Source organism: Amphibalanus amphitrite, unplaced genomic scaffold, assembly GCF_019059575.1.
Source record: "Amphibalanus amphitrite isolate SeventyFive unplaced genomic scaffold, NRLGWU_Aamphi_draft 000159F_arrow, whole genome shotgun sequence".
NCBI classification, from domain to species: Eukaryota; Metazoa; Arthropoda; class Thecostraca; order Balanomorpha; family Balanidae; genus Amphibalanus; species Amphibalanus amphitrite.
The window spans coordinates 159287-303465 of NW_024881654.1; the positions used below are offsets into that span (position 1 = coordinate 159287).

General features: G+C 48.5%; 1 protein-coding gene across 1 annotated transcript; it reads right to left on the bottom strand.

The window, feature by feature from the left end:
* Window positions 1–23428: 23428 nt before the first annotated feature.
* On the bottom strand, window positions 23429–105465 carry LOC122383274 (probable G-protein coupled receptor No9). The gene is made up of 3 exons (XM_043369549.1): window positions 105101–105465; window positions 63139–63194; window positions 23429–25793 (listed from the first exon to the last, which is right to left on the bottom strand). Exon 3 carries the CDS (start codon window positions 25753–25755, stop codon window positions 24325–24327), a length of 1431 nt encoding a protein of 476 aa, XP_043225484.1. The 5' UTR covers window positions 25756–25793; window positions 63139–63194; window positions 105101–105465; the 3' UTR covers window positions 23429–24324.
* Window positions 105466–144179: the final 38714 nt, after the last annotated feature.

Consider the following 144179-nt stretch of genomic DNA (forward strand, 5'->3'; position numbering starts at 1 on the left):
GTTCATACTTGTGCAGAAGTAGGTGTGCAGAAGATACGAGTTGAGTTGATAAGAAATCGGTCGCACCGAAGAGCCGGCATTGCTGCTTTGCATGTAGATCATGCACTGTCCATGGTCTGTCCGCTCCATTCCAGCCGAAGTACTGACAGCGCGCGCTCAGGGTCAGAGCTGAGCAGTGTACGACCCTCCCGCAACCGCGGGCTGCCGCTCGTTATCTGGCACCGATGTTGCATCTGATTCTGATCGGCCATCACCTGTTGATAGCAAGATATGTGCACCGGAGCCAACAGCTGTGAACACAAGCATAGTCACCTTTTCCCCTCCCTGAGACCTGTTGCTGAAATGGGGTAGGATAGATACGGAAGTTGATCATACGTTTTCAACTGCCCTTTCTTTCAAGCTGTATATCCAAAAGCTACCCTGTGGTGTGCAGATAGTACAGCGATGAAACCACACCAGGTGTATCTTTACTTCCTAAGGTTATGTAAATGCGTGGGCACGCCATCACCTTGACGCGCTGAAACGCACAATGACCTCTCAGCGTCCGCGCTGGTCCGCGCCGCTCGCTTCTTGAGGCCATGGGTCATGGAACTCTGGAAATGCGTAATTATGGAGATGCCCCTGGGGAGAGGCACTGCTCTTCTGCTAGGAACACTGTCAGGCCGGGGAGGTGCCGAGCGAGAGAGAGGGAGAGAGAGAGAGAGAGGGTGAGATAGAGAGACGGAGAGAGAGAGAGAGAGAGAGAGAGAGAGAGAGAGAGAGAGAGAGAGAGAGAGAGAGAGAAAGAGAGAGAGAGAGAGAGAGAGAGAGAGAGAGAGAGAGAGAGAGAGAGAGAGAGAGAGAGAGAGAGAGAGAGAGAGAGAGAGAGAGAGAGAGAGAGAGGAGAGAGAAGGAGAGAGAAGGGAGAGAACAAGCGTTCGTCTGTCATTCTGTCACTGTCATTTGTTTCTCTGTTCCGTGAGGTGTGCTTTGCGTTATGCCCTTATTGTACTCGCGATTATCTGCAGCCAGGAACCAATTTTCTCACATTCCTCCGTTTTTTATAACAAAATGATGATTACCACCTATGGGTTCTGAACCAATTAGCCTCTATGTACTCGTATTACCGCCAATGTGTTTTTGAACTAGCTTTTAAGACGATTCAATTAAATGACAATCGTGTCAAAATCGGTTGCTTCCACATGTCCACAGTCCAGTGTCCGACATCACCAAGCCATGACGATTCCGTCGCCCACGTCTATTGCCACGCCGTTTGACTGTTTTGGTTACCAGTACATGGCCCTAAGTAAAACAACATTTTCCACGAAATAATAGTTTTTATAACTATTGAACACAGACCTTCGGTCATGCCTACATGATAACGTCTGTTTCCTATTCGTTAGCCCCCGACCTTCTTCGTCTCCCATTGCTGCACCAGAGCATGAATAATTTGATAACTGTAACGAAGCAATCCTTTCGACCACATAACCACACCATATCAAAGGTTAAATCTGACCTCTGAGGAAATTGAAGACTGGACGGTTGACACGTTATCTTGTGCTGCGTACCGCATGTCACTCACCCACTGTCCGTTGCAAATTGGGCTGGAAGTCTGTTACTTCCATGAGTTACCTTTACCCGTACTGCTGTCCCTGTCGTTTGATTCCTCACGGGAGGGTTCTGTTATACAAGGAAATGGTGAGCTGATCTGTTGTCAGAACTTCTGCAACTTAAATGTCTTCATCCCTACTTATTGAGTGTGCGGGGCGAGAATAGTGACAAAGGTCTCGGGGCGGCCATGGTTGCCCGGTAGTCGCACAGAATACCTCTTGAGATGCCGCCACGCCTGGGTCTCGCCTGTGATGTTTGACCCCTCGTAGGAGTTAAACATTGCCACCCTTGTATACGGTAAGCGACGTACCAGTACTCGTGAAGTGTTCCTCACGTGTATGGGGCCGACCGATCCTGGGGGCGGGGAACGAATGTTCCTTTGGAGACTCACAGCATCTCATGCTGTGTCATCCCACTTTGGCTGCGTCTTAGCCACCGATGAGCTGAGATCCCGCTCGTGACATTACTGGCCATCGTAAGGGTTCGACTGAGGACACCTGCAACCATTTGCCCCTGAACGCCAACTGACCACCGTATTCCGCCTTTGCACTCTCAGGGTAGTCAGAGGACATCGTGCTAGTCGAGACAAGAGCCACCCGACCATTTGGTTGTTGACATTCTCAGAGGATGTTTTTACGTTATCCCAACAGCGGGGTATAGTCACTCTGCTGTCTTAAAAGGAAACTCACGACTTTATGGGATAGCAGTCGCTGGTTGAGTTGATCTCGCCGACCTTTGTCCGACTTATCTCTGCAAACGCCCATGTCAACAGACCAGCGGTTATGACATTCAGTAGCGGTCACTGGGTAAATTGGGTTGCCAGTCCATCGAGAATTATCACGTGTTCATCCACAACAAGATATCAGACGTGTACTACGTAAATTCAAAACCTCATCTCAAGACCTTTACTGTCATTTGATATGAAAAACTTTTAACCAAAGTAACCTTACGGTAATTGACCGGTTTCCCTGTTTTGATGTTGAAACAAATGTCACCAATTTGTGGCATATTTTGTATGCTTAAATGGCTGATTCCGTCAAACCAAAAGACGAAATATTTCACCGTGCTAACGCCCCAAAACCGTCCGGTTGTTGTTAGCGACATTGGTCTGTCCTCACGACCATCCAAGGTCTGGATGATCGCAACGCACTTAATCTTTCCGACATTTTCTGTTTCGAATTCTGTCAAAAGGTTTAAAAAGTGCTTCACCTGGTTCACAGAACACCTAGCAAGTTACGCCAAACCAGATAAAAGATAATCCAGCTCAGTAGCCAGATCGTCGAAGTGAAGATGTACTCAAAAGATGCATCCTTGCGCTGCACAAAATGCATCGAATTGTGCACGTTCTTTCTCACTCTCTACTCGCCCTATATATCCCTATAGGACTTAAACGACCTGGTGGTCACCGGTCCCTGTGGACCTCCAGCGTGACCGCTGCATGAACCGACGCAAACGTAGAGGGGGATTCTTCCCAGACAAGCTGTCCGCGGACTCGCTGTCGTCTCTAGCTTTTTGCATCATCTTCCCCATCCTCTTACCCGCAGGAAGACCTCAGACTTCGAATCGTCTCCCTCAGACCAATTCGACCGCACGCCTCCACCCTCTCCCAAGGGTTTTCATGACATCTTGACACCACTGTCAAGCAGATGGCCACGAGCCTGTCCTCGACAAAAGAATCGTCTCTGAGTCGAAATTTGCCATTGGCATCGCCGCCGCGAGCGAAACCTTCCGAATGGTCGGCTTCGGGCACGAATTATAATATTTCTCGTCTCCTCCCGTCGCTGAAGGGGCCGTGGTTGGGCAGTCCACGCCGATTCCGTCATACCCCGCGGGCAGACGCCTTCACGCATTCGGGTTTCCATATCACTAGAACAAGGAAAACGGAAACGAGGGCAACTGATAACCTCTCTTCCAATGACTGTCGTGGGGTCACGCAGACGTCACCCATTATTCGATCTGTACCCCTCTGGCGCCTCGTCACTGGCAGTGTCCAAAACTGCTGGGCTGGCTGATCAGGCGCAGCCGAGCAGCGCGTATTGCCCAGGGGGAGTTGCCCCTATACGCTATTCCCGGCCCGTAGAGTTGGGCGACTTATCCTCCTATCTAAGACTCTACGTCCGGACACTCCAAGCACCCGATCGCCAGATGACATGCCAGCCGTAGTCTTTCAACGTGCTGGTGGCCCCACCTCGTGGCGGCCGAGTCGTCCCGTATCACCGTCACATTAACCCCGGTGCCTACGTTAGGTATCAGTGCCGAAATTATTATAATAACCGTATCCGCCTGCCAAGTAACAATTTCCGTCTGTGATTGTCCTGCACATACCCTGTGAGACATTACGTCAAAACCGTTGTTACGTCTGCTCCGTCATGGTAAGCTGAGCTTACTTTTGGGCCTCACACTTTACTTAAAGTCAATATCTAATATCCCTTAAATCTCCGTCGACCAAAGTTTTGTTTGATACGGGGATGATCGTCTAGTCATTGTGTCATTAGTCACGCTGTAAGCGCTAAGCATTCACATCAATTCTCATGCGTCACACACTCATGTCACAGATCAATTAACACGTAACACACGTAAGGTCATACTCAATTCCACAATCATGCACATCAAAGGAAAGCCAAGATTTAGCCAGAAAATTTAACCATTTAGGTACTGAATTGTGATAAAAAGTCTTTAGTTTGAAAATAGCATTTACTGTAATATGTACCTTAAATGTCTGTTATTGTAAAATAAAATGTTACTGTAATACGTTAAACATTTCATGAATTTCCAACTCCGGGTGTTGACACAGCCCAGGTGTTCACAAACTCTGTCCTGCTGTCCTCCGGTGAATCTGTCCGGTGTAATCGGTGTAACGTCCTGTGGTGACCTTGACCGTGAGGCGCGTAGTAAACACGTTACTACTAGCCTTGAGCGAGTGCGTGTGCGTACAGTGGCGTCCTACTTCCACCTGAAAGCTTTCACCGACCGAGCCGCACTTTCGCCAACAGAGACTTCGAAAAAAGTGGAGTTGCGAGAGCCGCCTGTGAAACGTTAACATCCGAAGCATAGCTGCTATTGAAATAATTGAGCGGCAATTATAATATTCTACCAATTTTTGTAAGAAATCAATGCTTTATCGCCATACTATAGACCCTTGGAACAAAACCAACCGAGATGAGATAATGTCACTTCCCATGCTGTAATTGGATGTTGTTGAAAAAAACGTATCCGAAGTGCAATAACAGGCTTTTAAAATGGAAACTGAGATACAAATAAACCAGCAAAAATGTTTTAAGTTTGACGAAATCCGATGCAATTCACGGACCACGGTACAGAACCAAAATATTAATCGACCATTATACCGTGAGAAAACGAACGGGCTGTCACCAGGCGATGCTAGCTGCTGTAAATGCAAGTCGGAATAAAGTCACATGAAATTATCAAATGGATCTTATGCCCGAAATTCCCTACGAAACCAATTAAACCGACGTTGGCCGCGCTTAATTCTCCAGATATCATGGAAGCTGTACAACTGCAAAATTAGCCGAAAAATTTCCCCAACATGAAGGCCACAATGTCATAAAATGTCATGAAAAATGACCATGCCGGTTACAATGGCATTTGAAGGCGGAGCAAAATCCAGCTGAGTAACGTCAAACCTAATGGAAATAGCGTTATAATGAATTATAACCCAGAAGCCAACCACACAACTTCCTAACATCATTCCGAATCCGGAACACCTCCAGATCTCTAGCTCAAGCAAATCGAGATGCAAATCTCAGCACGCACACAACTTTCTCACAACCTGTCGGCACCGAACCACGCCCGGGTCTCTTGATCGAGCAGATCAAGATGCAACCCCCGGCACCCACAACCTCCTAACCGCATGCTGACGCAGGAACACATCCAGGCTTCGTGATCGAGCCGATCAACATGCGAATTTGCACCATTACCGAAGAATACCTTCTGGTAATGAAGGCACCGAATAACTCATGGTTACAGGTGTTTGTAACCCTTGCCGTGCGAAGAGGTCAACGCCCTCCGCGCACCTTCCCAGTCCCGTTGTCTGTGTGTAATAATCGTGTCCATTCCGTATCCGTGACTTTCAATTTCAAACTTAACCTCAGGCTCGCGGTACTGTGAACACTAACCGACCCTCAGAATTTGTTTGTGCGTGTTTTGCACCTACCGTCCTCAATCACTTTCACTGATGGCCGAGCCCAGACTGAATGTGATTACAGTTCGGAGCCGGAAACAATGACCATAAACAAAATAATAAACAAGGTTATTAAACAAGCAAAAGCCAGTAGGGCCAAGGAGATGCCCCATCTCCAGGTCTCTTAATCGAACTGATTAAGATCACATCCCGGACGAGCCCCCAGTGTGAATTTATAAGTGGTGTTTGGGATGGGGATAAGGATAAGGATGACTGGGAGAAGGATGAGGATGTTGAGTGGGTAAAGGATGGGTGTGTGGAAGGATTCAGGCCCGCCTACTGGCTGTTGTGGTAGCTTTTGCTAATATTCCTCGTGTGTCTAGGGGTATTCAAATCTGTGTCATCTGCACAATCCTACTCATCGTTGTCTAGGGGTATCGTCTTAACACTCAACAATCCTTTAGCCGTTGTCTAGGGGTATTTACTGATCGACCAAAAACTATGTGCCCACAAACCCTTTCGTGTCCGAACCTTCATATTGCCAGCGTTCTCACCGTCATTTCCAGCCTCGAGAAAGAACGGAGTAAGATATACATATTAAATATGTATTGAAAATGAAAAGGCCGAAATAGATAAAAGCGAACAAATCAAACAGAAGTGCCAGAAAACGAGCAATGTCACGGTAACCGTGCACTGCTAAAGTAAATATTGTCAAAGTGCCAAAACATTCAATGAAAGCCGAAACAATGATCAAGCCGAAATCATGACACCAAAATAATATTGCCAAAGGGGTGGAACTGACTCATAGCAGCCAAACGTGCCGAAATGGACTGAGTCGAGTCCCGAAACACGGTGTCTCAAAAAGACATATAGACCAATCAATCGAACCTAAAAACTGCCCACAGTACCGCGGCCATCCTGAAATGTTGTTACCTACGCCAGTGTGACTAATGTGCGTGTCTGTGCCTGAGACATATCTCCGACCGCAGCAGAGACTCAACCGAAGTCAGGCTCCAGCCCTTTCACTCCACCGGTCGGAACCAGTGTCGTGGATAGGGCTTGGCAAGAGTCCGGTTAGAGACGTCCGACTGGGCAGGAGATAAGGCCCAAGAACTTACATGTTTGTAGACCAGACGCACAAGGCGACCACCACGGGCGGCGTCGGGACCACCACTGCCCGCGCGCGAACCAGAGAGCAAGAGCCCGAGAGAGAGAGAGAAGGTCTCGAACGCGCCTATTTATACCTTCGCACATTCACCGCACAGGGCCGCGCCCGTCTCTAGCCCGTGCCGTCTCGGGGCTGGCGCGGCCGGCGATCGGCGCCATGGTATTTCTATATAGCATTCACATATCTTACCAATTGTCATATCGCAATATTCTAATCTACCACCACCATGGTGCAATGTAGCATCATTATCCGCTCCCTATCGAGTATCGAACAATGCACAACAATCTGTACCGGTGTTCATACTACCCACAACGTTTAAACTACACATGCCGCCACCTGCAATTGCATATCTAAATACCGTCACCGCTATTGCCGCAAGCATGTCAAAATAACATGTCGCTGCGTAACATTCAGGTCAACGCACCATCACTCCAATCAGTGTGCCGTGCTTTGTGTGTCGCGTATCTGAACAGCCACGCCGTAATTATCGCTCGGACATAACCATGTACTTTCTAAATGTGTATTCCTCATCACCCTTCCTGATGTTGATAACACGAAACTCACTCGATGTCTTGTTGCTGCAACTCACTCGATGTCTTGTTGCTGCAAAAGTACCGATGCATTGCGCCAGCTGTCCCTATTTCCGACTGTCTATCCACTGCGCGACTGCCTATCTGGAATATTTTTGTTACACTGTTCCAATAACAGGATATCGCCATTTCACGGTTCGCATAATTAATCGTTAGACGGGGTACCTTCATCTCACATTCCCTCGATGACCGCGAAAGCAACACCTCGGTCGTTCGGTTTGTCTCTCAGTTCATACTTGTGCAGAAGTAGGTGTGCAGAAGATACGAGTTGAGTTGATAAGAAATCGGTCGCACCGAAGAGCCGGCATTGCTGCTTTGCATGTAGATCATGCACTGTCCATGGTCTGTCCGCTCCATTCCAGCCGAAGTACTGACAGCGCGCGCTCAGGGTCAGAGCTGAGCAGTGTACGACCCTCCCGCAACCGCGGGCTGCCGCTCGTTATCTGGCACCGATGTTGCATCTGATTCTGATCGGCCATCACCTGTTGATAGCAAGATATGTGCACCGGAGCCAACAGCTGTGAACACAAGCATAGTCACCTTTTCCCCTCCCTGAGACCTGTTGCTGAAATGGGGTAGGATAGATACGGAAGTTGATCATACGTTTTCAACTGCCCTTTCTTTCAAGCTGTATATCCAAAAGCTACCCTGTGGTGTGCAGATAGTACAGCGATGAAACCACACCAGGTGTATCTTTACTTCCTAAGGTTATGTAAATGCGTGGGCACGCCATCACCTTGACGCGCTGAAACGCACAATGACCTCTCAGCGTCCGCGCTGGTCCGCGCCGCTCGCTTCTTGAGGCCATGGGTCATGGAACTCTGGAAATGCGTAATTATGGAGATGCCCCTGGGGAGAGGCACTGCTCTTCTGCTAGGAACACTGTCAGGCCGGGGAGGTGCCGAGCGAGAGAGAGGGAGAGAGAGAGAGAGAGGGTGAGATAGAGAGACGGAGAGAGAGAGAGAGAGAGAGAGAGAGAGAGAGAGAGAGAGAGAGAGAGAGAGAGAGAGAGAGAGAGAGAGAGAGAGAGAGAGAGAGAGAGAGAGAGAGAGAGAGAGAGAGAGAGAGAGAGAGAGAGAGAGAGAGAGAGAGAGAGAGAGAGAGAGAGAGAGAGAGAGAGAGAGAGAGAGAGAGAGAGAGAGAGAGAGAAGGAGAGAGAAGGAGAGAACAAGCGTTCGTCTGTCATTCTGTCACTGTCATTTGTTTCTCTGTTCCGTGAGGTGTGCTTTGCGTTATGCCCTTATTGTACTCGCGATTATCTGCAGCCAGGAACCAATTTTCTCACAATAGCGCCGGCTTATAGCTTACCTATCCATCTCAGACATCAGACATGACACACGTCAGTGAACAATGGCTTAGTTCCCTGAATACTGACAGGAATTGTTATTTTCATTTTTTATCCTGCGATCTTAAAAAGGATATAGGTAGGTGATATTTTAGATATTGCGCCACAAGAAAAAATGGCCCACAGCTATTTGGTAGGTACAACCAAGGCTATAGAACTCCTTACAACTATACATATCTGTACCTACCTAAGCTTAGCTATATCTGTACAACATAAGTATGCACGACAACATACAACCTATAGGTAGGTATGTACCTAGTTTTTTTTTTGCCCACCAAGCACATATCCCAAACGCGCACTACTCAACCCTACCACCCACCGCCCAAAACCTGCACCGTGCCAGTAGGCGGTGGCCCAGTGACCGCCTCTCGTGTCCAAGGCTCTTCGTCAGCACAATCGGACGGCCCCGTAACAGTTGTTACTCTCGACCGCTTCCTTTTCTGATCAATGGAGTTCGTTAGCCAGAGGCAGTCGATACATCTGCGTCCGGATCCGCCATTCGAGATCCGCCGGTCGGTCGGAGATCCAGTGGGCGGTCTGGGATCGACTATCTGAGATCCGACGGGCAGGCTGGGATCTGCCGTTTATGTCTATGTACCTAGTACCGTTGTCTAGATTTCTAGTATGTAACTACCTACGCCACATGGAAGAAGTCGGTGCGAGCGACTTTAGCGAGTGTCATTTGAGCGAACGTCATTTGAGCGAACCATTTTCAGCGACTGGCAACTTAGCGAATATCAAATTGAGCGATTATCAACTATAGCGATTATCAATTTAAGCGAAAGCTATGTTTCAGCGACATCTTTTTCGTCGACTACAGTTTGAGCGACTGTCATTTCAGCGAAACACTTCATCGTCCCGTAACGGTGTAGGGGAAGCCGGGGGAAGCCCGGGCGCGGGGGAAGCCCGGCCACCCCGTTTCCGGCTAAATTATTCACAATAAAATGCTCAACTGTTTGTCCTTTCAGCGTGGCAGCTAAGCAGCTGCCCCCCTGCCCCCCCCCCGAATCCGCCGCCCCTGGGGGGGGGGGGCACAAAGGGCGCGTGCCGCCTCATTAGATGCATGATGCCCTATGGGCCCGAGAGGCCCTGCAGTACCAATTGGCCGCTCAGGGTCCAAGCGTGCCTAATTTCGACTGAGATAAAACCCGCATGACTCGTGAGAGCACCTCACGAAGTCACGGGCTCCTGAGTCGCCACACATCACACATCTCCATAAGGGCCCCACTCCGGCTTCTGAGGGCCCTGTGCTGGCCTCTGAGTGACCTTGCTGACCTATTAAGCGTCAGCTCTAATTAGGGTCCTGGCCCATACCCGCATGGAACGGCTCCACACCAGTGTCTCTGAGGGCCCACAACGGCGCCTGTGAGGGTCTCACACCGGCGCCTTTGAGGGCCCAACACCGCCAATCTGAGGGACTAACACCAATGTTTCTTAAAGGGACCCTCCCACCTTAACCCTCGCCCCGTTGGGGGGGCCATTTTGGCCCCCCCCCCCTGTGGTTTTTCCTGAATAGCAAGAAAACGGCGGCGCGCAGCGCCGCCAAATTTTCAGTACCTTCCCGGGCATCAATTTGACACCTTCACACCAAATTTCAAGTCTTAGATCACCTTAGGTCAGGAGTTATTGAGGTCAAACTGAGGTCATGTTCGAGCAAAAATGAGCAAAAAACATGCAATCTTGAAACGCTCACCAAATCTACAGTTAACAAGCAATTTCAAAGTTCTTTATATGGTCTAGTAGACAAAAAGCGGCGCTACAAAACTGCTATCTCGGATTTTCAAAATTTTTGGTTTTTGACCAAAAAAAAATCAAAAAATTGATTTTTTTAGAAAAACTTTGAAAAAAATCCAAAAATTTTCTGAATTTCGAAAAAACCGGAATGTATGTGATAGTCCCAGCGCTCTTCTATATACATAACAAATTTCAGATCGATATCTCGTTTTTTGGCCAAGTTATAGCGAAAAAACTGTTCAAAAATGATGACGTCAAATTTTTGAACTCAATTTTTAGCAATTCTAGACCACGTACGGCAAAACAAAGACCACCATTGAACTCCCCGTGACGAGCTGCATCGATTCGATACCCATTTTATGCAAAAATATTAACTTTGAAATTTGACCTAATTTGACCTGACCTTGACCTGACCTTGACTTGACCTTGACCAAAACGTGATCTAAGCTGGCCCCAAAGGCTGCCTGACCCATATAATCGCATTTGTCATGTAAAATGGACCATAAAGCATGTATCACACGACACTTTCATATTGTGACCCCCCCGTGACCTGACCTCTGTGACCTGACCTGGTATCAGTGACCTCAAATAGCAAAATATGTGTTTGAAGAACATTTCCCCATCGATGATTTTCAATGAAATGCATTTTACTCGATTTTACAACGCATTTCTTGAAGTGCCTGTAAACGGTGAAAATTGGACCTTTGACCTGACCTGTGACGTCATCGGTTTGACCTAGGTCAATAAAATTGGGTCACAAGGTAGTTCCCCGTTGGGGCTATCCAACGCCGTTTACCGCTTGTCGCTATGTTGCGTGGTTCTCGAGATCTTAGGGGGGGGGGGGCCAAAATGGCCCCCCCCCCAACCGGGCGCGTTGCTCGGCAGAGCCCAACGGGGCGCGGGTTAACATTAGTTTTGAGTTGAGATAGCCAAGTTTGCGGCCAGGCTCAGAAACCACCATTTATCCTGGTCGCAACCCCCGCAGCTTTATGGTGTTCAAGAAATTTCTTCCCTTTACTTGCAGGGTGGGACCAGCGTGGTCCCTATCTCTTAACCATTACTGGAATCTGATGACGTCATCAGGTTTTCGAACGTCCGTTAAATGTTTGACTAAAACGTTTTGTAGCACGCGGTGGTATATGCTGCTTTGCGCCCAACAAATGCCGCACTTTCAAATAAAGTCGCTAGGAACAGCGGAGATCCCAAAAAGTAAACAAAAGTAAAAGTCTAATATCTTGAAAACCGGTGAATATTTTTCGATGAAATTTGGTAGATATTCGTTTTTGCTCTTTCTGAACCGAGCGACATCACTTTCATGCCAATTCATTAACTTTTTTGAAGGTGGGAGGGTCCCTTTAACCCGCGCCGTGCTGGTGGCCTGAACTTTCCGCCGAGTGCTGGGGGGGGGGGGCGTTTTCACGCCCCCCGTCTAACTCGGCTCCTGGGCCACGTAGCGACACGCGGTAAGCGGCAATCGAAAGAGCGTCAAAAATAAGGACGAAAACACTTCGGTCATTTTTTGGGTCAGGTCAAAGGTCAGGTCACCAGAGGTCACCAAAGGTAAAATGTTGACTATTTCAACATTTTGGAAACTACCAACGGCTATCTCGGGAACCGATAGAGCTACAGCGCCGCGGAAAAGCGCATTCGATAGCCCTTTTACAGACCTTTCTGAGTAATGTTCTCAGATTTGACCTCAGGTCAACGGTTTAGCCTCTAGAGGGCAAAAACTCCAAAAATAGCCGTTTTTACGAAAAACGTTTTTTCGTCAATAACTTTTGACTCATAAGCACCATGACATTACTTTTGCCAGCATCGTGTTCCTCTCGTCGAGACGCGTCGAATGAACTATTTGTTGACCTTGAAAGGTCATTTTGAAAATTTGACCTCAGGTCAAGGTCATGACCTGACCGAAAAGGGTCATGTTGCATATCAGTCGATCCGTATCGTCGAGCTGAACACATCTGACGTGTTTTCACCGCTCTAGCACGTCTCTATCAAAAGTTATAGCCAAAAAACTGCTGGCGGCCGTTCATGACCTGAGATGACCTCAGGGGCACACAGAGGGGTCACAGGTGCATTTTTCCTATTCAGTGTGTCATGTTTACCTATGAACCGATGTTTGAGAGCATTTTGAACGATATTCGTCCAAAAGAGGCGCATTTCAATTTTCTCCCATTGACTTATAATGGAGAGGTCGCAAAATTGACCTGACCTTAGGTCACAGATATCAAAAATCCGAGATATACATTTTATACATACTGTTACTCATATCAATCGCTGAAAGTTTCAAAGTGATCGTTCAGTCGGTGTAGCTATAGCGAGCCTTTGAACTTTTTCTGAGGTAAGGTCACTTGACGTGACCTGGTGACCTGACCTTGAACGGCCTAGGTCTGAAATTTTCACAACATGTGCGGAAATGATGTAGGAACACGTGTACCAAAAACGGCGGCGCTGCGCGCCGCCGTTTTTGAGATATTCGCGAAAAACCTGAGGGGGGGGGGGCGTAAAAACGCCCCCCCCAGCACGGCGCGGGTTAATTACCGTAAAGTGGGGCCATTTGAGACAGTGGGGCTATTTGAGACAGTAAGGTAATGGTATAGTAAAATCGCTGTAAAATGAAAACCGTTTGATGTTTTTTCGTCATTTTTGCTTAGGCTGATGTGGAATTGAACAATGAATGCTCTGAATAATCTTTTTGAAAATTTCGAAAAGTTCTGAAAGAAATTTGCAATAAAATACGAAATACAGAAAAGCGCACAATTTAAGTTGCTCGAAAAGGACCCCTACCTGCAGCTTAAAAAAGTTGAAGTTTTAACAGCTTCGCCACTGTATCTATCGCTACTACCTTTTTGCTTATAGGTTAAGCACATTTTTCATGAAAATATTATATATTGTTAACGGTACTGCCGATTGCGTAACCCATTGTCTCAGAATCCCGATGATGCCCACCTGGTCAAACCTCAACGGATATATGCCAAATAGCTGATGATAACGGTGATGCGATGCACCCGAGAAGACTTACCGCCATCTACCTGAAGTGCATCGACCGTTCGACATGAGCAACACCGGTGAATCGGTCGTGGTCATAAACGTGCAGTGGGTTCATGGTAGGTACTTTTAGCAGCAAGCAATATTTACATGTTCGTAGTGTAACATAATAACACTTTAGCTGGTGACCATACTAGTTATTCTGATGAATATGTGCTTAAAATGTGCTTCATCAGTCACTGACTCATTCGACAATCAACATATGTCTACCTTGGTTGACCAAAAAACACCATCGAATGTTACTTAACCCTCGCACGACCAGGCCATTTCTCATAACATAGAAAATCACAATTCTAAAGAATAGTGATTGTTCTTAATTGAAAAGTCCCAACCTTCGGATACGAACGACCAGGGGGGGGGGTTGTTACGACCCCCCCTGGCGTTTCGAAACGGAAGGTCGTAGAGCTTAGCGGAAAAAACCAACGGATTGCTCTCAACGAGATCTCGCGATTGGTGGTATATTTTTTGGTCCTAGGTCAACATTTGACCTACTTATGACCGGTCAAAGGTCAAATTTTCCGAAAAAATCAAACTTTTTCAACTTTGCGCAACGATTGCGGCAAAACGGTGAGAGATATTAACTTCAAACCTTCAACAACGTATTCCCCACTCAATTCTGCATCATATATGGTGTTTTTTTTGTGTGTATTTACCCTATAAAAGTAAGAGGCCTATTGCTGATGAGTGATATGGTGTCACATCACCCTCCGGTGTTTGTCCCGATTCGTCGGCTGTTGACCACTGCTCCGCTATAAATACTGTAGGTAACGACTCAGAAAAGTGTATGTCCACATGTATGTCCACATCTGCTGATGTGGATAGCATCAGCAGAAAACCTCGGGACTCGGTACACACTTCGTGAAAATCCGGCCGGAGGCTGTACCTCTTATGACGTCATAACTCCGTGACCTGACCTGACCCGGTCAATTTGCTTGCACCACACGATAGCCAATGCTTGCCCCAACATGCATGGGAAGTTTCATCATGATCCATCAAACAATGTGGGTATCACCGGCAGAAAACCTAGGGATTCGGCGCACACGTTTGGTAACTGTCGGCCGGAGGCTGTACCTCTTATGACGTCATAACTCCGTGACCTGACATGACCCGATCAATTTTTTTCGGCAAAAGATGCGCAAAGGTTGCCCCAGAGGGTATTGAAAATTTCAGCCCGCTACGACAAGCCGCTTAGCGTGCACTTCGAAAAAACCTCAGGGGGGGGGGGGGTTGATACAACCCCCCCCCCCCCCTAGGCGTTCTAGGGTTAACACATGAACGTACTGTTAGGTGAGCCTATCCAAGTACTTGATGTGGTAGAGTAACCGGCCAATTGATACGGCATGCAGCGATCGAGGAAAATCGGCATAAAATCAAAACCGTTTAACATTTTTCTGTTATTTCTTCGCATGGAGATGTACAATGGAACAAACAATCATGCAGACCATTCACTCAAATGTTTTGGGAAACGTTTTGCCTTGTTTGATTCATTACAGTGCGCTTCATAAGGTAGCGAGACTGTCTCAAATAGCCCCACCGACTTTCGGTATATCTGTTTTCACGTCACCGGGGCAATATACAAAAACTTACTTTCAAAATTTTACTGTCGATGACTTTAAAATAGTCCTTGATGATCATCCTGTCAGTTTGAAAGCTATGGGTCACATCATATTATGATAGCCCTAGCATATAGTGATGCAATTCTATACCCTACCGAAATGAAATGTCCTACGTAAAAGGAAAAGATTGAATATAAAGGTCATATAACAGTCTTTGAAAAAAGCAATTTTTGCCAAAATGATCAAAATTCAATTTCCAAATGCATGGCGCTTAAAAAAATTATCTCTAGCGTGACCGATTTTCTTTAATTTCCTTGCAACTAAAACTGCCTCAAATAGCCCCACCCTATTTTGAGACAGGCTTTAACATAAAAAATAACCTCAGTCATTATTACTAGCTGAAACAAAATACACCTATATGAAAGAGCTCACAGAGAACTATACATTTTTGCAATTTATATGCTATAAGAAATATGAGCCGTCCTAAAGGGAGAGGCCAAAAACTGTAAAATCCGTTTCAAATAGCCCCACTTTACGGTACTTTTTCAAACTTAATCATAAAACCACTGTGCCCTTTTGCACTATGCACATTTGTTTTATCTGAGGGCTGTTCCCGGCACCTGCTGACGGGCTAACTACTGACCCCCCCCCCCCCCCCTGGTCCACGCTGATTGGTTGATGCATTTTGTCAGCTGGATTCAGCAGTAGTCACTAGTCAGTCCGTCAGTAGGTGCCGGGAACAGCCCTCTGATGTTATTGTTGCGTAATGCATCCTTCATTACTTTTCTTATTCTTGCTTGTAACTGTTTTCGTCCGAACATAAGCTGGCTAGATCCTCGCCGTCGCGTGACTTACGGACGGCCAGTGAGGGAATAAATAGGACTTAGCAGGGATCTGTACTCCCCGGTGAGTCAATCTGGCCATTCACATGTCCATCGCTAATGAGCGGACAAATGAGCTGCACAGCTGCACTGCAGCTGCGGAGCGCGCCGCGGTAGTTGTGTCCGTCCCTCTGCGGCCCGTGGGCTGCTCCCGCGGCCTCCCGGCACGGCTCCCATCGGCAGCGTTCGTCGGCAGACACACCGCCACTGGAGACAGGACCCCCGAGCTGCAGCTCCGAGGTCAGGACGGAATAGATGTGGTTGTTCTCAGACGTTCAGCCTGCACCGGTCTCTCCCAGTCCCACTTCTCCATCTGCTGCTGCTTCTTCCGATGAACGGACCGCATTGACAAAATTCATTGAACCATAAGCCCGTAACTGGGAAGAATGGAGAGACTGACACTTCTCAGCCACACTGCCGCGGCCGTGAACTGCATGGATAGATGAGTTCTGCAGAAGTCGGCGGCATTACAGCGTCGGGGAACTGCGTCCACGCTCTATGTTCGGCGCCGATAGTTGGTTTGCTCCAGCCGTGCTCGGGACGTGACTGCTCCTTAGGAGCGCGTTCAGGCAGCGTCCACTGCGGGCTACACGTGAGTGACCTCTGCATGAATCCATATTCCGTGGGTGTCAGGTGGCCGCCGGCAGCTCACATGGCAGGGGGGCCACGACTGAGTCCACACGACTTCTCTTGTGCGACTAATGATCTGAAAAAAGTTATTTCCCGCTGAATTTCAAGCATAGCTGTAATTCTACATAAAGTTGTCTCTGTTTCAGTACTCAGTAGTGACTTTAACGCATCGGAAAAAATAACTGTGGAAGATCATCATCATAACGTTAATCTCTGATAAATTGCAGGCATTGGCAGGAAAGAAACAAGAATAGTAGGTCCTACACAATCCAATCGCGCTGCTCCTAGAATGCATCGCATAATATATGAATTACGAGCATTTTACATTGAAATTGACACAATATGTTTAAAACTAAAATACTGACACATTATGCTAAGCATTGAAATATTATGTCATGCAAAACAAACATTAGGACTGTTTCCCAAGTCGATATGTGTGTCTGAGATAATAGCCGTTTTCACGACGGCCATCTGGTACACATTTGGTGCACATCTGGTACAGATTAGGTGCAGATTTAGTCAAATCAGGTTCAGTGTGTCTCAAAGCAGCTATCAGCTACACTGAAAACCAAAATGAATCTCCTGATGCCCAGATCATTGAAGTCTACACCCCAATTATTCCCTTTTGATCTCTTCATTATACCTATGGGGTAACTTCATGGAATCGCAATTGGCTTCATATTCCCATGATATTCCCTCGTCCTCCATGAATTATTGATTCTCTTAATAAGCTCTTGATATCACCCTGTGAGAACCATATTATGCCATTATGATGATTCTGCATGATTCCGTGCGTATAAGATGCTGTTGATACCCCAGTCACTGATAGTTACGCCTTTATGATTCTCTATCTATTCTTGCAATATACCCTTTCATTGCCCAGAGGGTATCTTGCCGGAATCACAGGGAGGCTCATATTCCCTTGAGATGCTTTCATATTCTTCTGTTATGCTTCCTTTGCCTGATTCTTTCAAAATACTCTTGATATCACCCGAGTAGAACCATATTATTCCTCAATGATTCTTCGTTTGAAGCATCAGGAACGCGCCAAAGGTCCGCCATTTTTCTCCGCCATTTCCGGTGATCAGTGAAGAGTGGTGTTGGGTGCTGTGTGGTTGCGAGTGGTGCCATTTTTAGGCTGGAATTGAGCCTTATTGAGGGTGGGAACGGTCGTCACGGAAGTGCCAGCGGCGACGATGACACGTCCCCTGATACACGAGCGGGAGACGAGTTTCGACATCGTGGTCGAAGAAACAGTGGTGGCCAGCGCCCAGTGCCTTGAAGAGGCACTCCTTCTCTTCGGGGTCGCCCACTACGTCTTCAACCTGCAGAAAGTGTCCCGTGCATCGCGCTCCACGATGTGGTTCATCGTCCACGACATCATGGGGCTGCCGGCAGAGTCAACAGCGACGGCGGACGCGCTGAAAAATCTGTCGGTGCTGACAGCATAGTGTGCCCGCGCAGTGAGGTAAGCCCAGGGGCGGAGTGGAGACGGAGTGATGGACGGAAATGATGGAGACGGACGTGATGGCCCGCCCCACAGGGAAAAGGGTCACAAGCGGCATGGGCGGGCCTGTTGACATCCTGTGGCAGCCCCTGGGCTACGTTGTCGGACTTTCTTGAGGTCAGGGAGGGGAAGTCATAGGAGCCACACGCTCAACTTTCGTTGTGTAGCAACGGTGGGAAAAACCACGCCATTTGAAGGGGCACCGGTTGTTTTGCGACTCCTTCGTAAGAGGGAACGGTCATCGTAGAAGAGCCAGCGGCGCTTCTCGTGTGTCATGTGTTTTTTACAGCCTGGATCTCAACATGTCATATGGCATTTGTTATATGAGGCGTGTGCGTGACGTATGATATGGATAGTACAAATTGAATGTCTCTTGGCAACTAGGAAGCTGTGATTTTGAAATGAATGCAGAGGCAGTTGTCTTTCCAATCAATACAGTACGTTTTTACGGAGCGAGCGAAGCGAGCGTAGTCTTTCCTTAGATTAACGGAAATTTCTGAGTATGAGCGGCCGGCCGGCCGGCCGGCCGGCCGTGGTCACGCTTTTGCGAGGCTGATATCTCAGCAACCACTTGACCGATTTACACGCGGTAATTTTTGTAGGGTAGCTTCATTCCTTCTACCAAGTATTGGACTATTCCCGATGCATGTGGGTGACCCCTTATGCACGTGCCACGTGCAAAACGAAGAGGTGTCACTTTTGTAATTGTTGCAATATCTCGGTAACTACTTGGCCGATTGCGCTGAAAGTTGGCATGTAGGTAGGCACCCACTAGGCAATGCATATCCATGTGCCAGAGTTGGGGTGCTGCTGCACGTGCGCACGTGCAGGGGTCGATTCCAGATCTCGAGAACGGCTGGACCGATGGCGCTCAAATTTGGCACATGGCTAGGGACCGGTTAGTAGGGTGCCGTGCAAAAGTCAGTTGGGACCCATTTTGCACGTGCGCACGTGCAGGGTGCCGCTTCCAGATCTCGAGAACGGCTGGGCCGATTGTGCCCAAATTTGGTACATCGCTAGAGACCGGTTAGTAGGGTGCCGTGCACAAGTCAGCTGGAGGTACCCCCTCGAAATTTCGCACGTGCAAGGCTCACCCTCTCGCTCGCTCCGTTAGTCGCCCCAAAAGGCGTTATACTGGTTCTTATACACACAAGCGCGGGTTGCTGTTGGTGTGGCTGAGCGTCGATGGCATGGGCGGATCCAGGAAATTCAGAGGAAGGGCGAAGGTGGTTACATAAATGGCGTCTCTTACCTTTGTGTGGGTAAAGAAATAAGTGCGCTAGGTATCTCAAGGGGATCTCACGAGGAATAGCAGGACCCCGCGAGCCCATCCCTTGATCCGCCACTGCGGAACGAAGCATCAATGGGGTATATAGAGAGCATCAAAGGAGCATCAATGTGGTGTATAGAGAGCATCAAATCAGCATCAATGGGGTATATAGAGAGCATCAATGGGGTATGTAGAGAGCATCAAAGGAGCATCAATGGGGTATATAGAGAGCATCAAAGGAGCATCAATGGGGTTTATAGCAAGCATCAAAGGAGCATCAATGGGGTATATAGATAGCATCAAAGGAGCATAGATTGGGTTTAGACGGAGCATCCGAACTATGCTAGGGGGCATCAAAGGGGCATAGAGGAGAATCAGGGGGAATACACTAGGCATTTCGTAAGAATAATGGAGGCATAACCAGATAATCATTTTGATTCCACTTAGCCATCCAACAGGCATATTAGGGTAATAATGTTGGGATATTGGGGGTATCTAAGGCCAAAAAGGTGCTACTTGAAGTATATTACGGGAATAATTGGGGTTTCGTTTTAGACCATTCTCCTAATATCACCCCCCGGAATCATTTTAGTTTTCAGTGTAGGGTTGCACTAATTGCTTATACATATGCCTGCTTTGTCATATTATCAGAGAGCATCGTTGATTAAAACACTGAAATATTTATGATATTTGCTGTAGAAGAAATTAGGTGCAGAGTTGGTTAAATCAGGTGCATTCGCCGGATAGCCCGTCGTGAAAACGGCTAGTATATAGGTAGTACCTACCTCTGTACCTGTACGTTATTGTACAACCCGCGAGTTGCTGGGGGGGGGGGGGCGTTTAACGTCCCTACTTTTTTCGCCGGGCCATAGCACAAAAACGGCGTGCTGCAAGCGCGCCAAATTTTGGGCACCTGTAGGGAATTGATTGAAGTTTATTGTGACAAAGTTTCAAAAAAATCGGTCGGAAATTTTTTGAGATATCGAGGTTTTAGTGACGTCATGATTTCTGAGTTTTCGACCAAAAAGGGCATATGTTCAAAAAATCATATAAAATCACAGAATAGACATCCAGACATGCTGTAAACGCCATTAGACTGCCAATACCATGAACAATCAAATGGCTATCTTCGATTATTGATTATCGTTCCGTATTTTCCAAAATCTTGAACTGAATCTTGGCAATTTCTCGTGACTACTTCACGACCATGACACATGCATTTCTTAAATTGAACCTTTTTTTAGCCAAACACGTACACATATGCTAAAATGAATGTCACCATCGTGTTCTACGCCCCAAAGTACCCATAAAACATGTGTCACAGGCTGCGAATACCTATCAGTTTTGATTTTCGGGGATATGTGCCTGCCCGGTTGACCTGACCTTGACCCTGACCTATGCTTTGCTGACCCCTACATGGAGCTGACACTCTTGTAGGCCTTATATGATGGATTGTGCACCGTTTTGACAGAGTTTATGACGAGAGGCGCCCATTGCGAAGTCCTGAAGTCCATGCTACTGAAAGCCCGATTTCAGGTGTTTGACCTGACCTTGACCCGACCCGTGACCTCAAAATTCAACTTTAAAGTACTCATCTGAAGCGTCTCGTTGCGTTCTTTCGTTTGCCGCCTCGTGCCGAGTGGCGTTATCACAAGTGTATTCGCGGCCATTGGGGCGACGTAAGAAAAGAAGAAAACAACTGGCTCCAAGAACTTTAAATTATCAGTTAGCATGCATCTTTTCCTTGATCGGTAGAGAATTTACCATTATTTGCTAGAGAAAATTGCATTTAAAATCTTCCATCTATGCTTTTTTCATCGTTTGCACAATATGTTCTTTTATTAAGCTAGAAATACTAATAAGAAATAGTTCCCGCATCATCAAGAACAATAGGGAAGGCTTGAAGTGAATACAATAATCTAAACGGTGTTGTAATCTATGCGAAGACACTTCTAAAATTGCCTGTAGAAATATTGAAGGCAAAAGTTCAACTTTTTCACAAGACGGATGTCTATAAACCTATTCAACGTGTGACAACTCAGCCGGTATTTCGTCGCCTACAGCCCAGCTTTCCCTATTGACCGATAGAGGCGCTGCTATCGATGTCCGCCCGTGCCGCCTAACGCGTTTCGCTGCGCCTATTGGTTCTCGAGTTATCGGCTGGGGGCGTTTAACGCCCCCCCCCCCCCCCCAGCAAACGGTGGGTGGCGAAATACCCCAGCAACTGCCGGGATATTGTCTACGGCCACCCTTGTAGGCCTAGGTCCGGTGCGAAAGCGGGAAACTCCAGCCGGCTCACATTTCTGGCTTGTATTACAACATTTAACAGCATTTGTTGGAATACACGTACACGACACACTGACACAGGCGGAGGGAACGAAAAGACAACCTGTTTGTTTTTGTGGCGGATGATGGATACTATAGCTGTTTCAAATTGAAAGGCTTTTCTTTTGTTATTATATTCCAACAAAAGTCTCAAATTATTTTTTATCATGTTTCATGATGGGTTCCTTAAGTTTCCGACTCTGACTGCTGACAGGATCTGTAGTGTTTTCGGCTTCTGCGGACCACGCATCGACGAAGTGCAGACGGCAAGAAAAGCTTGGTACGAAATAATGTAGAACGTCACCTATGTAGATGGCCAATGGCCATGCTGAGTCAATATTAAGCGAGCACATTCAATTAGCGTTTTGATGATATATTATTATTGACATCAACTTACAATTGTTGCCGGGGTCATTGAGTGGGTATTATTTGAACGGAAGTATGAAAGCCTAATGAAACGGAGATAAAAAGCCACTGATGTCGAGGCGCTGTGATATTGATTATTTTCGCACATTATTTCGCTTTCCTCTTCTAATTCGTATGCGATACGAGTACGTTTAAGGGTTGATATCAAAATTAACAGGAAGTACAGTCCACAGCAGAAGTAATGTGGGGTTTCAGTCATGGGTATGTTCTGCTTCTGAAGCTTAGGAACGATTAGCCAGACTACAATGAAACTTTGAATGTAGCTTATATGTATCGTCACCCTTGCAGCTGCAACTTTAGCTATTGACATCTTCTTTGCGATCACTCCGCATTAAACAATCGCCAGTCAAAGCCAACCGTTGAGATTGGTAAAACCCTACATTACTTTAGCGGTGGGCTGTACCTAGATTTTACAAAGATACCTAAGGAATAAGGTAACCAATAACAACTTGGTTCATTCAGCTACTTAGAGTGACATTTATACCCTCTGACCTCCAACATCCAGTCATCTGCAAGCCAGCATGGACCTGTTTGAAACAATGCCATCCATCCTTATCCGGCCGCCCACGCCTGCTGAATGCCTCCAAGCCTGTTTCGTTCCACCTGAGTACACAGTGACGTCGACAGGTCGTGGACAGGGACCGTCGGTCACTCTATGTGTGTGACGGACCGCAGGACCCGGAGCACGTCTACCCTCCCTTCCCCGCCCCTCCCCTCCCCCACACCTATCCGCCGCGGGCGACCCGGGTCGCTCACCCCCCCCCCCCCTCTCGCCACCTGACATTCAGCCGGGATTTCATAGGAATCCTCGCTGGGTCGGTGGCCCTCCGTTCAATTCCACTCGTGGCGGGCTCCATTACACAGGACAGCCGACCAGTCTCCCGTTCTCAGTACCCTCCGAGCCCACAGAAAGTGCCGCTCACTTGCGCGTGTTCGGTCCGAGCCAGAAATGCCTAAATTTTCAAAAACTGAGAGCCGTCGAAGCGGCCAGGCGGTGGCGTTTACCGGCCCCCATATAATCGGCTCGACCCTCCCTAACGGCAGTCCGAGGGTGGCGGCCAGTATAAAACGGCCAGGTCAAAGGGCGCTCGGGGTTTTGATTTTAAAACTAACAGATCACATATCTGTTCCTTAGGGATTAATATGTCACAGCGTACCACAAAAATAAAATTTAAACAACACCCTAAAAAGACATGCTACTCGCTGGCCCATGGCTTTGATTGCGCGATAAATGACACTGTTTGACTGTCCATTTTTAAAGTGACAGGGAAGTTGACAGTTTTCCACAAGACTCATAAATAGATCCGCCAACATTTGGTAGGTAGGTACAAACGGTTCAAAATCCTCCGAATTTCCTAAAGGACAAATTGGTCATGATACGTCTAGAGCTACATGATGCATTTGAAAACTTATCCATTCCTGAGCGATGGAGTATGTATCGGAGAGCAGATGCAAGACAGCCATACGCAGTACGCACCAGTCAAACAGTATAGAACCGGTGGAACACAGTACCCAATGCGCACCGCTGGCCTCTAGCCTGTCGGGCGCGGGCCTGTGTCATTGCTTCACAAGTATGGAGAGCGTTCGGCCACCGCCGCAAGACGGAGCTCGTGAGATGCCTCTCGTTTGGTCACCTGAGAGGCACACTCACACTGCCTCATCCCCCATGAACAGTCTTGATTCAGGAGCTAATACTTATCTTGTCAGTCAATTTGCTGCAAGTACAAAACATACGAGTCAAGTTCAGCGCAATCTAGCGGTGAATATGTCGCTCCGCCGGGATAATTGTAGTGCGCCTAACAATTAGCGTCATTTGCATGGAGTCCCTAATCATTCACTCTGCACAGGAGCACGCACACTGCCAGCGCGATCGGAGATCCACTGGGTGGAGTGCGCTGCGCGGCGGCGCGCTGCCGTTCGCCAGCGCGAGCGAAGAGTTCGCCGGCGACCTCGCTTAGTTTTGATTCTGGTCGGGCGGCGCGGCGCGGTCTGACTAGAGCCGGGTTTGTACGTGGTCGGAGGTGGGGTGGGACTGGCGGTCGGGGTCGGGGTCGCGGTCGTGGGGCGGCGGGGGCCGGCGGGCTCGGCGCCGCGCCCGCCGCCGGCCCGGTCAGTCGGCCACCTCACAGTCCTCCTCTGTCTGACTGCGGTTGCCCACCAGCAGCGTCCGCCGGAACCGGCGCTCCATGGCGCCGCGCCGGCACACACACTTGCACAGGATGCTGCTGAACGCGAACCGAAAGTCGCGGCTGCACAGCGCGTACACGCACGGGTTGACGGCCGAGTTGCAGTAGCCCAACCAGAAGAACACGCTGAACAGCAGCGGCGGCACGCAGTCGGCGCAGAAGCCCCGCACCAGGTAGCACACAAAGAATGGCAGCCAGCACAGGATGAACAGGCCCACGATGATGCCCACCGTCTTTGCCGCCTTGGTCTCCATGTGAAACCGCCGCGCCTGGTGTCTGACGTTCCGCCGGCTGACGCGTGATATGAACCGCGGCGGCCGCGAGTCGTCCTCGGAGCTCTGCGAGGCCGAGCTCAGCTTCTTGGCGGGCCGCTGCGGCTGCGGCACGCGCCGGCCCGGCCGCGAGTCACCCTCAACCACCGTGTAGATCTCGTACTGGTTCTTGGCGCGGCTGTCCTCGCGACAGTGCACCACAAACGAGGGCTTGTTCTGGCGGCGCGCGCCGGGCTCGCTGAGCGTCAGCCGCACCTGGCCGTGCGCGCGCGCGCCGCCGGCGGCCGCCTGCTCGGCGCGTTGCGTCACCGACCGACCGCGGTGGATGCGCAGCGTCAGCCGGCCCTCCTCGTCCTCCTTGGTGGTGCGGAAGCCCTGCGCGATGGCGCGCGTCGTGCTCACTGCCGTCCGGTAAATACGGCCGTAGAAGAACAGCATCACAGTGCTGGGCAGGAAGAAGGAGCCGAGTGCCGAGTAGATGACGTAGCCGCGCTCGTTGGTCAGCTCGCAGGTCAGCCGGCACGCCGAGGAGCCCCGCGAGCCGATCAGCGTGCCCGGCCGGTCGTTCCAACCGACCAGCGGCGGAAAGCAGATGACGAAACTGAGCACCCAGACGGCGGCGATCAGCTGCTTGGCGCGGCGCGTCGACATCAGGCTCGGGTAGCTGATGGGCTGGCTGACGGCCAGGTAGCGGTCCAGGCTGATGGCGCACAGGTTCAGGATGGACGAGGTGCACATCCAGACGTCGACGGCCAGCCAGACGCTGCACCAGACGTCGCCGTACAGCCAAACGTCGAGCACCTCCAGCGTCGCCGAGAAGGGCAGCACCAGCATGCCGACGAGCAGGTCGGCGCAGGCCAGCGACACGATGAACAGGTTGGTGACGGTGCGCAGCTTGCTGTGCACGAACACGGCCATCACGACCAGCAGGTTGCCGGCCACCACCATCAGGTTGAGGAAGGCGAGCGCCAGCAGCGAGATGAGCCGGTGGTCGGCCCAGTCGAACAGCGTCGCCGGCCGGCCGCAGCTCACGTTCAGCGTCACGTTATCGGCCGGCGCCGGCGACAGCGGCGGCCCTTCCATGGCGAGCCGCGCCGGCCGCTCTGCCGTCCCCACCGCGCCTGAAATCAGACAGATACGGCCGGTCACAGCTCCATCCGATACACCAGTGATCACGGGTAGCTAACAGACGCACGAGAACAGGTCACAGGTACAACCCTCGTACTGTGGTCATCACGTCACAGACAGACAACAAGGGCGGCATCACGGATCACTCGACTCCCCGAGCGTCGTACCCGCGACCTTCCCCCGGCCGACCTCGCGCTGTTGCTCCATGCCGCACTCGGGTCGGAAGGGCGGCGGGGCGGAGCGTGCGGGTGGGAGGTGACTCGTCGGCGGCACCCGCACCACCATGTGCTCGGCCTTCCGCCACTCGAATTATCCACTAGGCTAAATCAGCGGGCCGAAATCGCTCCAACATTAGATCTATTCCCAGCCGCGCCCCTGCCCGACGATGGGGTGGCCACGGAAATTAAACCAATTATACGCGCTTTGTCGAAATGCATGGCCCTAAAGCTTCGATTTTAGTCGAGTTGGACTGAAATTGATGCAAAGTTTAGCGTCGGTTATATCCCGTGTCAGACAGCGAACGGCCGCGTGCTGGAGATGGCGGCGCGCTCTTCAGCGCCGGCCGGCCGGAGGGGGCACGGCCACTTCGAGATAGTTACCCGCGTGATTATTGCACACTCACCAAGAATAAAGGAAATCAAATGAGGAATCATTCAACGAATGCTGACCGGGGCTGGCTTGGAGAAGCTTTCATTCTTTCCCCGAGCCTCCAGTCGAGTGTAATCATACGGTTCGTTATGGGCTTCCTTTGCGACCGACAGCTCGAATTCAGATTCTAAGAGAGATCTAACCGTAATCTTCATTAACGGTAATTGACGTTCCCAATCCAATCAGTGTCACCTCGGCGGGCGGGCTGAGCTCCCGCGGCCTACCAAGGCGCGGTCGGAGCACTCCTTCCAGCGGCGGTCGGTCCGCTGGTGCCCCTGGTATCCCCAGGGAGGCGCTGCCGGGCCCCGGAGCTCGCGGCAGGGCAGGTGTCTATCGGTGACTGGTCGGAATCGGTGCCACGATATCCGTGATTAATTACTGGCAGCCCGCATGTGGGAAAACAGTAATAATCGCAGCTCACGCTCACACCGCTACCATGCAGTGCAAAACTGACGGCTAGTAAATATAGAAGGGCATTCGGAGGTTGGATAATGCCCCTTGCAACCCTTAAACCTTACACCTAATTATGAACCATTATCACCCCATTGTCTGCTTAGCATACCCGTTGATATGTTTTAATAGAACAAAATGAAATTCATTAGCGTTATGTTCAGTGATGTAATCTGGCTGATGCGCCAGTTACCAACAGCATATTGTTATCGAATGCTGGCATCTTGACAGTCGAATAATTTGAACGCCAATTTATTGCAGCACGTATCTCACCCTCCGCGTAATTGAGCTCGTATACGGAAGCTATTGTTTTCGAGCGTCAAATACTGGTGAGCTTGTCGCCTAGCTTGGCCTTCGAGTTTCGAGAAGCGTTCACCATGACTCGTAGCACAAGATGATGAGACCTGAGGTCACCGTTCCACCACAGGGGGAGCCTTCCGCACTAAAACCCCCGCGGCGGTCCCCGGATGCTCCGCGGTGGTCCTCCGATGTTCCGCGGCGTCCCCGGGCGTTCCGCAGCGGTCGGAGCCGCGACCACGGGAGCCGGTGGGGCGGCTCTGATTTGGCCGAGCGGCTGTTGGCCAGCGTGACAACCAAACAGCCCAGCGGCGCCACTGACAGCCGTTTCAAACAGGCACCGTGTCTCAGAAATACGCCCGGGACGTGGGGCGCGGCGGGGCTCGAGATCGGCGGCGGCTGCCGACCACCGGGTGCAGCCGGGGGATGGCTAAACAGGCGCTCCGCGGATAAACAGGCCCTCAGTTCACGGCGGCGTGAGAGCAGCGGCCACCCACACAAACACGGCCGGAACAGGCGCATCGGCGCACAGACAACACAAAACCGGCGCGGCCGCACATCACAGGCGCGCTGAGAGGCTAATGGCGTTATGAATGTGACTGACGACAGTACCGCCAGACAGCCAGGTGTTCGAGCTGTGCCGGCGCGCACTTGAGGTGCAGACGGGGTGACGGAGAAGTATGGAGATGGTCAGATGGAGCACGGATAGAGTGGGGATGTGGTCCGGGTGCAGTCTAATCAAGCAACATTGATGACTATGAGTGCCTCTCCGATTTTACGTGAAAATAGTTAAAAACGGCAACTCGTGGGGTATACCTATGCTTTTAGCGGATTAGGCTGCTGTGACCAGCGCGGTCCGCGTTCACCGCCGCCGGCCGCTGGGACCGGCGTGCTCGCCGCCGCCGGCCGACGCCGTCACCTCTCGGCGCTGTTTAGGCCCGCGGCTCGCCATCTTTGTTTATGGCCCGCCCTAACGATGTCGATCGGAGGGTTGACCATTAGCGGTCAGCGGCACCGCCGGGCGTCCGACCGCGCCCAGCTGACCCCGTGCAGGGCCGCCGCCGACCCTGAGCGCCGGCCGGCCCTACATGGCGCACCAGACGCCAAACCGCTCCAACAGCTCACCTGGCATCATCAGGCAGGCATTGGGCCGCTAGCAAGAAAGGCGATATGATACAATATGGCTTATTGCCTCGAGTTCAGGGTCACAATGGAATGGTTCATCTATTCGGGCCGTTCTCACTTGCCAAACGCTCAAGCGCCAAGCTCAGTCGCCATCAGTGCTGGCCTGATTGTAGAAATATTGCAGGATTTCGCTTTGGTGAATTAGAGTAGGTATACCAGATACTTATTAGTCTATTGCTTACGCATGCACAACTATTCGTAACAATATACTATACGCTATACATTCTTTTTTTAATCACTCGGGTGGGAGGCAGCAAAAGCATTATGACCAAAAGCTGCTGTTGACCAGCGTTTCTCTTCTCAAAATTGCACCTTCTCGTATACGTCAATCACAGCTCAGGCTAATCCCGACAGCGTCCGTACGGACTGTCTTGCGTCATCGTTTCATTACCCGAGCGTGCACCAGTCGGATGTACAATGTACAGTACAGGGCCTGGGGGCGGGGGACGCCTGGTGTAAACACAGGACACCCCACCCCCGCACCGCTCCGGGCAGAGGGCGGGGGTCTGCACGGATTAATCACCTCCCGGCCCAGCCGGCGCCGGCGGCGTTACTGACAGGACAGTGACGCTGCAGGACGGCCGCGCTGACCGCGCCGGTCTCCGCGGGCCGCCCTTCCCTGAGAAAGGCGTGGTTTATGCAGGACGACCTGTGCGGGCTCAGGTGGGCAGCAACACTCGGGATTTACGGCTCAATGCACTGACACAGACACTGGCGGCAATCACGAGATAAGCCCCATGCAATAACAATTATCTTCCGGAGAAACGAATACACTTATAAAGGTAAGCTTATAAAGTGTGGTTTTAAAAAGTAACGTTGAGTCGTCAATGCAAGCTCTCATTTTTGTCAGGCTCCATAGCTATTTTTCATTTTTACCAGGTCAAATGGGCTCCAATTCTAGCCATTTTTATGTTCGTTGATATTTTTTGTTTCTTTCTTGCATGCTTGGCGTTCAAATACAGTGTTAGCAACGCATTCAGTGAATAACTTCCTACCTGCACTACCTTCCTTCCTACCCTCGCCTGCACTGGTGTTTTTCCAGTCGCGAACGTATAAGGGGGGGGGGCGTTGGACCCCCCTTACCGTTTCGCCCTGATCAAGCTAGAGCTTCGCAGAAGAAACAAAAAAAGAGCGTGTTGCCCATGACGAGACGAAGCCGATGATACCCAATTTTAAGATTCTAGGTCATCGGTTGACCTTCCAGGTCAGGTCAATGACCCAAAAGTCGGGAAAATCGGGACCTGTTAGAACGTGGTAAAGGGTGGCTACTACGGGGTTTTCGGGGTGCTGATAACGACTATCATATCATGTATGTAGGTAAGTTATGATCATAGATGATGTCTTCATGCATTTAGGCCAGGTCGGGTCAGGTCAGGTCAGGTCAACCAATAATGGTTTTGCCGGGTATCCGTAGTAGGTGTCAACCGCCTCTGACAGATTCGTAACATGTTACGAAGGCACCACAACTACTTCGTAAATGTTCATATGGTTGCTAAATTCGAATTCAGCTCTAAAAACTGGCCTAGATACATGTAAAACTCGAAAAAGTGAGCCGAGGTCATCAAAGGTCAATGACCTGATTTTACCTTCAGGTGACCTTGACACCCACCCTAATGCATGGGACCAACATCATATCACATGTTTGAACGCTTGAAAGCATGAAAAGACTGCGAACGCGCGGCTAATGCGAGCCGACATACGCCGAATCGGGATTCCGGCCAAACATGGTCTTGAAAAGTATGTCACAGGTAAAAGGTCATTTGGGTCAGGGTCATGAAATTTTCAGGGTAGGTGTAAAATTGATAAACGCGAGGGTACTGAACGTTTCGTCCCGATCAGCCGTTTTTTACGTGAGTTATTTGTGAAAAACCGAGGGGGTCCGTTCGACCCCCCCCCCCCCTATACGGGCGAGGTTTAACCCGGCACCGCCTGGGCTATTTCCGTACCCACAACAGCCTGGGAGGGGGGGGGTCGGATCCGACCCCCCCCTGTTATCTCGAGAACCAATGGTCGTATCGAGCCCCGCGAGGCGGCGTTCGAAAGGTCTCTACGAGACCTTCCCAAAGCACTCTAAGATTTTAAGATTGAGGTCAACTTTCGGGTCAAGGTCAGGTCAAAAGTCAAATTCTGGGGTTATGCATGATTAGGCTTACGGACAGCGGAATCGATAGCTGCTGCTCGAAACTCACCAAAAATGACCTCAAAGACCTAGTGAAGGTACCATGTGCGTATAGGGGTCATACTAAGTACGGGTCAAGGTCAGGTCAGGTCACGAAAGGTCACGGTTTTTACTTTCTGCTACATGGGCGTGCGACACATGTTTTATGGCTTATTTTTCACGCCGAATTCGATGGTAATGGTTATATGTAAACCCAAGTTACTGTGCTGGTGATAAGTGGGCATTGAAAGCATAAAAAATCGTTTATACCATGTATAACTAAACGAGGGCTAAGAAAAAAATCGATTTTTCAACTTTTTTATTTTTGACATAAAAATGCACTCTTCTAGACGATCTTTGTCCCAGGAATCTAGTGGTGCCATTTGTTTTCACATGCGATGTTCAGAAGTGCCTCTAATTCACGAAAATGCTTATGACGTAACCATATCCTATGCATGTTGGAGCTATTTTTTACAATTGGGGGGTCAAAAATCAAGATAGAAAGTTGAAATTTGGGACATCTAATGTTCTATTAGAGCTCTATAACATTTATTCCTGTTTTTTGGAAAGTCTCAAAGTTTTGGATTTTATTAACTGTTTTCCAAAAAATATAGTTTTTGAATTTTTAGGGGTTTAAAACGCATTTTATGGAAAATCCGAGATAGGCATTTTAAAGAACTCGTTGCGCTGCGTCTATTCTTGTCTGTAATTTGCAACTTGTATTAAACCTTGATTTTTGGCGATTTTTAAACCTTTACCACTTTTTGACTGAAAACGCCATGTAGTTACATCACTAAAATCAATATATCTCAAAAAGTTTTTTTTTTAATTCTTAAAAATTACATCTGAGACGTTAAATTGATGGGGGAGAAGGTATGCCAAGTTTCAAGCTGATAGCATAAGCAGTTCATGAGTTATTCAAGAAAAACGGAGGGGGGTCGGATCCGACCCCCCCCCAGGCGGTCGCGGGTTAAGTGCATCGTGCTGTATCATTGTCATGTGTTCGGTGCTTCACAATGTGTGCTATCCTACCTGTCTATCTGTCGGAGCCCCGGTGCTCCCATCAAAGGTGTTTTATTGGTTGTATCGACGGCGACCATCAAAAGGCACGATGGTATTTTATTGACGACTCCGCCAGCGGCGACAGGAATGGATCAGCTGGCGCAGAAAAGAGCTTGATCATAAACGGTTAGGCTTCATCGCTGATGTCAGCCGGATGTCTTTTCAGTCGCACAACGACGGAAATAGAGGCAACAATAGGCTCTATTTCGTCTATTCTTTTTGTAGGATAAAGCTACCATTAGAATTATATTATATATAGTGCCCCGTGAACCAATAAATACCGCATCCAGAATTAATTAACATTGCACTTAGTTTTCAAATGCACACAAAGAAGTAGGTACCTAAGGTACATACTACCTATTGCTGGATAATGTGTGACTGAGTGCCATTCACTTATTAAGCTGTTTCAGGCAAATGGTACACGGTAAATGTACAAATGCAAATAAGATGTCTAACTTGCTTGGCACTCTCCACATATTCCAGCAGCCTCAACATGAAAATGATTGTAGATTTCACTCTACATTTGGCGTGAAACTAAGCAACGATCCCGGACTTGTAGGCATTGATTAATTTTATTCCATTAATACATTCCCCATTGACAGGTCACCGGAGCCTGACCTGACATACGTAGGATTTCATTGAATAAAGTTACGGATTTTCAATGTTATCGTGCTTTCTTGTTTACTGATAGGTAAACACCATTCAGTATGAGTTTGATGGCCTGCCAGTGCACAGTTCACGGTTTCTGGGCTGTAGCTTGAAGAAGAGAGCCCACTCATTAAAACAAATTATAATGGCATGTTCTTTTATTGCTGTTTTAAATCGGCAGGTTGCAGTTCATTGGAGCTAATGCAGTGTTCATCATAAGTCACGCAAGCGCGGCCTATTAGCGAGCTCCTAAAAGGAGTGCGGCAACGATAAAATGATTTGAAATTCGCCAGGTAGCTTCTACGCGGCTCCGAATATTCTCGCAAAACTTGAGCACTGATACAAAGTGGATGGTCAGTGGCGTCTCTTACATAACAGCAGGAAGTTATAAAAGCAAAGTTCTGCATACTGATTCACTTTTAAAGCGGACTGAAACGCAGCCTATCTGAAAATAATTGGCTTGTGCATGCGTCCGGGCATTCGAGTCGTCTGACAAAGTTCAATTTCACGCCATTGGGTGCAACTTTAAGGGCTCTGTCAGTCACCACGCCACATCAACTGCATGTATCCATTCGACTGTGTCGATCATGGGTCAACTATGTAGACGGCTGCGTCGGTGAACACTGCATCGCAAATCTGGCCGTGTCAGTGTGTCGGTCACTGCCGGTTTACCACATGTGCGGATTAATTGTTGTAGTTCTGTATATATTGTAACCGTCGTAATCGGAGCAATTATTCGGCTGTGTCCGTACACCATTGGATCCAGTGTTTGGTTACCTTGCAACCTGCGGGATGCACTACGCTAGGCTGCCGTCCCCTACATACGGCCGCCGGTGATATAGGTGCAGTGTGCGTCTGTCTATCGCCGCTGATTGGTTTGACGGCCGGACCTGACGGCCCCTCTGTCTGTACGGACCACAGATCCAGGTGTGTTTGGGACGATCGATGCCCCGGGGATGCCCCCCTCCCTCCCCCAGAGCAGGGACAGTGGGTGTGTGGGTCGGGTGAGCACAGCGAGCTGCACCAGGGCGCAGGGGGCGCCGGAGACAGGCACCTGCAGTAAACCCAGACTCTCTCCGGGGATGTGGCCCGCTCTGCAGGGAGGTCAGACATACGCGACTGGGCTTCCGTGCGAGGATACTCAACTACGCACTGACATCATTGTAACACATGTCCTTTATCCTATAGGTGATGTCTGAGCAGAATCACACTTTGTATGAAAATTCAAGCATTAAAACGTGGCTCTTTGTATAGTGATGATTTGTGAACCGGATGACTTATGACTGTGTGATTGTGCTCTGTGATTGTGCACAATCATGCCATCGGCATGCCAATATGGTGGTTGTCTTCATTAGTGTTGCACTGAGAATTCCGTTGACAAAGGCCTCTGCTCACCTCGACGGCTTTGTCGTGGCTCACTCTGGTCTCTGACCACTGAATAGTTTGGTCACGGACGAAGTGAATGTGTCACTCCACTGTTTATAGATAACGCATTTTTATTTCATATTTCATTCACGAAATGTGGATAAATACATAAATAACACTTCACTGTAACAGTGGGTAACGATATGGTACAGTAAGTTTTATGTTGAAACTAGTTCTGTCAGGTTGATTCTTATCTGGAGCACTTATGCCTTCAAATACGTCTATCATAAGGAGGTCTTTACTAAACTTTATATTCTGGATTAGGCAATAAGCAGCCAAGTAACCGAAGGTTTGTTGTCAATAGTTAAAACACTATTCTTTAGAATTGTGTTTTTCTATTGAAAAACAAATCTGAGTTCCCTGACAATTTGGCAAAAGCTGCCTGAGATCAGTACAACTTGATGCTCTTGAAAACGGCTGGTCCAAAAGTTCTGATTTTTTCAGGATTTCTAGTGGGCCAGGTGATCTACGTTCTGGTATGGGTCTCCCCTCCGCGGACCATCTGGTGCACGTGCCACGTGACTTTAAAAATTCCCGTGTTAAGCCAATGGGGAAAATGAAAAAATGCGTTCCACGGCAGATTGCTCGAAAACGATCCAAACGACCCCCCATTTTCTTACATGCAGATCAACCACCATTCGGTGCACTACCCATGGGTATTAGGCCCCGTCATATTTTATAAAGTTTTTGGAAGACCAGCTCCCCTGGTGTTTTCCCATTGCTTGTTGGCCCAATATGAAGTGTGCAAAATTTCAGCTTCCTAGCTCAACGTTTGCATCTGCCTCAACGGCCTCGAAGTTTGCCTCATAGGGCATAATGGAGACTGCAATGCCGGTGTTAGCTGCATTCTCCCGGCAGCGGCGTTCCTTGGCACAATATCGCCACGGATCAACTGCTGCCCCAGCAAGAGATGAACAAAACTAATCTTTGCCTTCGCCCCCCCCCCCACACGCCCCTCCCCCTCCTCACTCCCCCCCTGCCCCGATTTTTTGTACATCGTTTGATTTTCACGCATTGTTCACGATCATTTTCTGTTTTTTTTTCATAATGCCTAAATGCTGATTGAGACAAATATCACGTCGGTTTAAGATAGTACAGGCTTAAACATGCATGTGCGTATATTAATATCGACTCAATACTGCGGCGACGGCAAACTGATAACTACGAACGACAGCAGCAGCCAGAGACCAAGACGGCGGGCACGGCACTGGTGACGGTGACGGGTACCGGTGTCACCCACTGGCCACTATGGTCCAGCCTGCGTGTCCGGTGTCGTGGCCTACCTACAGCAAGAAGGTTTTCTTGCGCGGCTTATTGGAAAACTCCTGCAGTGCGGTCTAGGAGTGAACTCCGTAGTCCGCACTATTCAAGACTCAAGTCATTTCTTTCCATGTAACGACATAATATGAGGGCGCCTTTAGCGTCTAAAGGGGGGGGGGGGCAAATTCAAAGGTACAGGACAATGGGCTTAACCTGAATGCCCGCGAATGCTGGATACGGCTCTGCTCTGGAGGCTGAGGGGCGCCAGGTTTTTTCTTCAATCGGGCGCCAAATCACCTGTGATCTTCAATGGGGCGCCTGTTAAGCTTTGCAGATGCGTCCGTGGTGTTGACAAGTGTGCCGAGTGCCCTGCCCCCGGGAATGGGCGTCATCGTTCAGAGGGGCGCGGGATGTTCTTGAGGGGTGACAATAATATCAAAATGGGGGCGCGGGATGTTCTGGAGGGGCGCCAGCGATAATGAATGGGGCGCCCACTCACCCGTGATCTTCAATGGGTCGCCTGATACGTTTTAGAGACACGTCGGTGGTGTTGAATGGCGTACCGAGTGATCAAGAGGGGGCAACATTTTTTTTCGGAAGGGGCACGTCATGTAGGTACTCTGAATGATGCGCACATAATACTGACAGGGGCGATGTCGGGATCTGAAAGGGCACCACAGGGATTCATTTTATTAAGTATGCAATCCACTACCATGTTGCTTGCGTCAGAGGTTTGTGTGGGGCGCAGGTGCACGGGTCGTGGGTATTGATAGTGCTAAAGCATTATTACATATATCATTATTACATATAGCGTTATTACATATAGCGTTATCAGGGCGCTCGGCACACTAGCCAATACCACGGACGTATCTGCAAAGCGTAACAAGCGCCCCTTTGAAGATCACAGGCGATTGGGCGTCCCATCGAAGAAAAAACATGACGCCCCTCACCCTCCAGAGCAGAGCCGTATCCAGCATTCGCGGGCATTCAGGTCAAGCCCATTGTCCTGTATCTTTAAATTTGCCCCCCCCCCCTTTAGACGCTAAAGGCGCCCTCATATTATGTCGTTACATGGAAAGAAATGACTTGAGTTTTGAATAGTGCGGACTACGGAGTTCACTCCTAGACCGCACTGCAGGAGTTTTCCAATAAGCCGCGCAAGAAAACCTTCTTGCTGTAGGTAGGCCACGACACCGGACACGCAGGCTGGACCATAGTAAGTGACACCGGTGCCCGTCACCGTCACCAGTGCCGTGCCCGCCGTCTTGGTCTCTGGCTGCTGCTGTCGTTCGTAGTTATCAGTTTGCCGTCGCCGCAGTATTGAGTCGATATTAAAGGGACCCTCCCACTTTAACATTAGTTTTGAGTTGAGATAGCCAAATTGGTGGCCATGGCCTGAAAATACCGGTTTGGGCATTCACAACATCGAAAAATGCTTTAATTCGGAGATATGGAATTTCAAACTTGCAGTTTTCGGATTCTAAGGGGCTAATGCATTGGTATGCCCCCTTAGAATTTGTGACGTCAGCGGAGATCTAACGATTTTTAAATCTTTTACTAAAACGTTTGGCAGCACGCGGTGGTATATGCTGCTTTGCGCGCAACAAATGCCGCACTTTCAAATAAAGTCGCTAGGAACAGCGGAGATCCCAAAAAGTAAACAAAAGTAAAAGTCTAATATCTTGAAAACCGGTGAATATTTTTCGATGAAATTTGGTAGATATTCATTTTTGCTCTTTCTGAACCGAGCGACATCACTTTCATGCCAATTCATTAACTTTTTTGAAGGTGGGAGGGTCCCTTTAATATACGCACATGCATGTTTAAGCCTGTACTATCTTAAACCGACGTGATATTTGTCTCAATCAGCATTTAGGCATTATGAAAAAAAAAACAGAAAATGATCGTGAACAATGCGTGAAAATCAAACGATGTACAAAAAATCGGGGCGGGGGGGGGGGAGTGAGGAGGGGGAGGGGCGTGTGGGGGGGGGCGAAGGCAAAGATTAGTTTTGTTAATCTCTTGTTGGGGCAGCAGTTGATCCGTGGCGATATTGTGCCAAGGAACGCCGCTGCCGGGAGAATGCAGCTACCACCGGCATTGCAGTCTCCATTATGCCCTATGAGCCAAACTTCGAGGCCGTTGAGGCAGATGCAAACGTTGAGCTAGGAAGCTGAAATTTTGCACACTTCTTATTGGGCCAACAAGCAATGGGAAAACACCAGGGGAGCTGGTCTTCCAAAAACTTTATAAAATATGACGGGGCCTAATGGGTATGTCGCAAAGTGGCCGGAAAAGTCCAGAACCACGTGCCACGTGCCGTTGAAAATGACCCTGCACACCGGAAATTGGGACTTTTGGTCATTTCGGCGCACCCATGATGCATACTATGGCGTGGGTGACCAAACAATGGGTGTCATCCGGTCGGCAACTGTTTAAGGTGTCGTCCAGTGGGCCAAAGTGGTAGTTTCAAACTTTTGGGATCCACCACTCTGGGGATTCTTTTTGACAATATACTTACGTTTCTTGGCGCAATGTTCATTCCACCCAGCCGGTCGTCAATGCGTTAGATGACCCAAATGACGATTGACCTGAAGGAAGTTGGGGGCGAGGAACACGCACGTGCCATCCGTTTTTTACTCGGGCGCTTTCATCTAGGAGATTTTTGCAGATACGTCAATGCGTTAGATGACCCAAATGACGATTGACCTGAAGGAAGTTGGGGGCGAGGAACACGCACGTGCCATCCGTTTTTTAATCGGGCGCTTTCATCTAGGAGATTTTTGCAGATATCTTTTTGATTTGTGAAAATGACCAGCCTAGCGGTATGCCAGCCGCTGATAAATTATTATCTTGCTGCGGCCGGGCGCTTATTTGCGGTGTTTGCGTTTGGCGGCTGGCGGGCGACTTTTAGTCGTTTTCGGTTAGCAGTTAGCGTCGGTGCGGTGCGGGCGGTTTTATTTTTTTCGGCGTTTCGGCGTTTTTTTCTGTGTGGTTTGCGGCGGTCGGGTGATTTTTTGCCGTTTGCGTTGGCTTTTCGGGCGTGCGTTTTACACGTTTTGCGGTGTTTACGTTTTGCGGCGGGCGGGCGTTTTGTGTTTTTTGCGGTGTTTGTCTTTGGCGGCGGGCGGGCGGGCGGGCGGGCGATGCGGGCGGTTTTCTTCTTTTTTTTTGCGTCGTTTGCGGTGTTAAATTTGTTTGCGGTTGGCGGGCGGTTTTATTGTTTTGCGGCGTTTTTGCGTTTTTTATTTGCGGTTTGCGGCGGGCGGGCGTTTGTTTATTTTTTGCGACGTTTGCGTTGGCGTTTCGGGCGTGCGTTTTGCGCGTTTTGCGGTGTTTGCGTTTTCCGGCGGGCGGGCGTTTTTCACAATTCAAAGTCCAAACCTTCGGGCCACAGCGCTCCTCGAAAAGCGCTGCCCTCGAGTATAGACAATGAATTGTTTCATAAGCGCGGTGTAGGGACTGTAATGAATTCACACCAAGTCCAGGAATATCTCAGACGGGAACTTGGACGATTGATTGCCGTGTGGTTAAGCCCAACTAAGCCGGATCGACCGCGGCGAGTTCATCAGAACAGAGAGTTCTTGTGTTCGCCGAAACTGCGACACGTGGCGACTCGTGGCGAAAACTGCGGCGACACGCGGCGAGACGGCGTGACCTCGTGGCCGCCGCTGTGTCAGTGTCCGTCCTGGCCGCCGCTGGGTCAGAGCCGTCCTGGCCGCTGCTGGGTCAGAGCCGTCCTGGCCGCCGCTGGGTCAGTGCCCGGTCCATTCGCCGAGCCTGATTCAAAGCACCAACAACAAATTGCCTTAGGCATGTGCAGGCAATAAGTTTGTTCTGTTTCTCAGTTGGTAGAACGCATGATTACAGGTTGTGGAGAACTCTGGGTTGTAGTCCATCGGTGCTCGATATTTGACATTTGACAGGGTCTGGTGCCGGTAGTAGGCAGTTGGCTGAAGTCGCGTGAGAGGGACGTGTCATGTCCGTCGAAGTGGACAACTTTGACTTTGGATTCCAGCTCTGACCGCAGGCCGGAACATGTCGATCGACGAGTGAAGATGTAGGGAACAAGCTCATTTTGGCTTCTTCTGTGGGCCTGTCTCTTGGACAAATTCGACCTAAAAATATGGATTTTATAAAATTATTTGCCGTTCATGCCTACAGGGAATAAAATAAGGCCAGATAATTCCACAATGCACACTTATGCAAATTCAAATGATACCCTTTGTTCCCGTACCACCCCCCCCCCTTTATAAGTTAGGCCGCTGCTGTGTCCTAGCCGCTTCCCTTTGTTCATATCCTCTCTAAATGGTGAAACGAGCACTGGAGATTACAAAACATTCACCTTTTTGCCATTTCACCCGAAACAGCTATCGGGCGAGACAAAGCCCGAGAGGAGGCTTGAAAAAGCCGTTCACACCCAAGCATGGATAACAACGGCCCACCTATGCAAATGTGATTTTCAAACGAATCGTGTCAATTGTCAAATAGTTAAGTTATTCTATAACCAGCCTACTTTTCACACGCCTTTGATGTGCTCCTTCACTGGGCTGCACAGGACACACAATTCCTCCGACTGAACCACGACATTGTGCAAAAAGTCCTCCTAACTGCTCATTTTGCTATAGGAGACTGTCATCGACTTCTTTTCTGTTCCCTTACGACCCGACACGCTTAGCACCGAGCGGCTCCAGTGGCGCGGGGCGGGGGGGGGGGGTGTTACTGCAGAATGGCGTCACACAATGAGCGCTCGGGCCACCTCACGCGCACCGGCAGTGCCCTATAATCGAGTGAAGCGCCGATAAACGTCACTCTGGCGGCACAGTTTATTGACTAGCGGCCGTCTCATTTGGCTTGGACGGCGGCCAGGGGCAGGCCGGCCGGGCGGGACCGGCGGACGCCGGGTATGGCATGGACCGCCTCCGCCGGCACCGCACCGCTGCCACTGGGAGAGGTCGGCAGCTGCGCGGCAGGGGCAGAAGGTAGCAGTCGCTGATAGACTGCGGTAGATTTCAGCAGTTGACTGGTGTGCACTGGGGGCTTAATTCGGGCTCTTATTACAGTCGATATAAAAAACTGACGTGGACCTCGACAAAATGCCTTCATGACTACCTTTCCAGCGTCTGCTAGGAATTCCACGCATTAGGATGCGGTAAATATCGTTGGCAAAAGGCGTGAGCGAGGAAGAAACCTGCATATCCGCACTGTCACTCTTCCCGCAGGTTTTTTAGCCAATACATCTCGGCCGGTATGCCGTGTAGCGCTACAGCGCGGGTACACGTCAAAACAGCTAGGGACGATTGAGCTGGTGACTGACTTTTGAGCTAGTGCGAACGAGCTGGTGCTTCAAAACAGCTTGCCTCAAAATCGCTAGCATCAAAATAGCTGCTGAATCAAAATAGCTAGTGACATTGTTCGGCTGTTCCAATTCAAGGTGCTTGTCATGCCCTGGCGGGCTCATACATAACAATCGATCACCATAGTAAATCGATCGTGTTTGTTTCGCGGCTGGCCTGGTCTGTGGGCTCACCGGCGCCCCAGTTATGTGAAATGAAAGGTCCGGTCCATCAGAGCTCGTGTCAACGTGCCGAACTTTTAACCAGCGAAAATATCATAAAACGGCCCTGCATCGAGCTGAACAAACACATTAGCTACGAAGATATGAACATTATTTACATAATAAGCCTTATAAGCTACTTTTCTGGAATAAACGGTTCATGATCATCTTGCCATTTTTCTACAGTGCTCTCGGGAATACATTTTATCATAAGCGGTGTTCTATGTTTTACGGTGATCAAAGCCGCACAAAGCAAAGCACGTGCTGTTTCTTTCGTTGCCAATACTTTTTGTTTGTCTGCACTGCCTGCATCCTGCATTGTGTTTTCGTCGCTCTGAGTCTTCCTATTATCGTAGAACATGATTGAGTGTGATTTATGTGTGGGAAAATGGCGGACTAATACGCCACTAACGCCACATCTAGGCCAGTTTCGCAATACTGCCTAGACGTATTACCAGAGTATCTCGACTTCTTAGTTCTTACATAATGCGGGTAAATACATTCTTTTGAAGCATGAATCTTAATCTTGAGAGACGATGTGATTGGCTTTTGATATTTACAGCGTTCCAAAACAAAAAAAAAAAGAGCAAAAAAAATTAAAATATGCCTTATGTCGCAGCCTAAGGTTAATTTGATCCTTCTAGCGTTTCAGCGCCCAAAACGTCGGTGTGGTGCCTCATAAGTGCTCCCGTGCCCTCTGCCCTAGATATTGATCACGATGTCAATCTGCAGAGAGCACTGTTTGATTCCTGCGCTGGCCTCCCCAGCCGCCACGTATATGCCCTATATGTCTTAGGACGGACGGAATGCGTTGGTCATTCCGAGCGGTCTATCATGCCATCAGAGGTCTGCGTAGCAGATTAATGTGCCTACTAGAATGTGACACAGACAAAGTATAGGTATGCATATGTAGCCATACATTTTCTTCTAAACGATGCTGCGAAATTTAGCAAAGCCTTCTCTATATTATCATATTAAACGCTTTGAGGCATTTGCATTATATAAAAATCGTTGTCCGACACACTAGATTTTGTATTGAGTACACATCATTATGTTGAAAAGGAACATTTCTTTGTAAACGGCATTTAGCCTATTATATCAAATGATATCAAATTATGAAACTAAAAAATCAACCTATTTCAACATTAGTCTTAGCTATTAAAAGCATAACATTTCATTCACTGTTTACTACCAGCAGTGACATCCGGTGCACCAATAGATTACACGGAGTGCTGCGCTAACTCACGTATTGGCCTTCACGCTTCCGTGTATTTTATGGTAACAGCGTGTCAAGCCTATTTGTTCCATAAGTCACCAGTGTTTTGAACGTCACCAGCACTGGGCGGTAGCTTATTACATAGTAGTTTTTACCAACCGAGGCGTTGATACCATCAGATTGGAAATTTGTCGCTTATCTCGAAGTATGTACACACTGCACAATTCTAGCATGTATTCTCAACATGGATAATAGTTATCATAACAAAAGGAAATGGTGAGCGAAGATATAACATTCGCAGGACAATACCATGTCAAATGAATTGTTGAACGCGTGGGCATTCAAAAGTAAGGGCCGGGACATTTCAGAGTCCTAATTTCCTTTAATAATGAAATGTCAGGTCACTTATGTTAATCACAAGACTGGTGATGCGGCGCGGTGGGGTGCGTTTCGGAAGTGAGGGCCGTGTAGAGGCCTTGTCACGTGGCTGAGCGGAGCACCAGCCGGCGGCTATCAAAGTGATTAGCCGGGCAGTGGCCACCCACTATCGTCAGATAATCGACCACGAGCCACCCAGTATCAAACCCGAGAGCTGAGCTTATAAGGGAAAGGTTGAGCTGAGAGCTGAGAGCTGAGCTGATGGGAGAGAGGGTGAGCTGAGAGCTGAGCTGATGGAGGAGAGGGAGAACTGAGCTGATATGAGAGAGGGTGAGCTGTGAGCTGAGCTGATAGGAGAGAGGGGAGCTGAGAGCTTAGCTGATTGGAGAATGGGTGACCTGAGCTGATGGGGGGGATGGGGAGAGCTAAGAGCTAAGCTGATGGGAGAGAGGGGGAGCTGAGAGCTGAGCTGATTGGAGAATGGGTGACCTGAGCTGATGGGGGATGGGGAGAGCTAAGAGCTGAGCTGATGAGAGAGAGGGTGAGCTGAAAGCTAAGCTGATTGGAGAGAGGGCGAGCTGAGAGATGAGCTGATAGGACTGGCCTTTATCTTGTCCTACCTCTTTTCGTTTCCAAAAACAGACAGATTAGATAGGCAGGCCAGGTAGGGTGCCGCCAGTCGAAGAACATCTTAACAAAGCGAACCAAATCAGGTTTATTGTCTAAAATTAGTGTGACTGGAATTGCATATCACCAGCAAATGATCATGCTGAAACCGAATCCCGGCTTTAGCTTTGTTGCCAAACTCTCTTACTGATCCTCACAATTAATCATGAGTGGTTTTTATTACGCTTGAAAACGTAGATCACATAACGTGATTTCATTCAGTGCTGCTTATCCTTGTGGCAAACTGCATTATCTTTCATTCACTTCTTTTAACGCCAAGAGACACCTGTGTGTTCACCCAAAAACACTTTCCTCTCCTTTTCCTTCTATCCTCAAACCATTTTGTACTTATTTTCCGTACTCTGTTTTCGCGTCCTGTCACTCTCCTGTCTGTTTGCTCCACTCTCAGCTACATTTGTGAGCGCATCATCGCGCTCCTGTCTCCGCAGAAGTGCATAAAACAAATGATCAGTCGGTGGCCAGGGAGGTCTCCGTGGCCGGGTACACAGTCATCAGGGACGAGCCGTCCAGGGGCTGGTGGCACGGACGGCGGCGGAGGGATGGCCTGTGAGGGCCGATGGGGTGAGGGTGCCGCGGCGGCGGCGGCGGCGGCGGGGGCGGACGGGTGGGCGGCGTCACCGGCTACGCTGATGATTTCCGCGATAGATGACGAGAGTGCGCCGGAACCGGACAGAGAGCCGTGCGAGCGGCAGGACCACGGCGTGGGTGTCCCCGGCGGAAGTGCGCGCAACGAGATGTCCGTTTTGATTACACGTAAGCTTTTGTGGCGTGACGGCGACATTTGTTGACCCGGTAGCGAAATTCATGGTAAAGCTCCAATATGAATCGAATTCGTTTGAGGGGCTGACCGGCCGATAATACGGCTCCAAAAGTGTCCTCATTGAATTTGAATCACTACGATACGACGAAAAGTGGTGAGTATTAAAAAATACTTACTACTTTTTACCCAGAAAAGTCTGCTAAATTTCCGCGCTGCTTTTCTTGGTCGATAACAATTTGCACGCTTTAAATTTTTATCGAAATAAGGACCTTAACGCGGAACACGATTGCAAGGTGTCCTGTTTGATGCAGACAGTCAATGGGATGATGAGTGGGTATACCTATGGATTAACTTTGCCACGTTTGGCAGCTGGCAATTGACCCACATCGCGGGTAGTCGTTTCGAGCTGTCGATAACCGCCCATATCAGTGGTCACTGGTCACTTTATAAAATAAATGCCTTTATGTCGCCCATAGAGAATAAGAGAATATTTTTCATTTCCTTAATGTCTTGGAACGGAAAGATGTCTTTTGTTTACGTAAGCGCTGCCGGCCACGGAAGCAAAGAACATTTTTCCATAACCCATCGTTACAAAACGGAAAATAATATCACACGCCTAACCTTTCCTCCGCTTGTGGCGTGTGGGCGACACAGCCAGCCGAGCACAAACACGGTCATTAGCCGCGCGGCACCAGTGTCAGGCGTCTTCGATTTTGTCATTTCGTCGTGGCCAACTCCGCGGAGACATGACCAAAGGTTAACGAGCGCCTCCGCAGCTGATTATGACAGCGGGATGCGGCTGTTTTTGTGTCGGTCGGGAGCCGAGCGCCTGTAATCCGCCGAAAATGACCGGCGACTGAGGCGCCGGCTCTGATCCATATGGTCCCTATGTCACCGCTGCTTACTGCTCAGGGCCGGCGGCCAGAGGCGGCGATGGGCTGTAATTTTCCAAACACATTGTCGCCAGATAAAGACGGCATAGGTACGTACAATAAAATGGCAACACTTTTAGGGCTTTGTTAATGAATGCTCCTAATCATTTCATAAATGAAACGTAAAGATAGTGCAGAAATCAGCAATGCACGGATAAACATAACCGCGGATGTTCGTTGGTTGTTTTACCTACATAGTTATTGCAGTAATTACTCAATGGGCCAACACACTCCCATGTCTTCCTCCGCATATGGATAAGTAGGCTGCGGAGGTAGACCTGGTCCCTTCTCGTCGTCAGTCCGGTCCCGGTCGCCCCCCCCCCCGGACGGGAGGAGGTGGGGGGGGGGCGGAAATGATCCATAGCTCATTCCTGCGCCGGTCCCGTCTCATTAGGAGGGGCGGCGTTTAGGTGTCGGGTGCCTCCTGGCGCAGTGCCGCACGTTCAGAGGACGATCCGACAGCAAAGAGGGTGAGGTGAAAAGGTGGAAATGGCAGGAGGCATAGACGAAAGAAGACAGAGTAGGAAGACAGGCATGATAGGAGAGTGGAGCAAGAGATTTAAACAAAAATGAGCGAGAGCGAGAGAGAGAGAGAGAGAGAGAGAGAGGGGGAAGAGAGAGAGAGAGAGAGAGAGAGAGAGAGAGAGAGAGAGAGAGAGAGAGAGAGAGAGAGAGAGAGAGAGAGAGAGAGAGAGAGAGAGAAAGAGAAAGAGGGGGAGGAGAGAGAGACTGAGAGGCGGTGACAGACTGTGAGAGACACAGAAGATAAGGTGACGGCCACCGGGATCTCGGAGACGCCGCGTCAGACACGCAGATAGAAGCGAGGACCGTCGACACTCCGGTGATGAAGGGCTCGACGGCTCCGCCCGGGCCTGGGACACAACGAGTGTCGGAAGCCGGCCGGCACTTCCGACAGCCGTCACCAGCCAGACAATAATTCACAGCAGAGCTAGGGCGGCGGCCGGCGACGGAGCGGAACTGTCAGAACGGTGGTTAGCTGACATTTTCAGAATGATAAAATATGCGGGCGGTCGCAAGGTCTCTTTTTATTCCAGGATGGTTGTGTGGCGGCAGACTAAAACCAAGGCCAAAACCATGCTGAGATGAAATGGCACATTTGTCTCGCGTATCCACTATAGTTCAGTGTGTACTACCGTGCAAATAGACACAGCGGGCCGGTGGCCGTCGGAAGCATTAGTGCAGTCGTGCCGTGCTTTCAGCGGCCTGGGCTGGGGACTGTCGGCCGGCAGGCTGGCGCGGAGGGCGGCGCCGCCGGGTCAGCGGCCTAGCGACACGCACTCGCTCTTCCCCGCGTCCGGCACCGCGATGAGATCCGGCCCCCGGCCCCGGCGGCGGCGCCCAGTTGCGTCAGATTCGGACCGGCCGCGTTAGGCAGGTTCGTGACTGAACGCAGTCAGTACTTCGTACGCAGACGTACTTCAGCTGCAGCCAGAGCCACAGTCAGCTGCGAGCGTGAAACTGGGCGGTCACTCAACATAAATATCCGTTGACCGTGGACATCATAACTGCGGCTGTGATTTGAAAATAAGTTATTTGACAAATAAAAAGTTGGGTTGGATTAGTGACATCAATCCTGGATTTGATAAATTAGTCGAGTCAAAATAAATTGTACAATTATCGTCCCGATATGTCTTTGTTTGTGTTGCTGTCAGCTAACGATCAGGTTCGTGAGGAATTCATTAGATTTCTTTGATCTATAAGCACTGACTGGCGAGCTGACAAAATGAATAACGAGTTGTTGGTGCTGTCAATCACAGCTAATTAGCGATCAAAAATCATGTTCGACCACAGTCAATCTCCTTTCTGAAAACTCTTATATCTGAACCTGGGCCGGCGTATCGCTTCGCCGACAATTTATAAATGTTATCGGCGAAACGTGACTAAGGACACGCAACGTGTTCTAATCGCTTGTAGTTCTTACGTTAGCACGCAACTCGGCTCGCTTATTCAGCCAAGTCTCGAACAAAACACCTGAAAGTTGAGCGTTCGGGGCGAATTCCGGGCGTCGCGCCGCCGTCGGTCCATCGGTAAAAACTGGGGGACCGTCGCGGTGACGGCCGTCGGTCGCCTGCTCAGCGGAATCGCTCGGCTGATAAGGCGGGCCCGGTGGCGGAGTGATGAATGAACCGACGACTGGAGGCCGCAGATAAACGGCCGGCCGTGTCAGACAGAGCCGCCTCATACATCCGCCGGCAGCGACAAAACGGTGACCAATTATGCCAATTATGGGTGTGCCGAGAATGTCTACCGCTGAGAACTGCCTCAGCCTCATCATTTTCAATCACTACGATGGTGAAGGGGTGTATGCAGTCATAGCAGAAGATAGCATACGTTAGACGAGCTATTTCGTGAACAATCCCAATAATCCTACCGCACGATTGGACGGAGACCGTTTTGTGAGTACCGGCTGGGGTAGCTGATGGTCGGGTGTGCCGACATGTCTCTGTGCCTCCCGCGATGTAGATCGATGCCGCTGTTGACCTCGATACAAAACACGCATCTGCTGTGCCCGTACCGTGCGTGCCATCCAGCTGTGCGTGACCCGTGTATGTGTGGTAGAGAGCGTCCATTGAGGTGGGATAGCAAGTGGTAAATACGCGCACCAGCGACGGTTTGTCGACAACTGTCTGGAAAATTCAAGTTCTGCCTAATGAAAGGACCAAGTTCTTCATTAGGAGCGAATAGCGGAGAGCTGAGAGAGTCGGCTGCACCGTGGAAGGTATTCACAAAGGTAGGAATACTATAATTATGAAAGTATATCAAAAATGGCCTCATGGACGGTGTATGCCGCTCCCTATCTCTGCCGACAGCTGGCATACCATGCCGATCACCTTCCTTGATCTGACAGAGTCCGCCTTCCTTAGCTGCTTGGGGCACGAAATTTATGTGACAGGCACAAATAACGTCCATTCATATAATCCTGATCGGGCCAGGTAAGTCTAATTATGATTTATAGTAAGCAAAAATATATAAATAAAGATACCAAAAAGTCATATCCTGGTGCGGAATGCTTTGCGTCTTATTACACCAAGCATTTCGAAAATTAATTCATTTTTTATGGTAGGTATATGAAAAATCACCGAACATATCTTATCCCATCAAACATGTAAACGTCAATGTGTTGATTGATGAAAGGCCCAGCAATATATTCCATTCATTTTTTTCTGATATGCACGGAAATGCCTATTGTCTAATGAATTATCAACTTGCATTCTTCATACGTGTAACTCAAGAAAAAAAATACAATTACAGCTGTGTCTCAGCCTTTTGACCGTGAAGCGATGGTTCCAAACAATTAACATCAAGCTCTTAATGTATCTTAAAATGTACGCACAATACACATAATTTTAGCATCACATTACGAAAAATACTGAGAAGTATTGCTATGTAGCTGCCTGCAAGCTCTGCATTGTGCACACTGAAGATGACAACGTGACCGCGGACTCATCTCGTATTTAACCCGCGCCCCACTGGGGGGGGGGGCTATTTATAGCCCCCCCTCCCGTTTTTCTGCAATAACTTCCAAACCGCTTGACGAATCGACGCCAAACTTTCAGTACCTTCGGCTGCATCAATTTGACACCTTGTGTCAAAATTTGAACTTCGTAGCTACCATAGGTCGGCCGGAAATGACGTCAGAGTGACGTCATGTTCGTCCGATTTGGACGCAAAACATTGAACCACGGCAATCGCTCCCAAGAGCTCAGTTTTTAAGCTAGATCCAATTTCTTTGCATGAAAGGACTCAGAATTGACCGCGCTATCAAACTGCTATCTCGGATTTTCAAAATTTTGAAAATTTTGAAAATTTTATATAATAATATTCAAAATTTATATTTTTATATTTTTTTCAAAAAGTTTCTGACTTTTCGAAAAAACCGGAATATATGTGACAGAACGCATGATTATGACTAACTCTAGCAAGTTTTAGCTAAATATTTTCAAAAATGGCCAAGTTATACGCATTATTGCAAAAAATTCACAATTATTAATTTTTCAAATCAATTTTTCAGTACGTATTTGGCATCGTACACCAATATAAATGGCACCATCGTGTTCCTGAGCTCAAACTGCATCCAATAGACACCTTTTTTGTTGAAAAATTTCAACTTCAAAATTTGACCTTTTTTGACCTGAAAGTGACCTGACCTAAGCTAATTTCGACTCAAAATGACCTTGAATGGCACAGACGACATCAAATTCGAAATCTATGGCCTAAATGGACCATAAAACATGTGTCACGTGACCGACGCATGATATAATATTTTCGTGACCTGTGATGACCTGACCCTGACCTGAAAATCAAAGTACAAGTTTGGTACCCTCAAGGTATCTAGAGCATCTGTTGACGAGTGTGGAAACCAAAAATGAGCCTGATCTGACTTGTAAGACGGCGGCCAGAGCCCAAAATGTGAACAAGCCAAAGTGCTAATAATTTTTACTTTGACCTGACCTGTGACGTCATCGGTGACCTCGAGGTCAATGAAATTAGGTTTCGCTCGACGGTTTTTCCGGGGCTATCAGACGCCGTTTGAATTTTGACGATCGGCCCAGTAGTTTCGGAGTTAGGAGGGGGGGCTATGAATAGCCCCCCCCCCCCCCAGTAGGGCGTGTTATACACAGACCCCAGTGGGGCGCGGGTTAAATTCTGCGCGCGACAGCGGTGACTCAACAGACGGATTGCATCGGTGAGCGATCCGCGGGCTTCTCTGCCCGACCAGAGTCGGAAGGTCGCCACTCGGCCGCTGCTCGAGAGAGCTGTTTCTTTGGTGAATCGGCCGACGGATGGAGGAGCTCTCTTTCTTTCTCTACCTCTCGCTCTCCATTCCTCCTCTCTCAATCTTCGCTCGCTCTCTACCCCTCCCCTGCTGTCGGACCGACCGGGACAGTCGGTGAACGGAAGAAACATTGAGCGTCCATGCCATCACGCACTAGAAATTCATATACCCGTTCGACCAGCTACTCTTCGACAGGAACGAAAGCTCCACGAGCATTACTGAAAAAGGCTCCATTTTTTTCGATCAGGAAGGAAATATGTATGTTAGAAACAAGAGGTTTTCTCAGGGATAGGCTAAGAAGAGGTTCCTGCTGAAATACCATCGAAACATTGAATTTTTTCAACACTAGCAATCCTCCACACTTCGAAGAACTAGGGCGGTCCTGTCAGTCAGGGAATCTCAGAAGGCTACCATCGGCTGCATCGCTTTTGACGGACGGGGAGGGGGCTGTCAGGCCGGACACTGTTGACGGGGGTGCCTGGCCGGCCGCGATGCGCGCGTCGGGACAGATGCGCTGGCCGATAGGTTCCTCAGAACTCGTGACTGGAGCGCTGACGAAGACGGCACCGCAGCCGCGCGCGGACAGATGGGAGGGAGCCGGGAGGGGTCGCTGTGACAGAGACCACCGCGGCGGGACCGACAGACCAGTGGCGACCACCCCCCAAAGGTGTCTGAGCGACTGAGACCCGCCCACAACTGGACTGTCGGGCAGAGCCGTCAGTCACCGAACGGCCGGCCGGCCGACCGCGCCGGTCGGGCCGGGATACAGCTGCATCCCGCCAGCAATGAGATGTATAGCCGGTCGGCGAAAACAGCGTCCTCCAGCACGCATTATTCACGATAGCGCTGTGTTTTGGCGTGTCGACTGGCTGGAGACGCCGGTCGGCCATCGATGTGACCCGCCAGAGATGCTCGCCGACTGACAATGTCCAGGGCGGAGCTGGACACCCCTCTCCGAGATGTACTACACATTACACAGCAGCGTCGGGATTCCGAGTCGAAAGCCGGAGAAATTCGACATCAATCTAAACATATGTTTTATTGTATTTTAGACCGTTTTTATCAACGACACCACAGGTCAGCTAAGTGCATTCTGTATCCGAAGCACAATTCGGTATGCAGGTGTTATACAAAAAAAAGAGAAGAAGATCCGGCCAAAGCTGTCGGCAGGTGCAACAAACGAAGGTCGCAAAATGATACATATAAATTATGGAACCGCACAATGCCATGCTAAATAGATCTTAGCTAGGCAGAAACGGTGTGCTCCTGAATTCAAGAGTAGCAGGGCAACTTCTTATCGCTAGCTGACCGCTGTCAAGCGATAGCATCAATCATGCAGGATCAGGAGAGGGCAGCATCAGCCGGCATCTGAATCCGGGTGACCATTCTATTGAGTTTATAAATGATAACGGTATTATGCAGTTACAGCACTCATATCGTTACATTCAATATTTGTATATGTAGTTGTAGATCATCGCAAGCGGATGGTCTTCGGAGGCCAAGGTGCATCTCTCGGCAACTCTGAAAATCTGATTTTAGTGTTGCCGACATCGCAACGGATCATCGGCATCGTGGATATCCCTTGTTATGGGTTCGGTATTGCTTCGTACTGACGGTAAATTTGTTAGAAATTATCATTCACACATGTTTCACTTTCTATTTCAAAATCATCGTTTTCACTAGCTGTCACAGCAGCTGTTTGTTCGTTTTTACAGGCGCTCGTGTTTATCCGCGGGCTAATCCTCATTAAAGTCCTTCATTAGACAGATTATCTACAACAATATCCCCCACAGACAAAGTTTCCGCCCCGGAAACTGATCAGCCTCTGCATGGCCCGCGGACATTGATGTACCAGGTAAGACGGTACACTTTAGCACTTTACACATATGTACATTCATACATGAGCAATGAACACTTCAAACCATAGACATTACCTATGAACACAAAATGTACACGCCACTTCTGTCATATGACATCACCACTTAAAACAGGATGGAGATTACGTTTCACATAACAATACCATATCCACTTCAAGCCGAATCATCTCATATGAGGTCTTAATGACTAGTGGTACCTAATGGGGTGTCTGACAGTTCGACCCGCTCTCGTGATTATCGACTTTGGCACATTTGGAGTCGCCTGAGTGACCAGGGGCCGATTCGAGATGGCGCACTAGGAAGCTAGTAAGACTAGGCGGCCAAGTGACACTTGAATGTAGTGACACTAAGCGGTATTTTACACCAATCGGCTAGTGGCTCAGCGCGAACCGAAATCGCATAGTGACGCTTGAAATCAAGTGTCACTAGGGCCTTAGTGCGCCAACGCGAATCGGTCCCAGGTCCTGCTGCCCAGAGGACTTGTCTTGCCGCGGCGCTTTGTCGCCATGTGGCCTTACGTGTTTGTCAGCTGACTGGGGATCAGGCCCGGTCTCGGTCTCGGTCTCTTTTCGACAGCTGGGCTGGTCTGAGCCCGATACAATCCAGCCGGGTGAGACTGGACAGACGCATCAGCCCGCTCGAATGCTCGGACGTGCTCCACAGCGGCGTCCAACGTTGTGATTCTGGCCTTCGTAAGATCTCGCTGATACTCCGGGGGTAGCACTTTCTGGAGATGGATTCAAGTCAGCTGATCCTTAGTAGCCTTGTCTGAAACGGTGGGGTAGGCGTACTGTACTAGATCCTCAATAGCGAGCAGGGTTTTCATCACATTTCCTTCATAAGCCACCGAATCTGGGCGGTGGATGGCCACCATGGGATCTGGTATCCCTCCCAGTAGCTTCACCACTTCGGCGGAGATCGAGTCGAGTGTGGCTGCCGGGCACGCTGCACACACGTGTCGGACACATTCCTTTACATTACCAGAAACAAAGAAACGCAAGTTTGTCACAAGTTTGTCGGTATTCCACTTCTTCATCTGACCAAACAAACAGTAGTCCTCCAGCCATGATATCCAATCTTGTGCACTGCCGTTCTCAAACTTCTCCAGAACCAAACGGTCCGACATTTTTAACACCGCTGCCACCACTGTTATGGGTTCGGTATTGCTTCGTACTGACGGTAAATTTGTTAGAAATTATCATTCACACATGTTTCACTTTCTATTTCAAAATCATCGTTTTCACTAGCTGTCACAGCAGCTGTTTGTTCGTTTTTACAGGCGCTCGTGTTTATCCGCGGGCTAATCCTCATTAAAGTCCTTCATTAGACAGATTATCTACAACACCCTAATGGGAAGGAACTGTTGCAGAGGTTAAGCTTTATATTGAACAGGGTTTCTTTCTAGTTTATTGTTTGACAGTGTTGTACCTGACAGTTGTTTCGTTTACCGTTGGCTGCTGCTTGGCCTAATGTGGGTGTTCGTTAGGTGCCGTTCACAAGTCATGATCTATTCGCCGTGACTAATTTTCGATTATGGTAGTGAAAGGCGTGTCAAATGATAAGAGAAAGATATCCACTTGACGTCTCACATTATTTTTCGTTCTATGCGTAATCTTGTTTCATGTCACCAGTCTGTCTTGGTCCATTTGCCACGGATTCCAGGTTTTAATCGGCCTGATATAATTAGACAACTCTATGGCCTTCAGTACTGCTTGAGCTTATAATTAGCAGAATAGCCACTGCAATATGGCTGTGATAAGTCCACTATTATGTTCTATTGTAGGGTTGATATGTTTGTGACAGCCACTGTACCGAGAAAGCTACCCTATCAATGCATATCCAACTTGTACTGAGTGGGCTAGCCACCAGTGAGATCTAGGCACACTGCTAATCCCATGTCCTGCCAAATTAAATGTTGTCACTTTGATTCAAACGTCACCGATTGCTTATTGAATGAAGCGCCGCGGCGGCGAACCAATATTTTTCTCTGCAGCCGCCTTTGCTGTGCTCTGGCCTTTGACGACAGGCTGTTTGTATAAGCCACACGTGTGTTTGGTCTCGGTAATTTGTTACTGAATGCACCCGACTGTGTTGACGATTTACCCGATTCTGCATACTCAACAACATTATACAGCGGGGAAGAGGCAACACATCGCGGCGTAAACGAATTTGCCGCAGCGCATTCAGCGGCGCTGCGACAGTGGCAGTCGGCGGGCGGGGATTGGGTTAGGGCTGACTGCCGGCGCGGTGCAGGGCGCGGGGTCTGGGGCGGTCCGCGGCGCCCGGCAGACAGTCCCGGCAGATAGCCCGGCCCCGGCAGATAGCCCGGCCCCGGCAGACAGCCCCGGCAGACAGTCCCGGCAGACAGCCCCGGCAGACAGTCCCGGCAGGCAGCCCGGCCCCGGCAGACAGTCCCGGCAGACAGCCCGGCCCCGGCGCCCGGCAGACAGCCCCGGCCCCGGCGCCCGGCAGACAGCCCGGCCCCGGCGCCCGGCAGACAGCCCGGCTCCGGCGCCCGGCAGACAGCCCGGCCCCGGCGACCTCGATCGGCGGACAAAAGACGGCCACTGCGCGCCGGCCACGGGCCCAATCCTCCCTGAGCGGCGAGCGCCGCGGCGGCTGCGGCTCGGAAGCTGTTGACAGCTCTGAGCCCGGCAGCCAAGGGCCGTCGTATCCGATGAACCGCCCCGAGAGCGGCCGCCGCCGCGACGGGCACGATCCGAGGAGGACGCAAATCGGCCCAAGCGGCCTGTTCCACGGATCACCGGTACTCGCTAAAAGTTGCGCAGCTCCGATATTAGCTGAGCACTGGATCTACCGGTTACAAGCAGGGTCAAAAGAGACGAGAATTCGCTTAGCTGAGGTGCAGCTATTCTCATGATATGCGCAGAGGCGTATGCGGCTGCTACAAATAGAATAACTAGTCCAATCCCCTTCCCCCATCAACTCGGTTGCGGAACTACTAACGATATTTATATTGGTGTTGGTACATTTGCATATACTGTTGATAAATAAGCTACACTTTTGTAGACGTTTGTTATAGCCCTGTTGCACTCGAACTAAAATAAGATTCGTAATACCCGTGCATCATTTATCCAAGCATCAATGATTGATGACTGAGATATCGGAATGCGTTTAGCGTTCTCAGAGCCCATTAAAAGGCTCGAAGTGATACATTAAACAAATAAAATTCTGCCTGATCAAACATGTGATGCTTACGTTCCAGCGATAGAACTGGTCGAAAATATAACGGTAAATTAATCTAAGACAATTTCATCATTTACCAATGGTATTACTTTACATGCTTCATAAGCAGTGCACACAAAATCTAGTTCTGAAAGTGATGCATTGTTAAGGTGACGCATTGCAACCACCTTACACTTTATGGTCGACGAAGTTGGATCTGTAACGGCTTTTTACTGACCCATACATTCCCAGGTTGACAGGAAATAATTGGATTTTACCATCAAAGGAAGATGACATTAAATTACGATTTAACACCTGCCAGAAATTGAGATGCATGTGCTCACCAGTACCACACTTGACAAGGTACAGTGCTAAGTCATTCAAAGGATCCGATTGTGTATTTTATGTTGCGCGTTTCGAGGAGCATCGTATGTATCGGCAAGTTCCTTGACCAACTAGGCATCTATAAACAATGGGAATAGTGAGAATACATGCGATGTAAACGGCATGCTCTTCAGTAAAGATCCCGTTAACATTTTGCGATCTATCTCCATTGCATTAGACCGATGCGGATAGTGCAATGGGTGTCCCAAAAGTAAGGTCATCATTTGTTTTGGCCACACTGCCAAAAATACGCGATGGATAAATATAAATAGGACATCATATGAAACAGCATTTTATAAAATTTTATTCTGACATACATATGAGTCAATACATTGGCTCGTAGCCCCACATTTGCTGCTTTTCTACATGGCTACCATTTCGGGCCGCGTGCATGAATAGACTACGTTTGACTTCCTCCACTATTCTGGAGCGATTCTCTGGTGAGATGCCGCCTATGTTTGCTCGAAGGGGTCATTATTTAGTTCTTCCCGGCTCGTTGGGTTGTCCTGAAAGACAATCTTTCTGTCGTGTATCCAGAGAATAAAAATATGAAGGTGTAACGTCAGGTGACCGCGGAGGCCATTCAATGGCGTTGCCCTGACTGAAAATTACGGGATCTCACATCTGCACTCTCGGAGACAATGCATGATCTTCAGGACGGTGCAAGCATAGTCTCCATCCTGCTGAAACCACTGCTGGCTGATGGTGTCGGCACAGCTGCGTTGCGACGAGCGGAAGAACCACTGGGAGGACTCTCGGGCCTCGGCCACCTCTCTTGATTTATTGTCACCCGATTCCCGCTGTCGTCCTCAGGACCTCGAAGCACAGGTGGCTAAGTATACATGCCCTGTGCGTACATTATACCTTTTTTTCTGACGTTTTACCGGTTGAGGCGAAACTATGCATGAGTTCAGAGATAGGGCGAGCTGATAGGGTCTGCTTAGGGCCGAAAACTGGGCGATATTTACCCTTTGTTTTAATGACGGACCCTCTCTAAGAGTTGAATTTCGACCTTCTCAGTTTTATGCCTACTGCTCGGTGTAGTTATGATCAAAAATGGTTTAAGCATGCAAGAAAATAATTTTATGGATGTACCTTGCACGTGTTAAAATTGGAAGTGATTCGGACTCTTACTTCTCGAGATATTTAAGTTTTAAATCATGACCTTACTTTTGGGACACCCGGTATACTTGAGCATCAATGGGTGATTTGCCATCCACAGTCAGAGGAGTGGAGAAACCACAGGGCACGGGATGTCAGCCGAGCCGTTCCCTCGTTTGGCGCGGTGCGGATCGGTATGTGAACGGGAGAACAGGCGCTGGTCGTTACCCAGCGGCGCACAACAGGTCTCCGGTGACGGCCCACTGCTGGCAGACTGCGGCCCGCAGCCTGACCTGTCACCTGACACAGTCTGTGTGACTGGCACAGTCGGCGGCACCGTCAGCCGGCCCCGAGACCGCGCGACGGTCACACCGCCACCGACAGGGCCGCTCCGCTGCTGAACATCGAATAACACGCCGACAGAGAGCAACAGGTTTTCAGTTTGACAGCGAAACTCGGCTGGCTGAAAGCTGAACAAATCTTCTCCGAAAGATCGTTAGCATTGCTCTTCCGAAAGAGGAGCGACCTGATCTCGGCCGTCTCCGTTTGACATTTGGTCGGCACACAGTCGACCAATCAGCACGGAGGGTCGGACCGACCCCCACCAAACACGATTTGGTAGCACTGTAATGACGCCTGCTGGGCTTGAAGTTTTCCCTTCACCATAGGGTTTACACACAAATTGGTCAAAGTTTGAGCCAGGATATACTAGTCTAAAAATGCAAAAAGCGAACAAATTTTGGCATCAATAGATTCAGCATTTCATCGTGTGCCTCAAACCGTCCATCATTTGGCCTCAAAGGAGGTAAAAATTGTTCAAAATCGAAGTTGAAAAGATGCTTTCTGAGCACATAATCTGGTAGCAATCACGTGACCTGCTATAAGCAGCTTATCGATAATTTACAAACAAAATTACTAAAATGCTGCTTTAAACAACATTAATCATACATTTTGAGCTTTCATGGTACTTTAAATAAGGTCAAAACGTCGCAAAACACAAAAGTTAATACAATAGTCACGTGGGTGTCAGGAAATGTCACAGGTGCGTCAAATTTGTGACTGGGGCTTTACTTTCAAACATCGGATCTACCTGTTTCTTATAGGTATCTTGGGTCGGACGGCCTCCTGTTGTGTCGTCTGACAACACTGACACTGCTCGCCTCCTCGCCGTGGACGAGCGACCTCGGCAGCGGCGGCGACGGTAGCGGCGGTGGTGACAGCGGCAGTGGTGCGGCGGTGGTGATAGCGGCAGTGGTGCGGCGGTGGTGATAGCGGCGGTGGTGCGGCGGCGACGGTAGCGGCGGTGGTGATAGCGGCGGTGGTGATAGCGGCGGCGACGGTAGCGGCGGTGGTGATAGCGGCAGCGACAGTGAATTTCGCGCCGGACGCCGCAGTTGCGTCACGGCGACTCATCAGCGCCAAATGTGTCGCCAACGGAGCCGTAAACATCTGACCTTTCCCTAGAGTCGGCGGTCAGACGGACCAGCGGCAGCGCAGAGTGGCGTCCAGACTCCTGGCCGGGGTCGAGCCGGACGGAATCATCGGACCAGACAGCCGCCGGCCGAGCACTGCCGATATCCACACAGCCTTACCAGACAGGACAGTAGCCGGCCGGACAGGTCCGGTCAGACGGGACAGCGGACAGTGTTGGCAGACAGAAGGCCCCGCCGGTCCCCAGCCGCGGACCCAGGCGCCGCTGTTTGACGGCGGAGGTGGCCCTGCAGCCTCTGTGCCGTCCGTCCCTGACTGAGCCTGTTTATAAACCATCACTGATGCAACAGGATACGCCAGCAGAAATGAGTAATGTCTCATATGACGTCGACTACAACTTAGAATATCTTTGGACAACCTGCAAATGATCCTTGACTAGATTAGGCAGCGGAATAAATTGAGTTTGGTTTCGTCACTCTCTCCCCCTGTACCTTTCTTTCCCTCCTCCTTCCCTCTCTCTCTCTCTCTCTCTCTCTCTCCCTCCCTCTACCTCTTTCATCTCTTTTGCTCTTCTCCTCTCTCAAAATCAAGCTGTCCTAGTATCTGTTGCTGGATGGCGCCAGCTGTCGAAAGAAACACGAGTGATAGAAGGAAAAGCAGGATGAAGACAGAAACTCATATGACACTTTCCACAGTATCTTGACATGCCATAAAATATTTTGATTTACTTTGACATTTACAACATATCCCAAGTCAGGCAAGGGTAGCATTTAAAAGGTCACCCCACAAATTACCGATGCCGATGGACTGGTGGCTCAGGCCGGCGGACCGGCTGGATTCCTCTATATGGACGGCCGTCGGACGGCATTGTCGGGAGGTCCCGGGCCGCTGAAGCCGTCTCTCTTCGGGGCGGGCACACGTCAGCGCACCTGCCCGACCCGATCACGACCAACAGCGCCGGTTGGCCGCGCCGCCGCCCATTAGCAATGCACATGAGCCGGCGGCGGTGCAGCGGGGAGCCCCGGCGGCGGCCCGTGCCCACACCCCTCGGCGGGCCGGGCGGGCCAGCCGGGTCGCTGTCCGCGGGCAATTTGTGGGCCGGCGGCGGGCCGTCCCTCAGTGGGCTACCAGAGCCGGCACGGAGCCGACCGGCCACAGCCACCCGGCTGAAACACGACACTGGCCGCAGAATAAACAAACCCGGCCACAGCAACGTTTTAATTTGTGGCGGCAACGACTGTATGCAACTATGGACGACATCAACGTTTATCACCTAGCCGTCGCCGCGCCGGGCCGAGGCAGGATGGTATTAGTCAATAGCACCGTATCAGCTTGCAAAGCGCGCCGAAAACATACGGGCTATGTACTGACGCGCTTAGCTGTCTACTCCTCGAAAGTTCATTGTGTTGTATACCTATGTATTTACCTGATTAGTACCTGAGGAAATACCTCAGAGACTACCGTATCTGATAAAACCCAGCGATTCCCTCCCTTACAGATGCGCTGATGTAAGAAAAAGAATGTGCTAGCACCTATATTATTGCATTATGCATGACGAAGCATTAGTCATATGCGCCGTCGGCTTCCAGCCGGCCGGCTGTCAGTCGCTGCTGCGGCGTAAATTGAGCCGTGCCGCCGCCGGTCTCCATTGAGCGCCTGTCTGATACATCAGTGATAAGGCGGCTAAGACGGCCATTACCTCAGCCGCAGCGTGAAATAAGGAGAGGTGTGATGTCACGTGCTCACACGTCACTTGTCAGCTGAAAAGTCCCAGCAGGTCCTCAACGTGGAAAGAGGTCCGGGACCGAGCCGCTTTGCTCCGCATAATACATGGCATAACGTTGAAAAGATGTTTAGATACAGATATACTGTGATTGGGCAAATAAATTAACTTAAGCGTTTCCATGATTCTGAATTGTTTCATCATAGATAAATGAAGGTAAAATAGCATCGTTCCGAGGGCAGATCGGTGGCGAGCTGGACGGAATCCCTCAAACTGACAGTTCTTCCCCTAGATGTCACTACGTGTAACGCCTAGGAGGTAGACTGTTCCGCATGGCTTTACAGTGCGAAGACTAGGAGAAACGAGAGCGGAAGAGAGAGAGAGGGGAAGAGGGGAAGAGGTGGACTATGAGACCGGGCTCGGCCCTGGTGACTGGCGGGCGGGACCTGGGCGTGGGAGAGTTCAGAAGGGCGGAGTGCGCGGAGTTGAGAGGGCAGGTCGGGGGCCGCGCGGGGCGGAGCCGCTCAGGAGCGATTGGAGTGCCCAGCTGGCCGGGGCGGAGTCGGCCCGTGAGGGGGCGGCCGTCACGCCGCCCGTCACGCCCCGTGACGTCACGTCACGTCGGCGGCGAGTGACGGATGGCGTGTCGTCAGCGGCGTCACCGGAGCCGGCTCGGCGGCGGCGCTGAGAGAGTCGCTCGGCCGGCACCGCCGCGGGGCCGGCCGCAGCATTCCCTCCGCCTGAGCGGCAGTCGGCAGAGACAAACACGGCGCCCCACAGTACCGGGAACGGACGGCTATAGACTATTTCAATCTTTAATTGTGTCTGCCAGAGCCGGACGCATGCTTGACACGGGAAGCGCCCAATACAGTGGAGTCGGTCTGGGTCCAAACATGGAAAGAAAAAAGGCCTTCCATGAGCCCCACCGCTTCCCAGCGCCACTGACCATCTCTCACTGTCCACCACCACCTGACCATTCGCGATTCCCCAGCGTTCCCCGCCGTCCGCTCCGTCCACCCACCTTCTGTCCACCACCCACCCACCCCCGTCGTCCATCCGGCGGCGGTCCGGCGCGGCGGTGCGGCCGCCCTGAGCGGCGCGGTGCCGCGGCTGGCTCAGCAGGACTGCGCTCCTGATCGCACGATTAATCACTGAGTATCGGCGCCGGCCAGAGCCGCCCTGTCGACACCTCCGCCGCGCTGGGGCGCCGATTACCGGACTGGCCCCGCCGCCGCCCGAGACAGGGACCGAGACAGGTCAGGTCGAACTGCGCCGCGATATAAGAAAGGAAAGAGGCCATGGGTTGGGTGGGAGCATAGCGCCCTGTCTCACCGAACCCGTGTCTCATTGGCTCTGGTCTCGCTGACTGGCGTGAAAGGATAAGAGCGACTCCTATCGCACCGCTGATGGATTAATGCTGGGCAACTAGCCCGGTAGAGCCCAGGCAGGATAGCTCACCAGTCACCGAGATAGAACACGAGCACGACATAATGCAGTGAAACCCGGCCATTCACTTCCCGAGCCCCCGCGACTCCCATTGGGGGAGCTCCAGCCACCCTGCACATTCCAGCGTCTCGCCCGAACGGTGTTGTGAGCAGATTAACAGCTCGATACCATCTGACTACTAGCAGTTGCACCCGGTCACCCTGCCGGCCCTGGCACACACCTACACGTCCTGCAGGCATGCAGGCGCGAATACATTACCGGGTTAGCTGCATTTATCCGTCCATTCCGTTCTACTGAAGGGGATCAATCTGCATAGAAAAGTGATAATTATAGTCTATGTTTTTCATCTGGGCCAGCTTCTGTATTGCTACTGGCCTTGTAACCTGAACGGATAGGTGAAAGGCTGAAATTCCCACAAAGAAAATCTGTACAAAGTGCAACCATCTCAGAAACGTCGCCGGTGAACTTTTACTTGGATATTCGCAAAAAGACGATACTTGATTTTCTATTTATCTGTTATAGGTCTGATTTGCACTTCATAGTATTTATTCGGAACCTACTTCAATTAATTAATAGATTCAACTAACTCATACCAGGTGACAGGTTAAGTGAAAATTAGAGCCTACAGCGCCTACTGAATAGGTACAACGGCCTTGGGTACAACAACCTGGCACCTACTGCATGGTATATAATCTGTTAAATACACGGCACATGATGTAAGAAGTGACCATATTAATATTTATTGCTCACATTTCTCGCCATGAGCACACGGTGTAAGCGTTCATCTGATACCAGCGATGTATTGCAGGCGTTACTAAATGCAAACCATAACCAAGTTTGGTACCTGCCATTATTAGACTCTGGTCTATTCATCATGGCGGATATAATAAAAATAAAAATATTCGATTTAGAAGCGTGAAGTCAGAGATGAGCGTGGACACGGCCGAGGTACCGTGCTGGAATGTGGGGCCTGCTGCAGTGTGCCATTGACATGCAGGACGCTGATTAGATGCACTCGGTGTGCTTCCTTTCTGGGCTGGGCATTCTGTCACAGCTGACTGAGGCGTGCCGACCAGCAGCCAGACAGACAGCACCCGGGCTGTACCCGCAGTCGGTAGGTCCGAGCGGTTCCCCTGTGCTCGGGCCCCGCCATTTACCAAGAACCCACTCAATCCCCAGTGTCTGTAGAATTGCTGAGTACCCTACCACTTTAATGGTACCACTAACAAGAAACACATCATTGCTAACTGCTTATCTTGTTATGCATTTATTACCCTGTAAGTGCAAGCCCCCGATTTAACTTTGGTGCTTGCTTACATCCGTTCATAGATAATAATTTTCTCTTGAACGGCTGTCAAAAAGGCATCAATAACTTATATCGGCCCCTTTGATGTTCATTTCGAGGCCATTTGATAGACACTTTGGGCACCTGCAGTCACGCACTCCATTTAACGATAGCTTCTCTTCCAGATGAGCTCAAGAAGTGCCGACACGCACACTTCAAATACATTTGCCGTCGTCTCAGCAGTCACTTGCGAAACGTTTCTCCGGTTCCAGCAATCCGACACGGACCGGCTCGGCGAATCAGCCGAGTCAGAGCCGCCCTAAAACTCGCACCTCCATCCCATATAAGTCAGCGCACAAATCAGCTACCGAGTCCGGCCGCTCGCCGCCGGCCGTTTGTGACGTCACTGGCCGGCCAACTTGCGGCGATTGTGGCGCAACAAGTGCCGTTACCGTGCACGCGCGCCACTTTAGAATGCACAGAGGGGCTGGTGGGGCACTGCTGGCCTTCTGGTCACGCTGATAGCTCGTCGGGCAGCGCAGGGCCGGTGGGCGGCATAGATGAGGTGCCGGCCGGCCGGCGGGGGCGGCAGGACAGAGTGACGTGCCCGCTCCGCCCCCCAGTGAAGGACGCGGTAGGCACCGGACGGGGGCCGAGACAGGGACAGGTGCATGCTGAGCGGTACACACTCCGGTACACACGGATGGTGGAGCAGTGTGAGGCAGGTGGCCTCTTCCTGTTTTGTTTGACCGCACGGTTTCTAGTCAGTGAGGAAGCCCTACCATCTGTCCTCGATATGGTGTCGTAAGCTGTTCGCGGCAAGCTGCTAGAGGTCTGCTGTGCAATGTGCATGTCACTGCAGGGCGGCGCGGGAAAGTCGCCGGCAAATGGCGACTGTCACGCGTAAATCATTCAGCCGGAGTTAAGATAAACTGCTGTTGTCGCGTGGCTTCTGAGCCGGCCGGCGGCTGCACGGGCCATCAGTTACCCATAGTGCTTACACCGGGTGGTCGCGGACACCGGGCAGAGCCGTCGGCGCTTATTGATCTAAAACTGGTCAGCGCCGACCGCCGGGGTTAGCAGCGGGTCAAGAGGGTCAGCAGCGGGTCACTGGGGTCATCAGGTCACCAGGGTCAGTGGCAGGTCAGCGTCAACTGCCAGGGTCAGCGGCAGGTCATGGAGGGGCCAGCAGCAAGTCAGCGCCGACCGCGCCGCGCCGGGGTCAGCGGGGTCAGCGACAGCTCAGCGCCGACCGCCAGGGTCAGCAGCAGGTCAGCACCGACCTCCGGGGTCAGCGGTAGGTCAGTGAGGTCAAGTCAAGCGCGACGTTTAAGTAATGCTGTACAGAATAGACCATCTCATATAAGTTCAATCGGTGTCTAACAAATGGCAATAAATGCATAGCTATTATGTCAACGAGCTAGACGCTAGAAGACAGCCTCACCTTTGATATGTGATGCGTTCCACTTAAAATCACATAGATTGTTGTCCCATGAAGCCCTGGAAAAGAAGAAAAACGTTGAAACACGAACCCTAGCCCTGATCAATGAAGGACCTTCAGTCATTTTAGCCCGCGCCCTGGTGGGGTCTGTTTATAACGCGACCTGGTGGGGGGGGGGGGGGCTATTTTTTGCCCCCCCCTCGTATCTCCGAAACTACTGGACAGATCCGAAAAATTCAAACGGCGTTCAAAAGGCCTGTCAAATTTGTCGAAGGAAACCAAATTTTATTGACCTCGGGGTCACCGATGACGTCACAGGTCAGGTCAAAGATGAAATGTTTCACCGTTCACGGGTCTTCTAGGGAATGCGCTATAACACCGAGAAAAACGCATTTTGTCGGGAATCAGCGATAGGGCGTCAGTTGCCTAGTAGATATGTTGCTGTTAGAGGTCACTGGTCATACCAGGTCAGGTCACAGGTCAGGTCACCAAAGGTCACCAAGGGTCACCACATGAACCCAACTTTACAAGGTTATGCGATGCATGTTTTATGGCCAGTTTTTCATTTCCAACTCAATGGTGTTGGTTATAAGACCATCAGGTACGGTTTAGGTCACTTTCTGGTGGAGGTCAGGTCAAGGTCAGGTCAAAAAAGGTCAAATTTCAAAGTTGATATTTTTGCATAAAATGGGTATTGATTCGATGCAGCTCGTCACGGGGAGTCTAATGGTGGTCTTTGTTTTGCGCTACGAGGTCTAGAATTGCTGAAAATTGAGTTTGAAAATTTGACGTCATCAATTTTGAACAGTTTTTTCGCTATAACTTGGCCAAAAAAAGAGGTATCGATCTCAAATTTGGTATGTAGATAGAAGGTGGTAAGGACTATCACATTTATTCCGGTTTTTTTCGAAATTCGAAAAACTTTTTGGATTTTTTGGCTATTATATTCAAAAAATCTATTTTTTTATTTTTGGGGGTCAAAATCCAAAAATTTCAAAAATCCGAGATAGCAGTTTTGTAGCCCTGTTCATTCTACAGCTTTTATGTTTGTATCATTTTTCTGTATTTGCAAAGCTATAGGCCTGGCAGCTCTTCCCGCGAAACCCTTTTTTGAGTCGAAAACGGCAGAACATGACGTCACTCTGACGTCATTTCCGGCCAACCTATCATAGCCTTTGGAAAAATTTTTGGTCACAATGTGTAAAATTGATGTCCGGGAGGGTACTGAAAGTTTGGTGACGATCGGCGCAGTGGTTCTGGAGATATATCGAAAAGTCTGGAGGGGGGGGCAAAAAATAGCCCCCCCCCCCACCAGGGCGCGGGTTAGTCAATCAGCGGTCATTTCAGACTATACACAATCGCCGTTTAGTAATAGAATCGCTCTAGAAGGTCACAGGCGCATGGTGGGGCTCGATCAATGTCTGACCATGGTGCACCTCGCGGCTGAGCTCGTTTCTGAGTCAGCAGTTCGGACATACAGCGGCCGTCCATTCATGACAGTGCAGGGCCGCTGTGATTTATCCGCCGGCGCCTCTGTTGCTAGTGATGGACTGGGCTCTGAATGACATTCGAGCCGATGTTGTCTGCGGCAAAAATCCGGTGCGCCCCGGCCCGTGATGTCATGGTGCACGGGCTCGTGAGCAGGTGCAGCTCGCCGGTTTGGGCACGAGCCGCTGCCAGCCGCGGTCGCCGCAGAGGCCGAGCCGACACACAGCAGGCACGCCAGCAATCCGACCGCAGCAGCATGTGAGACGAGGCGCCTGGTTCATAGAGCATGCTTGTTGCATGCTAGTCTGTGATTAACTTGGTGTTGAACCTGTCCGCACGGGAAATTAGCATATCAGTAAGATGATTGGCAATAAAACAGAATGTTTTCTGAGGCAACCATGGCGTTCTTGCCATCATCCTTATTGGAATTCTCGAACTAGGCTGATTAGTGAGAACTGAAACGTACTCCCGGCTGCTTCTGAATGATACAACACTCAGGCGAAAACGCATTGGCTGTGCATTTCTTATGGGTGCGATATGCGATGAGAATGGGATGAGAAACCGAGGCAAAGATGCAGAACATGGCAGATGAAAGTTGAAACTGAAATTAAATCAGTCGTTCAACATAGTAACACTCTTCCCAAGGACGAAATCCACACCTGTGATGCTAGAATACCCCCTTGTTCTTTTAAAGTAAACTACTTTAAAACATCCGCAATGTCAATGTTTGAGTGGAAGCACCGCTGTTTTTATGGAATGTTAAGTTAACTAATTATAGTATCCGCGGGCCACTTGTGTTGGTTCTCACTCGAGTCAAGTAGCGTGTTTCTACAAATGCGCAAACATGCTCCGCGACGGAAACACGCGTGACCCGGCCGACAAGCGGTCGACGCGGCCCACCTGGAGAACAATGGGTGGCAGAGGGAGAAAAACTGACCGACCCCGACCCAACGAGCCTCCGCGCTGGTCGGTAGCGGAGCTCCACTTTGTCGCACCGCGGCGCCATGCATGACGTGTTTCTTCAAAGGTTAACGGCGGATCAGCCAAATGAAGCCTCTAAGCGCTGCCGTGCGCACCAAATATGGTCACCGGCAGCGCAAAGCGAAAATGATTGAGCCGTCATCTGTCCAATACAGCTTTGGTATCATCAAACTGACGATCGTATAAAAGACATGATATCTTTGGGTATGTGGGCCAGACTTGTAAACGACTCTGAGTTGATTCGTGAATCGACTCAGAATCAAACCGTTTTTCGATGAGTCATGAGTTGATTCGAATCACTTCATCGAGGAACTTGATGAGTCATGAGTTGATTCGAATCAATTAAATTTAACATCATGAGTCATTTGATGAATCGATTCAAATTTTCAGACTCAAACAAAGAATCGACTCAAAAAAAATTTGAGTCGTTTACAAGTCACCATCAACACCCTAATAATCAATGCTAGATCACCCCCTCAGCTTTAGCCATCACTTAACTCCATATTTCAGACTTACAAGAGCCTCAGAGGCTCAGGCACAGGCGCCTAATGAGCCAAAAGCATTTGGCAGTTGGTACCTAGGTACTAGAGGTGGCAAAACTGGAAAATTTTGGGACCCGGACCCAGACCCAGTCTGACTGGCACATTTCCAGAACCGGTCAGACCCGGTCTAGGTCAGCATTGGAACCAGATGGACCCGTTCCCGAAATTCATTTGGAAAATTGTGTACTGTGCAAGAAGAAAATATTTTCTTTCCAATTGAGCAACCTTGTGGTGCAAAGTAAAACACTCATGCCATGGTCATTTCACTTCGCTTCATAGTTTGTATTTTAGAACCAGATTCAGGTCATATTTAATAATATAAGGCGTAAGAAGAACAATGAATTTCATGCTCACCCAAGCCCCTTTTACTACAGCTGCTAAACATGATGTGAACTGGGGATCCATGGAGCAGTGACTTCATCAGTCAGAACCTAACATCAAACATGGAACAAGATAAATATACTGATACCTTTGCTAATATTCTTGGTAAAAGATATTCGTTTTTAGAATGGAATACATAAGTCCTTCAAATATCAACTATATAACGTCCCAAACCAGAAAATCAAAATCAAAATAGAGAAACATAAAACTGTAACGTCCGCCAGAAATGTCGACACCAATAGCAAGACAAAACAGGCGTTAAAACACTGCAAAATTTTGTTGGCGTTAAAGTACTGCAAAATCGAAATGGCATTGAAGTACCGCAAGGTTGCGATCATGTATATAAGATCTCTATGGCGATCATGACTTAGTGCCAATTCATTAACGTAGAAAACAAACTACAATTTGTTGTTACGTTAGTACTTAGTAGATATAGAATAAAAACCAAAGTTTCTGGGACTGACCTGATTTTGATCTTAGCGTCTTTGAGCTGGGATCCATGAAAAGAGTAATTGCGTATTACAAACGTATCACTATGATGAGCAAGTAGGAAAATCCGTTCCTGATGCACATTTACTCGTCAAAGCATTCGGGGTCTTTGTATCAATGTCATTAGGCGTTTAGTATGTGCTAGAGTGGAGACTTTGTCCTCTTCCCGATCGTGTTCCAAAATTGGTACCTTTATGCAGTAGATTAGCGTGCGTAAGGCTTAGCATATATGACGCTCAAATGCGCCGTTTTCATATCAACACGGAATCATTGGCCTTGGAGAATGGCATTGGTATTGACTCAGTTATTTGCCAGCTGTTGCCGTATGATGGCGCTAGTAGAGCGCTAGTGTTATACGCTCTGCTAGCGCCACCATGCGGCGCCAGTTGGCTAAAAATCTGTTCAATATCACGGCTTCTGGAGAATGCCTTAGATTCATTTCATACAGATAGAAATAATTTCAAAGCTGATTGAGTTATGAAATGCATTTAAATATCAAACCAAGGCCATGGGTATCAGACATGAACTGCGATTTCCGGTGGGCACAGTGACTTTGGTAATTGGTATGTCAATGTCTTTGAAAAGGCAGGTAAGATTTGCAACTGGTCAGCCTTGCTTCAATTGGATTTGTGTCCATTATAAATGGATTTCAGTCATACTTACCTCATATGTTATTGGTATTTGATTTCTACAGCCCAAAATATTGTTGGGTGTGTACAGCAAACTGAATGGAAGTGATGTGTACAAACATTTGAAGTATTTTCTGGACTGCTTGCAGTTAGAACTTGTTCGCTTTGTTGTAGGTGACAAGATAAGAAATTGAAGCAAGACTGACCAGTGACCAGTATGCTACAGAATAGGTAGCCCAATCTGCAGGAATATTAGAATTCAAAAGTGGAATTGGGACTTAGGAACTGGAAACTGCATCAACCATGTTTGCCAAAGTAGGTACCTATGTACCTAGTCCTACTAGGTAGCTGCTTGAATCTTTGGTCAAGGCTACTATGCTGCTTAATACAATTGTGGTATGCGGCATATTCATTTTATCATAGCTTTGAGTCAAATAATCAACAAATGCCTATAGTGAGTCATGGGTTGAATGAAATAAGTTCAATAAAAATGTCGTGTGAGTCATGAGTTGATTTGAATCGATTCATCAAAATGTGTGAGTCATGAGTTGATTCGAATCATTCCGTTGGCTAGTTGCTCGAGTCATGAGTTGATTCGAATCATTTTATCGAGGAACTTGATGAGTCATGAGTTGATTCGAATCAATCAAATTTAACATCATGAGTCGTTTGATGAATCGATTCAAATTTCCAGACTCAAACAAAGAATCGACTCAAAAAAAAATTTGAGTCGTTTACAAGTCTGATGTGGGCCCATAAGAACTTTTGGATAGAGACATAAAAACATTTGAAGCTTCTGCGCACTTACAATCAAGTAGGTTAAAAATACTGACAGTCGGTGACTATACCAATTGAAGTAAAGGGAAAAGAAAGAAACCAGAAAGGAAGGGGGACGTTGGACCGCGCCTGGCAACCACCTCGGCGCCGGTAGTGACCGCCGACTGAAGACGTCCCCCGGCCGCTCGCGTCTGATGAGATTGACGTAAGAATAGACGGCGGATTCCGTTGGTCGTGTCAGTGTGTCTGACGTCGTCAAAGACTTGTTGCTAGCCCAATCAGATCTATCCTTATATAGAAATGTTGCCAGCTCAATAAGATCTGCCTTGCTGCGGCTGTCGCTAATGGCTCTGTGGTCATCACAAAACATCAGCACTGCTAGTGGTACTGGTGCACTGCAGGACCGTAAGAATAGACCTACAAAACAGCGCTGTTCAATGGAACCAAATGTAATCACATCCGGCAGGGAGTAGGTTATTTCTGCGTATAGATTACCATTTAGATATCCCATTATACAGCTAGGCGATTGACATCATTATCGAGTCATACCGCATTGATTAGCCAACTTAGATAGCACGGTTCGCATTATTGATGATAAATTATAATAACCCATCACCTTTCATCCTGTTTCAAATAATCGTACATACAAAAGCCGGTCCGGCGACCGGCAGCGCCCGGGTCCGGACCGGCGACCAGCAGCGCCCGGGTCCGGACCGGCGACCAGCAGCGCCCGGGTCCGGACCGGCGACCGGCAGCGCCCGGGTCCGGACCGGCGACCAGCAGCGCCCGGGTCCGGTGCGGCGACCAGCAGCGCCCGGGTCCGGACCGGCGACCAGCAGCGCCCGGGTCCGGACCGGCGACAGCCGCCAGCCCGTGTTTGTCGCCGCCGCCGCTGGCGCAATACGTGTTCATCGCCGTCCGTTGTATACGGTCTCGGTGCGGTGGCGCCGGCTGTTTTCTGCCGGCGGCCGCCCACACGGGCCGCCGCGCGCGCGGAGAGGGGTAGTCTGGCCGGCGACAGTCGATAGTGGACGACAGCCCTCCCGGGGACCAAATCAGAGGCCCACGGGAGCGTACCGACAGACCGCGGCGGGGCTGCCACACGGCATATGTCACATGGGAGGGATTGAGCACACACAGAATCATGTAGGTACGCAGACGCTAATATATTATATAAATATTGCTGCATCCCTGTCTTTGCTACTGAAAGGAAGGCACTGCCCCAGACTGCCAGACATAACCAGTATGCTGCTAATACCGATGACAGCAGTTCAATTAAGAAAGATTTATACAATAGGATGAGCTTCGAGGGCAATATCAGATGTATATTCTTGGATAACATCAGTATTCTCTGCAGTGGCTATGTGTTCGCCGATAAGCGCATGCCTTGTGACGACAATGCAGTCTCTTTCTCGGACACATCCGGAATCCACGCGGATCCGGTATTCAACATAGTCGAGTCCGAGCGACCCTTCAATTACAGATGTTATCACCGCACAATAGAAGGATGTGCCCCAACACTGCAGCATATGCTTTATTTACGTTCCTTATTTGTTTCCTTTCTTGGTATTCATACATTTCTTGCATCTGATATTCTTTTTATAGGATTATGATGTGCGTCAGAGACGTTGCTAGAATATCTATGAAGGGAAATATTCACGCATAATTTCGCAAATCTCTATTTGATAAAAACAGAGCAGATGTATGCAGCGATGTTCTCGGAAGAATATCTTCGGATGATTCGGAATTTGTGCCAGTGCTTTTATTTTTGTGGTTTCAAAATCTGGTAGTGATAGATGGGGCTCAAATTTGTTCCATGATTGTCTAAATGTTGGGGAGCTGATGATCTTTCTGACTGAGCAGTTGCAGAGGCGGCTGGTGACGGATATCGAATATTCAAATCAGCAAAATATTTGAAAGGATTGAATCTGCGACTGCCTACAGTGAACATAACAATGTGTCGCTAAACTCGTCGCAACTTAGCTTACATGATTCCTGAGAACGAGCACTGAATTCAATGAACCTAGCTGAGCGACAGGGAACATGAACACGTTGATGTCTTACAATAGCCTTGGCCGGCGGCTGTCTCTGGCTTCCTTTGCCGCCGAGCGGCGCACCCCACCGTACGCGCCGGTGGCGCGGGCCCTTTATAGCGACATCAGGCGCGCTGTAGATACGCCGATAGCCGGATCCGCCCGCTTACCGCGACCGTCGGCGCACTTAGAGCCTGCCGAAGACTCAGACACTCTATCAAGACATACGACCGATCGAGGAAATAGCCGGCGATCTACTCGTAGCGCTCAGTAGCCGGAGCGTCTCCCGCCCGGCGAGTTCCCAGTTTTGAATCTCTGCTGTGTGCACCTCTGCAGCCCCTCGGTGGTCAGGTTTGAAGGGCGCCCCTGAATGAGGAGGTGCTGGATATCAATGATACCATGCATACGGAGAGCGTCTGTCGACCACCTCCAGTGGTGACGGCACCAGCGCCTGACGAAACTCAATCGCGCCGCGCGCCCGCCGCCGTCTCTGGCCGGCCACCCGGTATGAATTGTGCATTAACCGGCCGCTGAGTCAGCGCGGAGCGATCGGCGATCGCCACTCGGACCGCACGGGTGGCGAAGGTGACGGACGGGACGGCAGACAGCCGCTAGGGCCGACCATCGCGCCAAGCGCCGCCGAGGGCCGCCGTACTACTCGTATCACCCCCGCTGCCGGTGGGTGGGCAGTAGTGGTGTCAATTTCAGAAAACGTACGTCCAATGTCCGTCCAATGTCCAATACTTACGTCGACTGTCCGTCCAAAAATGTCCAAGCCAGCCATTTGTCCAAAGATGTCCGACATCTACGCAATAGTTTACACCCAACACCGTTATTTAATTTGCTTTTAACCCGGCACCGCCTGGGCTATTTCCGTACCCACATCAGCCTGGGGGGGTCGGATCCGACCCCCCCCCCCCTGTTATCTCGAGAACCAATGGTCGTATCGAGCCCCGCGAGGCGGCGTTCGAAAGGTCTCTACGAGACCTTCCCAAAGCACTCTTAAGATTTTAAGATTGAGGTCAACTTTCGGGTCAAGGTCAGGTCAAAGGTCAAATTCAGGGGTTTTGCATGATTAGGCTTACGGACAGCGGAATCGATAGCTGCTGCTCGAAACTCACCACAAATGACCTCAAAGACCTAGTGAAGGTACCATGTGCGTATAGGGGTCATACTAAGTACGGGTCAAGGTCAGGTCAGGTCACGAAAGGTCACGGTTTTCACTTTCTGCTACATGGGCGTGCGACACATGTTTTATGGCTTATTTTTCACGCCAAATCCGATGGTAATGGTTATATGTGACCCCAAGTCACTGTGCTGGTGATAAGTGTGCATTGAAAGCATAAAAAATCGTTTATACCATACATAACTAAACGAGGGCTAAGAAAAAAAGTCATTTTTTCAACTTTTTATTTTTGACATAAAATGCACTTTTCTACACGAGCTTTGTCCCAGAAATCTAGTGGTGCCATTTGTTTTCACATGCGATGTTCAGAAGTGCCTCTAATTCGCGAAAATGCTTATGACGTCACCATGCCCTATGCATGTTGGAGCTATTTTTTTACAATTTGGGGGTCAAAAATCAAGATAGAAAGTTGAAATTTGGGACATCTAATGTTCTAATAGAGCTCTAAAGCATATATTCCGGTTTTCTGGAAATTCTCAAAATTTTGGATTTTATTAGCTGTTTTCCAAAAAATATAGTTTTTTGAATTTTTAGGGGTGAAAAACGCATTTTATGGAAAATCCGAGATAGCCATTTTAAAGAACCCGTTGAGCTGCGTCTTTTCATGTCCTTAATTTGCAATTTGCCTAAAACCTCGATTTTTGGCGATTTTTTAAACATTTACCATTTTTTGACTGAAAACGCCATGTAGTTACATCACTAAAATCGATATTTCTCAAAAAATTTTGAAATTTTTTTCTTAAAAATTGCACAGGAGACGTCAAATTGATGGGGGAGAAGGTATGCGAAGTTTCAAGTTGATAGCTCAAGCGGTTCATGAGTTATTCAAGAAAAACGGAGGGGGGGGGTCGGATCCGACCCCCCCCCCCCAGGCGGTCGCGGGTTAATGTATCGTTACCAGCTCAAAAGTGTTAATCATATCGAAAGCTAAGCTTTCTAATAGCCAGTCAATGTTAAACACGATTACTTTATAAAAATGTTGAGGTGTAGCAAGCTATTGTCCAAAGTTGTCCAAAGCCTGCTGTCATTGTCCAACCGAATTCCGAATTGGACATTGGACAAAATCGGAATTCCGAAGATTCAAGTTCCGATTGGCACCACTAGTGGGCAGTGGGTGCTCTCCCCCGACTCCGCTGTGACCGGTCAGCTCGGCGGCGTACCCGCGGTGTGCCGTCGCACCACATGATCGCCGGCGGCGGACAATTGGCCCCGCTCACAGCAGCGGGGCACGCTCGCGAGCAAACTCGTCGCTCAGCGAGCCGCCGACGCCGCCGACGTATCGGCGTTCGCCGAATCCCCGCGGCGCGGCCGATCCGGCGTCGGCAGGGGAGAGCCGGGGAGGGGGCGATTCGGGACAGTAATTGGTCTGGGCATCCGGCGGCGGCGCGGCTCGGACGTACCTCACTCCGGTCACGTTCGACACACGGCCGATCATCCTCGTCAGATCACTGTCTGGGACCGACTGGGCTCTCTGTGAGTCCGGGGACGACCTCGGCTCCCAGAGAGTCTGGGGACGCACCGGGGTCACGACTGCGGCCGTCACAGGATCCCAGCTCCCGTACCGCACTGCTAGAGTCATATCTTTCACTCAGTTCTCTTATGGGCGGCTATATATTCTGGGCTCTATTGAGTTTTCCTTGTGAAGTTGGAAGTTCCGAACAGAGTACCCTGACCTGGGTTATTTCACTGGAGTGGTCCATGACACAGGGACGCCGTCATGACCGTATCTGGACAGTGTGAGAGGCATCGCAGGCTCTGGCGGCTCGATGAATATCTCCTCTAGGCTCGATGAATATCTCCAACAAGGGCAGATATCGGTTTGAAAGAGCATATCGCATCGACTCCTGACCTTTAGAAGAGCACATAGCCACATACCACATCGACTCCTGACCGATGCGACCACCCATCGCCGAACCTGAAACTTGAAGACTAGATCCACGCGCCCAGGCCGAAGAGAAACGTGTCTGTCGCAGTTTTTATCATCCCATGCTGTATGGACAGGATCCATGTCAAACAATGACCTCACGAGGAAATCGATATTGTTTATTTTAGTACCTGTGTAACTTGGTGGAGCCTGGAGGGATATTGTTCTCGTTAGACGTCCGCATCACTGGTGTTTGATGTAGTCGCCTTCTGTCAAGCGCAGCCTCCTGCACAGGGGCTGTCTCCACAACGTGACGCGCTCTACCGCTCCACTGCAGACGGCGCACCGCGTGCACCAGCTGCTCTACCTACCGCAGTGTAACCGGGAGGGGCATTTGAATCGGCATATTACTGGCTAATGGCCGCTAGTAACAGAAACAGAAACAATAACAGTCCTCATTGGAAGAGGGTGTCGCAATGGGTCGTGGTAATCGTCCTTTGGTTATCGTGACAGGTGTTGGTATGTATTGTAAAAAAAAAACAAAAAACACACACACACACATTTTAAGCCCAAATACTTGCCAAATAGCCATTAGCAAGCACTTAAATTTAATTATTCCTAAAGAAGCTGCCATTTAAAAATTCTTGGATCAACAAGTCATATTTGGATATGCTTCAAAATTAAGAGGAACATAATTCGTTTACCATGAAAGATTGTTAGAATTTATCCGGGGTCAAATCGGACAATCGTATACTAATAGGAGGAAGAGCCCATCTCTGGTTCCTGAGGGAGGACCTCCATCCCGCACACACCATGGTGTGTCAAAAGTGGAAATAGCCGCCCGGCTTTAGTTCGCCAGCCTTGTCAATAGATGGCAGTACCACAATATGGGCAGCGGATCGTGCAATTGACGTCAAATTTTCGTTATCTGCTAAGAATTGAATGGCGGATCTTTTCATGCAAGAATCAAGTAAATCGGTCCACAACTTTTCTAGCAACAGAGACATGAAGTCAAACACCCTGCCAGAGCGGCGGCGCGGCGGCCGGCGGCAGCCGTCACGCGTCGCCTGGGAGACTGGCGGCGCTGAACGGTTCCGAATTGGCACTGCACTAAAACCTGTTAACTGCTTGGAATAGTTATTATAGCAAAATTTTCATTCAAGTGAGGAATAACCAAGGGCAGGAAGTATGTATGCTTGTGTGCGTACTATGTAAGCCAAGAAACTGCATTAGCAGATACTCGCTAATATTAGATCCAGCCAAGTCCAAACGCATTCCAGGTGATGTGTTTCTGATGGGTCAACAATATTTATCGTTCGAGGGCGGATACAGTTTTAACAATACAACAAATATTTTTGCACAGCTCTATTCCTTGAATAGTTCTCTTCAACGCCTCATTCCTAGTTAAGCGAATTAGCCCACCCTGGTTGAATAAATAAGGCGATTTCGCCACAAGGTCGGGGTAAACCGACCGAAAACGGCCGCGCTCAACGTTAATTTGGGCATGCAGACTCTTAAAAACTCGCATTGGGCGGGTAGGGTTTCCCAGGTATTGGCTCCAAAACACCGTATTCGGCTCCCGAATACGTCCAAGTGACCCGCCTCGTTCCTAGTTAAGCTCTAATTAGATCAAGTGACTCATAGGGAGCGAAAAAGCGACAAAAAGCATGAACTTCCCTATGGCGGCGGGCTGCCGGGTTGCCAGACGGCGCACCGGCTATTTCCACTTTTGACACACCATGCATACACACAAACACACAAACGAAGCGGTCATGCGGGGCGGGCCATATCGATCGCGTTACGTCATCGGCCCGCTTCTGGCACGCCGTCAGATCTCTCCGCGACGGAGGAGGCGACGCTACGGAAACGACGCGTCGCAGCCGTCGCACAGACGGGCTCCCAGCTGGCGCGGCAGGCACGCAGACTCGAATGCTGGTCACCGTCTCACTGGCTCTTTAAAGGGGTGATGTGGACATCATTCGTATTCGCCCGTGCTTCCCTCGCGAGTCGCGACTGTGCTTATTTCTGACACTTTCAGTTGGTAGGTATATTTGCAGGACTCGGGAGGCATCATCAGACTTCTTTTAATCATATCTGGTCATTCTTGCTTCCGTCAGCTATATCTGGCCGCCCCAGCTTCCATCAGTCGTATCTCGCAGCTCCAGCCTCCTCCATATCGGTCGGCTTTCGTCCGTCTCTGTCTGTGTCACGGCTGCCCGGGGTTCCCCTTGCGCCGCAGTCGCCACTAGCTACTCCAAAGCCTCTCTCAGGCCATCCGCAGAGTCGCGCGGCCCGCAGCCGCTCAAAGATAGCGATCTAAATCCATTTCAGAGGACTCGTGGCCTGCCGCGTGTTATTTCCGCCGAGTGGGTGTCGAGCGGAGGACGGAAGGAAACGCCGCAGCGCCACCCCGACTGCCTCCGTCGGCCTCCTTTACATGCGGCCGTATTTCGACGGTGTGTTTGGATGGCGAGCTTTGAAGCTGTGCCTCGCCGTAAAGTTGTCTTCTCCCATGTTTGTTGACGAATCTCGAAGAGTGCTTGTCGAAAGTAACCAGGGGAATGCTTCGTTTGCGCAAGCCTCATTAGAAAAAACGCGTTCCGCCCGGTCTAGTGACGTCATAGTCTCGTCGAAACTTCATGAGCATGGTGTCAGAAACATGGTCATTAATCGTACCGAACTAAACAGAGCTGGTAGCTCAGCGCGGTGCAGCACAAGCTGGTATGGGTACAGAGGAGTCGCAATCAGAACAACCTGCGGTCAAGTTGCAAGTACAACCGTCCGTACCACTGCCCTAGACGTGTGGGAGCAGTACGGGCGGGCCGATGCACAGTGACCTGTAAAATCCTCTGCTACTCCAATTCCCTGATTGACCGATGTCCTGTCTGGGCCCGGCACCAGCTTCAAACTCGATGTCGGGTGTGCCGAGTTGAGGTCTTCTGAGACGGGACAGGGGACGCCCCCTCCCCCGAGGCGCTCTGCGCCGCTGAGCTCGGCTCGTTCGGCCGGCCGGCGGGCATGCAGCCCCTTCCTCTGAGCGAGTTTCGATGTCGCGCGGCTCTAACGAGCGGCGGTGCCGCTATCGGCCGCTGACGGTGCACGCCGTCGTCCGTCCGTCGGCAGGGAGAGAGGACACCCGGCCCTGGCTGCAGCCCGTCATCCGGCCGACATGTCCATCGGGGAGCGGAGCTGGCGGCCGGCCAGCCGCGCCGGCAGCCACCACCCCTGCTGCCACCGGCACCGCTTCCGGTCACCCGCCGCAGAATGAGCGAGAGCGCGCACCGCAGTTACGGGATGACATACGACATACAGCGGAGATGGCATACGGCATACGGCAGATGACGGACAGCATATGACATATACGGCAGGCGATGGACGGCGGATGAGAGATGAAAACGGCAGATGGTTGTCAGAGTGGTGGGGAGAAATGAGTTTTGAATATACTAGAGATAGATTTAATCGTATGAGACGCAAGATGAACAAATCAACTACAATGAGACGGAGACTCACAAAGTATGATACATAAACGAAGAGTGCAATTCAATGCAATGCAGTCACATGTACGCGTATATTATTTACCATTTTAGCGAATACACCATCACCGGTTAGAAAGTTTCTTCGTTTCATCTTATATAGAGCCCATGGACATAAATTCAGCCAGCCGACTAGATAAATGCGTCTTCCCACAGAACCAAATCAAGAAGAAGAAAAAAATCACCCGCCCCTGACGGTCAGGAGTGTCAGTCAGGCTATGACAGACGGTCGGCACTGGCTCCGCGAGACGGTCGTCTGGGCGGGGGCCACCGCGGCAATCAGTGCGCTCATCCCAGGCCACGCCGGCCAACCGCAGCCCTCAGGGAAATGGACCGTTAACAACTAGTGGACAGTCATGTGGAAGGGTGCGCCACCAACCGCGCCAGCTGCAAAAAAAGGAGCCGGAAGAGGGAAACGCGCCTACCCAGATGGATTGGGACCCCCGCCGGAGCACGACTCTTGCAGCCATCATCAAGATTGATGGTCGTCCTTGTCTCACCACCCTGCGCTGGGCGTTGGCCACTGGTAGTGGTGACTATGGAAGTCATTTGGCGTTGCTCGGTAAGTGCCTACCTACCACCACTCCAGCGCCTGGCTACAAGGCCAGATTTAGCCGACCTTGAGAGGTCGGCGCTGTCGGTGGGGGTGGGTTGACCTGACACCGGGGGCTGGTGTAAGGCCACCCGACACACCGGGGCTGGTGTAAGGCGACCCGACACACCGGGGCTGGTCTGGGGCCGACCCGACACACCGGCTGACGGCCCGTCGCCGTCACGAGCCCCACGGAGGCCCGCAGGCCGGCCCGTGACCCGCGGAACCCCCAGGCCGGCCCGTGACCCGCGGAGCCCCCAGGCCGGCCCGTGACCCGCGGAGCCCCCAGGCCGGCCCGTGACCCGCGGCGTGGTGCGCCGTGGAAACGCCGCCGCTATAACGCCGCGGTCGGGTGGGAAAGCCGACAGCGGACGGCCCGATGGAATACACCGCAGCTCAGCTTGACCCCTTCATAAACAACCCAGCCTGTTCGCCGGATATGAGCTTTAGTGAGAATATCGATAGACTTAAACCAAATTATCGATAATAGGAGCATGTTTGATACAAACATCACGATGTGAGGTAGCAAGCTTATTGATGGGCTTGCCGAAATATGGATCAACTTTTATAATGCAATTTCATTTTTGTGTTTACGCGGCAGAGATCAAAGGCAAATAAAAATCCTTACACGCTTTATCGACTGGACTGGAAAACAAGAAACGATCGTCCTCAAAGGTCTCTAAACGCCCAATCATCTAGCTGCATTTTGCAGATCATTGACCTCGCCTGACCATTTAACTCCCACTCTTGACCTTGAACACAACAAACACCTGTCCGGCCAGCCGCGTCTGACGTTTGACCTTTGGTCCGGCCCTCTAATTTTCCAACTTTCCCCGCGATAGCTGTTTGTCGTCGCACGAGGCACGCTCGCGAGTCGACGACGGCTGGACGCGCGCCGGCCAACCAAATTAACTGCTCGCTCTGTTGTGGCCAGGCCGGTCGACGGGCGGTGGTCGGATTGGTCTGTGGGTCGGCATCAGTTCGGTCAGCGAGTCGTTGCTAGATCGGTATCTTCAAGGTCAGTCAGCGGATCAGTATAAGATCGGTCAGTGGTCAGTACCAGATCGGTCAGCGGTCCGGAATCTGCTCGGCCTGCAGCACAGTACCGGATTGGTCAGTCTGTGGCCAGATCGGTCAGCGGGTCAGTGCCAGATCGGTCAGTCGGCGGCCAGATTGGTCGGTCGGTGGCCAGATCGGTCAGCGGCCGCGGAGTCAGCCGGCTGCCAGATTGGTCAGTCCGCAGATCGGTCAGCGGGTCAGTACCAGATTGGTCAGTCGGTGGCCAGATCGGTCAAAGTTTCAGTACCAGATTGGTCAGTCTGTGGCCAGATCGGTCAGCGCTCAGCGCGGTCCAGTACCAGATTGGTCAGTTGGCGGCCAGATCGGTCAGCGTACCGCGGAGTCAGCCGGCGCACAATTACCGCCGGGGGAGGGCGGCGCGCCCACGCACGATTACCGGCACCCGTCGCGCCGGCCGCCACCCACGCGCAATTAACAGCCGGCTGCTGTCGTGCAGCGCTCTATAAAAGATGCCGAGCGATATTTGATCGACCCCTGGCCACCGCCGCCCGCATCGATACCCGGTTTGTGGAAGGTCCGGGCCGTCCGAAAATGGCGCGTCGACGCTTCTTTAAAATGTTACGAGAAGAAGAGCGACAGGATCGAAAGAGTGGCCTTTTCGCTGGCTACTGGTGACTTGCTCATTAGGGACTCTGTCAGCATGTTTCCGCGAGCCGGTCAGGGCGATTTGTCTTCGGTGGCGCTGCACCGGGAGTGGAACAGCCTGGGTGTAACGTTATATAAACAACGGCAGTGACCCGCTGCCAACCAGCTGCTAACACTCATAACTCTTCCATGCTTCATGTCGGGCGACGCTTATTTTCTTTTGTTCATTTGGAGCCAAATCAGCCGGTCATTACCGCTGGTATATACCGCTGGTCCGCTATGTCCAAGTTGGCATACTGGGTGGCGTGCTTACTGTTTAGTCATGTATGCGGTTAAAAATGGCTGAGCTTCCGTACTGCACCAGTGCTGTATCCCGTGCCCTCCTTTCAGTCTCCGCAAAGGCTAAACGGAAAAGTCTGCGTAGATAACCGTTTTCAGCAGCCTTGAGTCAACGTTCCGTGACCTCGTGTAGTCCATGTCCCTATCCTGCATCCAACGGAACCGCTGCAGTTCTCACCGAGTGCGATCCTGTTGGGAAGGAGCGTCTCATCAGACCAGCCATAACCGGGTTAGTTAGGTGCTGCCCAAACTTCAGAGCCTCGCGCGCATCCGGGGTGGTCCTCGGTCTGAAAAACTCGCTGTCGGCGTGGATCTGAGCAGGCGCCAGCCGAGATTGCTGCGGCTCAGCCGACAGCCGGGGCTGAGGGCGTTCGACATGCGAGATGCACATACGTCCGGCGGCAGGCGGGGGAGTCGCGACTGATGGATGGCGACAGGGCCAGCGGCCGGATAATGGGGCGCCGGGCTGGCTCAGCACTGAGGCAGAGCGCAACAGACGAGCGCCAGTAAACGGCCGCCACATGTACCCGTCTGTACTCGGCGGAGGGCGCATTAGGCGCAGTTAAACCGGGCGTGTGGCGCATGTCCCGCGTCTCGACTGCAGCTCACTGCTGTCGCGCAGGCCGGCCGCCGGGCGCTCGGCTATACCCTGTGCAGTTGGCGGAACTTCAGGAAAGACGAACTGATTATCGACTGAGCTGATATCCCCTTGAGCAGGTTGAGAGATAAAATCGCTTATTGGCAGATCTGCAGGAGGCAAGGTTCGGATGACGTAATTATCCTCCGCTGACAGCATCTTCATCGGTCGGCCGACTCAAGCCGTCTACTGATCAGCTCTGGCGTGATCCTTTGCCCGCCGATCAGCTATAGCGTGATCCTTTGTCCGCCGATCAGCTCTAGCGTGATCGACGCATCACATCCCAGGGGCCGCCGGCCGGAGCTGACCCTATCACCGGGCGCCGGCCGCCTCTCCGCCACCCCAGCCTGCAGACGCCCCATGAACAAACAGAACACACTCTGTGTACACCCGTACATGCATACATACGTCATTGGAGGCCGGTTACAGCCGCGGGGGTCACGTCATACAGCACTCCCCGGAGGGATGACAACATTGGCGAGCGCTGCTCCACGACACACGTAATAAATGGCCTGCGCTCTCAGTAGTCAGTGATTGCCCCGAAACGATACAGGGCACTTGCAAATGCCGGAGCGTGGCGTCGACGTGCTATAGGGGATTTCTACCATCAGCGATGGTTGCTGTGATATAACTGCGATTTATTGGGACCACACTACCGGGGGCCTCCCGGCGTTCCGCTGACCATCTGCGTACGCCTTCCCACTCGGCAGCCGTCACGCCCGCAGTGATATATTTACGGGGTCCTCTGGGCCCCTCTCTATCGGCGGCGGCGGCTGAGCACAGCTCCCACCTCGGGCTCCGCTATTACGCGCCCGCGCCTGAATATGGCGTCGCTTATGACTGTGGCGGCGACTGTCGCTGTCAGCTGGGGCCATTATGCATACCGTCTCGACTTTGATCTCGACTCCGTATCACAAATACATTCGCTCCGGTTTGCTGTATGTACAATGAGCAGCGCCGCTATATGTGAGCACCGTCGTGGTGCGGCGCCCCACGATGCACCTCCTTACACGTGCCAGACTATAGCGTGTCATTGGCTGTGTTCACGCCAAGCGGCCGTCAGCAAAATGTAACCATTGGCAGGCTGCTGATAACAGCAGCCTGCGTGATGAGGTGCATCGTCATCCATTCATTGTCACTGAAGGCTTCATTTGGTGACTTCCGGGCAATGTATCGCACCATGATTGAGAAACAAACATGATGGAATGTACACCTCCGTAATTCTTATACCTGTGCAGTGTCCACTATGGGGGGACGGTAGCTTACTTTAAAATTAAAATAGATCACAAGATAAACCAGCATTGGAAGCAAAGGTTTCATGCTCTTAGCTTGAGTTAAATGAGGATACTTATTTCGATATTTCGCCAAAAACAAAAGACAAATTTAAGCACTGGTGTTCGAAATTGAGAGATTTTGTTATTTACGCTGAAACAGATTTTAAAAGCGTGCATATACTCTGCAAAGCAGAAGGGTCTGTCCGAATGTTTTGTGAGCGTAATTTACCGCATCACAGGGAGTGTGTCAGATCACTATGATACACCGCGGTGCTTTGGAAGCAAATATTTACAAGAAGAGCATTAGTTCAGCTCACAGGAGAAGCATCTCAGGGAGCTGTTGCCAAACATTGACAGCGAATTGATCAACACTGAATTCCGTCAAATGCGGTGACTCACTCCAACTCGACGGTCCGGAGACGTTCCATTCTTTTCATCACAACGCAAGAGAATAAATGGCCAGAATTCAGACAAGTTTAGTCCTTTATCTTTCGTAGCATCGTTTATCATAATCTGAATTTCGTTTCAATCCAAGCAAACATGTTTGTATGACTGATTTATTCGGAAACGACTGCAGCATCGCTGTGTTTCAAAACAAGTCTCAATTTGGATTCAACGTTAGTTTTTAAATGACACAGCTTAGGGTGTTCATTATCTCCAACATAGCACAAAATAATGCAGTTTTAATTTCAATAACAGTTACAATTTAAACAAAAGCTGGAAAATCGTATTTATGCTTGGCTTTGTTGTGCCGCCTATTTTGTCAACGAATTGATTATTTAGCACTCCATCACTTATCACCAGTTAATATTCATCAAATAAGATCATACAATTCATCGATCTACATATTTTTCATTCTTGTGAGAAACCGAACCGTGAATAGCGAGCACGTTCGTGCATTCAATATCTATGCACGGATGTGCTCGAGCGTATGCCCATGGTGTATAGGTTAGAGCTTCTTTGCAGCGGCGCTCTTGTGTGACAGCTGGCAAGATCCGGTAAGTAACAGGGGTGGGTAATACCTGACCAGACCAGCATTCGAGGCTAACAATTTCTTACCGCATTCGAACAGGAATCAGATTACATCACTAGCATGCAATTACAGCAACTGAAGTTAAGGGCTTTAGCTTCCAATTATCAATGTTATAGCACATATCAAACATATTTCCTAGGGGGAACCCATCAGCAGACATTTTGTGACGTCGATTTATGTACAGACTGCCGTGTTGACGGTGTGTTTCCACGGAGCTTTGCGCGCCGTTCTTCTCACGATCGAATGTAAAGTCGTCAAGTTCAGCTCGTCAACTCATTTCAACGACTTCTTTTGATCAGTAAAAGCGCTGAGCGCCAGCTAATGCATATAATCAGACGCCGAGTGTTCTGGAAGGACGTAGACTTCGCAGGAGTAGCGACGAATGGTCGGAAAGGCTAGTAAGAGGACGCGCCCCGCATCGCGGATGGCATACGGTGCGCCACCGATAGTCGGACTTCCGCTGAGCGAGGCACGAGATGGAGGTCTCGAGGACGTCGGCCCGTGGATGTAATCGGTGGCAGCCCTTCTCTGACATATTCGCGGCTGAATGCCGGGGCTGTGCGGCGGCTGGCGGGACTCTCCTCGGCGGCCAGTCGGCTGGATAAATACGGCCGGCGCCGATATCGGCGGGTCGAGGGCGGCCGCTGGGAACCCAGACAGGCCGCTAAGTGTCTCCGGCGGCGCCGACACAGTGGCAGACACAAAAATCGCCTGAGCGCCGCACCGCTGTATTGTCAGGCAGAGAGATTTACGACCGTGAAGAGAGTCGCCGTCAGGTCGGCCGGACCGCGGCAATTGCGCGCACCGGCGCCCGCTCAATAGCCAGAGCTTCCCGAATCCCGACCAAGTGTCGACATCGACAAACAAAATTACGCTGAGTTTGGTAGTCAGATTCACCACGCGCTTGAATGTTAACGAAATACTCGGGAATTCGGTGGCGCACAGCGTCGAACGGAACTCGAGTGCTGACAGTGGGCATTCGTGACACTGTCACATAGACCCGGCTATCGACCGGCACCGGAATGGATGCAGTCGGCCCGAAGTGTTCGAGGGCTACTTTGGCGATATTTCTTGGCGGCGGCAGACTGAGCACCGGTGACCGTCGCGCACTGACGGCTCGCACGCTATAGTCTTACCCATGAGTAAGTAGGGCTTTTGTGTTGAGCGTGTTGTCTTTCTCCCTTTGACACAAGGGCAGTAATGATGGTGATATCGATCTGCATGACTCAGGGTGATAGGTATATCGATATTTGTTTTTTCCTTCTGTGTGACACGTTTGTTCTGGAAGATTTTGATAACGCCTGAAAGCAGGGTTGTGCTTGACTCATGAGTCGAGTCAGAAATTTGACTCAACTCTGACTCAAATGAGTCAGATTTGAGTCGAGTCGGATAAAATGTTGAGCTGTTGAGTTGAGTCAGAGTTGAGTCGGACAACAATATTAAGGCGTTGAGTTGAGTCAGTAAAATAACTTTTGACATTGAGATTTTGAGTCAACTCACTTGACTCACCCAAAAATTAGTCAAGTTTGAGTCGACTCATATTTTCATTGTGCCGCTTGAGTCATGAGTCGAGTCAAGGGAAAATCAGCTCCTTGTTTGAGTCAGAGTTGAGTCAGGGCTTTCTGAAGTTGAATGATGAGTCGAATCGGCAATTTTTTTTTTTAGTCGAGCACAACCCTGCCTAAAACAATTCGTAGGACACCTGTTTACCTCCTAATTAAATAGGATCGATTCTCATGGATTTCATCGTACCATTTTTAGTCAAACAGTATCATATTCCACCATAATGGTTCCATTAATGTTCTCTGAGCTTTAAGGTTCGTCATGCGTCAATTAATTTGGCTAGTTCGTTGGTATTACAACCAACACATTTTCGTACATAGCATTTAACTTGCAAAGAATCCCAACCACATCGAATAAATAAATGCTTCTACTTCTACTTCTAATTCTACTTCATAGGTACCAAACCAAAAAAAAAAAAAATGCATGTAACGACAACAAAACTGTCCCATATTCACTTATTAGACATTTGGCGAGGATTTGTTTATAGGCAAGACGCACTTGAAATGTCATTCTGGAAAAAAATAACATCGAAATAACCGCTTCAGTTACTTAAGTGTAACGACTAAGGGAAGCTAAAAAAGAACTACCAGCCAAGAGAATCGTCAAAAGGCTAGACAAATGTGCCTTTCCGAGGTCGATTTTTCTTTTTGTCTCCCAATGAGTTAAAAGTGACATAAATTTCATTGAAACCGAGCGTCTGAAGCTGGCATTTTAGTGAAGTTAAGTTCCATGGCGGCAAAAAAGTACAGGGTTAGGCAATTTTGTTACAATCTGATCGCTATTTGGAATAGTTTGATTTGTTACAAAATGTGTGTGCATGTTTTTTTTTGTACATTCGCCCGAGTACTTGGATACGGAAATGAATTATTCTCCTTAATTAATAACTGGTCAACAGGGTTATAATTAACAAGAGATATACAACGCCCAAGCGAGTCCGCTGTTGATGAAACCGTACAATATTTTCATTTTGCGATGCATAAGGTATGGGGGAATAAACACGATAACATTATCACATGTTGATAAATCGATAGCTGAGCAAAGAATAACCGCCATGCCGCTTATCGACACAAAACGTAATTAGATGCCGAAAATGTTCCGTGGATACGCTAACGACGGATTGCTTTTATCAAACCATCTCACCTGGCGAGGCAAATTGGCTGAGAGACCCTTCTGGGAGGCTGATCCTCCTTCATACGTCACTCCCGAGCCTCACAGCTTATTGCCGACCGGCTGACTTGCGTCAAGCTCTCGGTACGGCCCACTCAGTCTGTGTCAGCCGCACAGTGATGCAAATGGGGTTCACGAGTGGCCATAAATACCCAAAAGTCAAGTTTACCAAATCGAGTTAATTGCGATATGGCCGAGTAGACAAATGTTTGGGGCATCTGAAATCACATGGTTTTCATGTTTTTGTCAAAACCGGCCTCGTGTATAATCGTCAGAAGTCGTGACATTTTCTAGGTCGTAAAATGACGGTCAGACACTCGCAAGTTCAAACGCCGCTGGTTTGCGTTCATCTCGTACAAATTGAAAAAATTATGCATGAGAATGATCCCCAAAGCCTTCTGCTTCTAATGCCGGGTCACAAAAAGCCGTATCTCATTCACTTTGGCGGTAATTTGACTATTTATCATCATGTTGCAATCGCAGTTTTTTACTAAGAAAAAAATGCTTTCGTTTCACCTACAGCACTTAACACAGTGTGTGCCCGTTAGTTCACCATACCATAGCCTTCCCTAATCATTTCTGAGTCGCATCGTGAAAGAATTAAGGCGCTAGCACAGGGCTGACCGGCGCTACAGAGATTTTTGTCCGGGCTGTCGGGCGCCTCAGTGGGCGCGCAGTGGTCGGGTGGGTGCCGCCGCGCGGCGTCCGGGCGGCGCGGCGGCGCGGCCGCCCGGCCCCGCCCGCTGCGCCGCGGCACCCGACCGTGCCGGACGAAAACTTCTGTAGCGCCGGTCAGCCCTGTGCTAGCACCTTAATTCTTTCACGATGCGACTCAGAAATGATTAGGGAATGCTATGATATGGTGCACTAACGGGCACACACTGTGTGAAGTGCTGTAGGTGAATTGAAAGCAAATATTTTTGGTAAAAAACTGCGGTTGCAACATGATTACAAATAGTTAGCTCACCGCCAAACCAAAATAGATACGGCTTTTTGTGACGTGGCATTAGAAGCAGCAGGTTTCGGGGATCATTTTCATGTATAACGTTTGCAGTTTGTATGACATGAACGCACGCTAGCGGCACTTGAATTTCAAGTACCTGACAGTCATTTTACGACATCGAAAATGTCTCGACTTCTGACAATCCTACACGAGGCCGGTTTTGACAAAAACATTAAAATCATACTTTTTCAGACACCCCAAACATTTGCCTGACTGACCATATTACGATTTATTCGATTAAGTTAACTTGAATTTTGGGCCTTTTTCGTATTTATGGCCACTCGTGAACCCCATTTGCATCACTGTGAGCCGGTGACCTGCGCCGAGCTCTGCAGACCCCCTCACACTACACACCCCCCCCCCCCCCTCTGAGGTCAGTAGGGCGCCACCAAGGCCGCCGGTGTCGTTGCCCTCGGCGCGGCGGGCCGCCAACCGAGTGGACACAGTGATTCCGTTATTCGAATATCAAATCGCAAATGACGGGCCCGGCGGCGCTTCAGGAAGCTCACACGAGCTGGATGTCACGACCGCTACCGTAGTTTATCGGTGGCGAGCGCCGATAGAGATGGACAATAATACTCAGCGACCAAATGGAATCCGGCTAATAAGGCCGGCGAGTAACGAACTTTCATAAAGAAAATTAAATTCTGAATGTGTGCGCCTGAATACCAGAAACGAATGCTCTTGTAAATTGGTATCGTTCCATAGCACTATGCCGGAAGTATGTACAATGTACATATACCAGTTACCACTATATTTTTTATCGGAGTGGGTCAGGCTTACAACAGATTTTTCCAAATAGCTTTGTCACAAATATGCATGTTGACTATGCTAGTTTTATGTTTTCTCTTCGGCCCACAACAGTTTCATAAGCAATTTTTAGTGGTAGCACAGAAATAGTTGATGCACACCGTATAGTATGCACACGCATGAGACCGCGTTGTATGGACTGATCCAGATGAGAAATATTCAACTGAGCAATATTTCCACTTTCCACCTGGACTTATTACACGAAGAGAGTCATCACAGCTGATGAAACGCCCCCGCCTATAAGGACACCGCTTCAGAAAGTTAGATTACCATTCTAAAAACGAACGCCGCCCATTTGCCGAAGCACTTGTCGTTCATTGTCGACCGTAACCTGGTTGGAACATCGGGAGTCACTGGTTCCAGGAGATTTCACGAGAGTCACAAATCTCCCGGTCCCATCGCAATCCGGCGGCCGATCGCTCTACTTCCGGTGTCTGCTCGGAATGTTCGCAGGGCTGGTCTGAGCCCGGTCCAATCGGCACGGGGGGGGAGGCTGGTAAGGCAGAGGGCGCAGGCTGGCAGGACCCAGGTGAGGGCCTGGAAGGTAAAAGAAGCGTGAGTGATTTAGCTGTTGGTACTCTTAACTTGGGACCGGGTCGTTGATCTGCTCGATGGAAAGTGCAAAGCCCGCTCGCCGGGAGAGCTGCTGGTCCACCCGGTGGATAGAGTTGTGTCCGCTCGGTGGAGACTGGAGAGTGTTTAGTCCGCTCACCAGGATAGCTGTTGGTCCACCCTGTGGATCAGTTCTCGGTCCGCTCTGTGGATCAGTTCTCGGTCCGCTCTGTGGATCAGTTCTCGGTCCGCTCTGTGGATCAGTTCTCGGTCCACCCTGTGGATCAGTTCTCGGTCCGCTCTGTGGATCAGTTCTCGGTCCGCTCTGTGCATCAGTTCTCGGTCCGCGCTCGGCGGGATTTGTCCGTCGCGGCCGATGACCGCTGTGACCGCTCTCTCGCCGGCGGATCGGGTGACCGGCCGTCCGTGACCGATGGGAACGGCCGCACGCCGGCAGATAAGATACGGAGAGGACACTGAGAAAATAGCGCCGCTCGGCCCGCTCGCCGGGAGCAGGGTGGACCACATGAGCAGGCGCGCACTACTCAAACACTGAACTGGGAATATACATAGACACGATTCAATGCAATTTAGTTGTTCAAGCATTATCACGATTTAATTTTTCATGGGCTCCTAAAGTCGCACAACACCTACACGACACAGAAAATTCGATGAGCCTCAGTAAAGATAAACTTACATCTGGTTACCGTCTTCTGCTAGATCAGCGGCCCTGATTTGCCACATTCTGTCGGCCTCTCGGCGGCCGGCCTGTAGTGATGGATGGACATTCGGCGGCCACCCGCTGCTGTCCACTGGAGCGGCTCGGACGCAGGTCCGCCATGTTCGGCCCTCTCCGCCTCTATATCGGTCCACCAGCCCTCTCGGACGGACCAGCTAAACAAACACTCGTTAGGATGCCCTGTAAATGGCGCCGCCCAAGGCCAACGGCGACCCGACCAGCCCACATTTTACCCGCAAAAGGAACACATTAGTGGTGAATTGTTACACCGGATTTGGTAAAAGTTTAAAGTGATGTCGTGTCGCACTGAAATCAGGGATAAGGGTGAGTGGTGACGCATACCAGCTCTACTGTCTACATAATAGAAAGCAACTAACGTAAAAGTATGCATGCACTTGCAGTCTGCACACTGCACACTGCAAAAAACATTGTGATTATCAATAGGGCAGAACTCGGAATAATGAAGTTGAGATCACATTCGTAAGAGGCCCAAGCAAAGCATGATCGTTGCTATTGTAATAAAATGCGTTTCTACGCTACAACTGATCACAGAGTCCCTTCCAAAGCCATGAAACTATACCAAAGATTGAGGTAGTCCCATTAAGTTATCCACTGGTCTCACTGCAGACTGGTCAAACGACATCACATCATACTTAGAAATTTTGACGCCGCACATTTCCTACTACATTACCTCCAAGCGAAACTTTAAGACATAAAGCGTAATCATTATAAACGAGTTCGCCGCGTCTGGTCACACGTTTCCCTCCCCGTGGATTTGCGTGCGGCGGCTCGGAAAATGGCGACGGCTGCGGGCCGCCGGCCGCTCTCTGCTCGGTAAATATACGCCGAGCCGCGTCTTATCCGACTGAGGCTGTCAGGTGGATGCTGCCGAGCCGTCTCGTGCGCTGCATCTCTACAGACACACCGCGCCCCAACAAATGTCCCGAGTCATAACAGCCGGGATTTAAAAGCGGCTGGCTAATCCTCGCCACCTTCCGCCGCCGAGCGGTGCCGTGGTTGGAAAACAGACAAACGTCCGGACGAGCCAACAAGAGAGCGTGCCGCTGTGCTGCGAATGAGAAATGTGTGTCTGGAAACTGTGGAGCTGGTGCAATTTTGGCAATGTGGTGAGCCTGGCAACCCAAGCTGGCAAACGGGTTTTCGGCGGCAGTTTGGGTAATTCGTTAAGGAAATCGGCAATTCTTAATTAGCGATTCGGCTTTTACTTTCACGTGCCAACTGTGATTGAAGATGATTCCGCCGATCCTGTAATTAAAATTCACTTTCGAGATTTTATTGTTGCCATAACCACAAGCTAGCCTAAGCTAAAAAAGATCGTCGATATTTCATTTCAGTGTCTCAGGCGACACTTGACTCCAAACAAGTCCGCGAGTTTCATCACGCATATCGACAACATCACGTACCTAACATTATGCGGGACTTTGCATGCGCCGCTATCGTTGAAGAGTCAAATCCCGTAAATTGACCATAACACATGTCGCGTGGCGGCGCGGTGATGCATTGCGTGAAAGGTCGGGACTCATATGCCGGTCGGGCCCGCCAGAGTTCGTGTGAAGTAGGGTTACATGTGGGGTTATCGCTGTTGCGCGCACATGCTGGGTAGTTTAACCATAATACCAACGTAGGGTAGTATTGCATGCCACAGTTTCCTTAGGAAAACTTGAATTTGGTGTGTGGTCCGGAACTCACTCAGGTTGAATATGATCCTATAACGCTGCGACCGGAGAATGTATAGCTTAGTGGCATGGCTACACTTTCCAGTTTACTGCTCTCACACTCAAAAATTGTCATGCTGAAATAATGACATTTGTCTACGAGCACACAGTACCATAAAGCTCAATTCGCATAGCGCAACGCCTTATGAAAATGATTATGAAATAAACCTTTTCTCTCAGTCAAAGCTGCATTAAAGGGAAAAAGGTGGACAATTTATATCTGTGCAGTGCATTGACAGTTGCAAACATGCCGCTCAGTTGCTGATGGATGCCGATACCCGATGAACGATAACACTAGAGGAGCACTTTTGAGCGAATCTGCAATGCACTGGTAAACTATAGAGAGCCAACCATATGGCCAACAAATCGTGCCCACCTCATCTGAATAAGAGCATTTCATGGTCGTGGTAGCATTTGGATGAGCGTTTTTAGCGCATGATAGATAGACCCGGGATATTGAACACGCAACAGTCCCGTGCATGTACCGGGAAAAGTTCAGCCATCTCTCTGAAATGATTTAGTTCGGTGCGCGGTTCTCCCAGAACGTCAGCGGGGCACAAACCGCGCTGGGGCTAAGAAACTACATAATAGTTGCAGTATATGAAGCTTAGTTTATTATCGATCCGAACCTTACCCGCCAACGGATAACTGCTGGTAATGGATTGGTTTGAGGAACGGAAACGGCATCATCGCTATATTAGCCTCTTATTATGTTTAGATATTCTGCAATCTGCGATATTATCATTGCTTTTGACTGCCAAGCCATCTGACGATAAAATTACGTTTCATTCATGTTTCCTTATTTTCTACCCTACACACTGTCAATTTTTTTCTGCTAGTGGCCCTTCCGGTGGATGGATTTGAGATAAAGCCTTGACTTTGGCATTTAAAATGGCGATAGGTATGCTTTTTCGTCAGCGTTAAAGTTCCCCCGGTCGTAAAAGTTTCTACCCCTCGGGTTAGCCCTTCAGAGTCGATGGAAACCAAGACAATAAGTATATTGAGACGTGCTGGTGAAGTAAACTTTTCCTTCGTCCGTGCATCCTGCGTCTAAGCTTAAAGTGCAGTCATTAACCCTATTAGTGGCAGGCTCCTGGCTACCCCATATTAGTGGCAGGGGGGGGGGGCTGTTTACGACCCCCCCCTTGATATCTCGAGATCTAACCGGCCGATTTTCAAAATTCAAACGGCATTCGATTTGGCTCAACGAGATCTACATTTCTAAAAAAAAAATTAAAAAATGTCAATAGGGGGGTAGAGGGGGGTAAAAACGGGCAAATTGCAGATACATTTTAGACTGTTTATCACGGCCAGGTTTCTGAACCAATCTTAACGCAACTTTTGCCGATCGATAGAGAATGAACCAGGAATTCACATGGATCCTAAAAATATGCATTTTCAAAAATCATAGGCGGATACAGATCATTGAGATTGGGGGTACACAAAAAGTATAGTAAATAAGGTTTTTGTTGGTACTGTTTCTAAAAAGGGTGGCAATGGTCTTGTTATGTTACAATTTTCTTATGAGAGAACGACTAAAATTGTATTGGTCATGCATAGGCGGTGTCAGGGCACCTATGTTGGGAGGTAAAAAATATCCCCCCTTTTTGGACGCCTGGATCCGCCTATTATAGCAAAAACGTGTCAAAAGAGGATGCACAATAACTTTGTATATGTTATCACATGATATACAAAGTTCACTGTTCGTTCACTGGTGCAACATCGTGATCTTCGCCCAAATGACTCGCTTCACGAATAGGACCCCCCAATTCCCAGTGCTCTGGAGCCGCCCCTGGTAAAGTTATGAACTTGAAATTTTCAGGAAATGTGCCCAATTTAGTTTTAGGAAAAGTCAGAAAATTTCAGCATCGTAGCTTCAGCGGTTTCGGAGATATTCCCGAAAAACCTGAGGGGTGGATAAAAACAACCCCCCCCTGCCACTAATAGGGTTAAGCTGTTAGTAGCTTCGTCGAATTTTAATTTCCGATAATTTGGTAGGTTAAAAAGTGTTTTCCTGACGACTGCTTAACGTGTATTTAAATGCGTATTTAAGCAAAACAAAACTTATTTCAATGCATATCACTTATCAGTGAGGCTACCATTGCCATATCTGTTTGGATATCATTCAGCCATCTTGTTTTCGACGGTCCTTGCAATTTATGCTGTGAAGTTTTGGATGCAACTTGAACTTGGTACTAAAGAGAAATAGATGCTTAGGAACTTGTTTGTCCTTTTGTGCATAAAGTTAGCACTGGACTGCGCATTTCCATTACGACTTCTCGGCGAATTCCCTCCCTCACTTGGAGCCACACCAAAAATACCTTATCTTTTTCCCAATAAGGAAAGTAGAAATAAATGAAGGCATTGGGAGAAGCAAATGGCCCATCAAGCACACATCACAAGATTGTAAGTCATTCACTAAACTGAGTCTGCTCTTTATCAGCATTCAACATTGACAAGTCGTGCTGCTAGAACTACAGCGGCCCTGCTAGGATACTGGCACACAATGTGCCATCAACAATGCAGTGAGCCGCGAGGCTCAGTTGCATGCAAGATGTGTTTTGGCTACTTGTTCTGAGGGTGGCCTATGGAATGTGACTGATGAGAAAGGCCGTTGTCAAAATCAGCCCATTGGTATTTCAATTGAAGCAGCCTACAGACTCCTAAAGACTCTGAGTCATAGTGTGATAAATGACCAGGATTTGGTTGCATAATCGTAATCCGTTGAGAGTATTTGATGGACAAAGATCATCATCATCAGGCCGAAAAAACAGTCAATGCACTGAATAGCATTTGTAGAGCAGCCAGCAGTCAGCATTCAGCAGTGACTACAGTTCCTGACAAAAGACACTCCAGCGGCGTAATTAGCTGATGCGCCAGGAATATGTAATTCCTTCCGAAACGTCGTCCGAAATGGCTGCTCCAATAAACACCTTTTCAATCGATGTTGTCCGCTCAACAGATAGGCGTTTGGAAGTTCGCATCCATTGCCGCCTGCCGCCTGCGACCTCTCAGTGCATTGTGGGGTGGGCTCGGCTCGCTACCAAAGAAGTCGCCTTGAAGACCGCCTCATGGCGTCCTGACCGATCGATCCGGGCAACAAGGGTGAACCGCGCAGGCAAATTATATAAGACATTGAGGGCCACATTTAAACTTCAGGGAACATGTTGAGTCCGTTTTACTCTACCTGCCGGCGATGTCGTGCGGTTGTGCTCATAACTCACATCCCTTTCTTGCAGTGTATCAACTGGTGCTGATGCAGCAGCTCTGATGAGAGCGCCTGCGAGCTCGAGCGGCTCAGCAAGTATCAAGTGTTCGGCTGTCGTCTCTGACAATGGCAGGGGGCGCGGTGGCCGCAACGAACCCGCCCCTCCACACTGCGATCAGAGGAGGCAATGCTGGATCTGCTGAATAGGTACTTCCCAGCCAAACAACGCAGCTGAGGAAATCGCGACAAATTCTGAACAAAGGAACCCTGAGACAGGGGCCGTCCTTTGTGGCACAAGAGCCTGTGAAGTGATAAAATTTCACTTCAGAACGATCGGTTATGCCTCGCTCCGCCTAGTAGCTGACACGTCGGACAGTAAAATGATGACAGCTATAATACGCAACTGACAGTGAGAGGACGGCATGGAAAACAGCATAATCATTACACAAAACGCATGGCCCCGGTAAACTTAAAACAATATCGGCTTCAGTGGTTCCGCTCCCTCGTTTAGTAATTTGGGTGTCTGTTGATCTAGCCACCGTTTGGCTGTATTCTAATCAATGCATTGTATCAATTGCAGAGGACGATGGGTGTCGGGTCAATGCCACTGCTCAATTGACATCAAAGTTCAGAGCAGAAAGTTTGACTTTTGACCTTTGACATGAAGCCAGGAAAGCCATTGATGAAACTTTCTGTCTCATACAACTCAACGATAAATCAGCGAACATGAATACGTGTATCGTGTGGTGGATGATCCTCAAATATAACAAAAATTCCCATATGACTAGCCGGTCTGACTATGGCTTTCTTTGGAATGTGACAGTCGACAATCAGTGAGCGGCACCGATCTGAAATAGATGTGACGGGTCGCCCTGACTGCGCTGATCTGTGACGAGTCACTCTGGCCTCCATGGCTGTCTGACAGCGGACAGCCTCTGCCTGACAGTTTCTGACAGCCTCTGCCACAGTCTGTGCCAGCCTGTGCTGTTGGGCCAGCAGCACAACTGACCTACCACAACGACGTCGCGGCCAGACATCTCAGAAACAAACTGAGACAGCGGCACCCAATGATGATCACCGCCGAGAAAGAGACGTCGCTAATTGATAAATGACACTTCAAATCGTGTCTGCGTCGATTGCAGCGAACAGACTTGGGACGCTCGGGGCGGGATTTACCGGCAATGTATAAACGAAACAGATCGCGTATGTCCTTCCATGATGCTAACCTAATACGGGGCCAGGCTTCAGACACCGGATGGCCGTTCTTTACGCGGAGCCCGGGGCCGCCGCGATGGGAACATGATGCCTCGTCTCCACCGCCACGGCCACCGTGACCGCGCCGATAAATTTGCCGCGCTCAGTGGCGGCTCGGCGGCCGGCTCCGATAGAGCCCGACACCAGATTTGGTGCCAGACGACCGGTCGGCAGCATACTTCCAGTGAAACGGATGAATCGCTGCAGCCTTCGTGAAAAAAATAACCTGTTACGGCAGTGACACGCGCTCGAAGCAAACCGGAAACTATGGTGTGATGTGTTGTGTCTAAACAGACGCATGACAGTTTGAGATAGCATTAAATGTTGCGCTGTGATTTGGAATGCCGGCTAACCGGAATCCCCAATGGCGTTTTCCGTGACTGGTGACTGCACGACATTGACTCAAAATGACAGCTTGTGGGGGCAACAATTGCTCTTGCTTACAAAGATAACTTAAGTTTGTATATATATATATATATATATATATATATATATATATATATATATATATATATATATATATATATATATATATATATATATATATATATATATATGTTACAGGCAAAGTGAAAACCCGGGCATTTTGCAAAATGCCTAGGCAGTTTGCAAAATGCCTGACCCGCCAGTCATTTTGCAAAATGCCTAGGCAGTTTGCAAACTGCCTGACCCACCAGGCATTTTGCAAACTGCCTAGGCATTTTACAAAATGCCTGACCCGCCAGGCATTTTGCAAAATGCCTGAGTTTCCATATATTCCACCGTTTTTGTTGACTTCAGGCGTTGACCATAAACGTTCCACTGAGCCTGAGCCTGAGCCCAAATACAGGGGTGTCACGAATACAGGGTGTTACGAAATTGTTGCGGGATATTGTACTTGTGTCCCGAAATTGATTGCTCGTAGTTGCGTCAGTGTTCTCCAGCACCTCGCTGACAAGTTATCACCGGCCACGTGGTCTGTCCCTGCGGCACATGGTGAAGATCAAAGAGGCCTATGTAGCCCATCATGCCCCAAACGAGAATCGCCAGTGGATGCTTCACTGTCTCGACGGTGCAGCGCCTCTGAGCTGCTGTTGGCCCAGAACTGTTTGTCGGGATAGTTAGTGACTTAGAAAAGCTCTAATATTGCCTCATCACTGAAAAAGTCTGAATCTCTAGTCCTGAATGGTTCAGATTTGGTGGGTCTTGGCGAAATCCAGCTGCATCTTTTCTGGATGACGGTATAAAGTCAGGGTTGCAGCCTGAGGTTTAGCGGCCTCAGCTTCATGGTAAGGTCTTCAGATACCGGGGGATGGCCGATTAGATGCCGAGCGCCCTGGTCCAGATGCCCTGGTGCTGAACCCGTTAAAATTACACCCATTCAGCACTTAGGAGGGACATGGAATGGACAACATAACAGACCGTGCCAACCGCGCATCAATTTCGTGATATCTGTAAACTATACGTCTTGCGTCATTCCGTCGAGATGGAACTACCACTGAATGGACTTGAGCCACCGTCTCCGTACCTTTTGTATATACGGAGTTGACAGTTGTACGAGTAGCCGTGTGTATAAAAGCTGCGATGTCCAGTATTCTGCTCTGGTGGGCTAATAATAGCGCAGAGACGATTGATAATGTAAACGTGTAACGATCAAATTTTCGTAATTTGATAGAGTATTCTTTTGTGGTCAATATCCACCCACAGTATTTTCAAAAAGTCACCAAGGGCTCTTAGAAACAGCGCAATTATTGTACCGAGCGCATGTTTACCAACGAAACCACGCCCGGTGCTCGGCACCCGATGGCCGCTGGGGCTCAGTGACCTGAACTCGGCGGCGCTACCCGGAGAACGTAGTGTCCGACCCGTCCCCTCACTTGGTGCGCATTGACAGCGATTAACTTTTGTAAGCGCCAGTTAGGAATGATGCTTACTTATACATCACCGCTAGTGCGAGTTTGATGTCAGGCATTTTGCAAAATGCCTGGGAAAATATTTCAGGCAGTTTGCAAAATGCCTGGTGGGTCAGGCAGTTTGCAAACTGCCTAGGCATTTTCCAAAATGCCTGGCCGGTCAGGCATTTTGCAAATTGCCCAGGCATTTTGCAAAATGCCCGAGTTTTCACTTTGCCTGTAACATATATATATATATATATATATATATATATATATATATATATATATATATATATATATTTATGCATTGCTTGGAGCAACAAGCAATGCACAAATTCTAAATGTTCCATGCCTGAGCCGTTAAAATGAATAAAAGAAATAAACATCTTACCGATGGGATGCCCAAAAAGGTTACATTGGTCTGACATTGCCTTTAACCCTCGCCGGCCGAGGGGGGGGGGCGGGTGCCGCCCCCCCCCCCCATAGGTTTTTTTCGCGATAGCTCCGAACACGCTGGCGATAGAGAGCTGAAACTTGGCATACCTGACCTTTGATCCAAGCCGCATCTTTTGACACCAACCGCATTTTTGCGTCAGGTCAGGTCACTGACCTATGACGTCATAAGTGAACCTCTGCACGGTCTTCAGATGTCGCAACTTCGCAACGCCCTCACTGCCAGAGGAGATGTCACAGGGAAATGAAACTTGCAGGATCTAGTATCCATTATGAGTCCCACAACTTGTATATCTCGGATTTTTCCTAAAGGTCATATGAGGTCAGGTCATTTTCGTGACCTCACCATTATAAGTCAATGGGGAAAAATGAAAACTGCTATTCTGGCGCCGGGAACGATCTCCAACTATCTCAAGCACACAGAATCGTGATTTTATGCACTCCTTGCAAGGTTAGATGCGTCACTTTTGCAATGTTGACCTTGCGTGACGTCATTTATGACGTCATCAAGGTCATATTAGTTTTTCGTCAATAACTCTTGATCAAATTGAGCTAGCGAGTCGGAAAAGCCACCAATGGACTCAGGAAGACCTGCCGAATCGAATGATATGCGACATGACCTCTTTCGACCAACTTCGTGACCTGGGGGTGCTGACCTGACCTTGACCTGAGGTCAACATCCCAAGTTGACCTGACCCGGACAAAAAGTATACCATTCGACGCGCCTGAGCGAGACGAACACGATGCTGCCAAAATCGGCGCTCTGCGGCCGTTTTTTGCGAAGTTATTCACCAAAAACTGAACCGTACCTTGGGGCACTTGGCCTGACCTCAGAGGTCACCGGTTGACCTAGGACCTTAAAATCGGGTACCAATCTCTGCGTCTCGTAACGGCGCACACGCTCGTTTTTTCCGCGACGCGCTAGCTCCACCAGGGGCGAAACGGCGAGGGGGGGGTCGTACCCGCACCCCCCCCCCCCTCGGCCGGCGCGTATGTAGAAAACCAATAGGTCCGGCGAGGGTTAAGAATGAATAGCTATTGACAATCGATCTACGCCAGTTTCTGGACCAATATCTGACATCAACGCATTAGCAATTTAGCACTAAAGCTGCTTGGGAGGTTTTATGCATTACACATTTGCGCTGAAAATAATCAACTGGCACGACGTCTACGAACAATAAAAATACCCGTCCTCCACAACAGAAATAAAACGTTTCAGTGTCTCCCGAAGATGGAGATAGAAAAAGACTTTTTTTTTTGAATTTTGCTCCCGACAGGCCGAGGCCCTGGTCGGGGTAGGGGGAAGTTACTAGCTGGCAATTAGCCAGATCTTCCGTTTTACTTTACTTTAATGCCGGCTATGTTATTCCGGCCCAAGGCAATATTAACCCGCGCGGGGCTGGGGGGGGGGGTAAATTTTACCCCCCCTCGCGAATTTTTGCGATATCTCAAAAACGGCGGCGCGCAGCGCCGCCAAACTTTCAGTACCTTTTCTTACATCAATTTGACACGTTCCCTGAAAATTTGAGCGAAATCCGTCGGAAAATTTTTGAGAAATTGACGTTTTGGTGACGTCATGTTCGCCATTTTCGCCTCAAAAACGGCAAAAGTTCAAACGCCGCTAACATCTTCATTTTTAAAGGAATCAAGACGTAACAAAAAAGGTTATACGTAATTTTACTTTGTCTATCAAATGGCTATCTCGGTTTTTTGAAAATTTTGGATTTTGGCCTAAATTTTTTTCAAAAAACTGATTTTTTTGGAAAATCATTATAAAATCCAAAATTTTGAGTCTATCGAAAAAAACCGGAATATATGTCAGAGAAGTGGTCTATGTGCACCTACATACCAAATTTTAGAAGAATCGGTTCAAAAATGTGGGAGTTATTTAAAATTTTATGACGTCACGACACACAAAATTTTTGAAAAATGACTTTTTTGGAAGTTCTAGACCTCGTACGGAAACAAAAATAGCACCATTCGATTCGCCGTGAAAAACTGCATCAGATAGACACCTTTTTAGGCCTTAACAACCAACTTCCAAATTTGACCTCACTTGACCTGACCTTGACCTGACCTCGACCTGAAATTCATCCAGAGGTGGTCCATATCACTTATTGAGTGTGCCTATTGAATTCTATGAGTAAAATGACCCATAAAACATGTGTCGCACATGCCCTTTTCTATATTTTGTTTTTTGGTGACCTGACCTGACCTGACTTGACCTTGACCTTGACCTCTGAATGATATTGTATGCAACAAATATTGTCTTGGTAGCCTAAGAACACGTTATGGACGATCAGTCTCAGTCCATGACTCCATTCTTCGGCAACTACGGTGCAAGACCGATACTGTAGAAACTTGCAATTTGTACCCTTGACCTGACCTTGACCTTGACCTCAAACTTTAAATTAAGTACATGTTTTTAGTAGTTCGTGATGAGAGCTTTCGATTGGCGTTTGAATTTTCCAAATCGGACCATTAGTTCGGGAGATAACAGGGGGGGTAAAATTTACCCCCCCCCCCCCCCCCCCAGCCCCGCGCGTTCGGCTGGAGACCCCAGCCCCGCGCGGGTTAAGAACAAAGTTTACGTTAGCCCGGCTCATGTGACGTCCGGTGGAAGCAAGTGCAAGGGAAAGCCAGAAAGGGTGCCAGAGTGGCAGTGCCGAGAGGGATTTTGAGTACTTACATTTCTTGCTGCTGAATCTTGATGCTGAAATGTGGTAGTGTTGTAATGTGTGATGTTGTTGTGTTGTGAGTTCCACCAGGAAAGTCCTAACTAGAAAAACCTGGTGCCTATCTTAGAGGGCAAAACCTGTGCGCTTTTGCCAAATTGCACAGGAAAAATCCCTTTGCTTTGATATTACGTTACGTTATATCGCTAATGTGTAAGTGTGTTTGTGGAGCTATGTGTCTCGAGTGGGCCTCAACCTTTAAGAGGGATCCCTGTCGAGAACCGCGAGAGGGATGGGCAGGTGCCGATTGCCGCCGCCGCCGCCGGAGGGACGCAAACGCGCGCGCTCGCAAACATAGACGAAATCACGGCACAACAAGAACAATGGAAACAAAAACAATTACGATGAAACCACGAGAGAAACCAAGAGAAACCAAGAAAAACCAAGAGAAAAATCATGTGTTCAAGGAGTTGGGGGAGGAGCCCACCGCCGCGTGCTAATGGTCCCCGCGGCGGCGGCTGGTGCCCGTAAGCTCGGGGCTCCTACAAAACCCCCATTTTTTTTTTTTTGAATTTTGCTCCCGACAGGCCGAGGCCCTGGTCGGGGTAGGGGGAAGTTACCCAAGTGCTGACTGGTATGATAAGAGAACTGACGTTTCAGTGCGGACTCCAGTGACGTAACAATCCATTAAACGGGTCGTTGCGGACGACATAGTGCCGACACCTCTTTCTCCAAGCAGATGGGAGGCAGAGGAGCCCGCCGCCGCGTGCCAATGGTCCCCGCGGCGGCGGCTGGTGCCCGTAAGCTCGGGGCTCCTTAATTGACATGGCCAGTATTCAGGAAATCAAAAAGATTGAGTCCCGCGCCCAGAACCGCTATCGACGGCTGGCCGACCACGGAACTGAGCGCGAGACTGTGCTATATGGATCGGTCTAGCCTGGAATTCTTTAGGAAAGAGAAAAGCAAGTCGAGTAGATCCGGGTGAGAATCGCCGAGGAGAGTAGGAATTGAAAGTGCAAGTTGGTTGTGGGTGATATATTGGATTATAGGTTGCCTCTCTGCTTGATATTGGGGACAGTGGATCAAGAAGTGTTCAATTGTGTATCTAACGTTGGCAGATTGGAGGGGGGCCTTGATCAAAGATATATTCATGTGTCAATTTAGTATGTCCGATTCTAAGTCTGGCTATAATTACTTCTTTAAGCCGGGTATTTTGATAAGCAGTCGACCAGTGTCCGATAATTGGTTTGATTGGGTGAAAGTAGTAATGTGGATTTACGTCCCATTCAAACTGGACATACTTTTTGTAGGACGTGTAAATGACATTAAGATAATCTGATACCGGACATGGGAGGGAGTTATTGGGGGGATCTCGGAGGCTGGCTTTGGCCGCTTTGTCCGCGCGCTCATTCCCCACAATATTCGCGTGACCGGGTATCCAGATTATCTTAACTTCTCTGTTTTGGTCGGTGATTTGATTAATTTGTCTTTTAATATCTCGCGTGATTGGGTGCGAATCATTATGGGCCGCTGCGATTGATTGCACTGCTGCCTTGGAATCAGTACAAATCATTAGTTGTCTATCAGGTTTGTTGATTACGTGTCGAAGCGCTGCACTGATTGCGTAGAGTTCGGCCGAAAAGATGGAGTGGTTATCGGAGAGGCGGGTGGATTGTGCGAATCCTTTTATATAGAAGGCGGCTCCGGTCTTGTTGTCCGTCCGAGAGCCGTCTGTGTATATAAAAGTATGGTCTTTATGGTCGTTTTGGAATTCGAGGAAAAGTTGTTTCATTTCATCAGTGTTCATGTCTTTTTTGTTGTCATCGAAGAGGATGAGGGTTTGGATGGGGTGCCTAGTCCAGTACGGGCTCAGTGGAGGGTTATCTAGAACCTTTGGAGTTTCTATTTTATAGTCCCTAAGTATGTTTTTAAGGTGTCTTCTTATTGTTTGGTACTTGTATTCTCTATGTGTTATTATGTTATTTTCTGGTAGGTTACTGAGTATAGCGTATGGTATTGTATCTTTTCTTGCCATTACTTTCGTGTAATACCTTATAAGCTGGTATTCTCTTCTTCTTTCCAAAGGAGGAATGTTTGAATCAACACGGAGATTCGATGAAGGCGAAGTGCGGAGTGCGCCAGAAATAATGCGAAGAGCGGAATTCTGGATACTCTCGACCTTGTTACTGAGAGTAGTGGATATATTTGTTAGTAAAAAGGCATTATAATCCAAGATGGATCGAATCAGAGATGTATATAGAAGTGTCAGTGTTTTTCTGTCGGCGCCCCAGTGTGTACCAGAGATACATTTCATGATGTTGAGGCGCCGGGTGCACCTTCCTGTGATGTCTGCTATGTGTTGTGTGAAAGTGAGACCCCTGTCCAGTGTGATGCCTAGATATTTAAAGGTATTTGTTTGCGGAATCTCAACCCGGCCCAAACGGAGCGGGCGTGGAGGTGTGGGGTGTCTGCGTTGTTTGGAAAAGGTTAGTGAGGCTGACTTGTGGGGAGCAATTTGCATTCCCCACTTGTCACACCATTTGTTTACGTGGTTTAGTACCGTTTGAAGTTTTTGGTATGCCGCATTCACATTGTGGTGCGACGTCCAGACCGCCAAATCGTCCGCGTACATGGAATAGTGTACGTTATGTGTTACATTGTGTATATTGTCAAAGATGTCATTTATATAGATAAGGAAGAGCGTCGGGGAGAGAGGACTTCCCTGAGGGACGCCGTGATCGAGGTTATGTAGGGTTGAGTAGGTGTTGCCTACTCTGACCTTGAAAGTGCGGTTATTAAGAAAATTACTTATGAAATTGGCCATTCGTCCGCGTATTCCCATGTTATGTGTTTTTATAAGTATAGCTTTGTGATGTACTTTGTCGATTGCCTTAGTGGGGCGCCCGACGCAATGCGGACGGTGCAGCAAACATCGACAAGACGCTTAAATCAGCGTTAAAGTACTTAACTACCCTGCCACTCTGTGTTAGGGGCCGCCTGCTATACTGAGCAGAAAATTATGCGTGTGGCGCTTCGCTCCTGTCAACCTGTTTTGTTCCCGAAAATGGAAAAGGACAATGTATGACAGGTTCCCCGAGGTACTTGGCAAAAAGCAGGAGTCTCGGAACCGAATTTAGACGTTAATGAAGCATACCTATTTGCTGTCCAAATGGGCGTTTCTAGACATTCCTATCTGAGTTCTACAGTTGCTCCTTAGTTTATATCCATGCCTGCATTGCAAATTAACTACACCCATATTACATGATTTGAGCTGTTAATGTAGTGTGATAGGAAATATAATCTTAACCCCCGCACCGACGGGGGTCTGCGCCAACTTCGAACCGACGGGGGGGCGGATGACCGCTCCCCCCCCCCTGAGATCTCGAGAACGAAGCAAGATAGCGACAAGCGGTAAACGGCATGGGATACGCACGGACAAGGTCTACAATTTTTACCAAGGTCATTTTCAAGTCAGGTCAAAGATGACGTCACAGGGGTCAAAAAAGTCAAAATAGCGGCGCTAGATATGGAGAGCGTTTTTCTCGAATAACTTTCGAGCTAGTCAGGATAGGAACAATCTAAGGGCACCATCGTGATCCTCTCGTCAATCCGCATCGAATGATATATATGTTGACCTCGAAAGGTCAAGGTCAAAGGTTGACCTCAGGTCACGTGACCTCGAGGTCATCATGTATATCATTCGATGCGTTTGACGAGCTGAACACAATGAGACCATCCGCGCGGCTGCATCTTGTTCCTGCACGGAGTTATTGGCAAAAAACCTTTGGTGACCTTTGATGACGTCACATAGCCTTACAGCTGCCCAACAGCAAAACAGACCTCAAGGTAGTGTCGGTTGATCGTATATGAAGTCATGTATGGTATATGGGGCCATTCCGACCCGTTTTAGTGGTAAAAACAGGGAGTTGATTTTTCCCCCATTGACTTATAATGGGGAGGTCGAGAAATTGACCTGACCTTAGGTCACCGATATCAAAATTTCAAGATATACAAATTGTAGCTACTAATGACCTAATAACATCCTGCGACTTTCAAAGGCCTCCGACATCTACTGTAGCTCTGGCACGGTGACAACTTTGCAAAAAAGCGACTTGAGGTTGGGTCATTCAATGTGACCTGGTGACCTGACCTTAAAAGTTAGGAGGTTCAAACTTGCATATCATGTGTAAAATTGATGAGAGAATAGTCGTACCAAATTTCTTCAAATTTTTCGGTTTTTCCGCTATTCGCGAAAAACTTCAGGGGGGGGCGGATATCCGCACCCCCCTCCCCCCGTCGGTGCGCGTTTTAAAAAGCAGTTGAGAGCAAGTTGTTGAAAAAACTGCTTGAGATGAGAACTGGGAGACATAAGTGTGCTATCAGTATTTATTTCTTGTGTAGTTAACGGTTAATTTCTCTTGTGATTTGCAAACCCTTTCAATTACAGCATCACTAGTTTGGTTGAGTTAGGCTTACTGCATCATCCTTCCAATACAGAAATAAACTCTTCCTTGAATGAGCCAGATAAGTTTCGATAGAAGCCGTCGAACAGACTGCAAATTAGGAGAGTTCTGAGCCAGACGACTCTCAATCCTTTGATATGTATAGCCCTAGCTTGTAACAATAACAGAATGACGTTGACAGAAGTTTTCGTCGAAATGACGGAGTGGATTTATCAACGATTGGAAGATACTTGCAACACTTCAGACGGAGTGAAAAAAAAAAACGCTTAATGTAAAACATACATAGGTATGTAAGCAAATCTGATACTGATTACTTATTGCATTATTCCACATGAGTTGAAAAAGATTAATGACATCTTCCTGGAGAAATCAAGGACATTTCGGCCGGGTTTCAAAACCTATTTGCTGCCCATATGGTGACACACTACTTATGTAGCGCGTTTACCATATTGCGTGTTAAACTGACTTACTTTGATAAAATGTCAGCAGCCTGAAAATTGGGCAGTTAAAATTTCAATGCCTGAACGTAAACTGAAAACACTCCACACTCCGGCTTCTGGCATCAGCTAGCCTTTTCATTCAACTCACAATCTACAAAACGAATTATGCGAAAAGCTCCGCAAAGCATTCTGCACATTTCAAAGGCCTAATGAGATAGATGTACCTAAATGGCACGAGACGTACAAGCACAATCCACGCAGCACATCTTTCCTGACAATGCTGGCTCAATTCAGTGGAAAGTTCCTTGAGTAGATGAGTACCTGTTCGCAAAGTGAACTTCATTTTCAAGTAACAGTAAAGACGCCCATCAAATGGTAAGTGGTACAACAGTTACTTAACGACACAAAGGGATTTTTTGTTTTAGTCACAGGAGGCACCAGCCAGTCTTAACATACGATTCGGAACACCTTGTCATCAGGTCCAAAAAAAGTAATAAGCAGTGAAAAAATTGTCGTCTGTGTACATGCCGTTTTTTCAATGTAATTGCAACTTCAGTGAGCCCAGCCGATGTTCCCCGGGCCTACCTGGATCGTCTGCTTTCCGATCAGTGTGGCGCGTGTGAGACCGCCGATGCCCCAGCTGCGGACGGCAGAGTTCGGGACGGTCGGCGGTTACGGCTCCGTCCTGCCCGGGGTGTGGGTCAGGTCCCGCCGGGTCACCTGGCGCTCCCCGCTGACCTCTGCTCCGTCTCTCCTCACCCAAGGCCCGCGCTCGAGGCTCGCTCACTTCGCAGGGGTCAGCCTGGGCCGTGCACTGCGCGCGCGCCCACCTCTCGGCTCGGGTCACTGGGAAGCGCGTGCGGCGTCTGCACGCTGCGGCGGCGGCGGCGGCGGCGCGGCAGAGCTCTTCCCCCAGCCGAGTGCGGGCCGCTACTGGCGCCCCGTGCGGCGGCAGACCGCGGCCGCCGCCGCCGGTCGACCCTGCGCCGGCCGCCGCCTCCCGGTATCGGTGGGTTGTCGCCGGGCGGCTCAGATCGCGAGAAGAGGGCGAGTGCGAGGACGCCCGAGATGGGTGCCGAGTGCCGTAAGTGACTTTCACCGTGCGGCTCTTTGCTATGTAAAACGGAAGCCAAAACCACCTTAATGTGCTTTTCACTTCGTGTGTCTGCCTTATGAACAATTGTCAATACCACGAACAACCTGAAGAATAAGGAAAAGAACGCCACTCTGGCGGTACGCTGCCATTTGTCAGCTATGTAAGTGTCAAGGGAGGCTTGTAAATATTGCATTTTACTCCTGTTGACCTTCACGTAGGGAAAGGTTCGGATGATACTTCCTCGCTTTTTCACTAATAAATCAAGAATAAAGCGACAGATGGCAAAAAACACGGGTTAATCAATCTTACATCTACCCTGAAAATTATATGACGTTAATCCAAGTCACATTTAACCTTCGACCTCTTTCTGAAGACCTTGTCAGGCCAGAATGGCGATTCGACCAATGATGGCGCACGCCGCACATTTATCTGAGCGTTCCAGACTTAGTGATTAGATTAGCAGCGGCCAGCGTGCTACCATGTGAAATGATGCTTACCCCATGGATTGAGATAGGTGTGAAGGTCACCTAAAGGCTAGGTCAAGGTCATTCACCTTTCATGATCTCGTTTTTTTTTATATTTTTGAGGGTTGTTTTGGGAATGTCGAATTCATCACCCATTTGAGCATTTGTAAACTGCTTTTAGAACCCACGTAATATTTCGCGCAACATCAGTGGCGGTAAATGTTTTTGATGGTTGAACATCTGAAGCTGAGCCTGAAGCATCTGAGCTGGCATGACCAGTGACCAGCCTGACGACCTGCTGCACGTGCACTTTTATATCTAAAGCTCTATGTGAAAAAAACACACACTTAAGACACTCTCCGGATTAAAAACAGCGTCTATCTATATAACCTGACATCTTCTTCAGAAACTTCAAGCGTTATATTCAGCATTTTCAAGTTCCGAAATCCGGACCACGATATTTGTAAGAAGGTAGGTAGTAGGTACTGTCGGCTATACCAAGCCACTCATCAAGCTACCCATCCAAAGTCTAATACCAACTCAAGAGACTCATTTACATGTCTGTCGCGTGCATGTCGACCTATTAGCCCCAACTATCCAGCTTTGATGGGATTTACGCACGTCTATACACACCGCTTATCACATGCGATTAGCGACTGAAGCATCTGATTACCTACCTACCTAGAAATGATCCTTTTTCCAGCAATAAATAAATTTTAGTTTGCATTTATGATTTGAGGTTAATAATTAATATTAAGTTCTATAGAAAAATAGAGCATAGGTGGCGGAACGGGGAGGGCACCGGGCACCGTGCCCCCCTTTGATTTGGGCATTTTATCATTAGCCCCATGGGCGTTGCATGGGGACCAAAAGTCGGCAGTGCCCCCCCCCCCCCCCCCTTAATTGAAGGTGTTCTGCCGCTACTGCTATAGAGCCTTGATATTAAGTAATATTAACTTCAAGAACTTCTTGTTAGAACTTGAAGAAAAGCTATGACTTCGTCAATATATTGCTAATGTTTTCTTTACCCAAACAAAAACTTGGCTGCTTACCTTCAGTTGTCTTTTTTGTTTTGTCAAAAGGTAGGCGTGGATGTAATGGCTCATTTCCATTGCAATATAAGCTCACATTACGAGTGACGTTTCTGTCAATGCACTTGTCATATTATGTCTGCCTTATTATTTTTATCGTCATATTTCTATTTTCTTGCAGATTGCATCACTTTTCAGTAAAAGTGTAGGCATCTTCAAGTTGCCAAGGAGCAAGACCCCCTTTTCTTGGTTGGGATACCACAGATACCAGAGCACAGCCACCACGTGCCTCAGCGACCAGTGTTGCTTGGGGTCTCTGCGGCGAGATCACGCACACATAAACAGATATCGGGCGGGGCCGCAGCGCGCATCAACCGCCGCATATGCAGGTAATTAGGGCCCCATATCGATATGCATCGGCCGTCGGGCGACTCCATTCGGAGATTATTGCGAGATATTGGTCTATAGAAGGAGTCTCACATGACTCGCCGCGTGCGGCCGGCACGTAATCAGACAGAATGGTGCTCTAACTGCACCATATGGCCTCACATGCCTACAAGAGACGACGTCAGGTCACTCGATAGCACCGAACATCCGCAGAATTGATTCGATTTACTGCTTTTGGGTCATGGTTTATCAGTGAAAAAGCATTGATTCTTCGTCCATCGAGAACGTAGGTTCATGCTTTTTACTCATACTTTTTTTATAATTTCCCCTCCATTTGATCAGTTGGGCTTCATGCGCTTTGTTTCATTGCACTATTTACAGCTATGTACGATTTCTAGGAATTTGGTTGAGGAAAACGCGGCATATTTCAATCTTATGACGGTTAAGTATCATTCTTCACACGTTAGAAATAAGTACCTATTGGTACACAAGAAATCATATTAAAATTAAAAAGTCTTCTGCACTCAAAACAGTCATCGAGAGTTGCCACAAAGTCGTAAAATCATCTAAACAACAATAGGTACAGTCCACAGCAGAAGTAATGTGGGGTTTCAGTCATGGGTATGTTCTACTTCTGAAGCTTAGGAACGATTAACCAGACTACAATGAAACTTTGAGTGTAGCTTATATGTATCGTCACCCTTGCAGCTGCAGCTTTAGCTATTGACATCTTCTTTTCGATCACTCCGCATTAAACAATCGCCAGTCAAAGCCAACCGTTGAGATTGGTAAAACCCTACATTACTTTAGCGGTGGGCTGTACAAGAAAAGCTACAGAAAATCACCTAACAAGAATATATCGGAGCTTTGCCACTTACTGAGCTGTTTTTTTTTTTTTTTGGTATATAATTCAAGCAATATTCATGTTTATGCAACACTTATTTGTTTACCACACTATTGTTCATTTAGAAAGTACAATGCTGATTCAAACAGATCAGAACCTAGCGCCGTACTGATAAATTTATTGTATTTATTGGCCAGACTGATGTTCACAAATAGACAAAGTGGCAAAAAAGTGCAGACAGAAGCCGAACCTGCAGGGCTGCTCAGTAGGGTGTGTCACTTGATAGGTTTTTCTCGAAAATCTGATGGAAAATGGTCGGAAATTTTGCGGATGACCCTAAAAATAAGTTTACTACATAAAAACACGCCCATAGAGGCATTTCTCCACGACGCCGCGACTTTTTCTATCGGAAATCAAAATTTAGATTATTTGACTGGGGCGACATCTACAATCTGTGACAAACCGTATGCAGCGCCATCTACAACGATCCCGAGTCCGTAAGACCACAAGTGTTTTATTAATTGTTCACATATTATGTACTGGAAATACACGAAATCTATTGAAAAAATATAACTTCAACATCAAATTTACTCAATTATTGATATTTAAAATATTTTGATTATCGAAAGCAGTATCACACACTTAGATATCGTCAGATGATTACATACTTAAAGTTTTAAAATATTCTTGACCATATATTTGGATGTAAACAAACAAATTTTTGAGTCAATTATGTGACGGTCGTGACGATAAGACGGTGTAGCACCGAACTGGATAATTTGGGTTATTTGTGGACTAGAGGCTCGATCGAGATCGGCGGTGTGATGCCCGCCTCCCTCCAGGCCTCCTCGCCGACTCCACGCCAGCCGGACACTGCGCTGAGGCGGGATCGAACCTCTCGGTCCGCGACGGTACGGAGCGGGTCGTCCTCCGGCAGGGCGCGCGCCTTGGCCAGCAGACGCGCCGCTAAGGCCGTGCGGCGCTCAGCCACCGGGGCGAGTCCCGCCTCCGCCATCAGGCCATGTGCCGGGGTGGACCGGGGGCATCCGGTCACCACTCTGGCGGCCGCGCGCATCTCCACCTCTAGGAGACCGAGGTGGGTTGGCGATGTTGCCGGGAGCCACGCTGCTGCGGCGTGTTCGAGGGCTCCTCGAACGTAGCCGGGGGCTACGACGCGGAGCTGCTGCTCTTGGAGGCCCCATTCCCGACCGGTCAGCTTCCTCAGATGGGCAGTCCTTGGGCGGACTCTCTGTCTCAGGCTGCGGCAGTGGGGGCCGAAGTGAAGTAGCCGGTCCAGGGTGACTCCCAGCAGCTTCAGCTGATCGCCCGCAGTTACGGTTTCACCTGCCACCTTCACGGAGCAGTTAGCCGCATCGCGGGGCCACTGGGACAGGACCAGAGCCTGTGTCTTCTGGCCGGCCACCGTCATCTTGTTGGCTTGGGCCCACTGCGCGAGGGTGTCCGCAGCCTGCTGCGCTCGTTGCCGGGCGACCTGAATGTCGTTACCGGCGCAGAGGGCGGCTGTGTCGTCCGCGTAGAGAAACGCCGTGGTGCCTGGGACTCTCTGCAGTTCCGCGGCGAGTGGGGCGGCCCACAACAAAAACAGGGCCGGGGACAGGACGCTGCCCTGAGGCAGGCCCGCCCTGAACACCCGCTCGCCGCTGGTGGCGCTCTGGTACTCCACCGTCGCTCGGCGGTCGCGCAGGAACTGCCACGTCCAGTTGTAGAGGCACCTGGGTACCCCCATCTCCATCAGGCGGACTCTCAGCCGGCGATGGTCCACGGTGTCATAGGCTCGCGCGAAGCCGAAGGCCAGGAGGACGTATTTCTGTACGGTGGTGCCGTCGGCCACGCGCTTGCTGCGGGACTTGGGGAGGTTCCAGCCGTCCTGTACTTGTTGGACCAGGCGTCCGATGCTGTCCTCCACTGACCGTCCAGCGCGGAACCCCACTTGCTCGGCGGGGACCAGCCGGTCGCGTTCCACGATGTGGCGCAGCCGTCCCAGGACCAGCCTCTCGACGAGGTTGCTGAGGTGGCTCGTGAGGGCGATCGGGCGGTAGCTGCCAACATCCCGCGGTAGCTGCCAACACTGACATCGCTTGCACTGTCGAGCTGTTGTGTTTTGCTTTGGAGTAGAGTACTCAGTACTTACTGGGACTTTGTACCGGAATGGTCGCATTTTACCAGTTTTACCTGCCTGTCGTGTGTTTCTGAATCGTAACATTGGAAGACATTGTTATGCTGTGATACCTTGGAGAAATCAAGCATTTATTCTGCGTAGTTATTGGTTTCTGGTCGGGTTTTACTGGAAATAAAGAAAACATTCGGGCCTGACTCGTGCATTTGATACCGAAGGCCTTTAAAAGGTCATTTGAGGGGACCTGGTGACCTGACCTGGGGAGACTTGAGGCTACGATTTTTAGAAATCATGCTAAATGGATGTCAATTGATGTGTAGAACGTCGTTTCACTTGCCATTTTTCATTACGGACACGACTGTGTAGAAAGGAACGCATATATACTCTCAGGCGCATTGGACTGTATATGGGTTATATATGGGCGAAACAAAAATGGCTGGCGCCGCACGAATTTTGATTTTTCGAAACTTTTACCGCCAGGGCCTTTCATTTCTAGTCCATGCGCAAGTTTTTAGCATATTTTCCGTTTGTTTCGTTTCAAGTGACACACCCTACTGCTCAGTGCTCAATATATGCATTGCCTCGCTAAGTACCCGTTAATCAGCTAGTGAGGCCGGCAGGGCGGCTGACGGAGGGCAGCCGCGGCCCGGGCGCGGCGCGTGGCGGCCACGTTCCGCGCGCGCGTGGCTGACTTTGGCCGTTTGTTGGCAGCCGCGCGGCGGCCTCCGTCACTCTCCGAGACATGGGCGATGAGCGATCACCGCTCTCCCAATCGGGAACATCAGGAATGAGTCGGCACCGAGGTCAGTGCCGGCGCGGCCACCGGCGCCGTCTGAACGTCCCGCGCTCGACACCGTCTCGGTGGCCGGCGAGACACGGGCCAGTGTCGGTCTCAGAGCTTCAGCACAGGTCTGCAGTCTGGATCCAGGGATTTTCCTATCCACCATAAGGCTGACACTGTTGACAAGTGCCAGTACAAAAACTTTCCAAAACATCAATTTGTTAAAAAATGTTAGGCTCAAACTACGGTTAATATGTGATATTAGCCGTTTTCACGACGGCCATCTGGTACACATTTGGTGCACATCTGGTACAGATTAGGTGCAGATCTGGTCAAATCAGGTTTCATGTGTCTCTTAGCAGCTATTAGCTAGGCTTGCTTAATTGCTTATATGCCTGCTTTGTCATATTATCAGAGAGCATCATCGATTAAAATACTGAAATAAGTTCATAAAACGAAGATATTTGCTGTAGAAGAAATTAGGTGCAGATTTGGTCAAATCAGGTGCATTCGCCGAAAAGCCCGTCGTGAAAACGGCTATTGTAGTTGCGATCGTGAAGCAGTGAATATGCAATTCATTTATCAAAATAAATATTCTTTATTTTCATAGGCAGACATTGAAAATTTGACGACATTTAACCCTATTAGTGGCAGGGGGGGGGGGGGTTGTTTTTATCCACCCCACAGGTTTTTTCGGGAATATCTCCGAAACCGCTGAAGCTACGATGCTGAAATTTTCTGACTTTTCCTAAAACTAAATTGGGCACATTCCCTGAAAATTTCAAGTTCATAACTTTACCAGGGGCGGCTCCAGAGCACTGGAAATTGGGGGTCCTATTCGTGAAGCGAGTCATTTGGGCAAAGATCACGATGCTGCACCAGTTTTACGAACAGTGAATGAAAGGTATAATGTGATAACATATACAAAGTTATTGTGCATCCTCTTTTGACACGTTTTTGCTATAATAGGCGGATCCAGGCGTCCAAAAAGGGGGGATATTTTTCACCTCCCAACATAGGTGCCCTGACACCGCCTATGCATGACCAATACAATTTTAGTTGTTCTCTCATGAGAAAATTGTAACATAACAAGACCATTGCCACCCTTTTTAGAAACAGTACCAACAAAAACCTTATTTACTATACTTTTTGTGTACCCCCAATCTCAATGATCTGTATCCGCCTATGATTTTTGAAAATGCATATTTTTAGGATCCATGTGAATTCCTGGTTCATTCTCTATCGATCGGCAAAAGTTGCGTTAAGATTGGTTCAGAAACCTGGCCGTGATAAACAGTCTAAAATGTATCTGCAATTTGCCCGTTTTTACCCCCCTCTACCCCCCTATTGACATTTTTTTTTTAAGAAATGTAGATCTTGTTGAGCGAAATCGAATGCCGTTTGAATTTTGAAAATCGGCCGGTTAGATCTCGAGATATCAAGGGGGGTCGTAAACAGCCCCCCCTGCCACTAATATGGGGTAGCCAGGAGCCTGCCACTAATAGGGTTAACCTTCGCCCCAGTGGGGGGGGGGGGGGCATATGTTACCACCCTGTCGCGTTTTTCGCGTGTGAATAAAAAACCGCGGCGCGTAGCGCCGCGCCGCTTGGGGTAGCTTTTGGTACATCAATTTTGGACAATGTGTGAAATTTTTGACCCCAGGTCATGTCAGGTCAGGTCACCAGGTCAAGTTAACTGACCAAGCCTTAAAAAAAGTTTGCAATCATGTCCAGCCTGCAGTGTTTGTCAGAAAGGTTTTAAACTTGGTGGATTGCATGCTGTTATAGGAGCCTACAATTTGTATATCTCGGATTTTTTATATCCTTGACCTAAGGTCAGGTCAGTGGCATGACCTTTCCATTACAAGTCAATGGAGAAAAATGAAAATGCCTCTAGATCCGTGTGTACGCATAGGAACAGTCCAAATATTTCAGAATCACAATGATTTAGTCCACTCGTGATGACTAAGGTGTCATTTTTGCTGATAGCCTCTAGAAAGGTCATCCGAGGTCATTTGAGGCTACAAACAGTTTTTTGCCAATAACTCGCGATTGGAAAGAGATAGAACGCTGGGGATGGTCTCATTGTGTTTGTCTTGTTGAGACACATCGACTGATATGCAACATGACCTTTTCCGGTCAGGTCATGACCTTGACCTGAGGTCAAATTTTTAAGTTGACCTTTCAAGGTCAAATTATAGTTCATTCGACGCGTCTCGGTGAGGGGAACACGATTCTGGCAATAGAAATGTCGTGGCTTTTTGTAGTCGAAAGTTATTGTCGAAAAACACTTTTCGTAAAAACAGCTATTTTTGGAGTTTGTGCCCTCTGGAGGCTAAACCGTTGACCTGAGGACAATATTGATAATGACCTTTTCAAAAGAAGAGTTCAAAAGCTATCGATTGCTTTTCCATGCGTTTTTCTAGCTACCATAGTTCCTGAGAAAGCGGCATGTTTTCTGAAAAATATAATGACAATTGGCAAATTTTGACCTTTGATGACCTCTGGTGACCCCAATATTGCTCTAAGGTGAAAAATGACCGAAATACTTTCAAACGTACGTATTGAGAGCTATCGACTTCTTTTTACCGCGTCTTTCTAGCCCTCTTAGTTTTTGAGTTAGAGGTGGGTGGTAACATATGCCCCCCCCCTCACTAGGGCGAAGTTGGCCGAGACCGCCACTGGGGCGCGGGTTAAATTAAATTGGAATCAAAAACTGACGAAACCTTTCTGATTTGAACCATATAACAACATCCTATGCGACACAAAACAACGCTGAATGAGTGTAAAATATATATGCAAGACACGAATATTGCAAAGGGCGTATAACTAGCCAAAAGGAGATTGAGCAGTAATCGCCACGCACTTTGTATGTGGATCGCTCTTAAATGTAAATACAAATACAATACAATACAATACAAGGCTCGTTTTACTCCACGTCTACGTTAGTAAACTGACGCCTGATGTCGGTACAGTTATATTCGGTGATGCTAGATGCATCGTGGTATGGAGCGTTCGACACTTATAGACATGACGCCGGGGAGCTAATATTGTTCTAGCGCACGCTCTATCGTTTATATAACGATTCCAATGTGCCTGGTGACGCACATCCGCTTCAGGATCCGACTCTTGGCGGCTATTCCCTCGGAGCTTCTAATACCAGCCGTAATGCGAGAGCACTTGACGCCGATCTCACACCACTGCCGGCGCTGCAGTCGGAATCGTCCCGGCGCCGACCATCGCGGCTCCGTCCGGCGTCCTTCCCGTCGGCTTCGCGTGACGACAGCTCATCACCGTGCAATCAGAACGGAGCCCGAATATGCATCATTCAGAGCGCCTTTAATTGTACGTGTTATGCAGGCAGCGGCAGGCAAGTTTGAGCCATTGATCCGACGCCCGTTTTGGACGCTTGCATGCATCCAGGCTGAGCGCTGTGACACGGCCGCGAGGGTCTCCGACACGAGCGTGCGAGCCATGAACCGACCCGAGTGACCTTTGGCGCGGGGCGAGTGACACAAGGCACGAGCTATATGAGCCATGTGACTCCACTCAGCTTGTATGACATCTCACGGCTAGCATGACTTACCTATACCTCATGCATGACTCCACTGCACAACAGTGTGACTCTATGTCAAGAGCCGTGTGACTCTATGGCATGAGCATGGTCTGTGTGACTCATGACACAATCACTGTGACTCAATGACTCGATCTGTACCCCACGCCACCACGTCTGTCATATTGACGCAGCCTGGGACCGCCGCCGAGCCGGGTCGGGCCGGGTCGGCGCCGCGCTGGCGCGGTGTCACGATGGTGCGCTGCTAGGCCCTATCGCTGTGGCGGGGTGTTCATCAGGGCCGGCCGAGCGCCTAAAATGACACCCCAGTCATCTCACGGAGATCTCCTCTCCGGGAAGTCCTGTGTGACACACCCAGCCGCCCAGCTCCGCCAGTATTGGGGTAGATTACTCTGCCAGTGAGCAGAGCAATGGTAAGGGACTAGCCGCAGAACAGAGGTTTGCTTTATTTCGAATGTGTTTTTATGTGTGACCAGTCATGACAGGTCGTGACCTTATGAGAAAAGTTGGCTCCATTTATGGACATTGCAAGCGTCAGCTGGAGAAGGTCATTGTGAAGCATGCCGTTTACCAAGTACGTGATTTTGCTGTCAACACCGTACGTATACCATATACGAGAGTGCAGACTGTGCACGCTAAGTATAGATTTTACATTTTTAGCAAACAACCTTGCACAATATAATCAGAATGCTGCATGCTAATGTTTTCATCAAATTCCTTACCCAATGTCGAAGATTAGCAGCAGAAGGATCAGCTGCATTTACAATATATTTTCATTTCGTTCCCAAAGCACCTGCGGCGCATAAATTGACTCACACCGGACATCCCCGTCGTGCATTCTCAGCAGTCAGTGGGCAGTGCGACCGTACCCCATCCGTCACCTGGAGTCACCCCAGCTCCCGGCTTCCACGCTGGCCAGTTGCTGTGGAGATCTGCCCCGGTGCCGCTCCGAAAATAGCCCGATATAGGCAGAAAACCTGTCCGCCCTGATTGGTTTCTCTCCCTCTCTGTGACAAATCAGCGCGCGTGGTCAGCAGCTCGGCAGGGCGGCAGCGGCACATTAGCCTGCAGGCAGCTCGTTTTAGCTCGCACAGACCCGCCGGCGCTGACACGTCAGTAAATACGAATACGAGAAATAATGACATTATTGATATACCTATCCAAACATAGAAACAAATGCAAATGACATTATGTGCGGGCGCGTATTTACAAATTGCAACCGAGCTCCGCCGTAGGGTATTTTATTTTCGCCGTAGTGTATTTCACTTGGGGTATTTTCTACCATACATCTGCCCGAGCAGCATATTTACGTCTGGACAACGAGTTGCGTTGGAGAGGCCGGAAATAGTGGCGATTTCAGGACCGCAAGAATGGACCGTCATTGGAATGATTCTTTTTTAAACCGTGCACTGTTTTCGGCCGGAATTTAAAAGTTACTACAAAATATTTTGTAATTACGTTTCCACCAAGAATGAATGCCATCAGGGCTAAATTTTTAATACTATTGCATTTTGTCAAGAAGCATATAGTGCTGTTATATTGCAATTCTAGCGCGTTTGTTACAAAATATGAAGCGAATAAGCGTCAGTGTAATTCATCAACAGTGCCAGAAGTTAACTTGAGGGAAAGCTATGCTAATTGCTCTTGTCCATCCACTAAAATTTATTAAATATTTTGCTTTGTGTATTCCAAAAGCAGAGGGAACTATTTCATTTGTGCCTTCATGTCAGAATTGAAGGTGGATCATTAAATTTTCAACGCAGTTTACAAACAAGCATTTGGTCTTTCTCGTTTATTCAGTGGGCCAGTGGCTAAGAAAAGGTTGATCAATCCTGAACTTCAGTCATCGTACCTCAACTTGGCAGCAAGATCCCCCAAGGACAGAGGATATATTGTATACATGTCCTGTAAATCAAAACAAACAAGCATTTGGTCTTTCTAGTATATAAGCAGTGGCTAAGAAAAGGTTGATCAATCCTGAAGTTCAGTCATCATACCTCAACTTGGCAGCAAGATCCCCCAAGGACAGAGGATATATTGTAAACCTGTCCTGTTAATCAAAACATTTTTGTGCCTTCAAAGGCTTAAGTTATCTGTGGTGTGTTCGGAGTTAGGCTATATGGCCGTTTTTGTTGTATGTTTATGTGGAGATTGAATATAACTGTGACCCAGTGCTTGTTTGTATACTTACGGTCAAACAGGTAACAGCACATTCACATAACATACTCACCTAGCACCTAACTCATAGCTGTACCCTGCAGGTCGCAGGATCTGTACTTGTTCATGTCTCGAGCATTAACAAAGCACTAAAGTAGCTTAGTAATCATTTCCCACATTTTCTGAGCATCTAACATGACATACAGCAGTGCAGAGCAGCTTCAGAGAAGAAACACTTTAAATGCACAGACTCACACCAGCCACCCAATGAGCCAGTTCCTCAGTTGACTGTTTCCCTGGACACAGCTTGGCAATGTGAGCTAACTTTTGGCAAGTTGAAGGTTAGCAGGTAAGATTGAGTTAGGGTGAGTACCTACCCATAACTGGGTGCTACTGCCATGCAGGTCTTGGGTAGGCTGCAAATATGTGTGATGATTGAGGTTAGGTCAGCTGTCAGGTTAGTCAGGTTCAGGTATTCTCATTGCTCAGGTCACATTTTTATGGACATGTGGCAAATTAAAAAACTAACAATCTGATCTAAGCTAACCCGACTAAACATACACAACTACTGACTATAGGAACTGAGCACCTACCTACTTGTGCCTACATCTCATACCATGTCAAAGTAGAGTTCCTTGGTGGAAGATTACCCTCAGTACTTTTTATCCCAGCCCTGTGAAGAAAACTAATACTTCTAAGCTCTGAGTCACTGCTGGCCATCCACAGGAAGAAACGCTGAGACTGAGAGCTTTGCCATTGTATATTGGACCAATAATGACTATCACGAATCATTCGTGACGAATGACTATGAACACATAATATGATCACATCGTTGCATGGATTGTCACATTGACAATTTTACTACAATCCTTTTTTCAAGAAATACAGTGATGATGATTAACATCAAAATCAACATACAGTGGATTTAGTGATCCAAGCTTTCTCCTCCAGTAGCAATGGAATGATCACATGTTTCATTTGCCAGACACTGAGTACCTGATGCACATTACAATCTGCATAGCATCTAAGCATAGTAAAACTGCCCAAGTCCATTCATTCTAGATTCTAACTTGATAGTTAGCACTAATTTATCTTGCTGTTGTAAGTTATCATTCAATATTCATACCAATACATCAATATGCGCTCATCAGTCAACATTTTCTGGCACGATCCTGCTCAGTGTGCTCTTCAGTATTGCTCCAGCCTCCAAGGTCTGTAATATTATAGCTTGTTTTTGGACAATAAGCTCTTTTAATTTTGCTTTTTCTTGCTGATATATGAGCCCAATCAACTTGCGTTTATCAACCAAAATTTCATAACTTGTTCAACTTGATATTGATATTGCTCAGTAGTCAGGACCTCTGTCAGCCTCCTGGATACTTCAGATTGTTTTGGTTTTCAGTCAACATGCTTCTTAAATATGATATAAGTCAATCTTAAGGGATTCAAAACATCCAACAAAACGACGTACAAGAGCAAGAAAACCACCAGATAAACTAAAAAATGGCCTTGGAACAGAGCCAAGTGGTGCTCCATTTGTTTGTTTACAATGATTGTAGTGCTGATGTATTTTTAGGACTCTGAACGTCGGCTTATAAAAAATGAAACGTTTTTACAAAAGTTGTAACGCAAGTAATATTTATCTGAAAGAACTAAAATATTCAAAAGCCAAACACTATGAAATACATGAATCGGAACGAAAAAGTAACCCAAAAATCCAGCCTAATCACCGGCTCCTAAAACTGCAACACAATCAGCACTTTTCCCCGCAACTCGTTGTCCAGACGTAAATATGCGCCCGAGCATGGGGTAATTACAATTTGTCGGCGACGTTAAAAAATGATGCACCTTTTTCGCAGTATAGGTTATCGCATGTGCATATTTTTGCCTTTTTGGGGGTGAGTATTGAAGCATCCAAGAGCGCAGCATCCAAGGGACGCAACATCCAAAACCTTAGCATCCAGCGATCAAAACGTCCAAATAACATCCAAAACCGACCCCTTAGGGATGATTCAGAGCATCCAAGAGCGAAACATCCAAAACTGCAACATCCAAAACCGCAGCATCCAAAATCGTATCATCCAAATTGGCAGCAACCAAGGACGAGGAATTGCAGCATCCAAGAGTGAAACATCCAAGGGTGCAGCATCCAAAACCGTATCATCCAAAAAACATTTTTGGCACCGCAGCATCCAAGACCGTATCATCCAAAATAGTGACATCTGTTGTACAAGCTGTAAAGTATTAGTTCAATGGCTGTCCGATAGGTGGTGGCACGTACGGTTCTTAAGTGACGGAATTGTATGACATCACTGAGTCTCTATACAGTGGCATCCCTATAATGACCTTACATCCTCAAGACGGAGGTGCGTAGCTGCTGGTAGCGACATCGCTGCGATACCACTACAAACCTGACATATGACATGAAGACGCATTGCAGCGTATCCAAGCGCGGCACGTATGTAGGTAGGCTGAAGTGTCGATAATGGAGACCGATACCGAAAGTGGGTTTATTAATTGCCCTTTCATTTTTCACACCAGAAGTGCCTAATAAGTCGTGTAGTGTCCACTATCCCCGTAACCAAGCCTCCGCAAGGATCTTCATCTCACCGTCAGATCGCGCTTATCATCGTCAGCTCCTCCCGTTCCTTCAAAGTTAACCTTTTTCCTGTCCTATGTGATATATTCCATGTTCCAGAGGGCAAAAAATATAAAAATAGCCGTTTATACCAGGGGTGCGGAGCCGGAGCCGGAGCAGCCGGAGCCGGCATATTTTGCCCAGAGCCGGAGCCGGAGCCGTGAAACAATATAGCCCGGAGCCGGAACCGGAGCCGGAGCCGTAAAAAAAGGGGCGACTCCGGCTCTTTTTTTAAGAGGAAAAAATTATTGACCTAGTTCGGTTTGACAGTACAAGGCCATGTGGTATTCACTATTCAAATTAGCCTTGTTATGCAAATACAGAGGCAACGTGTACCAATCCAATTTCAATCTCCCTTTCTCTTCCACCCGTAGGTATTAATTAATCGCATAGGGGATGTACTGAGAAGAAGCCGGAGCCGCCGGAGCCGGACCATTTTACTCGGAGCCGGAGCCGGAGCCACGGCTCCGCATCCCTGGTTTATACGGAAAAAAGTTTTAGGTAACAGATTTTGACTGAAGGGAGCCACGACATTACTTTTGCCAGCAACGTGTTCCCCTCGTCGAGTCGCGTCGAATGAAATTCGAACTTCTAAGGTCATTTGGAAAATTTGACCTCGGGTCAGGGCATGACCTGACCGGAAAGGGTCATGCTGCATATCAGTCGATCCGTATCGCCGAGTTGAACACATCTGACATGTTTTACCGCTCTAGCACGTCTGTCGTCTCTTATATCAATTCAAAATAAATAGTTTAAAAAAACTGCTGGTGACCCTTCATGACCTGAGATAACCTCAGGGTCACACAAAGGGGTAACGGGTGCAATATTCGGGTGTGTCATGTTTTCCAATAAACCGATGTTTGAGAGTGTTTATAGATAGCATGGGCGTCGAAAGCGGGGGGACGGGGGACGCCCCCCCCCCGCCGGCAGTCGAGGAATCCGGGGGGGACGTCCCCTAAAAAAATCGGCCATAAAGGATTTCAAAAGTGACTATTTGCGACGGTCATTCAATATGGAGTCATGTAAACAGAAATAAACCATTTTTAAAAGAATACCTATTACCTACTGATGCTGGTCAGTTCGACGGTACGACTGAGAACTCAGACATTTCAGTGGATCATGTACAGCCCACCGCTAAAGTAATGTAGGATTTTACCAATCTCAACGGTTGGCTTTGACTGGCGATTGTTTAATGCGGAGTGATCGAAAAGAAGATGTCAATAGCTAAAGTTGCAGCTGCAAGGGTGACGATACATATACCTAAGCTACATTCAAAGTTTCATTGTAGTCTGGCTAATCGTTCCTAAGCTTCATAAGCAGAACATACCCATGACTGAAACCCCACATTACTTCTGCTGTGGACTGTACACCCACCAAAGGCTGAAGTTCGGTCCTCTGGGTGGGGTGACAGCTGCATAAGCCACACATTCGAATATTCACAATACTCAAGCAAGACCCCCACTTCTAAACGGCCATCCTCCCGTGCTAGGCAAAACGACAGCCGAAGGGGCTCACCATTCACCATGACCTTAGAGTACCTGATGCTGGTGTGAGAGGTCAGAGGACCTCGCCACGGTCTGGGATTTTTTTTTATTGGGTTAGGACTTTTCGGTCTGACGAGACCATTTCAGAGCCGGAAGGAGCTGGGAATTAGGGGGAGGGCGAGGGGGGACATTTGGTCTGGGCGAGCACCCTGGTGAGTCGACGAGGCTGAGCCCATCCAGAGGGCAGGCCGACCAGCACCCCAAGCACACACCAGTCACCGCACCCGGTTACGGGCGTGCTCTTATCGGGGGTTCCCGCATGGGATAAAGTTGCCCGTCCAGCACGGAACAAGGAGTTGAGGCGTGGAGGAGAGGGATTTGACTGTCCTGAGGATAGAAATGACGGAACGGTGTGTGGTATGAGAGGGTCCAGGAGGTTTGAATACTCAGTGTGGGCCTATATTGGTCTGACCTCTTTACCGATACAACCACCGTCCACCAGTCACAACGGTCAACAGAACCTACAGCTCTTATCCCACCTGTCCACGATCGGCTAAAACGGCTTCATAAATTTCGACTAACCAGTTAAGAGCAATGAGCATGACTTCAAGCCAGAGAATGTCGACTCTGACTTCGGAGTCGAAGTACAAACGACTTCGGTGACTCCAGCTCCGACTCTGGCCAGAGCTGTCAAGTCAAGCTGACGAGCTGTCAAGCTCCGGCTCCGATCCCGCAGTCCTGCAATTGCACTACACAAAATTTCAAACTTCTAGGAAATAAGTTAAACGGTTTAAGGACCACATTTTTTTTAGAGGGCTATTTGACTTTGTGACCAGACCTTAGTTAAGTGTTAAGGAGCGGACCTTAGTTAATGAGCGGGTTGGATGCCACATTTCGAGTCGGGAGACGTCACTGCAGACTTCGAAACTCCAAAGTGAGCGGATTGGTAAACTATGGATATCTATGGAGAAAATCCGGGAACAGCTCAAGCCAGTAGCGGCGGAACACCTTCAATTAAAGGGGGGGGGCACTGCCGACTTTTGGGCCCATTCTTTCCATGCATCGCCCATAGGGCTAATGTTAAAATGCCAAAATCAAAAGGGGACACGGTGCCCCGGTGCCCTCCCCGTTCCGCCGCCTATGGCTCAAGCGGCCACAATAAGCGGCTGGATTTATTATTCGAGGATTTATTAAGCAGATTCCACTGTACAGCATTAAAAAATAAGTCCACTGCAGGCCTACGTTGCTAATGGGTAGGTACATCGAATAGTGACTATTTGCTTAGTTTTGATATGGCCGTGAGGAAAACAGTGGGTTCTAATACCGCCCGGTCGGTATTAGAACTGCCCTACCGGCCGATTACCTACTGACCGGCCCGAATTTATACGGGCCGGCCTTACGGTCATTATTGATACGGGCCAGGCAGCATTAATACGGGCCGAGTTTTCAAACGGACCGTAACGTTAAACATACCTAAGTGTTTAGCGTTCTATAAAAAGCAAGACTGTAGAGCTTTTGCGTGTAGATCTTTTGCGCTGATGTAGATATTTTATTATACAGAATAATTATATTTTTAAAAACACTTTGGATGATGGGGCTGCGGATTCCGGCGAGGGGGGGGGGGGGGTGAGGCAGGGCATGTGCAATTGCAGACGTTGAAAATCCCAAGGTGTGCAAACTGCAAGCACTAATTTTTGCACATCCACATTTCATTGCGGGCTCATGCGGGCTAATAAGGGCTCTCACAGGCGCTTGCTTGTCTCAGCCCGCGATGCTCGAGGGCCCCAGCCCGAGCCTGATGGCCCCGCACCGGAACTTTAGTCCTAAACAGGTACAGTCCACAGCAGAAGTAATGTGTGGTTTCCTTTCAGTCCTGGGTATGTTCTGCTTCTGAAGCCTAGGAACGATTAGCCAGACTGCAACGAGACTTTAAATGTAGCTTACATGTATCTTCACCCTTGCAGCTACAACTTTGTCTATTGACGTCTTCTTTTCAATCAGTCCGCATTTAAAAATCGTCGGTCAAAGCCATCCGTTGAGATTGGTAAAACCACACACATTACTTTAGCGGTGGGCTGTACGTGCGGGTGTTATCTTGCAGGTTATCTCAGGGCCCCATGGGCCAGTATCGAAAGGCTCTCGCCGGCTCTTAACCCGCGCCCCACTGCACTGGGGGGGGGGGGCTATTTATAGCCCCCTCCCGTTTTTCTGCAATAACTTCCAAACCGCTTGACGTATCGACGCCAAACTTTCAGTACCTTCGGCTGCATCAATTTGACACCTTGTGTCAAAATTTGAACTTCGTACCTACCATAGGTCGGCCGGAAATGACGTCAGAGTGACGTCATGTTCGGCCGATTTCGACGCAAAACATTGAACCTTGGCAATCGCTCCCAAGAGCTCAGTTTTTAATCTAGATTCAATTTCTTTGCATGAGAGGACTCAGAATAGATTGCGCTATCAAACTGCTATCTCGGATTTTCGAAATTTTGAAAATTCCGAAAATTTTATATAATAAAATTCAAAATTTATACTTTTACATTTTTCCTAAATTTTTTTGACTTTTCGAAAAAACCGGAATATATGTGATAGAACGCATTATTATGACTAACTCTAGCAAGTTTTAGCTAAATATCTTCAAAATGGCCAAGTTATACGCATTATTGCAAAAAAATTAACAATTATTAATTTTTCAAATCAATTTTCAGCACAAATTTGACATCGTACGCCAATATAACTAGCACCATCGTGTTCCTGAGCTCAAACTGCATCCAATAGACACCTTTTTTGTTGAAAAGTTCTAACTTCAAAATTTGACCTTTTTTGACCTGAAAGTGACCTGACCTAAGCAAAATTTGACTCAAAATGACCTCGAATGACACAGACGACATCAAATTCGAAATTTTTGGCATAAATGGACCATAAAACATGTGTCACGTGACCGACGGATGATATAATATTTTCGTGACCTGTGATGACCTGACCTTGACCTGAAAATCAAAGTACAAGTTTGGTACCCTCAGAGTATCTAGAGCTTCTGTTCACGAGTGTGTGAACCAAAAATGAGCCTGATCTGACTTGTAAGACGGCGGCCAGAGCCCAAAACGTGAAGAAGCCAAAATGCTTTTGACGATCGGCCCAGTAGTTTCGGAGTTAGGAGGGGGGGGGCTATGAATAGCCCCCCCCCCCAGTGGTGCGCAGACCCCAGTGGTGCGCGGGTTAAGGGCCCCAGCCCCCTTAGGTCTCTTGGGGCCGAAGTCTGAGGGTCCCGCACCGGTACCTGAAAGCCCAGTTATCCCAGCTGGCCCCACGCCAGTTTCTAAGGGCCCTCACCGGCTCTGGAGTGGTGAGGATGACCCGGATACCATTTACTGAAATGGATAGGTCATCTGAGGTCAAATATGGTAAAAAGTAGTTTTTCAACGATATAATGGTGCTTAAAAGTAGTAAATAGTGCGGTACCAAACTGTCATGACATGTCGATCGCTAGGTGCAAAAAGACCTGCTTGGGTTAAGACAAGACCTGACCTTGACGTGGGTCGAATAGTGAAAGTGACCTACCGACTACCGAGGTCTATCAAATACATATTTCGAACCATCTCGACGGAAAAAGGATGGTTCAAATTTTATGTCTAACAAGTTCAAAACGATTAAGCTAAAACGGTCGGAGCTTGGGCGGGGAAGCTACCCCGCCTGCCCCCCCCCCCCCATCCCCGTGGCGACGATAATGATTGAAGCCCAGAGGCTTTGCCTGTAACCGTACTAAGTTGAATTATCGGGCTGCAAATGTAGGTACAGGTAATCGGTCGGCTGCCATTAACCCGCGCTGGGGGTGGGGAGGGGGGGGGACTCTACAGAGAACTCCCCTCGCTTTTCTGCAACATCTTCTAAACGACTGGGCGTATCCATGCACACGAAACTTGCAGTACCTACTACCTTGAACCTTCGGCTCCATCACTTTGACACCTCGTGTTCCAATGAAAATTTCTTCGCTTCTCATAGGTCAACCGGAAATAACGTCAGAGTGACGTCATGTTCGGCCAATTTCGATGCAAAACATTCAGCTACGGTAATCGCTCCCAAGAGCTTAGTTTCTTAACTAAATCATTTTTCTTAGATGAGAGAACTCAGAATACATACGGATCTGTAGGGTAAGGTGCCTAATTAGCGACCCCCTTAATTTGAACCGTCATTGCTTAGGTACGCTCTATGGGTGCCACTGTATTACTGGCTTTATCTTCGAAGAGATCGTACATTTTGCTATTAAATAAAATCCATTCATTTTCTGCACCAATATCCACTAATTTATTTGCACTGAGCATTTTGGCAAACCATTGCAAAAACGCTAATAGGGAACTCGTCCCGATTAGCGACCACGGTGAGGGTCGCTAATAAGTCTATGGGTTTTCCCATAATAAAAATGGCAAAAAAATGCGACGCCTGCAAATTTGCAATATGGTTCCAAACAGGCAACTTATACGCAAAGCACTGAATCATTGGAACAGGAGCGTTTGTCCAACACCTTTATGAAGGTGAAAACTGATCACGTGATGCACCAAAGGCAAAAATAAGGCGAAAACCCATATATCGCGGGCTATCTCGCATGATATTCGAGGCCCGCCCTGGATTCGGCATCGGTGACGTCGGTGACGACAGTCGGTATCACCCGCCACACATCGCAAACTTCAGCAACACCTCATTTTAATTTCTGTCTGTTTCCTTTCTTTCCCTTCTTGAGCTATTTGGGGCATTCCACGATAGATCGTACCAGGCCCGTCACCCTCATCTCTCAGATTTTAATGAAAATCGGTCCTAGGGGTAATCATAGGCCCCAAAGACGTCTGGCAAAATATCAGACTTCTCCGATCAAAACTTTTTGAGTTATATTGCATTACATTTTTTAACTTCGGTTTGTAACGGTGAGTTTGATGGCCTATAACTCAAGAACGGGTTAAGCTACCAACAAACAGTAAACAGCACTAAGCTTGCGATGAATCACAAATTAATATAATCATTTAAAAATTCCAAAGAAAAATTTTCATTGTTGAGCAAAAACCTTAATCTTTTTTCATTTGCCTCTAATGACCTTTGGGACCAAAATTTTTCAAATTTTTATTTTTTCAAAATAAACTTCATGTCATTGCAAATCGGCATGCAAAAAATTAGAAAGGTGTTCTTTCTATAAAATCCTCATTTTCCCGCAAACAAAATGGGTTTCGGAGGGGTTGATACGACCCCAGCACGCCGTTTCGCTTCTAAAAGAGCTAGAGTCTCGCGGAAAAAACGAACGTGTGTGCCGCAACAAGTCGCAGCGATTGGTACCCGATTTTAAGGTCTCAATTTAACCGGTAGCGTCTGAGTTCAGGTCAAGTGACTGAAGTTACGGGTTCGGTTTTTAGTAAATAACTTCGCAAAAAATGGCCGCAGAGCCGCGATCTTGGCATCATTGTGTTCGCCTAGCTCAGGTGCATCGAATGGTATACTTTTTGCTAGTGTGAGGTCAACTTAAGCAGTTGACCTCGGATCAAGGTCAGGTCAGAGCCCCTCAGGTCACGAAGCTGGGCCAAGGGTATCATATGGCATATCATTCGATTCGGAAGGTCTTCCCGAGTTCATTGGTGGCTTTTCCGACTCTCTAGCTCCATTTGATCGGGAGTTATTGACGAAAAACTCGTACGACCCTAGTGACGTCATAAATGACGTCACGCAAGGCTACCAATGCAAAAGAAAAGCATTGGAAGTGCATGAAATCACGATACCATGTACGTGGGATAGTTTTAGATCATTCTGGGCGCCAAGATAACAGTTTTTATATTTCCCCATTGACTTATAACAGTGATGTCACGTGACCGACCTGACCTCACGTAACCTTAAAAATTCCCAGATATACAAGTTGTGAGACCTCTGGAGGACACCATGTATGAGTCCTGCAACTTTCATCTCGGACAGCTATGGTTGTTGGCGTCCAAAACAATGTCAGAACCAAACAGCCTTTTTCACCCTCGCGCTTATAGGAAAGAGGGTTGGATGAACCCTCTTTTCACTTTTTTCAGATGACTCAGACTTCAATTGAAATTTCAGTAACCCGTGATATCACTAGGCAGCTTTACCACGCCATTTGTAAGCTCCCCTCCCGAAATCACTATTCGAAACCGTTATCGTGACGTAAAATAAATACATTTATAGAAAGAACACCTTTCTAATTTTTTGCATATTTTTTAACAATGAGCCAAATATTTTTTAAAGAAATAAAAATTAAAAAAAACTTGGTCCTAAAGTCCAAAAAATACAAATGAAAGAAAACTCGAAATGTCATATATCAAAAATAGCGTATTTTTCGAAATTTCAAAAATACATATTAATCTCTGTTTCATTGCAAGTTCAATGTTATATAACATTTGGCATTTGAATAATCCGTCCGTCTTAGAGTTACAGCCCGCCAAACTTAGCGCTGCAAAGCAAGATCCAAAAAATGTTATACACCATAACTCGAAAAATACTTATCTGATAAGCCTGAAATTGTTACAGGTGGATTCAGAGCCCCTGAGACTAATTCTCGTCAACGTAATGACATGATGTGGAGATGGAATTAAATTGATGAAATACTAGGACTTACTCCACAAGGAGATCGAATGGGTCGGAGCGCTTTCAATATGTATTATACATATCGTCGTCAGCGAATCAATAACGGGTCGAATCGAGTCGGGTATCGAAGAGGTTCGGGAGCTGCGCGGCAGAGCGATCACATACTATTCGAATTATGCATTAAAGAGAATAAAAAACACGTGAGAACAATCATGATACACTAGCTGCTAAAATGAATTAAAATGGGGTGCTAAAATGCATAAATGGCACGTATAAAAGTACAATAAGGGGGGGGAACAGGATACCTATGGTGATAAAGACTGAGTAGAAAAGGGAACAAAGACTATACAAAACTGAGTGCAAAAACTGTAAAAGGACGAGTACAAATATAAATACATACAAAGGCCGAACTAGACGTAAACACTACTGACAAAAACGGCGGATTATCGGCAGCCAGCGGTCATGCAGCAGGGCACCCGAGTTCCTGTTCACGTTTGCGTCATTCGGCGACACCAGGACGGCTTCACGCCGACCAACAGCTACCTGAGAGCGGCCATTCGATCTGACTGCACTCGAGCGATCCGATACTGTTCGTCCATGAGAGACCGCCAGCAGGAGCTTGACTTCATCCGCCAGAAGTTTCATCATCATGGCTACCCACGATCATTCATCGACTCGGCCATTCAGAAGACTCGGACCGATCTCAGACTGAAGGCAAGGGCCCTACCAGCGCCACCTAGCGCGAACTCACACCCGGCGCCTGTCCGAGTCTCTGTTCCGTTTGCCGGCCCCCTGTTCTACCAACTCAAACGGGAGGCCAGCAAGATCGGGATCCAGCTCGTCTCCAAGCCTTCAGTCACCATCGGCTCGCTGCTCTGCAGCAAGGCTAAGCACCAACTGCCTAAGCTACAACAGAGCAACGTCATCTATCGGATCGAGTGCTCCTGCCAAGTGGACGGTGACCCAATGGTCTATATCGGCGAGACAGATCGTGAGCTGGGCACGAGACTCCGAGAACACCGGGAGAGCTGGACTGGAGCAGTCCGCTCGAGAGCCAATACATCGGCCTTCAGTACCCATAGAGACTGCTCACCTGCTTTCGATGCCATCAAGATCTTGAATCGAGCCAGTCATCACCAGATGCGACTTCTCCTGGAATCGGCCTATATTCGGACTGTTGGTCGGCGTGAAGCCGTCCTGGTGTCGCCGAATGACGCAAACGTGAACAGGAACTCGGGTGCCCTGCTGCATGACCGCTGGCTGCCGATAATCCGCCGTTTTTGTCAGTAGTGTTTACGTCTAGTTCGGCCTTTGTATGTATTTATATTTGTACTCGTCCTTTTACAGTTTTTGCACTCAGTTTTGTATAGTCTTTGTTCCCTTTTCTACTCAGTCTTTATCACCATAGGTATCCTGTTCCCCCCCCCTTATTGTACTTTTATACGTGCCATTTATGCATTTTAGCACCCCATTTTAATTCATTTTAGCAGCTAGTGTATCATGATTGTTCTCACGTGTTTTTTATTCTCTTTAATGCATAATTCGAATAGTATGTGATCGCTCTGCCGCGCAGCTCCCGAACCTCTTCGATACCCGACTCGATTCGACCCGTTATTGATTCGCTGACGACGATATGTATAATACATATTGAAAGCGCTCCGACCCATTCGATCTCCTTGTGGAGTAAGTCCTAGTATTTCATCAATTTAATTCTCGTCAAATTCCGAGAGATGAGGGTGTCAAATTGGAAAAAAGTGGTACGATCTATCGTGGAATGCCCCATTTGCGACCGTGTTGGGCGCAAATAGGAAATATGGGTTGCGACACATTTTTGACTACCATGCAGTGCACAGTAACAAGATTCACTACGGGGAAAACGGCAATCAATTGGAAAAGGATTGTCGATTTAGAATAAAAAAGGTGCATTATCTTAATGTGCATCGCTTTTCATCAGATAGGGTCCAAATGCACACGTTTTGGATAAGAAACTGGCCATTTTTATCGCAACTCCCCTAAAACGTTCCACCAGAAGCATCAACAACCCGAAAATAATTTAGTTTGATAACCAAAGTATGGCAGACCTTTTGACATTGTTTTTACCCCGATTTATCTTCCCAGCTTTTCTGTAGGGAGGTAGGTCGCAAATAGGAAAGGGTCGCTAATTAGGCACCTTACCCTACAGTGGGGGAAGCCGGGGGAAGCCCCGGCATAATAAGCTCTTTTTTATTTTTATGACATACCTTGCGTGATGTATAAAATGTTGATACCCTGTTAGCTTGATAAGTTAACTGGCCGTGTTGTCCCAAACACGGTTGCCTGGCCGTGTTGTTTATGTCTTTTTTAGATTTCACCTCTGTCGATCGTCCCCCCCCCCCGTGTCAAAAATCCGTGGCGACGCCCCTGCCTGCAGCCTCAACGAATAACTTCTAGTAAAGTTATCCATCAAACCAAATACCATCGACCTCCTAACCGCATATTTACGTCTGGACAACGAGTTGCGGGGAAAAGTGCTGATTGTATTGCAGTTTTAGGAGTCGGTGATTAGGCTGGATTTTTGGGTTACTTTTTCGTTCCGATTCATGTATTTCATAGTGTTTGGCTTTTGAATATTTTAGTTCTTTCAGATAAATATTACTTGCCTTACAACTTTTGTAAAAACGTTTCATTTTTTATAAGCCGACGTTCAGAGTCCTAAAAATACATCAGCACTACAATCATTGTAAACAAACAAATGGAGCACCACTTGGCTCTGTTCCAAGGCCATTTTTTAGTTTATCTGTTGGTTTTCTTGCTCTTGTACGTCGTTTTGTTGGACGTTTTGAATCCCTGAAGATTGACTTATATCATATTTAAGAAGCATGTTGACTGAAAACAAATCAAAATTGTGTTTCTTTAATGTAAAAAACTGAAGTTTTACCGAAAACAATCTTAAGTATCCAGGAGGCTGACAGAGCTCCTGACTCCTGAGCAATATCAATATCAAGTTGAACAAGTTATGAAATTTTGGTTGATAAACGCAAGTTGATCGGGCTCATATATCAGCAGGAAAAAGTAAAATTAAAAGAGCTTATTGTCCAAAAACAAGCTATAGTATTGCAGACCTTGGAGCAATACTGAAGAGCACGCTGAGCAGGATCATGCCAGAAAATGTTGACTGATGAGCGCATATTGATGTATTGGTATGAATATTGAATGATAACTTACAACAGCAAGATAAATTAGTGCTAACTATCAAGTTTAAATCTAGAATGAATGGACTTGGGCAGTTTTACTATGCTTAGATGCTATGCAGATTGTAATGTGCCAGTGCATCAGTATACTCAGTGTCTGGCAAATGAAACATGCGATCATTCCATTGCTACTGGAGGAGAAAGCTTGGATCACTAAATCCACTTTATGTTGATTTTGATGTTAATCATCATCACTGTATTTCTTGAAAAAAGGATTGTAGTAAAGGATTGTCAAAGAAGGATTGTCAATGTGACAATCCATGCAACGAGGTGATCATATTATGTGTTCATAGTCATTCGTGATAGTCATTATTGGTCCAATATACAATGGCAAAGCTCTCAGTCTCAGCGTTTCTTCCTGTGGATGGCTAGCAGTGACTCAGAGCTTAGAAGTATTAGTTTTCTTTACAGGGCTGGGATAAAAAGTACTGAGGGTAATCTTCCACCAAGGAACTCTACTTTGACGTGGTATGAGATGTAGGCACAAGTAGGTAGGTGCTCAGTTCCTATAGTCAGTATAGTTGTGTATGTTTAGTTGGGTTAGCTGAGATTAGATTGCTAGTTTTTAATTTGCCAAATGTCCATAAAAATGTGACCTGAGCAATGAGCATACCTGAACCTGACTAACCTGACAGCTGACCTAACCTCAATCATCACACATATTAGCAGCCTACCCAAGACCTGCATGGCAGTAGCACCCAGTTATAGGTAGGTACTCACCCTAACTCAATCTTACCTGCTAACCTTCAACTTGCCAAAAGTTAGACTTATAGCTCACATTGCCAAGCTGCATCCAGAGAAACAGTCAACTGAGGAACTGGCTCATTGGGTGGCTGGTGTGAGTCTGTGCATTTAAAGTGTTTCTTCTCTGAAGCTGCTCTGCACTGCTGTATGTCATGTTAGATGCTCAAAAAATGTGGGAAATGATTACTAAGCTACTTTAGTGCTTTGTTAATGCTCGAGACATGAACAAGTACAGATCCTGCAGGGTTCAGCTATGAGTTAGGTACTGAGTATGTTATGTGAATGTGCTGTTCCCTGTTTGACCGTAAGTATACAAACAAGCACAGGGTCACAGTTATATTCAATCTCCACATAAACATACAACAAAAACAGCCATATAGCCTAACTCCGAACACACCACAGATAACTTAAGCCTTTGTAGGCACAAAAATGTTTTGATTAACAGGACAGGTTTACAATATATCCTCTGTCCTTGGGGGATCTTGCTGCCAAGTTGAGGTATGATGACTGAACTTCAGGATTGATCAACCTTTTCTTAGCCACTGCTTATATACGAGAAAGACCAAATGCTTGTTTGTTTTGATTTACAGGACATGTATACAATATATCCTCTGTCCTTGGGGAATCTTGCTGCCAAGTTGAGGTACGATGACTGAACTTCAGGATTGATCAACCTTTTCTTAGCCACTGCTTATAAACGAGAAAGACCAAATTGAAATGCTTGTTTGTAAACTGCGTTGAAAATTTAATGATCCACCTTCAATTCTGACATGAAGGCACAAATGAAATGGTTCCCTCTCCTTTTGGAATACACAAAGCAAAATATTTAATAAATTTTAGTGGATGGACAAGAGCAATTAGCATATCTTTCCATCAAGTTAACTTCTGGCACTGTTGATGAATTACACTGACGCTTATTCGCTTCATATTTTGTAACAAACGCGCTAAAACTGCAACATAACAGCACTATATGCTTCTTGACAAAATGCAATAGTATTAAAAATTTAGCCCTGATTGCATTCATTCTTGGTGACAACGTAATTACAAAATATTTTGTATCAACTATTAAATTCCGGCCGAAAACAGTGCACGGTTTAAAAAAGAATCATTCCAATGACGGTCCATTCTTGCGGTCCTGAAATCGCCACTATTTCCGGCCTCTCCAACGCAACTCGTTGTCCAGACGTAAATATGCCTCCTAACCTTTCGGTAATGCCACCAGGCGCCAACAGCTAACAGCTCTGTCCGCAATTCATTGCTTTGTTAAGTGCATCTGTACCGGCCGAGCAACGAGTTGCCACGCGGCGCGCAGCCGGCGCCAAGTGCAGCTGCACCTAGCGAGCGAAGAGCTAGCACGCGGCGCGCCGATTTGGCGCGCTTTTGGTTCCCGCGCTTTCCTGCTATTTGGCGGGAGACAGAGTGGCGGCGGCGGCGGCGGCGGCGGGAGCACAGAACAGCCACCGGCAGTCGGCTCTGGTTGTTAATAAATATAAGCGGGATCCACTGTATAATACCTAGTGGCGTCATATTACCTAGTGACGTCACATCGTGAAGATGTGCCGCTAAACACGACGCATTCGCCACCTGTCAAGCAAGCCTAAAACTAATAGCTTATAACACATATGCCAGGTGGCGCTACTGAGTCTCTTGAGTGGCTCCATCTTTTCTGTATTGTTTTGGATGATACGATTCTGGATGTTGCACGCTTGGATGTTTCGCTCTTGGATGAACCGTCCTTGGATGATACGATTCTCAGATATTCTCGTGCTGCCATTTTGGATGATACGGTTTTGGATTCTGCATCCTTGGATGTTTCGCTCTTGGATGCTCTGAATGCTCCCAAAAGGGCCGATTTTGGATGTTATTTGGAGGTTTTGATCACTGGATGCTGCGGTTTTGGTTGTTGCGTATTTTGGATGGTGCGCTCTTGGATGCTTTAATAGTCCCCCCTTTTTGGTTGTGCTCAAGGCCCTAAATACATTGTTTAGGTTGTGCTTTTCCCTCGCCCATATAGGGGAGGGCTTGAACGGATCCCATCGGTTTTTCGCGAATAACTCGCGCAAAAAGCGGCCGATCGCGACGAAACTTTCAGTACCTCCGAGATGATCAATTTTACACCTATTCTGAAAATTTCATGACCCTGACCCAATTGACCTTTGACCTGTGACCTTTTTGTCGAGGCCATGTTTGGCCGGAATCGCGGTTCGGCGTATGTCGGCTCGCATTGGCCGCGCGTTTGCAAGCTTCTCGTGGTTTCAAACGCTCATCATGAGATTTGATGCTGCTCCCATGCATTTGGGTGGATGTCAAGGTCACCTGAAGGTCAAGTCAGGTCATTGACCTTTGGTGACCTCGGTTCACTTTTTCGAGCTGTACATGTTACTAGGCTAGTTTTTGGAGGTGAATTCGAATTTAGCAACCATTTGAACATTTATGAAGCAGTTTTAGTGCCTTCGTAACATGTTACGACGCTGTCAGAGGCAGTTGACACGTACTACGAAATTCCGTCACGACCCCTACTGGTTGACCTGACCTCACCTGACCCGACCTGGTCTAAATGCATGAAGACATCATCTATGATCAAAACTAACACGATGTTCGTGATCAGCACCCCGAGAGATTGTATCCCTTTCTCGCAACTGCCTTGGACGAAAACTACCATGTGAACCCGTCTGTAAATCGTCTCCTACTCAGAGCAAGAGGCACACGACAAGGTCAGGTCACTGCTGAGTTGAAAACCGATAGCAGAGGCACGTATTTATCCAATATTCCCACTTCTAACATCAGAAAGGATTAGGAAACTGTGCAAACAGATATGACGAAAAAAAATAGATGTCCGGATAATTTCGTTACACCCTGTACTGAAGTAGTTTTGGTGCATTCGTAACATGTTACGAAGCTGTCAGAGAAAAAATAGTGTTCTGCCCCTCCAACTTTTGCTGATTTGTAGAACTTCGTTGCTTAGCAAACCAATCTTTTTCGCATTGAGGAGCTTTGAAATGTCTGTGTAATTCAAAATGTTAGTTCTGTAATTAAAAGAATTGATTCAATGTTGCACATTATCTAGCTTAACAACCGGGCATTGCAGGTTTGACGGCTTTTTGCCCCACCACCTTCCCTGGAAAAGCTCCACCCTTGCCTATGGGGCAAAACATAAGGGACAAAAACACAAAACAAGGCAGATTAAAAATGAACTCATTACCTAGTGAAGTTCAGGCTGGAGCAAAAACATAGGTAATAGGTATCTATGTTAAATTAGAATGAAAGATTAAAATCAACCTGACCAGGCCTTACGGTCTGACCTGGTCCTAACCTAACCACCTTACTTCGCCTAGCTTAACCCAATGCAACCTAACCTACCACAACACCTGCAAAGGTACCTTCCTGGAAAAATGACGCCCAGGGAGGTGTCCAACTTATTGGAATATTACCATCATCAGTCATCACGCTTGTGAAAATGTGTGTCATCATCATGCTTTGGTTTGACAAGTGATGTATAATAAATGTGGTATATAATAATTGTCTCCTGGTGTTAAGTGATCAGAATATTCAAATAATCAGGGTACAATGTTGTGCATAGTGCACACTTATCATGTTCATCATCATCATCATCATTTATTTCGTTTGGAACTCCGTATTCACGGCTATTCTGTCCAAGTGTCAATACATAAATACAATATACATATACGCTGAATGGTAAAGATGTTAAAGGAAAAAAAGTACAGCACGTATGACGTGGTATCACACATTATAAGAGCCTAAAGCGCCCTCCTAAAGCGCCTGCGACACCCAGCAGACGTTTTACTGTCACGCACATCCAGGGCCAGTGAGTTCCAGCGTGCAACGGCGCGGTACCGGAAGAACCGCCGCGCCTGCTCGGTGCGGGGTTTCGGCAGCTGGAGCAGGTCGCTCTCAGTGGCACGAGTCTCCCTACTAGAGACGTCACTGCGGCGCTCGAGCCGCTCCGAGAGACACCTCGGCGCACTGGTATTGTTAACCAAGTAGTGAACAACACCGCAGTCACTCTCCGCCACAAGCTCGTCTATCTGGGGCCACCCGAGCTCCTCCAACAGCGGAGTCACGTGTGCTGAGCGGCGCGCTCCCATAACCACCTGTGCGCAGTGATTAATAACTCGCTGCACGCGGCGACGCTGAACAACGCCACAGCCCGACCAGACCGACAAACAGTAGCGGATGTGGGGGAAGATCAGCATCTCAACGATCAGTTTCTTCACTTCTTTCGGTAAGCATCGCGAAGATTTACACAGTCCTAATGTGGCGTAGCATCGGCGAATCACCTCCGTCACATGTGGCTCAAAGGTCAAGCCAGAGTCGACAATTACACCCAATACCTTAATGCTAGCGGAAGTTTGAATAACATCATCTCCAAACTGTACATTAAAATCAAAGTCAAGCTGCCTCCTACGTGATTTTACAACTAACAGTTCGGTCTTTTTGGGGTTGATTTTTAGGCAGTTTTGAACAAACCAATGACTCGCAATGTCTAAAGTACATTCGGTATCTGTCTTGAGCTCTAAAATTCGCTTCGGTGATGCTAGATGTAAAAACTGAACGTCATCGGCGTACATCACTATTTTGGAGTCGACATAGGACGCAAGATCGTTTGAAAATAGCAAAAATAAGATCGGTCCCAAAAGTGATCCCTGTATCACGCCGTGGGTGATTGGCTTCACCTCCTCACCACCCCGCACCATCTGGCACCTGTCACTCAGCCAGTCACGGAACCAGTGTGCGCTAATGCCGTACCAGCCCAGCTTTTCCAGGAGCCGGGGATGCTGGACACTGTCAAAAGCCTTGCTAGTGTCGGCGGTCGTGAGAGAACCGATGAGACCGTCATCCAGACCATCCATGAGAAAACTGACAGTATCCAGCATCGCCGACTCCGTGGATCGGCCGGGCCGGAAGCCGTGCTGCACCTCGGAGAGAATATTGTGCGTGAGCAGGTAAGTCATCAGCTGACCGCAAACAACACTCTCAGCGACCTTAGCAACAGTTGACAGGAGCGACAGCGGACGATAGTTAGACGGGTCATCCATCGAGCCAGACTTATGCAACGGTATGACATGAGCCACTTTCCAGTCGGCGGGTAACTTTCCAGACACCAGCGACGAGTTAATGACCTTTAACAGATGCGGGCCTATCACTGGGAAAGTCATGAATGTTGTTTTTGTGTAGGCCCTCTGCACATTGTAGTGTGCACTATGTGCACCTTAAGTAAAAAAAAAAAAATATATATGTATATGACTGGTGGTACATGACAAAAGGTTGCGCAACTGTGAAGTTCATACCCTTGGTCCTGCAGGTGCCAAATGCCTATGGTTATAGCAGGATCAGTAAGGGTTGTAGGTAGACTGGACATGCTACATACACTGTGCATTGAAGATATTGGCGCAAAGTTTATCCGTAATTACTATGCTTAACACCTAATGTAAGAAGCAACATAGATACCCAGATGATACAGCTCTCTGGTCAACATCACACAAATTTATTGACATACTTTGCAGGTACATATTTACATTCATGGCAAAATATACTTTTGATTTGATTCAGAAAGTAGTTGCTAGTAAGCTTGCATTTTTGTAGGTACAACAGTCAACAACGACCATACATTGAATCATAAAAACCTTCTCATGGCATTCATCACATATCTTGTTACCAAACAATTACCTAGCTACCATGCAATGCTTCTAAAAATTTTCCGCAATCCATCTATATCTCAACTGACACAATGGATTTGAAATACCCTAACAGAACCTAGAACTGTACATAAAAAGAATGCAATACTACAAGAACTATGAAGTTCTGAAGTTATTCTCACATGCTGGAATGTTGAAACTCTACTTTTGTCGTCCATTTCCACGTTTGATTGAGCCATCATACAGAACTGTTTTCGCTCTTCATTTATAAGCTTTTGCACAAATCTTGAATTTTTACACATCATCTTGAACCATGCTCCAGTCTTTCCAACAAGGTACTATGTAACATCAAAGCAATTTTGATTTGTTACAACAGCTTTAGATCATAACAGGCTTGAAGTTTGTCACACCATTTGCCAGACAAACCTCTGCAAAATCAAATGAAATTTGTATCAATTCCCAAATTAAGCGATTGATTATATCAGTATTTGCAGTTTCCACACAATGTTTAATAATATTATTCTATTTTTATATCAAGAAACTCAAATAATCCACAAATTATTGAAACACTCCCACTTCAAGAGTTCACAGCAATAACAGTACAAGCTCAGTCAAGCAAACAAACATTGCGCCAGATTTCGTATGAAACGCGCCATCATCCTGAAGTTTCTACCCACTGAACTCTAGTTTCTACCACAGACGGTAGTTCAACCGCAGCCGTAGTGCGAAAACCCCTGCCCACCTTACCCCACGGCGGAGCTCGGTTGCAATTTGTAAATACGCTGTGCGGGCTGCTAGAATTACCATCCTGGAGACAGCCTGTCCCCTCTCCTCCCCACAGCTATCTGGAGAACCGCCGCTATGCTGATCCTCGGTATTGATGGGATAATTGGCACTTGGAATTGGTATCGCTCGCCCGTAACAAAAGTTCCCCGTAAAAAATATTATATTAGCATACATACACTACAATAATGAGTAATGACTGTACATATGGATTCTGAAGTGAATAGAAACGCAAGCCAAGAGCGTCCTCCCGTAACCACAAATGAGGTCTCAACGTACACTGCGGCCTTGCAGATATAATACCAATTACCAACATCACCAGTCAGCCGCTTACCGATCAGAAAATACCCTCACCGGCACTATACCGGGAGAGGAAACATTCGGCTGCGGCCGGTTACTGGCATTCGTAGAATGACGACACGCTCGGAATGCAGTAACAAAATACTGTGAACATGCCAAACAATGTCTTCGCGTCACATGCCAGTCGGTTAGAATATCGAATTGAGCTTGACCAACATGTTGCTGGGCCATTCATGAGCAACGTCCATAAAATCCAACCATTCAGTAAATGGATCTGTGACATTGGGGTGACTGAGCTCAGTACAGCAGAGCTTGTGTGCCTGCTTTGGGCAAGGCATCCCCGGTTGCCTGGCTGGGCATCGTTATACATGACCGTTTACTTTGATCATGATTAGGCTTACTGACAACTAGGCTGTAAATATCAGCTTCGAGGACCGGTCCGGTCCGCGCTTCCTGATAACTTAATCATCATCCCTAATGTTTAAGTTATCAGGATAACATCAGCAGCTACATAACTCTGCACCTTTTTCAATCAAACACTGATCAGCCTTGTAACCATGCCCGTCGCCGCTCCGCTAAAGGCCAGCGGCGGTCGCGGCCGGTCGCTGCCGACCCTGCCGTTTCCGTCACCGGGCCGGGCAGCTGACATCAGCCGTGCCTCGGCCGTCCGTCGTCCGATGACGCCGGCCGTCAGCCCTTCCCCGGGCCACCCGGCGGCGCTTCAAAGACGGCCACGAGCGCGCGCCGTGCTCCGCGGACGGCCCGGCGCGCATACCAACCGGCGGCAATCGACGGCGCGCCGCCGCATATACGGCGCACTCGGCCCGCATATACGGCGAACGCCGGTACATACAGCGCAGCGACTGTAAATACGGCGAACACGGCGCTGCAACGGCCGTACGGCGGACATCCATACAACGCCGCGGCCGTACGGCGAACACGGCGACACAACGGCCGTATTACGGCACAACGCCGCGGCCGAACGGTGAATACGGAGATAGAACGGCTATGTATATATGTTACGGCCCGTTTGAAAACCCGGTCCGTATTAATACTGCCCGGCCCGTATTAACACTGACCGGAGGCCTGGCCCGTATTAATACGGCCCCCGGTCAGCATTAATGCGGACTGCCTCGCGGTCGGCATTAATACGGGCCGGGCAGTATTAATACAGGCCACTTTTTTCCTCGCGGCCATATCAAGACTTGGGCCATATCAAAACTAGCCAACTACAGTCCTATTTCTGTTACGGACTAACTACAGTCCTGTAATTAGTCCTATTTCATGTCTTGGCAAATGCTCCGTAGGCCTGCAGTGACCCAAGGTCACCCCCTGAGGTGACCTTGGGTGAGGTGTTAGACCTGCTCATATTCTCCCAGGCAACATCTAGCCCTCGCCGGCCGAGGGGGGGGGGCGGGTGCCGCCCCCCCCCCATAGGGTTTTTTCGCGATAGCTCCAAACACGCTGGCGATAGAGAGCTGAAACTTAGCATACCTGACCTTTGATTCAAGCCAGATCTTTTGACACCAACTGCATTTTTGGGTCAGGTCAGGTCACTGACCTATGACGTCATAAGTGAACCTCTGCACGGTCTTCAGATGTCGCAACTTCGCAACGCCCTCACTGCCAGAGGAGAAGTCACAGGGAAATGAAACTTGCAGGATCTAGTATCCATTATGAGTCTCACAATTTGTATATCTCGGATTTTTCCTAAAGGTCATATGAGGTCAGGTCATTTTCGTGACCTCACCATTATAAGTCAATGGGGAAAAATGAAAACTGCTATTCTGGCGCCGGGAACGATCTCCAACTATCTCAAGCACACAGAATCGTGATTTTATGCACTCCTTGCAAGGTTAGATGCGTCACCTTTGCAATGTTGACCTTGCGTGACGTCATTTATGACGTCATCAAGGTCATATTAGTTTTTTCGCCAATAACTCTTGATCAAATTGAGCTAGCGAGTCGGGAAAGCCACCAATGGACTCAGGAAGACCTGCCGAATCGAATGATATGCGAAATGACCTCTTTCGACCAACTTCGTGACCTGGGGTGCTGACCTGACTTGACCTGAGGTCAACACCCTAAGTTGACCTGACCCGAACAAAAAGTATATCATTCGACGCGCCTGAGCGAGGCAAACACGATGCTGCCAAAATCGTGGCTCTGCGACCGTTTTTTGCGAAGTTATTAACCAAAAACTGAACCGTACCTTGGGGCACTTGACCTGACCTCAGAGGTCACCGGTTGACCTAGGACCTTAAAATCGGGTACCAATCTCTGCGTCTCGTAACGGCGCACACGCTCGTCTTTTCTGCGACGCGCTAGCTCCACCAGGGGCGAAACAGCGAGCGGGGGGTGGGTCGTACCCGCCCCCCTTCCCCTCGGCCGGTGCGTATGTAGAAAACCAATAGGTCCGGCGAGGGCTAGATGAATACCGCTAGTTGTCTTTACGGAATCATGAAATGTCTTCGTTTGTTTTCTCTACATGATATTTTGAACTGTTTTGATCATGTATAATAACATCTATTTTATCGAGCACGCTTTGTTCTATATCATTCGCGAGCATTAGTTACAACTGCTTGTCCTATTCGCAGCCTTTCGATCTTGATTCGCTAGACTCGGGGTACTAGTTCCGGAATTGTATGGAATGGTTGTGGATTCGAGGCGTGACTGGGGAATGTTCACATAGGGCGTTCAACTTTTATCAGTAAGTCACCATCAATATGGACATGCATTCATAGCTAATGTAATTAACCCGCGCACCGACGGGGGTCTGCGCCAACTTCGCACCGACGCACAGTGGGCGATCCGGCCGGTGTAGCCTCGCGAAACCTATCGGCACTTATAACATCCGTGTTTTTGAAGCTAGAACCACAATATTTAGGAGCAACCTTCTTGAATATCCAATGAGCATATGTTTTAAATAAGGACTATCTCTTATAGGATTTGTGCTCTGTGGCGAGCTTGCAATTTGCCTAATTGCTGCTCGAATAACACATGAATGCTTTTGAGGGTAGGTCGAAATTTATAACGGCATGAGCTGGGTAGAACATTGAAATGGTGTTTACCTCCGTAGAAAATTGCTTCCAAACCATTTTTTTATTCAAACGATTATGCCCTACCAATTTATGCATATCATGAAACAGCGTAAATCTCGCCCGGCAAGGCCCCATTTCATAACGTGACCCAAGCAGCGGGTTTGGTTTTTGGTAAATAACTTCGCAAAAAATGGCCGCAGAACTACGATTTTGACATCGTCGTGTTCGCCTTGCTCAGGCGCGTCGAATGGTATACTTTTGTTCAGGTGAGGCCACCGTAAGGTCAACCTGACCTTGACCTCGAGTCAAGGTCAGGTCAGAGGTCTTCAAATCACGAAGTTGGTCGAAGGAGGTCATATTGCATATCATTCGATTCGGCAGGTCTTCCGGAGTCCATTGGTGACCTTGTCGACTCTCTAGCTCAACTTGATCGGGAGTTATTGACGAAAAACTCGTATGACCCTAGTGACGTCATAAATGACGTCATGCAAGGTCAACAATGCAAAAATGCAGCATCAGATCTTGAAAGGAGTGCATGAAGTAACGATTCCATGTACTTAAGACAATTGAATATCATTCCTGGCGCCAAAATAACAGTTTTCATATTTCCCCATTGACTTATAGGTGAGGTCACGTGACCAACCTGACTTTATGTGACATTTAGGAAAAATCTGAGATATACAAGTTGTAAGACCTCTGAAGGACAATAAGTCCTGCAAGTCTTACCTCCCTGTGAAAGTTACTCTGGCACTGAGAGCGTTGCAAGGTTGCGACATCTGAGGATCGTGCAGAGGTTCATGTATGACGTCATAGGTCAGTGACCTGACCTGACTTTAAAGTGCGGTTGGTGTCACAAGATCCAGCGTGCATCAAAGGTCAGGTATGCCAGGTTGCAGCTCTCTATTGCCTGGGTGTTTTGAGCTATCGCGAAAACACCCTTTGGGGTATTTACCACTTGTGCTCAAGTGCACCAAGCCACGGCCAACCCTTAGAAGAAAAAAGTGTCTGGATGCCAGGGCTGCAAGTGGCTGCAAATTTTCACTGGCTCCCCTAATAGATAGTGTCTTAGTGCATGCGATACAGCATTATTTTCAGTTCATCCTCGTAAAACTTTTTTTGCTGGGCTTGGTTAATTCAGTGAACGTAAAGTTTAGTGGTAGAAAAAAATATAAAAAGTTAACCTAATTATAAGACATTTTGAACTGATTTTGTCTACTTGCTTTCTGTGGCGGAATCGTCTAAACACCTAAATTTCACTTTCCATGCAAAATGGATGCTCAACACCTAGCAATTTCATCGTTCCGCAAAATATTCAAAGAGCGTAAAAATCGGCTGTGATCATCCCCCTAATGAAGTGTTACGGAACGCTGTCTTTAACGATACTTTTGTCTACGAAAAAATGTCTCCTGAGCCATGCAAATGCACTAATCGTAATCTTTGATGAATTTTCTGTCGACTAGTATGCTTTGTTTTCCAATTTTCGGAAAAAAGTGTCTTTGAGGTTTCGCGAGGCTAGACCGGCCCGATCGCCTACCGTGCGACGGGGGGGGGGCGGATGACCGCCCCCCTGAGATCTCGAGAACGAAGCATGATAGCGACAAGCGGTAAACGGCATCGGATACGCACGGACAAGGTCTACAATTTTTACAAAGGTCATTTTCAGGTCAGGTCAAAGATGACGTCACAGGGGTCGAAAAAGTCAAAATGGCGGCGCTAGATATGGAGAGAGTTTTTCTCGAATAACTTTCGAATTAGTCAAGATAGGAACAAACTAAGGGTATAATCGTGATCCTCTCGTCAATCCGCATCGAATGATATATATGTTGACCTCGAAAGGTCAAGGTCAAAGGTTGACCTCAGGTCACGTGACCTCGAGGTCATCATGTATGTCAATCGATGCGTCTTGACGAGCTGAACACAATGAGACCATCTGCGCGGCTGTATCTTGTTCCTATACGGAGTTATTGGCAAAAAAAACCTTTGGTGACCTTTGATGACGTCACATGACCTTACAGCTGCCCAACAGCAAAACAGACCTCAAGGTAGTGAAGGTTGATCGTATATGAAGTCATGTATGGTATATGGGGCCATTCCGACCCGTTTTAGTGGTAAAAACAGGGAGTTGATTTTTCCCCCATTGACTTATAATGGGGAGGTCGCGAAATTGACCTGACCTTAGGTCACCGACATCAAAATTCCGAGACATACAAATTGTAGCTACTAATGACCTAATAACATCCTGCGACTTTCAAAGGCCTCCGACATCTACTGTAGCTCTGGCACGGTGACAAAGTTGCAAAAAAGTGACTTGAGGTTGGGTCATTCAAAGTGACCTGGTGACCTGACCTTAAAAGTTAGGAGGTTCAAACTTGCACACCATGTGTAAAATTGATGAGACAATAGTCGTACCAAATTTCGCGGCGAAAAAGGGGGCGGATATCCGCCCCCCCCGTCGGTGCGCGTGTTTTGAAGCAAACTGATATTTTTTTCACTAAAAGGTGGGCAGCATTAATACTGCCCACCTAAATCGGCCGCATTAATACCGACCGGCAAGGCGGCCCGCATTGATGCTGACCGGCCCGCATTAATACGGGCCGGACCTCCGGTCAGTATTAATACGGGCCGGGTTTTAAAACGGGCCGTAACATATATACGGCGATACGGCCATGCAGCTCGGTCCCGTCGGCACGGGAAACCCCGCAGTACGACCACGACAGCACTGCAGCACGGCG

Bases quoted from the DNA above. Each gene is read 5' to 3' on its own strand.
- LOC122383274 (XM_043369549.1), bottom strand. From the start codon at position 25,755: ATGGAAGGGCCGCCGCTGTCGCCGGCGCCGGCCGATAACGTGACGCTG.